Source organism: Staurois parvus, unplaced genomic scaffold, assembly GCF_062004578.1.
Source record: "Staurois parvus isolate SC_StPar_1 unplaced genomic scaffold, SC_StPar_1.0 ptg001674l, whole genome shotgun sequence".
NCBI lineage: Eukaryota > Metazoa > Chordata > Amphibia > Anura > Ranidae > Staurois > Staurois parvus.
In genome coordinates, this window is record NW_028319470.1 from 12,135 (window position 1) to 138,774 (window position 126,640).

General features: G+C 44.2%; 4 protein-coding genes across 4 annotated transcripts; 2 read left to right on the top strand and 2 right to left on the bottom strand.

Annotated features, from left to right (window-relative positions):
* Positions 1–36,983: 36,983 nt before the first annotated feature.
* Positions 36,984–39,414, bottom strand: LOC149434785 (heat shock 70 kDa protein-like). Its single transcript, XM_089663373.1, has one exon. The coding sequence runs from the start codon at positions 39,263–39,265 to the stop codon at positions 37,334–37,336; it is 1,932 nt and encodes a 643-aa protein (XP_089519499.1). The 5' UTR covers positions 39,266–39,414; the 3' UTR covers positions 36,984–37,333.
* A 3,279-nt stretch (positions 39,415–42,693) lies between these two features.
* LOC149434786 (heat shock 70 kDa protein-like) lies at positions 42,694–45,084 on the top strand. Its single transcript, XM_089663374.1, has one exon. It carries the CDS (start codon positions 42,848–42,850, stop codon positions 44,780–44,782), a length of 1,935 nt encoding a protein of 644 aa, XP_089519500.1. The 5' UTR covers positions 42,694–42,847; the 3' UTR covers positions 44,783–45,084.
* A 7,529-nt stretch (positions 45,085–52,613) lies between these two features.
* Positions 52,614–100,216, bottom strand: PAAF1 (proteasomal ATPase associated factor 1). Its single transcript, XM_089663375.1, has 12 exons — positions 100,150–100,216; positions 95,580–95,620; positions 91,780–91,883; positions 86,876–86,965; positions 82,249–82,347; positions 78,065–78,215; positions 77,286–77,480; positions 72,246–72,337; positions 66,881–66,996; positions 63,914–63,996; positions 60,620–60,702; positions 52,614–56,496 (listed from the first exon to the last, which is right to left on the bottom strand). Exons 1-12 carry the CDS (start codon positions 100,194–100,196, stop codon positions 56,419–56,421), a joined length of 1,179 nt encoding a protein of 392 aa, XP_089519501.1. The 5' UTR covers positions 100,197–100,216; the 3' UTR covers positions 52,614–56,418.
* A 231-nt stretch (positions 100,217–100,447) lies between these two features.
* Positions 100,448–112,676, top strand: COA4 (cytochrome c oxidase assembly factor 4 homolog). Its single transcript, XM_089663376.1, has 3 exons — positions 100,448–100,554; positions 101,846–101,918; positions 111,668–112,676. The coding sequence occupies exon 3, from the start codon at positions 111,669–111,671 to the stop codon at positions 111,909–111,911; it is 243 nt and encodes an 80-aa protein (XP_089519502.1). The 5' UTR covers positions 100,448–100,554; positions 101,846–101,918; position 111,668; the 3' UTR covers positions 111,912–112,676.
* The last annotated feature ends 13,964 nt before the right edge of the window (positions 112,677–126,640 follow it).

Sequence of the window (126,640 nt, forward strand, 5' to 3'; positions counted from 1 at the left end):
TACAGAGCAGCGATCAGGCCTCCATGGTGTATACAGTGCAGCGGTCAGGTCTCTATAGTGTATACAGTGCAGCGGTCAGGCTTCTACAGTGTATACAGAGCAGCGGTCAGGCCTCTATAGTGTATACAGTGCAGCGGTCAGGCCTCTATATTGTATACAGCGCAGAGGTCAGGCCTCTATAGTGTATACAGCGCAGCGGTCAGGCCTTTATAGTGTGTACAGTGCAGCGGTCAGGTCTCTATAGTGTATACAGTGCAGCGGTCAGGTCTTTATAGTGTATACAGTGCAGCGATCAGGCCTCTATAGTGTGCACAGTGCAGGGGTCAGGTCTCTATAGTGTATACAGCGCAGCGGTCAGGCCTCTATAGTACACAGTGCAGGGGTCAGGCCTCTATAGTGTATACAGCGCAGCGGTCAGGCCTCTATAGTGTGTACAGTGCAGTGGTCAGGCCTCTATGGTGTATACAGCACAGCGGTCAGGCCTCTATAGTGTATACAGTGCAGCGGTCAGGCCTCTATAGTGTATACAGTGCAGCGGTCAGGCCTCTATAGTGTATACAGTGCAGCGGTCAGGCCTCTATAGTGTATACAGAGCAGCGATCAGGCCTCTACGGTATATACAGTGCAGCGGTCAGGCCTCTATAGTGTATACAGCGCAGCGGTCAGGCCTCTATAGTGTATACAGCGCAGCGGTCAGGCCTCTATAGTGTGTACAGTGCAGCGGTCAGGCCTTTATAGTGTATACAGTGCAACGGTCAGGCCTCTATAGTGTATACAGTGCAGCGGTCAGATCTATATAGTGTATACAGTGCAGCGGTCAGGCCTTTATAGTGTATACAGTGCAACGGTCAGGCCTCTATAGTGTATACAGTGCAGCAGTCAGGCCTCTATAGTGTGTACAGTGCAGCGGTCAGGCCTTTATAGTGTATACAGTGCAGCGGTCAGGCCTCTATAGTGTATACAGTGCAGCCGGTGTATATTGCTCTGTGCCTCCATACTGTACATATAACATTCGTATGAAACATTTTTTGTTCGTTTTTTTAATATTTTTATTCATTATTTTTCTGTAGTACTATAGTGTAGAAAAAAAAAATAAAAAGTACAAAATTGAAAAAATAATTTTGTCAATGTCCTTCTTTCCATTTCAAAATACAATTTCCATGCAGAGTTTTCCTTTAGTAGATTTTTTTCTTGGGCTTTATCTACGGTATAGTAGTTTCTCATGCCTTGAACCAAGAATTGGATGGACCTCTCTATTTTTTGCTTTCTCTGTGAGGTATTATTGTTGCCGATTCGATGTGTAGAAGTATCCAGGAGGTTCAGCAGCAGGACGGCTGATGTTCCTTTGGTGTTCCCCGCAAATGAAGCTGATTAGCCACGGACTCTAAAACTGGAAGGTTTTAATGGTTCTCATTCGAGAGTTGAGATAGTTCAACTTTAAAAGAAAATTGTCAATTTCATCTTGAATGAGACATCTATACATCCTTGTTGGAACCAGGTTCTCCAGCTGGTTGAAGAAATCTGCAATTTGCAGTATCATGGGATGATCATTGTATGCGTCTTCTTGTACGCAACCTAAGAGAGACTGATGCCATTCATGTAGACGTCTCTTCATCTTCCTCCACTCCTTCCTTTTATAACCAAGCAACTGGGGGTAGAGGTCAAAAAATTTGAGGACTTGGTTAGTAATTTCCAATGCCGCAATGACCAACTCTGAGTCTTTAAGATGCTGGATGTCAGGAAGCTGTGGTAGGTGATAGTCCTGGCTGGACTGACAGGTGCTGTCAGGTCTGATTCTACCATATCTCAGGAGGTGCTTTCTTCTGCCTTTTGGTGTCCTTGTGCAGTCATTGCTGCTCACACACAGACTGAACAGCAACATTGCGCACGCAACGATGACGATCCAAGAGGGGCGGAGTTTGTTCATGTTTCCCCGTAACGTAATAGCAGCTCTTCACCTCCAACCCGACCCATACATGTCCAGAAGATGAAGGGGTTAGTATTCCATTTTTTTTCATTGTGCACCATATATAAATGGAAATCCATGAAAGATAACTGTTGTACCACACACAACATGACCAAGAATCGAACGCGAAGCTTCATGTACAGTACCTCACAACTCTAACCACTACGCTATAGAGGACGCCACAGATTTGTCATGAATGAAATTACAACATATACTTACCAAACCTGTTTGATCGCCTCATACTTTTCTGCCTGGAAGTGCTGAACCTGTTCAGAGTGAGTCCGTCTACAGCAGACAAAAAAAAACAACACACTGCAATCCATTCATATCAAACCTGGCTTCCCTCCATACCCAGTACCTAACTTTTCTGTTAAACCCTATTTTTCATTTTATTCGTCCATTTGCAGTCATTGTTTCTCACACATGGACTGATCAGTAACCCTCAAGTAGAATTCCAGCTATAGTATCAATTTAAATAGTTTATTTAGGTCAAGCTTGGTCTTCCTCGTTTTCATGTTATGGAGAGAAGGAAGGAGAGTCTGTAGGTGGCCAACAGACACAAAGCTCAAAGAGAAGAAGGGGAAGTTTATGAAGGTGGCCAACGGACACATAACTCAACAAGAAGGAAAGGGAGTTTGTGAAGATGGCCATGAGACACAGCGCTTGGAGAGAAGAAGAGGAAGTTTATGAAGGTGGCCAACGGACACATAACTGAACAAGAAGGAAAGGGAGTTTGTGAAGATGGCCATGAGACACAGCGCTCGGAGAGAAGAAGTTTATGAAGGTGGCCAATGGACACATAACTCAACAAGAAGGAAAGGGAGTTTGTGAAGATGGCCATGAGACACAGAGCTCAGAGAGAAGGAAGGAAGGAAGGTTTGTTAAGGTGACTGACAGCTACAAAGTTTGAAGAAGAAGGGGAGTTTGTGATTGATGTGGCCAGTCTCTGGGTGGAGACCAAACCTGATTTAAGCCATCCGAGCCTGCAGTCTTATGCTTGTGATCGCGTGTGTAACATGTGCACAAAGCTCCCTGTCTGTCTGTCTGTCCTACTCTGCTGTTTGAATTCCCCTGTTTATGACCTTGGATCGGATATCGACTATTCTCTGAACTCTGCCTGCCATTTGACTACGGATTAGACCCTGACTGCTCTGAACCTTGCCTGCCTTGTACCTGGACTGTCATTGTGCTACTCTGCCTGTCTGCCAACAGCAAGTACCTGTTTGCTGTGCTCAGTTCACGTCTTCCCCAGCGTGGTAGCCTGACACTATAACATTGAGTATGAGTCCTGGGGGGAACTGAGTACTGGTAGACCTGCTTGTCTTATGGGAAAGGGGGCTGCTATAGGTGAAGAACACAGAAGCCAGTTATAGAGCCTGACAACTTGTGTTGGGGGTAAGTGTGAAAGAAACAGAACTTAGAGGGAAGGAGGGGAGTGTGAAGGTGAGCCGAGAAACACAGAAATCAGGGAGAAGCAAAAGGAGTGTAAAGGAAAGTTTATTGGCTCCTGTCTAAATTGGTCCTAGTATGTGTATGTATGAATGTAAGTTAGGGACCTTAGATTGTATGCCCCTTGAGGGCAGGGACTGAAAAGAATGTACAATATATATGTACAGTGCTGCGTAAATTGATGGCACTATATAAGCACCTGTAATAATAAACAGACCAAGGAGAGGAGCGTAGAAATCGGAATGTGAAAGACCAACAATTTAGAAGTAAATAGAGGCGTTTGTGAAGATGGCCCCAAGACACAGAACTCAAACTGCAAAAGTGGTGTGAAGGTGGCTGCAAAGCAGTGCGGTCGTCGGGTGTGCTGTAATATACTCTTGTTATTCTGCCCCTTTTTCATGTACGTTTTGTTTCATGTTTGGAGAGAATGAAGGGGAGTTTGTAAAGCTGGACGGAAGACACAGGGATCAGAGAGGAGGAGAGCTTGAAGGTGACTGATGAGCTTGAAGGGACGTTTGTGAAGTTTGTTGAATAATTCACATAACTTGAAAACAAGGAGGGGGAGTTTGTGAAGTTCAGAAAGATTGACGGGAGGTTTGTGAAGCTGGCTAAGCCACTCAGAAGTCAGAGAGAAGGAGGTAGAGTGTGTAAAGGTGGCTGAGAGACAGATAGCTTGGTGAGAAAGAGGGGACGTTTGTGAAGTTGACCGACAGACACATAGCTTGCTGAGATATTATTATTATACAGGATTTATATAGCGCCAACAGTTTGCTCAGCGCTTTGGATAGAAAAGAAGTTTGTACATGTGGCTGACAGAGACATAGGTTAACGAGAAGGAGGGAAAGTTTGTGAAGGTGGCCTACAGATATGTAGCTCGAGGAGAAGGAGGGGAAGCTTGTGAAGGCCACCAGACACATAGCTTAACAAGAAGGAGGGGAAGTTTGTGAAGTTGGCTGACAGACACATAGCTCAACAACAAAGAGAGGTAGTTTGTAAAGTTGACCAACAGGCACATAGTTCAATGACAAGGCGGGAAAGTTTGTGAAGTTGGCTGACAATGGGAAAGAGGGGTAGTTTGTAAATTTGGCCGACAGACACATAGCTCGATGAGAAGGAGGGGAAGTTTGTGAACTTGGTTGACAGACACATAGCTCAACAAGAAAGAGTGGAGCTTGTGAAGTTGCCCGAGAGACACATAGTTTGACTAGAATGAGGGAAAGTAAGTGAAGTAGCCAACAGAAACATAGCTCGATGACAAGTGGCTGAAGTCAAGCAATTCACGAGAAGGAGGGAAAGTTTGTGAAGGTGGCCTACAGAGATATAGTTCAAGGAGAAGGAGGGGAAGCTTGTGAAGGCCACCAGACACATAGCTTAACAAGAAGGAGGGGAGGTTTGTGAACTTGGTTGACAAACACAGCTCGACAAGAAAAAGGGGAGCTTGTGAAGTTGCCCAAGAGACACATAGCTTGACTAGAAAGAGTAAGTAAGTGAATTTAGCCGACAGAAACATAGCTCGATGACAGGTGTCTGAAGTTAAGCGATTGACAAGAAGGCGGGGGAGTTTGTGAAGGTGGGCAAGAGACACAAGGGTTGGAGAGAAGGAGTGGAAGATTGTGAAGTCGGCTGCTATACACAGAGCTCAGAGAGAGGAAGGGGAGTTTGTTAAGCTGAGCAACGGACACATAGCTCAACAAGAAGGAGAGGAAGTTTGTGAAGGTGGCCAACAAACAGCTCAACAAGAAAGAGAAGAGTTACAGTGCAGTGGTCAGGCCTCTATAGTGTATACAGTGCAGTGGTCAGGCCTCTATAGTGTATACAGTGCAGTGGTCAGGCCTCTATAGTGTATACAGCGCAGTGGTCAGGCCTCTATAGTGTATACAGTGCAGTGGTCAGGCCTCTATAGTGTATACAGTGCAGTGGTCAGGCCTCTGTAGTACATTCAGCTCTCTGTTCTGGTCTCCATATTGTCTACAGAGCACTCGGATCAAAACTCTTTTTTACATTTGAATTTGTTCATTTTCTGTAACTCTGGTGCACAGAGCTCAGAGAGAGGAAGGGGAGTTTGTTAAGCTGAGCAACGGACACATAGCTCAACAAGAAGGAGAGGAAGTTTGTGAAGGTGGCCAACAAACAGCTCAACAAGAAAGAGAAGAGTTTGTGAAGTTGCACGAGAGACGCATAGCTTGACTAGAAAGAGGGAAAGAAAGTGAAGGTAGCCGACAGACACATAGGTTGATGACAGGTGGCTGACATCAAGCAATTGACAAGAAAGAGGGGGAGTTTGTGAAGGTGGGCAAGAGACACAGAGGTTGGAGAGAAGAAGGGGAAGTTTGTAACGTTGTCCGACAGACACATAGGCCCTGATTCACTAAGATGTGAGTCTATCAGCAGAGTCTGACCATTCAGGCAGACTCCGGTCAATCAATCAGTCGTCTGACCAGCGTCTAGCAAGCTCATTAACGAGCGTCTACTGACTACTTTGCCATTAGTGAATGAGGTATCCCGTCTGGCACATCTTTAGGTGCAATACCGGATATATTCGCTAGATGGCGCATAAGCGCGGGCTTTATTAACATTGGCGTTTTCCTGATAGAAAATTCTAATACAGCTGTACTATTACATTCTGAAAATTCTCTTTTGCTATTTTTTTTTTTTTGCTGTTTCTCCAAAATGATCAGGAAAGTATTGCATTTACTAATGAATGTCATACATTCTATATTCAAATGTTAAACATTTTCACACTTATATCTCAAATAATTTATATACTTCTAATTTCCCAATATAGTTATATATCTTCATTCTCTTTAATCACATAACTATTCTATGTTAAAGACAAGTGCAGCGCTATAAATGCATGTGATCAATAATGAACGCATGTAAAAACCAAAAAGTGCAAAGAATTGCAATAATGATGTAAACTGGTAAATCGTGCTAAAATAAGTTCATAGAATCATTCCTGAATAATGGAATGTCCTTCGTGTGAGAGTACCAACTCAGAGAGTGCCTATGAATGGCACGTGTGGTCTCTCCGTGACGGACAGTAGTGCATGAACTCGTGAAAGGTAAACCACCCTTGGGACTGGTCTACACTCACCAGAAAAAAAGTATTAATGTGCATGGGTTATACACATCGCACATCTGGGGGTGCAGCGGTATGCTGGCAGCTATGGGTTAGTCATCCAGCTCCATCCATCCATCCATCCATCCATCCATCCATCAGGGTGGGTGCCCAAATGGTCCTGGGGAGGAATTAGCTCAGCCACAGGAGCCAGAAAGGTGCTCAATAGTGTAGTACACTGTCACAGGGGTGGATGACCTTTCACGAGTTCATGCACTACTGTTCGTGGTTATATTTATCTTGTGTAATACCATTTTACTAGTCTATATCATTTTTAAACAATGTAACTATTCTACATTATAGCTCAAACTGTGTTTCCCACAGTGGTTTAGTGGTTAGAGCTCAGAACTTACAGCACTTGGGTCATGGGTTCTAATCCCAGTCTTGGCAACATCCCAAAAAAATGGAGATCAATTTTCTGGGTTGTGGCAGGAATATTGATCAATCAATTATGATTTTGCCTAGTGACTAGAAAGTGGATGAATGTTACTTGCGTACTGTTCTTCTGCCAATTAGGTCATGTGCAAGTTTCATGCCGTGTATATTTCATTGTAACTTTTTTCTCTTTTAAATCTGTCTCCTTATACAACTTGACCCCCTCCCCCACCCCATCATCACCTGTCCCATATGCAAATCTATGGATCACCGCCCCACTCTTTAACTATCTATTTACTGATCAAGTGAATGTGTCTCATTTTCTATCAGCTACAGCTCAGATCTCACATTATTATACAATTGCTGATTGTATCTCACCACTAGACTGATTGAATTCACAATTCCTGGTCAGTCCTGTTCCCTGACCTCTAATAACCTTTAGGGCCAGTTCACACTACATGTGTTTCAGTTGCTTTTTCAGCATCACAAACGCACAGAAAGAAGGTTATATGGTTGTCAATGTCATAGTTCACATCAGCGCTGCATTGTTTCTGCACAGAACTGTACTGGAACACATTGAAACGTCCTTGAATGTACTAAAACGCACATGTCCCTAACTACATTGAATACAAAGAAAATAGAAAAAAATAAGTGGAAGGGATACAAAAATGCAATGTAAACATGTCCAAAACGCATCCAAAATGTACTGGAACACACTAAACATGCATGCCAAAAGGGCATGAAAAAACCCCATCAGGAACACATCTAGACTGTTTCTATAGTGTGAACCAGCCCTTAGGACTTGTTCACACCATTGGTGGTGCAGAAACGCATGCAAGAACACACATTTTCCAGCACAGCAAAGAAATGCAATGCCCTATGTAGATGTGCGCAGGTACCATGATGAAAACGTTGTTGCACCTACACACGTCTATTAAAAACAGCCCCATTCACAGCCACAAATACGCATGGCACCACACTATTGTGCGGTTAGGTGCGACACACTTGGAAAATAACATAAAAATAAGCCAACATGGCTAAAACATATCTTGAAAATATATGTTATATATCTTGAAAATATATGATATCCGGCGACAGTCCGTTCACGAACGAGAAGCAATTCTGCACCCTAAAACCAACATAGAGGAAAGGGATGGTCAAATTGCTGTGCTGCTTCCAAACCACCTCTGGCATGCCAGGGTCATTATGCAGGTCCTCGATGCCAGTTCTTGCCTGCGGCCACAAAATATCCACTGGCCACAAGTGAAGGTGAGTGGAGGACGTGAAGGTGGATTTCTACCAGCTTCAACCGCAAGCAGTACCACTCCTGAAAAATGAGAGCAAATAATCATTGACACGTCATCATGACAGTCAATTCTCAGTGCAGGCTATCTAGAGTGTCTTTCCTTTTTAACCATTTCAAGAGTTCAAGGAAACATTCTTGGAGCATCTACTGTGTTTGGAAAGGCCAAAGGCCCCCCCCTCCCCCAGGCACACTAATGCTTATGCAGGCCATAGACGGGGAGAAAAACAGCCGATTTTTCTTTTAAAAAATGAAAAATCGGTTGTTCAAGCGGCCGACGTTACCAGCAATGGTAAAAAAAAAATCGGCCGATTTTCATCCCGTCTACAGCCGGCAAAAAGTGTCCCTGCAGAGAGCTCCGCTATTTCTTTGACAGTTCTTTGACATTTATAGCGGTTGCAACAATGTATTTGTATCCATTTCGGATACAGATGTTTTTATTCGGAAACAAATAGATACAATGTTGCAACCGCTGTAAATGTCAAGGAACTGTCAAAGAAATAGCGGAGCTCTCTGCAGGGACACTTTTTGCCATACTGGAATTCCTCTCATTTTTCATCCTTCTTCTTCCTCTTCTTCTTCCTCTTCTTCTTCATCATCATCCTCTTCTTCCTCTTCATCATCTTCTTCTTCTTCTTCATCATCATCATCCTCTTCTTCATCATCTTCATCATCATCATCCTCTTCTTCTTTTTCTTCTTTTTGTCTTCCTCTTGCAGGTCACTGCTCATGTGCAGATTTTTTATCAGTAAAAAAATCGGCCGATTTGCCCATCATTGCCGCGAAAATCGGCCGATCGGCAAATTCGGCCGTTTTTTTCCAACTTTACCAAAAAAAAAAATCTGCCAAAATACCGAAAAACGGCCGAACAAATAGCCCACTAACGATCCGAAAATCGGCCGATTTTATTTTCGGCCGAAAAATCGGCCGATTTTCGACCCATCTATGGCCTGCATAAGATATGGTGTGGCCCTAGGGTCAATGTGTGTTTAGAATACTTCCAAAATGCACATACAAAAACACTACATCCAAATGCATGTTGCATTTCTATAGCATGTTAAACAGAAGAATAACGCACTTCCATAATGTTAACATGTGCAAGTAAAAATAGACAAAATCCACATCCTTTTATTCTGGCTTCACATACATGCATTGTGGTCTAACACCGCACTCCTGGGCAAATCACATGCAATTTGTGTGCGTTGCAATTAGAGACAAACATTTTGCACACCTCAAATTGCACCGCATCCGGGCCAAAAATGTGCAGGACCCTTTTTCAGGGTATGCACATGGGTGTGAATAGGCATGCCATCCAATTTGGCAAATCGCAATACGCTTTGTGTACCAATATTGGTGTGTTGGTAAATTTAACCTAGAAAGCCGCAGCAGGTGGCATGAAGGGGTTGCGGTTGTGATGCGGTGCAGCGCTTGCACAGAAAACACTGCAAATTTCACATCGCATCTGTGTGACACCAGAATGTGCCAATATGTGGCTTGACAAAGCACAGTGGTCAGTGCAGATTATTTTCAATCCATGTTTTTTTACACTTTTCATTCACTGGTTTAACTCAGGTGATCATTAATCACAATTATCTCCGGAGATCACATGCAGCCCCTCAACCATCTACACATATCTCTGGAAATCTATACAGATCTCCTTGAAAAAATGTCTCCTCTCCTCTTCGGAAAACAATTGTCCTCCACCTCATAAACAGGGGGACAGAGAAGACTTCTCCTTGATAACTAAAATCAGATGAATTATCTGTGCTTAATATACATACACCAATACTGCAAATGCATTGTACTGTCCAAGGCATTGCACACGAACGCATTGCACACTAGAAATGTCAAATGCGTTAGTGTGTACAGTGCATGAGTGTAAAATGCTTTAGTGCACACTGCAGTGTACAACGCATTGCACACTGTAATACTCTGTACAAAGTAATACCGTGTACACCCACACATTGTAGACTGTAATGCACTGTACTCTGTCATGCAGGATGGAGCAACGCATTGCACACTGTGATACCGTGTACACCCACACATTGTAGACTGTAATGCACTGTACACTGTCATGCAGGCTGGAGCTACGCATTGCACACTGTGATACGCTGTCCACTGTCATGCAGAATCCAGCAACGCATTGCACACTGTAATACCATGTACACCAACACATTGTAGAATGTAATGCATTATACGCAGTATACATGTCCAGATATTCAAAGATTAGCCATGAAGGCCTAGCTGGTTACCTATTTGGCGACCGCAGATAGCCGAATAACGCTACACTGCATCCAGGCAGCTCTGGGAGGGTGTCATATGACATCCTGGCAGAACGCGCTCTCCATGATTGCTGTGTCCTAAGGACACAGCTGATCACGTGATGTGGTAAAGACCAATCACAGCGGCTTTTTACCATGTGATCAGCCATGTCCAATGACACGCTGATCACCGGGAAATGCATTTGCCGGGTCTTGGCTGCACTTTCATCACGCTGTCAGAATGTGTGGAAAGTACTGCCGAGAACCAGCAGTTATCAAAGCAGGGGTCGGCCCCGATGATCAGTGCCCACCAGTGCCACCCAACAGTTCCGCCCACCTGTGGCCAGCAGTGCCGCCTCATCAACGCACATCAGTGTTTCTAAATTACCAGTTTACCAAATGTTATAATATAAACAGACTTTTATTCATTATGAGCTATTTTGTGGTTTATCGAGCAAAAAGTGAAACTCACAGCAGCAAGTCAATACCACCCAAAGAAAGCTCTATTTGTCTGAAAAAACTGATACAAATTTAAGATGGGTACAATGTGGCATGACCGCACAATTGTCATTCAAAGGGTAACAGTGCAGAAAGATGAAAATTGGCCAGGACAGGAAGGGGGTATGAGTACCCAGTAGGCAAGTGGTTAATATAATTGACCCATCAATACCCAGGAGCTAATGTACAGATAAGTAGCATGTGCACCAAGTGAGATTCTGCTAGGCCCCACCCACAAAATTACAATTACTTGTCCCTCACATGTTCTAAACATATTTGCAATGGCCACACTTACTGTACATATAAGGATCATCTCCTCAGTTGAGAACTGAGCTCTCGCCATGTCCAAATGCCAATAAAGTTATCAAAATTTTCAACCAACACAAAACCTCCAACCACTTCTCATCCACTTACACTCCCCACAACCACTTCCGGGTGCGTGCGCACCAGATGACGGACTTCCAGGAGGATAGCTGCTCGTGCGCCATGGGGGACACCTGTTTGGCGTTTATTTGTGCACGATCGCGCATATCTATGCACGATCGCTCATTTCTATGCACGGCTATGATAGCTTTCGCGAATGTGTGTTTTAGTGATTTTTTTCTTTTTAAACCTTGGCTAATATATATTTGTTGCCAAAGGCCAAAAATCAACATACAGTGGGGACTATTTTATTACTGTAAATCAAATTGTAGAAAACCTGTAGCTGGCTGCACAGTGAATGTGACATATTCATTAGTACATAATATTGTGGTGCAAGCAGGTTTTTTATTTTTTTGTTTGGTTTTGAAAAAGCCAGTTTGCACCCACTTGCATATTCACGCTCTTACAAGCTACATTTGAGCAGATTATATAAGTATACAAAGTAACTATTAAGGTTGTTCATATATTGAACATAAAATAAACACAAAAACATCGGTGAAACATTTATTGATCAAATAGATCTTCATTTATTAGGTCAGCAGGAACAAGTAGGTACAGTCAATATCTTGGTGAGTCACAAAAATAGGATTGATGTGGCAAAAAGAAAACACTCCTGCTCATAAGAGCTTACAATCTAAAGATACTTCTAATGAACTGTGTGTGCTCAGGTTATAGCAGGAAACAAAGGGGAAGATGAATCAAGTAACATTTTCGTGCACATAAGGTTTACTTACACAATCATTTAGTATAAAGATCCATTCACAAAAAAAGTCTACACATCAAAATATAAAGAAAACAAGACATATGTGAAAAACCCCTCCCACCTCTACAAACACCCTACACATACATTTGTCAGCAGGTTTGTAAGAAAAATGCATTTGAGTCTAAATAAGCAAGCAAAATTAAAACAAGAGCAGATTTTAAACAAAACGATTGACATGTGTGAGGCTTTCAATGCAAAGAGAAAAAAACACAATCATTGTGCAATAACACACAAACACACTTTACAAGGCCAAAAATATGCAAACATTTCCAGCCCACTTCCAAACACAGCCTGAGTGGTGTCTGGGGCAATTCAGCACAAAATCTCTTCCTCCCCCAAACCACTACAAGCAAGGACTTAGTCACAAACCACCCGGCCTAGTAACAGGCCAAATCACTCCCTACTGCACGTCTTTATATAAGCTAGGTTGTATTTGGAGCGCGCCAAACAAGGCCCCACACCCAATGAAGCCACACCCACCACTGACCTTAGTTTGGTCAGTGAAAGTGTTTTCACCTGATGAATCCGCTTCCTACCTGCATTAACCCTTGGTATACAGGCCCCACAAATCAGAAAGATATATACAGTGAAATGTACGTGTGCAGCATACAACAGAACATTGAGCAGGGATGTGAAAGGGAACCCCAATTGGAACCTTTATTGCTACTATGGTCACAATTCCCTCCAGATTCTCGCATGAGTTAAGACAGTCACATGACCACATCTTGTATGCAATACTGAAAATGACAAATCGATTTGACTAGTATGGTGAATTTCCCATCAATTGGTAAAACACTCCAGAAATCAAACATCACCAAACATTACACTCTGGGCAAAGCTGATTTACAAATCATGCAACTTACAGTAAAGTTGACCATTTCAATGCAATTTTCAAGACATCTGACACAGATCTGTATGCAAATTGCCACTAAAGTAGTACATGTACTACTATAGAAATCAGTGTTTGAAACGCACCCATGTGGTCACTCTAATAGCAGACAATAGGGTGCGACTTTGCAGACGATTTACAACTTGCATGTTGTGCAAATCACATGCCAAGTCCCACTCAATGAGCACGCTATTGGAGCGTTCATATTGTTGTGGTTCAAACTTGGTAGGAGCCGCAAGTAATAATAGAGTAATGAATACACTACTTTTCATGCAATTTGCTGAGAGATCGGTGTCGAATGTCTTGCAAATTGCACTTGAAATCACCATGTACCCCGACTTTGAAATCATGCAACTTCTATGCAAGTCACATGATGTGACTGTGGTGTCAATAACACCACTTAGAAATCTGCTTTAATGTGACCGGGTAGCCCCCAGTAACATTGTTTGCAATTGCCATGCAATTGGCATGACAGACGACTTGCAAATCGTAGACCAAGTCGCACCCTATTGGCCACTGTAGGCTCTGTTCACATCCAATTGGATTGTGAACTCGTGCAACTTCACTGTAAGTTGGACAATTGCCGCATCGGATTAGATGTGACAGTGGTGTTGGCCCCCAGTAACATTGGGTGCAATTTGCCATGCAAAGAGCAAGCTGCTGGCCATGCCAATCACATGACAAGTCACATCCAGGGTGTGCAATTTCAGGTGCGATTTGTGCATTGACATCGTACCTGATATTGGATATAATGAATGTGAGTGTATTAACATACACCATTTGTTGCAGCGAGAGTTCAAAGGTATTTGAGAATTGTGGCCATTTATTAGCAATTTAACATCTAGACTCAAATAGAAATCGCAATGCTACACACAATTGAAAACACAACTAGTTAGTAATTCTCTAGAAAACACAGTAAAATTGGCAACTTAAAGAGTAATTTTCAATTGCATATAGTGTGAGCGAAGCAGGAAAATCAACAAAGGAAATAAATCTTTGAAGGCGTGCGGTACCTGCCTGCTGGGATAAGGGTCTGCTATGCATTTGGGGGAAAAATGCACGCCAGGATTTGTGACAAGTTTGATGTGTGGATTCACCAACTGAGTCTTTTCTCTCTCGCTCACTCTTCTGAATGTCTCTCTTTATCACTCCTCAGTATGTATCTCTCGCTCACTCTTCTTCGTCTCACTGGCTCGCTCTTCTCTCTCGCTCTTCTCTCTCGCTCACTCTTCTTCGTCTCACTGGCTCGCTCTTCTCTCTCGCTCACTCTTCTGAATGTCTCTCTTTATCACTCTTCATATGTATCTCTTGCTCACTCTTCTTCGTCTCACTCTTCTCTCTCTCTGTCAGCTCTTTGCTTGCCAAATCCTTCACAAAAGTGGGTGGAGTGTAAAGCATCATTATCAAATCTATTAGTGATTCAGGCCCTTATCTTATCCCATTGTATGACATTCACATAAGGTGCAGCTTTGAAGGTGTTTCAACAGACAAGGCCTCATTCTAATTCACATTTTAGGGATCATTTAGACAGAATGCAAAGATGTTGCCAGAACATGTATGTGAAGACAGCCACACACGGAGATCATGCTACTACCTCGCCGGGGTTGGGATTCGAACCGACAACCCTAGAGTTGTGAGGCAGCAGTGCTAACCACTAACCCACGGAGCTACATTGCTAACCCAGCCTGTATTTCTGTGCTGTGAATCAATCCTAGGTCCCTGGGCATGGTCAGTTTAACTAGCCAGATATCTCCAATGTGACACAAATGTTGTGCTATGTTGCCAATTCACATGTATGATGGTTCTATGTATCCCAATACAAAGGATTGCAATACTAATACAGGCGTACCTCGGTTTACCAACGCCTCAGGGAACGTCATATTTGGGGTACAAATGCCAAACCATTTCAGTTAATTGGTCTGTTTACAAATGTTTGAATAATTTGGTATGGGCATGTGGCCTGGTATGGTTCAGGAGGGGGGGAGGCGCTCGCTCGTCCCCCCCCCCTTTCCTGACCTGCCGGGCTGCATGCTCGGATAAGTATGTGTTATGGATTTTGGGGGGTACCCCATGCTGTTTTTTATTTAATTTCAGCGTGGAGGTACCCCTTAACATCCATACGAGACCCGAAGGGCTTAGTATGGATGGGAGGGGGGACCCCACGCCAGTTATTTAAAGAACTGTTTCTAAATCCCTGCAATACTTTGACATTCAACTGTCAGTGGGGAAATCCGCCGACAGCTGAAACATGAGCGCTGCATTGGTTTTCACTACTAAAACGCCGCATGAGTTGATAACATAACTCATGCGGGATTGTAGGAGCGACAGCCATGAGTTAATGTTTCATCTGTCAGCGGGGTTCCCCACTGACAGCTGAATGTAAAATAATTCCCTTTATTGCATAAATAATAGAAAAAAAGCGTGGGTCCCCCCTCCCATCTGTACCAAGCCCTTCGGATCTAGTATGGATATTAAGGGGGAACTCCACGTCGAAATGTAAAAAAAAAAACAGCGTGGGTCCCCTCAATATCCATACCAGACCCTTATCCAAGCATGCAGCCCGGCAGGTCAGGGAAGGGGGGGGGGATGAGCGAGCACCCCCCCTCCTGAACCATACCAGGCCACATGCCCTCAACATGGGGGGGGTGCTTTGGGGCAGGGGGGGCTCCCCCCCCAAAGCACCTTGTCCCCATGTTGATGAGGACAAGGGCCTCTTCCCCACAACCCTGGCCGGTGGTTGTGGGGGTCTGCGGGCGGGGGGCTTATCAGAATCTGGAAGCCCCCTTTAACAAGGGGGCCCCCAGATCCCGCCCCCCCCCTACGTGAATGATTCTGCGGTACACGGTCCGCAGACTCATTCACAAAAAAACTAAGTGTGGTGTAAAAAAAACACAGTACAGGGTCTTTGACAAGTCCTTTATTAAAACAATGTCCCCCGAAGTAGATCCAACGTCAATCGCGGCGGCGGCAGGGACCCGAAAAAAAAAATAAAAGTTCCGCTCCCGTCGGAGGCTTCCAGCCTAGTGAAGAAGAGGCTAGCTGACAGTTCTTATATAGGTATGGGGCGGGGCCAGCCGGGGACATCATCTGAGTGACCCGCCCCATGTCACATGCTTGCTGTTCCCGGCTGGCCCCGCCCCATACCTATATAAGAAATGTCAGACTGTCTCCTGCATTCAGCTAGTTAGCCTCAGTGGAGAGACAGGGTGACATTTCTCAAATAGGTAAGGGGCGGGGATGATGTGCCCGGCTGGCCCCGCCCCATACCTATATAAGAACTGTCAGCTAGCCTCTTCTTCACTAGGCTGGAAGCCTCGGACTGGAGCGGAACCTTTTTTTTTTTTTATTTTTTCGGGTCCCTGCCGCCGCCGCCGCCGTGATTGACGTTGGATCTACTTCGGGGGACATTGTTTTAATAAAGGACTTGTCAAAGACCCTGTACTGTGTTTTTTTTACACCACACTTAGTTTTTTTGTGAATGAGTCTGCGGACCGTGTACCGCAGAATCATTCACGTAGGGGGGGGGGGCGGGATCTGGGGGCCCCCTTGTTAAAGGGGGCTTCCAGATTCTGATAAGCCCCCCGCCCGCAGACCCCCACAACCACCGGCCAGGGTTGTGGGGAAGAGGCCCTTGTCCTCATCAACATGGGGACAAGGTGCTTTGGGGGGGGGAGCCCCCCTGCCCCAAAGCACCCCCCCATGTTGAGGGCATGTGGCCTGGTATGGTTCAGGAGGGGGGGGGCGCTCGCTCGTCGTCCCCCCCCCTTTCCTGACCTGCCGGGCTGCATGCTCGGATAAAGGTCTGGTATGGATATTGAGGGGGACCCACGCTGTTTTTTTTTTAAATTTCAGCATGGAGTTCCCCCTTGATATCCATACCAGACCCGAAGGGCTTGGTATGGATGAGAGGGGGGACCCACGCTGTTATTTTTATTTTATTTTTTTTTATTGCGGACCTTTATTTTTACATTCAGCTTTCAAAATAAATTTTATCTAGACCTTCAAAATAAGTAAAATCATAACAGAAATAATTATAAAGGATAAGAAACAAAAATATAATCACTAAAACGAAGGAAATCTAATTAGATTACATGAAGATATGCTTAATGCTGTTTATTAAACACAGTAGTCGCGACCGAGTGTCGGCTGTCAGAGGAATCCACAATCAGATTCACTATTAGTCAGTGGCTAAAAAGCAAACGCCCATGGCAGAGGACTAAAATGTGTTCTGCACATGCTCAGTTCTATCTGCCAAAGACACTGCACGGGCATCTAGATTTTTACTGTGTCGATTTCCTTGAGAAAAACGTTTTTTAACACATTCTTAATTTTTTTGGAAATAGCAGATATTGTTTAAAGTGAAGTCCTGATATTTGGCAAAGCAAATTTCTAAGTGAACATGTCTCTACAGTGATTTTTCATGGTGTTAGACGTGCTTCTTAGCAAGTCTGCTTTTGTGAGTCTGATTCCGGGCGTGTGTCTTTTTGTGAATTAGATTGGGCGTCTGCTTATGGGCTCTGCTCAATAGTGAATTAGGTTGCAGGGTCAAAAATGGACGGACGCCCATGAAAATTGGGCTTAAGCCCATAAATATGCGCCCACGCCCAATAGTGAATCAGGGCCATACAGTTGCAAGAAAAAGTATGTGAACCCCTTGGGATTACGTGGAGTTTTGCATGAATTGGGCATAAAATGTGCTCTGAACGTCATCTAAGTCACAACAATAGAAGAACACAGTCTGCTGAACATAATACTACACAAACATTAGATGTTGCCATGGTTTAATTGCACATAACATGTAAACATTCACAGTGCAGGGAGGAAAAAGTATGTGAGGCCCTAGCTTAATGACTTCTGCCAGAGCTAATTGGAGCCAGGAGTGAGCCAACCTTGACTCCAATCTGTGCGATGATATTGGATGTGTTGCTGACAGCTGTCCTGCCCTTAAAAAACACACACCTGTTTTGGGTTTACTGGTTTCAAGAAGCACTCTCTGATGTGAACCATGCCTCGCAGAAAAGAGCTCTCAGAAGACCTATGATCAAGAATTGTTGACTTGCATGAAGCTGGAAAGGGTTACAAAAGTATCTCCAAAAGCCTTGATGTTCATGTGTCCACGGTAAGACAGACTGTCTACAAATGGAGAAAGTTTAGCACTGTTGCTACTCTCCCTAGGCATGGTCGTCCTGTAAAAATGACTGCAAGAGCACAGCGCAGAATGCTGCATGAGGTAAAGAAGAATCCCAGAGTGTCAGCTAAAGACCTACAGAAATCTCTGGCACATGCTAACATTTTTGTTGACACATCTACAATAAGGAAAACATTAAACAAGAATGGAGTACATGGGAGGACACCACGGAGGAAGCCATTGCTGTCCAAAAAGAATATTGTAGCACGTTTGAAGTTTGCAAAAGAGCACCTGGATGTTCCACAGCACTACTGGCAAAATATACTGTGGACAGATGAAACCAAGATTGAGTTGTTTGGGAAGAACACACAACACTATGTGAGGAGAAAAAAAGGCACAGCACACCAACATCAAAACCTCATCCCCACTGTGAAACATGGCGTAGGGAGCATCATGGTTTGGGGCTGCTTTGTTGCCTCAGGGCCTGGATGGATTGTTGTCATTGATGGGAAAATGAATTCCAGAGTTTATCAAGACATTTTGCAGGAAAACGTACGACCATCTGTCCGCCAACTGAAGCTCCGCAGAGGATGGGTGATGCAACAGGACAATGACCCAAAGCATACAAGTAATTCTTCAAAACAATGGCTGCTACAGCACAGAATACGCCTTCTGGAGTGGCCCAGTCAGAGTCCTGACCTCAACCCGATTGAAATGATGTGGCATGACCTTAAGAGAGCGATTCACACCAGACATCCCAAGAATATTTCTACACTGAAACAATTTTGTGAAGAGGAGTGGTCCAAAATTACTCCAGATCGTTGTGCAGGTCTGATCTGCAACTACAGGAAACGTTTGGTTGATGTTATTCCTGCCAAAGGAGGGTCAATCAGTTATTAAATCAAAGGTTCACATACTTTTTCCTCCCTGCACTGTGAATGTTTACATGTTATGTGCAATTAAACCATGGCAACATCTAATGTTTGTGTAGTATTATGTTCAGCAGACTGTGTTCTTCTATTGTTGTGACTTAGATGACGTTCAGAGCACATTTTATGCCCAATTCATGCAAAACTCCACGTAATCCCAAGGGGTTCACATACTTTTTCTTGCAACTGTAGCTCAAAGACAGGTGGCCAGAGTCAAGCGATCAACAAGTAGGAAGAGTTTGTGAAGGTGGGAAAGAGACGCAGAGGTTGGAGAGAAGGAAGGGAAGTTTGTGTAGTTGGCTGCCATTCACAAAGCTTGGAGATAGGAAGGGGAGTTTGTTAAGGTTACCGATAGACACAGAAGTCAGAGAGAAGAAGGAAGAGTATGTGAAGGTGGCCGAGAGAAACTGAACTTGGATGAAGATTGTAAAAAATGGCCAAGAGTTAAAGAACTCAGAGAGAAGGAGTATAGTTTATGAAGGTGGTTGACAGACACATAGAGGAAGGCGAGTGTGAAGGTGGCCAAGAAACAACTCGGACAGAAGGAGGGACAGTGTGAAAATATCTGACAGACACAAAGTTAGAAGAGAAGACGGGAGACTGGGTCAAGGTTGCTAAAAGACACAAAGCGAGAGAGAAGGAGAGGAGTGTGAAGGTGGCTGAGAGACACAGAACTCAGATAGAAAAAGGGGAAATGTGAAAGACAAACAACTTGGAGATAAGTATGGAAGTCTGTATGGTTCGCTGAGTGCAACAGTCAGGCTTCTATAGTGCATACAGCGCAGCGGTCAGATCTATATAGTGTATACAGTGCAGCGGTCGGGCCTCTACAGTGTATACAGTGCAGTGGTCAGGCCTCTATAGTGTATACAGCGCAGTGGTCAGGCCTCTATAGTGCATACAGCGCAGCGGTCAGGCCTCTATAGTGTATACAGTGCAGCGGTCAGGCCTCTATAGTGTATACAGTGCAGTGGTCAGGCCTCTATAGTGTATACAGCGCAGCGGTCAGGCCTCTATAGTGCATACAGTGCAGTGGTCAGGCCTCTATAGTGTATACAGCGCAGTGGTCAGGCCTCTAAAGTGCACAGCGCAGTGGTCAGGCCTCTATAGTGTATACAGAGCAGTGGTCAGGCCTCTATAGTGTATACAGCGCAGTGGTCAGGCCTCTATAGTGCATACAGTGCAGTGGTCAGGCCTCTATAGTGTATACAGTGCAGTGGTCAGGCCTCTATAGTGTATACAGTGCAGTGGTCAGGCCTCTATAGTGTATACAGTGCAGTGGTCAGGCCTCTATAGTGTATACAGTGCAGTGGTCAGGCCTCTATAGTCTATACAGTGCAGTGGTCAGGCCTCTATAGTGTATACAGTGCAGTGGTCAGGCCTCTATAGTGTATACAGCGCAGTGGTCAGGCCTCTATAGTCTATACATTGCAGTGGTCAGGCCTCTATAGTGTATACAGTGCAGTGGTCAGGCCTCTATAGTGTATACAGTGCAGTGGTCAGGCCTCTATAGTGTATACAGTGCAGTGGTCAGGTCTCTATAGTGTATACAGTGCAGCCGTCGGGCCTCTATAGTGTATACAGTGCAGTGGTCAGGTCTCTATAGTGTATACAGTGCAGTGGTCAGGCCTCTATAGTGTATACAGTGCAGTGGTCAGGCCTCTATAGTGTATACAGTGCAGTGGTCAGGCCTCTATAGTGTATACAGTGCAGTGGTCAGGCCTCTATAGTGTATACAGCGCAGTGGTCAGGCCTCTATAGTCTATACAGTGCAGTGGTCAGGCCTCTATAGTCTATACAGTGCAGTGGTCAGGCCTCTATAGTGTATACAGTGCAGTGGTCAGGTCTCTATAGTGTATACAGTGCAGCCGTCGGGCCTCTATAGTGTATACAGTGCAGTGGTCAGGTCTCTATAATGTATTCAGTGCAGCGGTCAGGCCTCTATAGTGTATACAGTGCAGTGGTCAGGCCTCTATAGTGTATACAGTGCAGTGGTCAGGCCTCTATAGTGTATACAGTGCAGCCGTTGGGCCTCTATAGTGTATACAGTGCAGCCGTCGGGCCTCTATAGTGTATACAGTGCAGTGGTTGGGTCTCTATAGTGTATACAGTGCAGTGGTTGGGTCTCTATAGTGTATACAGTGCAGCGGTCAGGCCTCTATAGTGTATACAGTGCAGTGGTCAGGCCTCTATAGTGTATACAGTGCAGTGGTCAGGTCTCTATAGTGTATACAGTGCAGTGGTCAGGTCTCTATAGTGTATACAGTGCAGTGGTCAGGCCTCTATAAGGTATACAGAGCAGTGGTCAGGCCTCTATAGTGTATACAGTGCAGCCGTCGGGCCTCTATAGTGTATACAGTGCAGTGGTCAGGCCTCTATAGTGTATACAGTGCAGTGGTCAGGCTTCTATAGTGTATACAGTGCAGTGGTCAGGTCTCTATAGTGTATACAGTGCAGTGGTCAGGCCTCTATAAGGTATACAGTGCAGTGGTCAGGCCTCTATAGTATATACAGTGCAGCGGTCAGGCCTCTATAGTGTATACAGTGCAGTGGTCAGGCCTCTATTGTGTATACAGCGCAGTGGTCAGGCCTCTATAGTGTATACAGTGCAGTGGTCAGGCCTCTGTAGTATATACAGTGCAGTGGTCAGGCCTCTATAGTGTATACAGTGCAGTGGTCAGGCCTCTATAGTGTATACAGTGCAGTGGTCAGGCCTCTATAGTGTATACAGTGCAGTGGTCAGGCCTCTATAGTGTATACAGTGCAGTGGTCAGGCCTCTATAGTGTATACAGTGCAGTGGTCAGGCCTCTATAGTGTATACAGTGCAGTGGTCAGGCCTCTATAGTGTATACAGTGCAGTGGTCAGGCCTCTATAGTGTATACAGTGCAGTGGTCAGGCCTCTATAGTGTATACAGTGCAGCGGTCAGGCCTCTATAGTGTATACAGTGCAGTGGTCAGTCCTCTGTAGTACATTCAGCTCTCTGTTCTGGTCTCCATATTGTCTACAGAGCACTCGGATCAAAACTCTTTTTTACATTTGAATTTGTTCATTTTCTGTAACTCTGGTGCAAAAAGAAAAACAGTACAATTTTTTTTTTTAATATCTTTATTTTATGTAAAAATGCCAATAACATGCGGAGCTGATTAGCCGCGGGCACTGAACATGGAAGCAATGCGGTTAGATTTTACTGGATCTCATACGAGAGTTGAGATAATTGAACATAATAATACGTGTTTTAATTTCATTTTCGATAAAACATCGATCCTCTCCTTTCTCCATCAGGTTCCCCAGCTGCTGGAAGTAATCTGCAGTTTGCCGTATGACGGGGTGCGTGTCGTCTCCTTGTACACAACGTGAGAGACACTGACATCGGTCATACAGAAGTCCCATCATCTTCCTCCACTTCTCCTCTGTATAGCCGAGCTGTCGGTGGTAGAGGTGGAGACATGTATGGACTTGTTTGGCAATTTCCAATGCCGCAATGGCCAACTCGGAGTCTTTGAGTTGCTGGACGTCAGGAAACTGCGGTAGGTGATAGTCCTGGCCGGGCAGACAGGTGCTGTCAGGTCTCATGCTGTCATATAACAGGTGAAGCTCTCTGCTGCCCTCTACTGTCATTGCGCAGCCATTGCCGCTCACACAGGGACTGATCAGCAACATTGCGCACGCAAGGAGGACCATCCAAGAGGGGCGGAGTTTGTTCATATCTCAGCGAAAATCTCTTCACCTCCAGCGATGCCATACCCAGCCCGAACATATCCATGTTAATATTCCATTTTTGTTCAGCACTCACCGACTGGAAATAGGGAGCCATACCGAAAAAGTTTTGTAACATCATTGAGATTTGAACTTGAGACTTCACGCACCACAGCCTGCAGCTCTAACCATTGTGCTACACAGGGCAGGCAACATTCCATCATTTGCTCGGAGTAGAATGATCAAACCGCAAATCGTATTGTATAGAAAATCTCTGAAAATATTTTTTTTACATTTGAATTTGTTCATTTTTTGTAGCACTGGTGCAAATAGAAAAACAGTACAATTTGTTCATTTTTTATAAATGTCTTTATTTTATTTAACAATGCTAATTACATGCAGAGTTTTCTCTCTTTCGAGGCATCGGTGTTATACTATCTAGGGATGGGAGATTCTGACGCCTTGAATGGAGATTTGGATGGATGGATCTCTCCCTCTTCCTCTTTCTTTTGGTGAGAAATTCCTCTTGCCGTCTCGGTAAGGATGAGTATCCGGAGGGTTCTGCACCAGGACGGCTGATGTTCTTTTGGATCTTCCGATTTTTGAAGCTGATTAGCCGCGGGCACCGAACATGGAAGTGACGCCGTTTTAATCTTCTCATGCGAGAGTTGAGATAATTCAACATAATAATACGTGTTTCAATTTCATTTTCAATAAAACATCGATCCTCTCCTTTCTCCATCAGGTTCCCCAGCTGCATGAAGTAATCTGCAGTTTGCCGTATGACGGGGTGCGTGTCGTCTCCTTGTACACAACGTGAGAGACACTGACATCGGTCATACAGAAGTCCCATCATCTTCCTCCACTTCTCCTCTGTATAGCCGAGCTGTCGGTGGTAGAGGTGAAGAAACGTGTGGACTTGTTTGGCAATTTCCAATGCCGCAATGGCCAACTCGGAGTCTTTGAGTTGCTGGACATCAGGAAACTGCGGTAGGTGATAGTCCTGGCCGGGCAGACAGGTGCTGTCAGGTCTCATGCTGTCATATAACAGGCGAAGCTTTCTGCTGCCCTCTACTGTCATTGCGCAGTCATTGCCGCTCACACAGGGACTGATCAGCACCATTGCGCACACAACAATGACGATCCAAGAGGGGCGGAGTTTGTTCATATCTCGGCGTAAATCTCTTCACCTCCAGCCACGCCATACTCAGCCTGAACATATCCATGTTAATATTCCATTTTTGTTCAGCACTCGCCGACTGGAAATAGGGAGCCATACCGAAAAAGTTTTGTAACATGATTGAGATTTGAACTTGTGACTTCACGCACCACAGCTTGCAGCTCTAACCATTGTGCTACACAAGGAGGGCGATATTCTGATCTTTGCTCCGACTGAAATGATTAAACCGCACTTCATATTGTATATATAATATCTCTAAAAATATTTTTTTTACATTTGAATCCATTCATTTTTTTGTAGCGCTGGTGTGAGAAGAAAAAAAAGCACAATTTGTTCTTTAGTTTACATGTCTTTATTTCATTTTAAAATACCATCTACATGCAAGGATTTTTTTTTTGTAGGTGGTATATATGGGCTCTATCAATCATGCTTTCGTGGCACCGGTGTTGGGATAGTAGATTCTGATGCCTTGAATGGAGATTTGGATGGATGGATTTCTCTCTCTTTCGGTAGGAAATTCTTCTTGCTGGCCCGGTAGGGATAAGTATCCGGAGGGTTCTGCACCAGGACGGCTGATGTTCTTTAGGTGTTCTTCACTTGCGGAGCTGATTACCTGCAAGTGCTGAATGTGGAAGAGCTGCACTTGGAAACGATCACTGCTCACACTGGAGACAAATAGTTTTTATGTTCATTACTTTTTGTTTTTAAAATATTTAGTATATGAAATGATTCTTGGAAGACAAAGCCCTCAAATAAAATCTGTGTTTGTACTGCCAGATTATCAATGTATGTGAGCCTTCTATATCACTCATAATGACACAGAAATGAACAGACAATAGAGGAAAGGTGACAATTGCTCTGGTTCCCAACTGCTGATTGTGGGAGTCAGTGATCCGGATGGATGAACCCCGGACCCCCATATCTGCCAGTGGGAGGACCTGTATGAGGATGTACAATCACCTTTAGATTTAACACCTATGAAGTGTGAGGTCGGATCTGACTGCATTTACAATGAGCAGTTGGTAAAATTCTATAAAAATTTAGTTTGCAGTTTTCAAACAAAAGGAACTCATTTATCCAAGTTTTATGGGATTTGTATGATTGTCTTTGACTGTTCGCACTGTGAAGGTCAGCAGATGTTACCCCATTAATATAATAAATGATTATAGAAAATCAGATTCATTTCTAAAGCACAGTATCGGTCGCATCACAGAGATTCCCACTGTATACAGTGCAGTGGTCAGGCCTCTATAGTGTATACAGCAGAGCGGTCAGGCCTCTATAGTGTATACAGTGCAGCGGTCAGGCCTCTATAGTGTATACAGTGCAGCGGTCAGGCCTCTATAGTGTATACAGTGCAGCGGTCAGGCCTCTATAGTGTATACAGTGCCGAGGTCAGGCCTCTATAGTGTATACAGTGCCGAGGTCAGGCCTCTATAGTGCATACAGTGCAGTGGTCAGGCTTCTATAGTGCACAGTGCAGCGGTCAGGCCTCTATAGTGTATACAGTGCAGCGGTCAGGCCTCCATAGTGCACAGTGCAGGGGTCAGGCCTCTATAGTGCATACAGTGCAGTGGTCAGGACTCTATAGTGTATACAATGCAGCGGTCAGGCCCCTATAGTGTATACAGTGCAGCGGTCAGGCCTCTATAGTGTATACAGTGCAGCGGTCAGGCCTCTATAGTACACAGTGCAGGGGTCAGGCCTCTAAAGTGCATACAGTGCAGTGGTCAGGCCTCTATAGTGTATACAGTACAGCGGTCAGGCCTCTATAGTGTATACAGTACAGTGGTCAGGCCTCTATAGTGAACAGTACAGTGGTCAGGCCTCTATAGTGTATACAGTGCAGCGGTCAGGCCTCTATAGTGTATACAGTGCAGCGGTTAGGCCTCTATAGTGTATACAGTGCAGCGGTCAGGCCTCTATAGTGTATACAGTGCAGCGGTCAGGCCTCTATAGTGTATACAGTGCAGTGGTCAGGCCTCTATAGTGTATACAGCGCAGCGGTCAGGCCTCTATAGTGTATACAGCGCAGTGGTCAGGCCTCTATAGTGCATACAGTGCAGCGGTCAGGCCTCTATAGTGTATACAGCGCAGTGGTCAGGCCTCTATAGTGCATACAGTGCAGTGGTCAGGCCTCTATAGTGCATACAGTGCAGTGGTCAGGCCTCTATAGTGTATACAGTGCAGTGGTCAGGCCTCTGTAGTATATACAGTGCAGTGGTCAGGCCTCCATGGTATATACAGTGCAGTGGTCAGGCCTCTATAGTGTATACAGTGCAGTGGTCAGGCCTCTGTAGTATATACAGTGCAGTGGTCAGGCCTCTATAGTGTATACAGTGCAGTGGTCAGGCCTCTATAGTGTATACAGCGCAGTGGTCAGTCCTCTGTAGTACATTCAGCTCTCTGTTCTGGTCTCCATATTGTATACAGAGCAGTCATATAAAAACTCTTGATTACAATTGAATTTGTTCATTTTCTGTAACTCTGGTGCAGAAAGAAATACAGTACAATTTTTTTTTTTTTATCTTTATTTTATGTAAAAATGCCAATAACATGCGGAGCTGATTAGCCGCGGGCACTGAACATGGAAGCAATGCGGTTAGATTTTACTGGATCTCATACGAGAGTTGAGATAATTGAACATAATAATACGTGTTTTAATTTCACTTTCGATAAAACATCGATCCTCTCCTTTCTCCATCAGGTTCCCCAGCTGCTGGAAGTAATCTGCAGTTTGCCGTATGACGGGGTGCGTGTCGTCTCCTTGTACACAACGTGAGAGACACTGACATCGGTCATACAGAAGTCCCATCATCTTCCTCCACGTCTCCTCTGTATAGCCGAGCTGTCGGTGGTAGAGGTGGAGACATGTATGGACTTGTTTGGCAATTTCCAATGCCGCAATGGCCAACTCGGAGTCTTTGAGTTGCTGGACGTCAGGAAACTGCGGTAGGTGATAGTCCTGGCCGGGCAGACAGGTGCTGTCAGGTCTCATGCTGTCATATAACAGGTGAAGCTCTCTGCTGCCCTCTACTGTCATTGCGCAGCCATTGCCGCTCACACAGGGACTGATCAGCACCATTGCGCACGCAAGGAGGACCATCCAAGAGGGGCGGAGTTTGTTCATATCTCAGCGAAAATCTCTTCACCTCCAGCGATGCCATACCCAGCCCGAATATTTCCATGTTAATATTCCATTTTTGTTCAGCACTCACCGACTGGAAATAGGGAGCCATACCGAAAAAGTTTTGTAACATCATTGAGATTTGAACTTGTGACTTCACACACCACAGCCTGCAGCTCTAACCATTGTGCTACACAGGGCAGGCAACATTCCATCATTTGCTCGGAGTAGAATGATCAAACCACACATCGTATTGTATAGAAAATCTCTGAAAATATTTTTTTTACATTTGAATTTGTTCATTTTTTGTAGCACTGGTGCAAATAGAAAAACAGTACAATTTGTTCATTTTTTATAAATGTCTTTATTTTATTTAACAATGCTAATTACATGCACAGTTTTCTCTCTTTCGAGGCATCGGTGTTATACTATCTAGGGATGGGAGATTCTGATGCCTTGAATGGAGATTTGGATGGATGGATCTCTCCCTCTTCCTCTTTCTTTTGGTGAGAAATTCCTCTTGCCGTCTCGGTAAGGATGAGTATCCGGAGGGTTCTGCACCAGGACGGCTGATGTTCTTTTGGATCTTCCGATTTTTGAAGCTGATTAGCCGCGGGCACCGAACATGGAAGTGAAGCCGTTTTAATCTTCTCATGCGAGAGTTGAGATAATTGAACATAATAATACGTGTTTCAATTTCATTTTCGATAAAACATCGATCCTCTCCTTTCTCCATCAGGTTCCCCAGCTGCATGAAGTAATCTGCAGTTTGCCGTATGACGGGGTGCGTGTCGTCTCCTTGTACACAACGTGAGAGACACTGACATCGGTCATACAGAAGTCCCATCATCTTCCTCCACTTCTCCTCTGTATAGCCGAGCTGTCGGTGGTAGAGGTGAAGAAACGTGTGGACTTGTTTGGCAATTTCCAATGCCGCAATGGCCAACTCGGAGTCTTTGAGTTGCTGGATGTCAGGAAACTGCGGTAGGTGATAGTCCTGGCCGGGCAGACAGGTGCTGTCAGGTCTCATGCTGTCATATAACAGGCGAAGCTTTCTGCTGCCCTCTACTGTCATTGCGCAGTCATTGCCGCTCACACAGGGACTGATCAGCACCATTGCGCACACAACAATGACGATCCAAGAGAGGCGGCGTTTGTTCATATCTCGGCGTAAATCTCTTCACCTCCAGCCACGCCATACTCAGCCTGAACATATCTATGTTAATATTCCATTTTTGTTCAGCACTCGCCGACTGGAAATAGGGAGCCATACCGAAAAAGTTTTGTAACATGATTGAGATTTGAACTTGTGACTTCACGCACCACAGCTTGCAGCTCTAACCATTGTGCTACACAAGGAGGGCAATATTCTGATCTTTGCTCCGACTGAAATGATTAAACCGCACTTCATATTGTATATATAATATCTCTAAAAATATTTTTTTTACATTTGAATCCATTCATTTTTTTGTAGCGCTGGTGTGAGAAGAAAAAAAAGCACAATTTGTTCTTTAGTTTACATGTCTTTATTTCATTTTAAAATACCATCTACATGCAGGGATTTTTTTTTTGTAGGTGGTATATATGGGCTCTATCAATCATGCTTTCGTGGCACCGGAGTTGGGATAGTAGATTCTGATGCCTTGAATGGAGATTTGGATGGATGGATTTCTCTGTCTTTCGGTAGGAAATTCTTCTTGCTGGCCCGGTAGGGATAAGTATCCGGAGGGTTCTGCACCAGGACGGCTGATGTTCTTTAGGTGTTCTTCACTTGCGGAGCTGATTACCTGCAAGTGCTGAATGTGGAAGCGCTGCACTTGGAAACGATCACTGCTCACACTGGAGACAAATAGTTTTTATGTTCATTACTTTTTGTTTTTAAAATATTTAGTATATGAAATGATTCTTGGAAGACAAAACCCTCAAATAAAATCTGTGTTTGTACTGCCAGATTATCAATGTACAGTATGTGAGCCTTCTATATCACACATAATGACACAGAAATGAACAGACAATAGAGGAAAGGTGACAATTGCTCTGGTCCCCAACTGCTGATTGTGGGAGTCAGTGATCCGGATGGATGAACCCCGGACCCCCATATCTGCCAGTGGGGGGACCTGTATGAGGATGTACAATCACCTTTAGATTTAACACCTATGAAGTGTGAGGTCGGATCTGACTGCATTTACAACAAGCAGTTGGTAAAATTCTATAAAAATTTAGTTTGCAGTTTTCAAACAACAGGAAGTCATTTATCCAAGTTTTATGGGATTTGTATGATTGTCTTTGACTGTTCGCACTGTGAAGGTCAGCAGATGTTACACCATTAATATAATAAATGAATATAGAAAGTCAGATTCATTTCTAAAGCACAATATCGGCTACATCACTGAGATTCCCACTGTATACAGCGCAGCGGTCAGGCCTCTATAGTGTTTACAGTGCAGCGGTCAGTCCTCTATAGTGTATACAGCACAGCGGTCAGGCCTCCATAGTGTATACAGTGCAGCAGTCAGGCCTCTATAGTGTATACAGTGCAGCGGTCAGGCCTCTATAGTGTAGACAGTGCAGAGGTCAGGCCTCTATAGTGTATACAGTGCAGCGGTCAGGCCTCTATAGTGCACAGTTCAGCAGTCAGGCCTCTATAGTGCATACAGTGCAGCGGTCAGGCCTCTATAGTGCACAGTTCAGCAGTCAGGCCTCTATAGTGCATACAGTGCAGCGGTCAGGCCTCTATAGTGTATACAGTGCAGCGGTCAGGCCTCTATAGTGCACAGTGCAGGGGTCAGGCCTCTGTAGTGCATACAGTGCAGTGGTCAGGACTCTATAGTGCATACAGTGCAGCGGTCAGGACTCTATAGTGTATACAGTGCAGCGGTCAGGACTCTATAGTGCATACAGTGCAGTGGTCAGGCCTCTATAGTGCATACAGTGCAGCGGTCAGGCCTCTATAGTGCATACAGTGCAGTGGTCAGGCCTCTATAGTGCATACAGTGCAGCGGTCAGGCCTCTATAGTGTATACAGTGCAGCAGTCAGGCCTCTATAGTGCACAGCGCAGTGGTCAGGCCTCTATAGTGTATAAAGTGCAGCGGTCAGGCCTCTATAGTGTATAAAGTGCAGTAGTTGGGTCTCTATAGTGTATACAGTGCAGTGGTCAGGCCTCTATAGTGCACAGCGCAGTGGTCAGGCCTCTATAGTGTATAAAGTGCAGCGGTCAGGCCTCTATAGTGTATACAGTGCAGTGGTTGGGTCTCTATAGTGTATACAGCGCAGTGGTCAGGCCTCTATAGTGCACAGCGCAGTGGTCAGGCCTCTGTAGTACATTCAGCTCTCTGTTCTGGTCTCCATATTGTATACAGAACAGTCATATGAAAACTCTTTTTTACATTTGAATTTGTTCATTTTCTGTATCTCTGGTGCAAAAAGAAAAACAGTACAATTTTTTTTTTTTTATCTTTATTTTATGTAAAAATGCCAATAACATGCGGAGCTGATTAGCCGCGGGCACTGAACATGGAAGCGATGCGGTTAGATTTTACTGGATCTCATACGAGAGTTGAGATAATTGAACATAATAATACGTGTTTCAATTTCACTTTCGATAAAACATCGATCCTCTCCTTTCTCCATCAGGTTCCCCAGCTGCTGGAAGTAATCTGCAGTTTGCCGTATCACGGGGTGCGTGTCGTCTCCTTGTACACAACGTGAGAGACACTGACATCGGTCATACAGAAGTCCCATCATCTTCCTCCACTTCTCCTCTGTATAGCCGAGCTGTCGGTGGTAGATGTGAAGACATGTATGGACTTGTTTGGCAATTTCCAATGCCGCAATGGCCAACTCGGAGTCTTTGAGTTGCTGGACATCAGGAAACTGCGGTAGGTGATAGTCCTGGCTGGGGAGAAAGGTCCTGTCAGGTCTCATATATCAGGAGGAGCTCTCTGCTGTCATTGTGCAGTCATTGCCGCTCACACAGGGACTGATCAGCAACATTGCGCACGCCATGAGGACGATCTAAGAGGGGTGGAGTTTGTTCATATCTCAACGTAAGGAAATCACAGATCTTCAGCCAAAGGATACCCAGCCTGAGCTCATCCGTGTTAGTTTTCCATTTGTGTTCAGTGCTCACCAACGAGTGGAATGAACTTATGCCGATAAAGTGTCCAGTAATCTTCTGTACTATCGGCTCACACACAGACTGATCAGTAACGCTGAATACGCTATGATGATGATCGTCCAAGAGTGATGAAGTTTGTTCATATCTCAATGTAAGGTAATCACAGCTCTTCACCTCCAGCCAAGCAATACCCGGTTTGAACACATCCACATTAATAGATCTTTTTAGTTCAGTGCTAATTGCAGAGGAGGGATCCATGCTCCAGAAGCTCCTGGTGAAGTTTTGGTACTAGTACCAGCAGCATCACCGAGAGTTGAACCCGCAACTTCACACTTTGCAGTTCTATCCATTGGGCTATGGAGGCTGGAGGTTGCCAGACCAATTCTGCTCAGAGTAAGTCCGTTTACAACAGGCAAAACTGAACGCTCCAACCGCACTCCATTCACATTAAGACCTGCACCCATCTTCTCCAATGAAGGTAAAGGGGAACACCACCTTTTCTCCTGGGCTTGTTTTTGGCACTGAATTTGAATACTTTTTTTTTTTTACTTTCCTGCAAAAACTTTTATTTTTACAATTTAGTCATTTTTGTTTTGTTTTTATTTTTTCCAATTTACTTTGTAAAAATTTCATCTTAGTGTCATGATGACCTGGACGAATTGCAGCATAAATGAAGAAATTTCCATAACTGTGATTGCTTTTTGAAATGATCACTGCTCACACTGAAGAAAAATATTTTTCTTTTTATTATTTTTTGTTTTTTTAAAAGAAAAAAAAAAAATAATATATATATACAGTATTTTATGAAATAACTCTCGGAGGACAATGCTCCCAAATAAAATCCATGTTTGTACCACCAAGTAAACAATGTACAGGTGAAACTACAAAAATTAGAATATCGTGCAAAAGTTCATTTATTTCTTTATCTGTGCAATTGATAGCCCCTGCGTGGGCATGTTTTATTGCTCTCTTTTATACTGTTTAAAAATTAATAAAAACCATTGAAATAGAAAAGTTCATTTTTTTCAGTAATGCAACTTTAAAGGTGAAGCTAATATCTAATCCCTCTTGTATTGAACTGTATTGTTACTGTATTGTCTTCCACTATAATGTAAAGTGCTGAGCAAACCGTTGGCGCTATATAAATCCTGTATAATAATAATAGTAATATGAGATAGACTCATTACATGCAAAGCAAGATAGTTCAAGCCGTGATTTGTCATCATTGTGATGATTATGGCTTACAGCTCATGAAAACCCCAAATCCACAATCTCAGAAAATGAGAATATTGTGAAAAGGTGCAATATTCTCGGCTCAAAGTGTCCCACTCTAATCAGCTAATTAAGCCATAACACCTGCAAAGGGTTCCTGAGCCTTTAAATGGTCTCTCAGTCTGGTTCAGTAGGAATCACAATCCTGGGGAAGACTGCTGACCTGACAGTTGTGCAGAAAACCATCATTGACACCCTCCATAAGGAGGAAAAGCCTCAAAAGGGAATTGCAAAAGAAGTTGGATGTTCCCAAAGTGCTGTATCAAAGCACATTAATAGAAAGTTATGTGGAAGGGAAAAGTGTGGAAGAAAAAGGTGCACAAGCAGCAGGGATGACCGCAGCCTGGAGAGGATTGTCAGGAAAAGGCCATTCAAAAGTGTTGGGGACTATCACAAGGAGTGGACTGAGGCTGGAGTCAGTGCATCAAGAGCCACCACACACAGACGGATCCTGGACATGGGCTTCAAATGTCGTATTCCTCTTGTCAAGCTGCTCCTGAACAACAAACAACGTCAGAAGCGTCTTACCTGGGCTAAAGAAAAACAGACCTGGTCTGTTGCTCAGTGGTCCAAAGTCCTCTTTTCTGATGAGAGCAACTTTTGCATCTCATTTGGAAACTAAAGACCCCGAGTATGGAGGAAGAATGGAGAGGCCCAAGGATCCAGAGTATGGAGGAAGAATGGAGAGGCACACACTGCAAGATGCTTGAAGTCCAGTGTGAAGTTTCCACAGTCTGTGTTGATTTGGGGAGCCATGTCATCTGCTGGTGTTGGTCCACTGTGCTTCATGAAGTCCAGGGTCAATGCAGCCGTCTACCAGGAGATTTTGGAGCACTTCATGCTTCCTTCTGCAGACGAGCTTTTTGGGGATGCTGTCTTCATTTTCCAGCAGGACTTGGCACTGCCCACACTGACAAAAGCACCAAAACCTGGTTCAATGACTGTGGGATTACTGTGCTTGATTGGCCAGCAAACTCGCCTGACCTGAACCCCATAGAGAATCTTTGGGGCATTGCCAAGAGAAAGATGAGAGACATGAGACCGAACAATGCAGAAGAGCCGAAGGCCGCTATTGAAGTGTCCTGGTCTTCCATAACACCTCAGCAGTGCCACAGGCTGATAGCTTCCATGCCACGCTGCATTGAGGCAGTAATTGCTGCAAAAGTGGCCCAAACCAAGTACTGAGTACATATGCATGCTTATACTTTTCAGAGGTCCGATATTGTTCTATGTACAATCCTTGTTTTATTGATTGCATGTAATATTCTCATTTTCTGAGATTGTGGATTTGGGGTTTTCATGAGCTGTAAGCCATAATCATCACAATTATGACAAATCACGGCTTGAACTATCTTGCTTTGCATGTAATGAGTCTATCTCATACATTAGTTTCACCTTTTAAGTTGCATTACTGAAATAAATGAACTTTTGCACGATATTCTAATTTTTCAAGTTTCACCTGTATGTGTGCCTCCTGTATCAAACATAATGACAAAGAAATTAATAGACAATAGAGGAAAGTCGAAAATTACTCTGGTTCCCAACCAGTTGTTGTCGGAGTCAGTGATCCAGATGGATGAATCCCGAACCCCCATATCTGCCAGTGGGATGATCTGTATAAGGATGTTCAATCGCCTTTAGATTCTACACCCATGAAGTGTGAGGTCTGATCTGATCAGATTTAAATCGAGTGGTTGGTAAATACACTCATCAAAAAAATGAAAGGAAGATTTTTAATCAGAGTCTAGCATCAAGTCAATGAAACTCCTGGGATATTGATCTGGTCAGGTAAGTAGCAGAGGGGGTTGTTAGTCAGTTTCAGCTGCTTTGGTGTTAACGTGCACTAGATGGGCAACAATGAGATGACCCCCACAAAAACAGGAATGGTTTTACAGGTGGAGGCCACTGACATTTTTCGCTACTCATCTTTTCTGACTGTTTTTCACTAGTTTTGCATTTGGCTAGGGTCAGTGTCACTACTGGTAGCATGAGGCCATACCTGGACCCTACAGAGGTTGCACAGGCAGTCCAACTCCTCCAGGATGGCACATCAATACATGCCATTGCCAGAAGGTTTGCTGTGTCCCCCAGCACAGTCTCAAGAGCATGGAGGAGATTCTATGCAGAAAATGTAGCTTGGATCCTCCTCTTCTCGGGTCCCCCACAGGCTCTCCTGGCTCCTCCTGTCTGTCGGGTGCCCCCACAGCAAGCAGCTTGCTATGGGGCACCCGCTGCTCTGTGTGCGATGGCCTAGCGCCACCTCCTCTCTCTCCTCAATGGCTGACTGGCTGTGACTGACAGCAGCGAGAGCCAATGGCACCCATTTGCTGTCTCAGCCAATGAGGAGGCAGAGACCCGGGACAGCCGAAGCTGTCATGCAGATCGCTGGATCGCGATGGGGCTCAGGTAAGTATTGAGGGGCTGAAGGAGCTGCACCCAGAAGGTTTTTTACCTTCATACATAGAATACACGAAGGTAAAACACCTTCATCCTTTACAACCACTTTAAAAAAACTAACATCTAATGCAACCATCACATCTATGCCTAGGTTCACACGTATGCGGTGCGATTTTTAGTGCAATTTCAAAGAAAATGTCCAGTGTGACTGTAGCCGGCAACCCTGATCAACGTGTTTTGAAGGCGGGAAAGTTTCCCCGCAATCAGAACACAAAAGCACAACAGGAGAGATTGTCCCATCCACCTTGAATGTGTGGATGGTGGAATTGGGTCATTTTTTTTTTTTCATTCAGCCAGGGGTGGACTGACATGGGGCCCCCGGGCAATAGGGGATCATGGGGCCCCTGTGTCCTTGCCCAAACTCAGAAAAGCCTATGAAAAAGGTACCAGGGGCATCTCATGGGGCACCCTACTGACCCCGGGCCCTCGGGCAGTGCCAGAGTTTCCAAATGGTCAGTCCGCCTCTGCTTCCCGTCCGCCCTATAGCAGAAATACTGCCACAGGGCAGGACGGGTGTGCAAAATCACGTACATATGTATGCATGATTTTGCATTTCCGGGTAGGGGGCCCCACCTGCGGCCGCGGCTGTCAATCACTGGGTCCCAGCTGGTGATTACTCGCCAGCACCCGGTGATTGCCAGGGATCTCCGACGGGGAGGAGAACTGTTTGTAAACAAATCAGTTCTCCTCCCTGTCAGCTCGGGCACACTGCTTTGGATGGCTATGCACAGCACAGTGTGATTACAGTGAAGCACTAACACACTGCCCCCTAGTAAAACACTCCCAGCACACAGTTAACCCTTTGATTGCCCCTCATATTAACCCCTTCCTGCCCAGTGCCATTAGTACAGTCAGTGTTTTTTTTTTTTAGCACTGATCACTGTATTGCTGTCACTGGGGATGTTGGTGACACCAAGTCAGTTCCCCACAGTGTCAGATTGCCCTCCACAGTCCTGCAATCTGGCAGTCCCGCTATAAGTCGCTGATCGCCGCCATTACTAGTAAAAATTTAGAAAAAAAAAAAAAATTCCAGTATCTATGCGGCCATTTGTAAACGTTATAACTTTTACGTAAACCAATTAATTTACACATATTGGGATTTTATTAGTAAAGACACGGAGCAGAATACAATTTGGTCTAAATTTATGACAAAATTTGATTTTTAAATTTTTTTTTACTGGATATGTTTAATACCAAAAAGTCAAAAATATTTTTTTTTCTCAAAATGGTCAGTCTTTTTTTTTTATAGCGCAAAAATGAAAAAAAAAAAAAACGCACAGGCGATCAAATACCACCAAAAGAAAGCTCAATATGGAGGAAAAAAGGATGTACATTTCATTTGGGTGCAGCGTTGCATGACCACGCAATTGTCAGTTAAATTAACGCAGCACTGTAACGCAAAAAATGGTCTGGTCAGGAAGGGGGGTAAATCCTCAGGAGGGCAAGCGGTTAATGTATGGTCAGCTTTACCTAGTTCTTTGCACTGCCTGTGCATTTTCTATAGGGGCCATCTATTGAAACGTGTCCTCGGCCCCGTAGGAGTCTAGGGGTTCCAGTACCCTGATTAGATCAGTGGGGTAGTCTTGGGGAGGCAAGAAGGGTAACAGAACTTTCACTTTGCTGTGAAATTTCCCTTGAAATTCATATTTCTGCACAGACATCTTGAGATAAGATGGCTCCAGCTTGTGTTTTTGTGAACACCATTTTCATTTTAGTGTGGACACCTTTCTCTGTACCCAACCATCAGCTCCTATCAGGACATAAAACAGCTAGTAGTAGTAAAGCTGTAGATGATGTGTAGCACAGATGCTGCAAACTATCTGCACAGAATGACCTACCCCTTACATAGGCCTGACTACAAAATGTGTTTGTAACTCAGTTTACTGATCTTATAATGCCCCATACTATTAGAATTATCCTACAATTTTCCAATATTAAAACTTTTAATCTCCTATAAACATAACTAATATTATAATGAAAACATTTCAAATATTTTTTATATTTAACGTAACAAAGAAACACAAAAGATTAAAAAAAAGAATATGAATATTTATTCAAAAAAATAACAATTAGGATATATACATTAGATGTCAACATAAAACAAATGCAAACATTTTCCTAAAATTAAAAAAAATGCAGTGTGCTTGCTATGTTTCATGGCCTACAAAAACACACTGTACTCTGTCCCTCTTCATCCACTGCTTAGGTCTTTTACTTGTTGAGTTCTGTATTTAGTCCTTTTCTTCAGTGTTTCTCAGTCAAATTAATCACATAAAAGTCCTTATATTAATGTTATACTGTCCGTAATCTAACTCTGCAATAGTGACCATTCCCAAAATTCACATACAAGTCCTTCTGTAGTAAACACCATGCAGTCTTTAATCCACCTCTTCAATGGTAGGTTCGGGGTTGCAGCCTTGTCTGGCCTGAGAACTGCAGCTGGATCCTGGCATCCCACCTCCTGCTGCCCCTTGGTACAATCTGGAGATGATAGGGTTACATACTCTCTCCAGCTCCTTCTGCTGGTGGATGTACTCCTCTTTCTCAGCCAGATGGTTCTTGTCCAGCCATGACAGGACCTCATTACACTTATCCACTATGGCCTTCTTATCTGATGCACTCATTTTCTCCTTGATATTGTCATTCTCCACTGTGCTCTTCAGATTGAAGACATAGGACTCCAGAGAGTTCTTAGCAGCAACCCTCTCCCTCTGGACATCATCATCCGCCTTGTACCTTTCTGCCTCCTGCAGCATCTTCTCTATTTCCTCTTTGCTCAGTCTGCCCTTGTCATTGGTGATTGTGATTTTGTTCTGCTTTCCTGAGCTTTTGTCCATAGCAGACACATTGAGGATTCCGTTGGCATCAATGTCAAAAGTTACTTCAATTTGTGGCACTCCACGTGGAGCTGGAGGAATGCCACTCAGTTCAAACTTGCCCAGGAGGTTGTTGTCCTTTGTCATTGCCCTCTCACCCTCGAAGACCTGGACGAGGACACCTGGCTGGTTGTCAGTGTAGGTGCTGAAGATCTGTGTCTGTTTGGTGGGAATGGTGGTGTTGTGTTTGATGAGTACAGTCATCACCCCTCCTGCTGTTTCTAGACCAAGAGAAAGCGGGGACACATCCAGCAGGAGCAGATCCTGGACCTTCTCAGACTTGTCACCAGTCAGGATGGCAGCTTGTACAGCAGCTCCATAGGCAACAGCTTCATCAGGGTTAATGCTCTTGTTTAGCTCCTTTCCATTGAAGAAGTCTTGAAGGAGTTTCTGCACCTTGGGAATACGTGTAGATCCTCCGACCAGAACAATGTCATGAATCTGAGATTTGTCCATCTTGGCATCTCTCAGGGCCTTTTCAACGGGGTCCAGGGTTCCCCTGAAGAGGTCTGAACAGAGTTCCTCAAAGCGAGCCCTGGTGATGGAAGTGTAGAAGTCAATGCCCTCATACAGAGAGTCAATCTCAATGCTGGACTGGGTGCTGGAGGACAGGGTACGCTTGGCTCTCTCACAAGCTGTTCTGAGCCTCCTCAGAGCTCTCTTATTCTGGCTGATGTCCTTCTTGTGCTTGCGCTTGAATTCCTCCACAAAGTGGTTCACCATTCGGTTGTCAAAGTCTTCTCCACCAAGATGGGTGTCACCTGCTGTGGCCTTCACCTCAAAGACACCATCATCAATAGTAAGGATGGACACATCAAATGTGCCACCTCCCAAGTCAAAGATCAGAACGTTATGTTCACCTCGACTTCCTTTATCCAAGCCATAAGCAATTGCAGCAGCTGTGGGCTCATTAATGATTCTCAGCACATTTAAGCCGGCTATGACCCCAGCATCTTTAGTGGCTTGACGCTGTGAGTCATTGAAATAGGCTGGCACAGTGATCACAGCGTTCTTCACAGGGTGACCCAGGTACGCTTCAGCTGTTTCTTTCATTTTCAGCAAGACCATGGAGGAAATTTCCTCAGGTGCGAAGGTTTTCTCTTCTCCTTTGTACTCCACCTTCACTTTGGGCTTCCCACAGTCACTCACCACCTGGAATGGCCAGTGCTTCATATCAGACTGCACCACGGGGTCATCAAACTTCCTGCCAATCAGTCTCTTGGCATCAAACACCGTGTTCTGCGGGTTCATGGCCACTTGGTTCTTGGCTGCATCTCCAATCAGTCTCTCTGTGTCTGTGAAGGCCACGTAGCTCGGGGTGGTGCGGTTGCCCTGGTCATTGGCGATGATCTCCACCTTGCCATGCTGGAAGATGCCAACGCAAGAATAGGTTGTGCCCAGATCAATGCCGATTGCAATGTCATTGGGAGCCATCTTCTTGCTGGTGGATGCGTAGATTTCTATAGAATGTCTTCTCTGGGGTCAGTAGATGAAGCCGGTTCGCCTTTGCTGAGTCAGAAGATACGTCTTCTCTGTGCTGTATCAGGAACGGAGGTGTGTTCTCTTCTAGGAGCTGAGCTCTGTCTGAGTTTTTCTATCTGCCTCTCTCTGTGTGGCTCAGCTCTATTTATACTCACCAGCTCAGCTGTGAGAAAGTTTCTGACCAATCATGGACAGTCTAGGCACACGCTTTGTTGTCTCCCAGGGAACCAGCTGGAACATTCCAGAGACTTCCTGGATGCATCAGCCAATCAGCACTGACCTGAGATGATGTCATCCTACTCAGATGATTCAGGAAGCTACAGGAATATTCGAGGACTCCTTAGGATCTCACCAATTAGAGTTGGGTTGGGTGACCTCAGAATGCCGGGTAGTCTCAAGAAGGTTCCAGAAAGCCGGTGTTACATGGAGGAACACTACTATGTCCTTCTATGTAACTCTGCAAATGAACAAGTATCACAGGCAGAACTCAACATGTAAGAACACTGTGTCCTCAAGCAGTGTGCATGTGTATGTATTGATGGAATGTATTACAAAACAATGTTATTGATACAAAGAAACACATTCACCCCACCCCCACCAATGTCTGTATATTTAACCCTTTCCTAAGCAGGGGCTCCCTGGTGTTGGGATAATTAACTATTTCAGGACTGAAGACCCCCTGGCAGCTGTATAAGGATTTCCCCTCTATGACTATTGGCTCCCTGGTGACTGGATATGATAATCCCAATCACTGGGCTCCCTACTAGATGGAAATGATTAACCCTTTAATGACTAGCAGCAGCTCCCTGGTGCCTGCTTGTATGTATCCTCCCATTCTGGAGAATACAGGGTCCCAAGATTAGCTCTTAACCAGGGGCGGACTGACTATTTGGAAACTCGGGCACTGCCCGAGGGCCCGGGGTCAGTAGGGGACCCCATGAGATGCCCCTGGTACTTTTTTCATAGGCTTTTTTGAGTTGGGCAAGGAAACAGGGGCCCCATGATCCACTATTGCCCGGGGGCACCATGAGTTGTCAGTCCGCCTCTGCTCTTAACTCTGCAAAAGTATCTCCCACCTTCCTAACGAGGTACCCAAACAGCACAAAGAACCTCAGGGTACTGCCTGCAAACAACGTTTTCGGATCCTCCTGCACCCCAACAGGGGAGTCATATCACATTTTAGATGCTGAATTACGCATTCAGGGTGAACACTTTAAAAGTGCCTGCTACCCTGATAAGTTATGTTCCATCACCCAGACATCACAGGCTACCAAAGTGCTACTTACGACACCCCCAATCACTTTTACAGTTTAACCAGATACTTGTCCCCATGTGAAAACCAGAACACTCATCCAAATGAAAGACATCAAACTTGTTTTTATTTTTGCACAACTGACAGATATTCAAACATTACTGTTGGGTGTCTGGCAGGGGCGGACTGACCATTTGGAAACTCGGGCACTGCCCGAGGGCCCGGGGTCAGTAGGGGGCCCCATGAGATGCCCCTGGTACCTTTTCATAGGCTTTTTTGAGTTTGAGCAAGGACACAGGGGCCCCATGATCCCTTATTGCCTGAGGGCCCCATGAGTTGTCAGTCCGCCCCTGGTGTCTGGGAGCCTGCACTTAGTATAGGAAGCACTTATAATGCACTACATCAGCCTGCCTTGTAGAACGTCTCCCATGGGGCTTACAGATATCTGCCTACAGGTACCTGACAGAGCTGTAAAGATATTCGAGAAGTAGGGTTTGCAGGTAGCATTCCATGGTATTTTGAGATATTTGGCTGGTGGCACATAGTTTGGAAGGGTTGACGGAACTTTTGTAGCACTAAACCTAGACTTATAATTAGGTAACCTCTATGACAGTGGTTCTCAACCTTCCTAATGCCGCAACCTTTTAATACAGTTCCTCATGTTGTGATGACCCCCAACCATAAAATTATTTTTGTTGCTACTTCATAACTGTAATTTTACTACTATTATGAATCGTAATGTAAATATCTGATATCCAGGATGTATTTTCATCGTTACAAATTGAACATAATTAAAGCATAGTGATTAATCACAAAAACAATATGTAATTTGATATATTGTGAAATATTTATTTTTAATTACAAATAAATGAAATTTTGTCTTGAAGTATGGTGTAGCATGGGTCTTGGGTGACCCCTGTGAAAGGGTCGTTCGACCCCCAGGTTGAGAACCACTGCTCTATGAAAAATGAAATGTTGGTGGGTTTGCAGATGGTACATTGACCGATGGGGTGGAAGACACTTTTTAATAAAATGGTTACAATCACAGACATTGGGAACAAGCCGATAGTGGGGAAAATAGCCACCAGAGTGGACAAGGATAACACAAGGAGCTGTTACTAGCAACAGAAAGGGTCAAACATATACAAGCATTGGGAGCAACTAGTCATTATGGGGTTAATTCCTAGCCATCAGGAAACAGCTCCACATAAATAGGTGAATCCTATTCAGCCAGCAAAGGCTCATGGGTAATGAAAGGGTTAACCATATACAGACATTAAGGAGTTGCTAGCCATGAAAGGGTTAATAATATCCAAACCAGCCAGGAGCCATTAGTCAAGAAAGGGTTAACTATATTCAGCTGCTAGGAAGCTGCTTGTCAGAAAAGAGTTAATCCTGTCCAGCCACTAAGCAGCCATTAACCATAAAACTGATGTATTCAAAAACTCGGAAATGCTGGTTGTAAACATAAACATATGCAGCCAACAGAGAGCCATTAGCCATGAAAGTGTTAATCCTGTCTAGCCCCTTAGATAGCCATCAGTAATGAAGAGGTTAACTAGTCAGCTTCTAGGGAAGTGCTGGTCACCAAAGGGTTAATCCTATCCAGAGCCACTATTCCTCTGAAAAGAGCTTCAAAGCTGTAAACTGTGATCTGTAGTTTTAAAAAGGGTTAATCATCACCAGTCTTAAGGGTGCCGCTAGTCATGAAAGGGTTAGCCGTATTTAGTTAATAAGAGCTGCTGATAGTATGAGGATTGGTGTCACCCAGTCACCAGGAAGCCCTTTACTTTGTTAAAGCGTTAAACGCATGAAACCGCTAGGCAGCTGTCAGTCACAAAAGGGTCAATCCCAACTAACCACCATGGAGTTGCCGGTGATGAAAGGGTTAACCCTATCCAGACAGCAGAGAGCCGCCCCAAATATTCCAGCACCTTCAGGAATCATCTACAGTTCATTATGTTGTCTCAGGTCAGTGCCTATTGGCTGACGTTCCCAGGAAGTCTCCAGAAGGTTCCAGCTGGTTCCCTGAGACTACTCATGATTGGTCAGGAACTTTCTCACAACTGACCTGGCGAGTATAAATAGAGCTGAACCACACAGAGAGAGGCAGATAGTAAAACTCAGAGAGAGAAGACAGAGCTCAGCTCATAGAGGAGAACACGCCTCCGTTCCTGATACAGCACAGAGAAGACGTATCTCCTGACACAGCAGAGGAGAACCAGATTCATCTACTGACCCAGAGAAGATATTCTATAGAAATCTATACATCCTCCAGCAAGATGATGCCTCCCAAGGACGTCGCAATCGGCATTGATCTGGGCACAACCTATTCCTGCATTGGTGTCTTCCAGCATGGCAAGGTGGAGATCATCGCCAATGACCAGGGCAACCGCACCACCCCGAGCTACGTGGCCTTCACCGATACAGAGAGACTGATTGGAGATGCAGCCAAGAACCAGGTGGCCATGAACCCACAGAACACGGTGTTTGATGCCAAGAGGCTGATTGGCAGGAAGTTCGATGACCCTGTGGTGCAGTCTGATATGAAGCACTGGCCATTCCAGGTGGTGAGTGACTGTGGGAAGCCCAAAGTGAAGGTAGAGTACAAAGGAGAAGAGAAGACCTTCACACCTGAGGAAATTTCCTCCATGGTCTTGTTGAAGATGAAGGAAACAGCTGAGGCATACCTGGGTCATCCTGTGAGAAATGCCGTGATCACTGTGCCAGCCTATTTCAATGACTCACAGCGTCAAGCCACTAAGGATGCCGGGGTCATAGCTGGTTTAAATGTGCTGAGAATCATTAATGAGCCCACAGCTGCTGCCATTGCTTATGGCTTGGATAAAGGAAGTCGAGGTGAACGCAACGTTCTGATCTTTGACTTGGGAGGTGGCACATTTGATGTGTCCATCCTCACTATTGATGATGGTGTCTTTGAGGTGAAGGCCACAGCAGGTGACACCCATCTTGGTGGAGAAGACTTTGATAACCGAATGGTGAACCACTTTGTGGAGGAATTCAAGCATAAGCACAAGAAGGACATCAGTCAGAATAAGAGAGCTCTGAGGAGGCTCAGAACAGCTTGTGAGAGAGCCAAGCGAACCCTGTCCTCCAGTACCCAGTCCAGCATTGAGATTGACTCCCTGTATGAGGGCATTGACTTGTACACTTCCATCACCAGGGCTCGCTTTGAGGAACTCTGTTCAGACCTCTTCAGGGGAACCCTGGACCCCGTTGAAAAGGCCCTGAGAGATGCCAAGATGGACAAATCTCAGATTCATGACATTGTTCTGGTCGGAGGATCTACACGTATTCCCAAGGTGCAGAAACTCCTTCAAGACTTCTTCAACGGAAAGGAGCTAAACAAGGGCATCAACCCTGATGAAGCTGTTGCTTATGGAGCTGCTGTACAAGCTGCCATCCTGACTGGTGACAAGTCTGAGAAGGTCCAGGATCTGCTCCTGCTGGATGTGGCCCCACTGTCTCTTGGTCTAGAAACAGCAGGAGGGGTGATGACTGTACTCATCAAACATAACACCACCATTCCCACCAAACAGACCCAGATCTTCAGCACCTACTCTGACAACCAGCCAGGTGTCCTCATCCAGGTCTTCGAGGGTGAGAGAGCAATGACAAATGACAACAACCTCCTGGGCAAGTTTGAACTGAGTGGCATTCCTCCAGCTCCACGTGGAGTGCCACAAATTGAAGTAACTTTTGACATTGATGCCAACGGAATCCTCAATGTGTCCGCTATGGACAAAAGCTCAGGAAAGCACAACAAAATCACAATCACCAATGACAAGGGCAGACTGAGCAAAGAGGAAATAGAGAAGATGCTGCAGGAAGCAGAAAGGTACAAGGCAGATGATGATGTCCAGAGGGAGAGGGTTGCTGCTAAGAATTCTCTGGAGTCCTATGTCTTTAATCTGAAGAGCACAGTGGAGAATGACAATATCAAGGAGAAAATGAGTGCATCAGATAAGAAGGCCATAGTGGATAAGTGTAATGAGGTCCTGTCATGGCTGGACAAGAACCAGCTGGCTGAGAAAGAGGAGTACATCCACCAGCAGAAGGAGCTGGAGAGAGTATGTAACCCTATCATCTCCAGATTGTACCAAGGGGCAGCAGGAGGTGGGATGCCAGGAGCCAGCTGCAGTTCTCAGGCCAGACAAGGCTGCAACCCCGGACCTACCATTGAAGAGGTGGATTAAAGACTTCACAGTGCTTACACCAACAAGGACTTGAATTTGAACTTTGGGACTGAGCATAATTGACATCTTACATCAAGAACAGCACAACGTTTAAAAGGACCTGTACTTTAAGACTGGTGGAGCATCACAAACTGTGTGTGCCAGACCTTCTTAGATGAAAATAATATTTCAAACATTTATTTATCTGCATAATTTATTCTAAACAATCCAAAGACTACACATTTTATACATTTATAGATGTGAAAAATGTTTTTTGTTGGATATAATATTGTTTTTTTATTTCAATAAAAATATGTATTTTTTATGAATAACAAGCCTCTGCAATGTGATTTGATTTTTATTATGCAATCTAAGAGAAGACAAATCTAAAAACCTTGGCAACATCAGATTGCAGACATTGTGCATTTTTGTTTTAAAGTGTATATAAAGCCAACAATATGCACTACTCAAAAAAAATGAAAGGATCACTTTGAAAACACATCAAATCTCAATGGGGAAAAATATCATGTTGGATATCTATACGGATATGGACGGGGTAATGAGTAAGGAACGTAAGGGTGCCCCATCATTTGATGAAAATGAGAATTGAAAAAATCATGCAACAGGCTAGTCCATTTTGCTGAAATTTCATTGCAGCAACTCAAAATGGTACTCAGTAGTTTGTATGGCCCCCACGTGCTTGTATGCATACCTGACAACGTTGGGACATGCTCCTAATGAGACGACAGATGGTTTCCTGGGGTATTTCCTCCCAGATCTGGACCAGGGCATCACTAAGGTTTTCTATTGGATTTAGGTCAGGTGAGCGTGGGGGCCATTCAATGGTATCAATTCCTTCATCCTCCAGGAACTGCCTGCATACTCTCAACACATGAGGCCGGGCATTGTCGTGCACCAGGAGGAACCCAGGACCCACTGCACCAGCGTAGTGCCTGACAATGGGTCCAAGGATTTCATCCCGATACCTAATGGCAGTCAGGGGGCCATTGTCTAGCCTGTAGAGGTCTGTGCGTCCCTCCATGGATATGCCTCCCCAGACCATCACTGACCCACTTCCAAAACAGTCATGCTGAACGATGTTACAGGCAGCTTAATGTTTTCCACGTCTTCTCCAGACCCTTTCACGTCTGTCACATGTGCTCAGGGTGAACCTGCTCTCATCTGTGAAAAGCACAGGGCGCCAGTGGTGGGCCTGCCAATTCTGGTGTTCAATGGCAAATGCCAATCAAGCTCTATGGTGCCGGGCAGTGAGCACAGGGGCCACTAAAGGACGTCGGGCCCTCCGGCCACCCTCTTGAAGTCTGTTTCTGATTGTTTGGTCAGAGACATTCACACCAGTGGCCTGCTGGAGGTCATTTTGTAGGGCTCTGGCAGTGATCATCCTGTTCCTCATTGCACAAAGGAGCAGATACCGGTCCTGCTGATGGGTTAAAGACCTTCTACGGCCCTGTCCAGCTCTCCTAGAGTAACTGCCTGTCTCCTGGAATCTCCTCCATACTCTTGAGCCTGTGCTGAGAGACACAGCAAATCTTCTGGCAATGACACGTATTGATGTGCCATCCTGGAGGAGTTGGACTGCCTGTGCAACCTCTGTAGGGTCCAGGTATCACCTCATGCTACCAGTAGTGACACTGACCCTAGCCAAATGTAAAACTAGTGAAAAACAGTCAGAAAAGATGAGTAGGGAAAAAAATGTCAGTGGCCTCCACCTGTAAAACCATTCCTGTTTTTGGGGTCATCTCATTGTTGCCCATCTAGTGCGCCTGTTGTTAATTTCATTAACACCAGAGCAGCTGAAACTGATTAAAGCCGCACCACCCGCACAGAGAAATGCAGACCCCGAGGGCGATTGCCATTAGATGTAATGGCACGCCGCCCGCACTGGAAATCGCAACCGTAATGGGAACCGAGGTTCCAGTGCGGGCTGCGTTTTCCAAAAAAGTGCAGGGACTTCTTCCCTGCGTGTCACGAGGCACGGGAGTCCATTCAAATGAATGGGCTCTCGCGCCCACGCAAAAAGCGGCCTGCACAGCTGCATATATGTGAACCAGGGCGCGCTCTCAGCACATATGTTTTTTTCATACCTGAACGCAAATGTACGGCCGCGCGGCGTCTAGGCCCAGACGCCGGGAGGCCGCACATTTGTGTGCGGCCGGCGCGAAGGGGTTAACTGACCAGATCAATATCCCAGGAGTTTCATTGACTTGAAGCTATACTCTGATTAAAAAGTGTTCCTTTAATTTTTTTGAGCAGCACATATTTTTTAAAATTATGGACAAAGTATAAAAGGATTAAAACATCAGGTTTTTATTGTGGTCTGTGTTCCCGCTGCTGAGAGCCTTTGTTTAGTCCTGGTGTCCATTGTCACCGAGACAGAAAGTGATAGCAAATCCAGAATTTTAAGTTGTCACTGGAACAGGTGGCGATTGTCACCAGAACAGTTGTCCACATTGGCAGATGACCAGCCAAGGTAGGCCTCTTCACGCAGGAGACATTTTTCTTTACTTTCTGTTGTATCTCTGGGACAGGATTCATTTAAAAATGACTTTAAAAAGTTCTGATTTACTTTAATCAAACCAATACCACACCCAATATGGAGGCTTCCATTGCTGACGTTCTTCTAAAAATACCTATTTCCTGGCTGTCTTTTTAAGAATTTCTCATTCACTGATCTAGAGCATTCTAGAGCACCCCTTCTGGTTGAGGAAATCTGATAATACGGAGGTTGTTGAACCAGCAGCCAGGAAAACAGAATTTTCAGAAGCCAAGTTTAGTAACTGTAGTTTTGTCTATATTTCTCTCAGTACTGGTTTCCTTTAAAGACAATCTCAGGATCGTAGGTTCTCTACTAGATGTGCAGGCTGGATCTCAACAACCTATGTCACTTAACACATATGTGCGGTGGCAAAAGAGTGGGCTTTATCACTCATGCTGCACATACTGTATGCATCGCTGGGTGGCCGATGTTCCTGTTCTGAGAGTACACGCACTGCATGGTCACAGTACAGAGACCGAACTGTCAAGAGATAGCTCCTGGTCCCCAATAACAACTGATAGCTGGTGGAATTGACACATGTGACATCTGTGTCAGCCAATCACAGTGGTCAAATGATCACCAATCCTTCCTCTATTAGAGTTGCCCGGGCTGGGTGTGGGAAGGTTAAAATGTGGATCCTTCCAGAGAACAAGTTGCACTAATAATGTAGATAATAAATATTAAATTCCAACTTTCGGCTGACCCAAAAGTCTAAACCTTTGTGTCCCCCCAGCACACACAGGATAGAATGCGTATTTTGACAAAAGGGGTGTAACAGAGAGAAGTTACCTTGTTCCATGGTGTGGTGGGCTTCTGGGCTTGACAAGCTTTCAGGGACTAGTAGTAATGCTTAGTCCCAGGAAGCCACAATTTTTCTATGGTTGTATTGCTGCCCATCTTGTCCTTTATAGTACGTGATAACATTGCAGACCTGACCACATTCCAGGGTGAGTTCTAGTTGCCATGGGACAGTAGATTAAGGTAAATGATAGTCTCTATTAGATTCCTCCTTTATATTATATCTTGCATGTGTAGGTGAGGGATACACAAATTTCATTTTTATTAGCAAATTTAGGTAAATTATGTTTTTTCTAGTTTCTGGGAAGAGTTACAAAACCTGTCAAGTTTCTTCTGCTGCATTTGTCCATTAGGCATACTCACCCTCAATCCCTGTCCTTGTGACTGTTGTCACCGGAACAGAAGTCTTAAGAGCGGAAATCTTAAGATTTTCAGGTTTTAAGGATCAGTCCTAAGACTTTCAGACATGTAGTGTGTACTGTGGTTATGGTTAAGCTTGCCACACATGGAGCGAATTTCAGCCACTTCCGATCGACTTCTGTTCAGCCACGCTATTGGAAAATTTCCTCTCAATCTCTATAGCCTGCAGTGCTGGTCTGTGTATTCTTACAGCTGGGAAGTCTTCCCCACCATCAGAATACAAAGGCAAAATGGGGAGGATTCCCCCATTCAGAGTGAATGTCTAGATTGGGAAATTGGGTCAGTTTTTTTACATTCAACCTGCTGATTGAAGCAAAAAAATGGCCTCATCTATATATAACCAGCCTTCGGAAACAAATTATAGGATAAGTTCACCTTTAAAAAAAATATATATATTTTTTTGCAGGTAAAAAAAAAGTGCATTTATTATTTTTGGCGGGAGCCTGGAAAGCATTGCACCAGCGATCAGTAGATCGATAATGCCATGCAGGTCTCTTGCTGACCTGTCAGTTTAGGTTTTTTTTTTGTTCAACCTGCTGGTTGAAGAAAAAAAAAAATGGCCTCATCTATATATAACCAGACTTCGGAAACAACTTATATGATAAGTTCACATTAAAAAAAAAAAAAAATTATTTTTTTGCAGGTAAAAAAAAGTGCATTTATTATTTTTGGCGGGAGCCTGGAAAGCATTGCACCAGCAATCAGTAGATCGATAATGCCATGCAGGTCTCCTGCTGACCTGTCAGTTTAGGTTTTTTTTTCTTCAACCTGCTGGTTGAAGAAAAAAAAAATGGCCTCATCTATATATAACCAGCCTTAGGAAACAAAATGATGGGATAAGTTCACCTTTTAGAAAAAAATAATAAATGCACATTTTTTTGCAGGTATCATTTTTGTCTGCAGGAGCCTGGAAAGCATTGCACCAGCGATCAGTAGATCGATGATGCCATGCAGGTCTCCTGCTGACCTGTCAGTTTATCTGCTTGCTCGTACGGGATGTATGGTCAAGCAGATATACTGACAGGAAGAATGAATGAACTACCGCGGCGCTTCGCAGCGTGGTAGTTCATTGAGGACAGCCACTAAAACTGTCGAGACTTGTAGTCTCTCATTCACAGATGGCTGTAGATGAGGGATGCGGCCGTGTGGGCGGGCGTTTTTGTAAAAATTTGACAGCGAGGAGGGAGAATATCCCCCTCTAGCTGTCAAAGCGGGGATCGGGGAGACGGTCTGAACGTGGGTGTAACATGTAACAAAAGGTGAACTTATCCGATGTTCCTGTTCGGAGAGTACACTCACTGCATGGTCCCAGTACAGAGATCGAACTGTCAGAGATAGCTCCTGGTCCCCAATAACAACTGATAGCTGGTGGAATTGACACACGACAGCTGTGTCAGCCAATCACAGTGGTCAAATGATCACCAATCCTTCCTGAACCCTGGACTTTTCAATTTTTCTTTCATTTGGCAAAAATTTTTCAACGCTTTCCTTTGATTTTTCAGGTGTCCAAAGTCGAATGATTTGCGATTTTGCCTGTTAATTGGACAAAAACCAAATGGACGTTCAGAATATACAGTTTACAAATGATTTTTCATCGTGAGTCAGTGCACCAAGTAGTCACAGAGGTAGGTTCCAATGTAGCTATTTCCAACATGGCATTTCAAGGGATGTACTTCTGGTAATCTTTTGTGTGGTGACCAGACATTCCTATTCCAAAGCCTCCTTAAGCCAGCCATAGATTTGATTTGAACCATCTATGGGCAGGCTGAATGAACTCAAGTCGATTTATCAACTCAGGTACAACCAGCATGTTGGTTTTTACACGTGATTATTGCCAGCGGCTATAGCTGCTAACAGGGGCGGACTGACAACTCATGGGGCCCCCTGGGCAATAGGGGATCATGGGGCCCCTGTGTCCTTGCCCACACTCAAAGCACACCCAAAAAAGTCTATAAAAAAAAAAAAAAAAAAGGTACCAGGGGCATCTCATGGGGCCCCCTACTGACCCCAGGCAGTGCGGACTGACAACTCATGGGGCCCCTGGGCAATAGGGAATCATGGTACCCCTGTGTCCTTGCCCACACTCAAAGCACACCCAAAAAAGTCTATAAAAAAAAAAAAAGTTACCAGGGGCATCTCATGGGGCCCCCTACTGACCCCGGGCAGTGCCCGAACGGTCAGTCTGCCCTGGCTGCTAACAATAATCACTGTGTTCCCCAGGCAGGGACAGCTCCCTCTCCCCAGTTCCCTGCCGGGAGAACAATAATTCCTTGGAAGGAACTGTGTTGATGGGGGAGTCTAGCCATTTTCTTTCAGAAAATCACACCATCTATAGCCTGCCTTACTCAGCAAAGTAGGGAAAGCTCTTTTGCAGGGACAGAGACAAAAACGCATTCTGAATAGAGTGGGGGAAGGGTTAGAACTTCTTGTACTGGTGTCACATGAACAGGACGTGAGTGAAAACATTCATACTAGGGGCCATAGACATAAACAAAAACCTGACAGAATGAACTCTTCTCCAGGCTATCCAAAATTCCAGCCAAGATTTAAAATAAAAAATAATAAAAAGAAGCGCCAATAAATCAACACAAAGCTGCAGTCCTAACCAAAAAAAGGTAAATATTAAAGTAATAAAGGAGTGCGCTAAATAGAATCACAAATAAATAACCACAAAATAATGTTCATAATAATAAAGTCCAACCACCATTCAGAGTGATAATAAATAAATAAAACGATCTTGTGTGACTTTTTTCCACAAGTTTTTTTCACACAAGATCGTTTTATTTATTTATTATCACTCTGAATGGTGGTTGGACTTTATTATTATGAACATTATTTTGTGGTTATTTATTTGTGATTCTATTTAGCGCACTCCTTTATTACTTTAAGATTTAAAATAAAATTGATTCCAAACAATTATATAGTTTCTTTTTAGTCCACTCGGGTTCATCTCAAATGCACATCACACAATAATTACAAAAGTAAAGGAACATTTTATTGAACTGCAGCATTTTAAAATTCCTGATTGCTTGTTGGGATCCAAGTGCATTGTGTTTAGCACAAAAAAAATCCAAATTGTGCCGATAATAACTGGCAACAAAACAAATTCAAGAAATTCAAATCATCACAGCAATAAATGAACTGGTCACAGCAAAAAAAAAAAAAAAAAAAATCACACCTGAGAAAGCAAATCCTAACCTGACCCTAGATATAACCCCAACATTTATTATGACCTGAAACCCTCAAGGCATATAGACCATCGTTTGAAGAAAAAAAGAATAAAATAAATGAACCAATAAGGACAAAATGTGCATTTAATTTTATTCTATTTTGAGCAAACATGGCATACTTACCTGCTCTCTGCAAAGGTTTTGCACAGCGCAGCCCCAGTCCTCCTCTTCTTGGGTCCCCCGCTGTCACTCCTAGCTCCTCCCCCCTGCTGAGTGCACCAATAGCAAGCCGCTTGCTATAGGGGCACTTGTGCAGGCTCGCTCCTGACCGTCTGTGTGTCCGTTGAAACACCGAGAGCGGCTTGGCCCTGCTCTCTAATCACTTGCTGTGATTGACAGCAGCAGGAGCCAATGGCTTCCGTTGCTGCCTCTCTGGACATGTCCAGTGAGGGGGGAGAGTGAGGAGAGAGGGGGGGGGGGAGAGGGGGGAGAGCGAGAGAAAGGGTGGGGGAGAGAGAGAGAGAGGGGGGGTGAGAGAGAGGGGGGGAGAAGGGGGGGGGAGAGGGAGAGGAGGGGAGGGAGAGGGAAGGGAAGGAGGGAGAGAGGGAGAGGAGAGGGAGGGAGAGGGGAGGGAAGGAGGGAGAGAGGGAGAGGAGAGGGAGGGAGAGGGAGGGAAGGAGGGAGAGAGAGGGAGGGAGGGAGAGAGAGGGGGAGGGAGGGAGAGAAAGAGGGAGAATGGGGGAAAGGGAGAAGGGGGAGAGGAGAGAGGAGAGAGAGAGGGGTGAGAGAGGAGAAGAAAGAGGGAGGGAGAGAGAAGGAGAGAGAGGGGGAGAGAGAGATGCTGCTCTCAGGAACAGCGCTGGATGAAGATTAGGCTCGGTAAGTACATAGGGGGCTGGGGGGGAGGGGGACTGCATAGAGAAGGCAGTTTTTAACTCAATGCATAAAAAGGTAAAAAAAAAATCTTTTGCTCTTACAACCACATTACCTTTTTGTATTCAGGCTTGTAGAGCATCGTTGCACCACGACTACAAAGCACAGACTACTGCATAGTTCACCCGCAGCCCCAGGTCCCCAGGACCTACATGCCTACTATTATGGGCTGAAGGAAGTGCTGAATGTACTACATTTGCATTTTTGTCACCACCCGCCTTCCGGTAAGTAGATGGTACTTGTAGTATTTATAGTCACAGATCGCAGTGAATGGAGCCACACTAAATTAAAAAAAAAAAACAACCTACAGCAAGAAACACATTGCGATTCAGGTAAAAGTATGGGGGGAGGTGTTTGGGTTTAGGGGGATGGTGTATGCAACCATGCTTCATGTTACACCCTAAAAAGAAGTGTAATATTACACATGGTCTGAAACTAGACTATGGCTGATCTCCACCTCGGCCAATCAGAGGAAGCTTTTTATTTATTCATACAATACAACGTTACCCGTGAATGGCCCAACCTGGGAGTGAGATGTAAGCTCTTGTCCCATCGCTGGAAGACCATGCTGTATATTGTATACAGCCGAGGCTGCATACAGTCAATACAAAGCGCTCAGCAAGTGCACCTTGTGGAGCAGTGAATAGTTTGGCCCAAATTACTATTTAGGTCTCATGCACACAGAGCTTAAAAAAAAAAAAAACGCTGTTACAGATATCGAACGTTTCCTTTCCGGCCTCTATGTGAGCCTGTTTGTCCATACACACATTGGTTTACAGGTGTATTAGAAGAGGAGCATTTACAGGCTGAATGAAACAAGCCACCAAAGGAGCATTCAGGAGAGGAGCAGAAAATACACCGAACGTACATAAACGCTAGACGCATCTAACATTGAGTGTTAATGTATTCCAATGGCCAGAATAAATTATTAGTCTGGCCAATGGAATCCATCAACGCTCAAATGCTTGACCCCCTAAACACGTGTGCAGTATGCGGCTTTCACTGCATTTTTTGGGCAGCTTTTCTCCTGGCGTTTAGAACAGCTAAACAGATGCCCTGTGTGCAGAAGGCCTCAAAGGGACATCAAAAGTGGAGTCAGACACAGAAATAACAACAAAAAAAAAAAAAACTAACAGGGAATCTAATATTTATCTATTCTATGGAGAACTCTTGAAGTGAACCTGTGGAGACAAAAATGATTTCCATTTTTTTTTTCTAAACGGGCAGGGCTCCAGGGTTGTCATTCTAATCCTGGCTTCGCCACCTAGTGCAGCCGTTCCCAACCAGGTTCCTCCAGAAATGGTTAGGGGTTCATTGGATTGTGGCTGACCGACCCCCCCATATGATGGAGCCTGTAAAGCTCCAGGGCCAAAGCCACTTGACAGCCAGCATCATAATACTAATAATCTTTCTTAGCCGTTTATAGGGGTGCAATTTTCTCACTGATCACCAATGTAAGGGGGGGCATTCTTCCCACTGACCTCCAATGTAAAGGGGGGACATTCTTCCCACTGATCACCAATGTAAGGGGGGCATTCTTCCCACAGATCACCAATGTAAGGGGGGCATACTGCCCACTGATCACCAATGTAAGGGGGGTATTCTTCCCACTGATCACCAATGTAGAAGGGGGGCATACTTCCCACTGATCACCAATGTAAGGGGGGCATTCTTCACACTGATCACCAATGTAAAAGGGGGGCATACTTCCCACTGATCACTAATGTAAAAGGGGGGCATACTTCCCACTGATCACCAATGTAAAAGGGGGGCATACTTCCCACTGATGACCAATGTAAGGGGGGCATTCTTCCCACTGATCACCAATGTAAGGGGGGCATTCTTCCCACTGATCACAAATGTAAAAGGGGGGCATACTTCCCACTGATCACCAATGTAAAAGGGGGGCATACTTCCCACTGATCACCAATGTAAAAGGGGGGCATACTTTCCACTGATCACCAATGTAAGGGGGGCCATTCTTCCCACTGATGACCAATGTAAAAGGGGGGCATACTTCCCACTGATCACCAATGTAAAAGGGGGGCATACTTCCCACTGATCACCAATGTAAAAGGGGGGCATACTTCCCACTGATCACCAATGTAAAAGGGGGGCATACTTCCCACTGATCACCAATGTAAGGGGGGCATTCTTCACACTGATCACGAATGTAAAAAGGGGGCATTCTTCCCACTGATCACCAATGTAAAAGGGGGGCATTCTTCCCACTGATCACCAATGTAAAAGGGGGGCATTCTTCCCACTGATCACCAATGTAAGGGGGGCTTTCTTCCCACTGATCACCAATGTAAAAGGGGGACATACTTTCCACTGATCACCAATGTAAAAAGAGGGCATACTTTCCACTGATCACCAATGTAAAAAGAGGGCATACTTTCCACTGATCACCAATGTAGAAGGGGGACATACTTCCCACTGATCACAAATGTAAAATGGGGGCATACTTCCCACTGATCACCAATGTAAAATGGGGGCATACTTCCCACTGATCACAAATGTAAAATGGGGGCATACTTCCCACTGATCACCAATGTAGAAGGGGGGCATTCTTCCCACTGATCACCAATGTAAAAGGGGGGCATACTTTCCACTGATGACCAATGTAAGGGGGGCATTCTTCCCACTGATGACCAATGTAAGAGGGGCATTCTTCCCACTGATCACCAATGTAAGGGGGGCATTCTTCCCACTGATCACCAATGTAAAAGGGGGGCATTCTTCCCACTGATCACCAATGTAGAAGGGGGGCATACTTCCCACTGATCACCAATGTAAGGGGGGCATTCTTCCCACTGATCACCAATGTAAGGGGGGCATTCTTCCCACTGATCACCAATGTAAGGGGGGCATTCTTCCCACAGATCACAAATGTAAAAGGGGGGCATACTTCCCACTGACTAACAATGATTGGGGGGGGGGGTATACTTCCCACTGACCAACAATGTAAGGGGGGCATGATTCCCACTGACTAACAATGTGATGGGGGGCATACTTCCCACTGACCAACAATGTAAGGAGAGGGACATATTTCCCAGTGACCCACAATGAAAGGGTGGCATTCTACCCACTGACCAACAATGTAAGGGAGGACATTCTTCCCAATGACCACCAATGTGAGGGGGAACATACTTCCCACCAATGCAACGGGCCTTCTTCCCACTGATCACCAAAGTAAGGGATGTTTTCCCCACTGATCCTGATGAATTAGTCTGAGCAGGAGCTCCCTGAGACCTGGGGGTTCTTCTGGTGTAAAAGGTTTTAGAAAGGCAGACTTTGTGAGTCACCAACCTGGAGCAAGTAAGCAAGTAGGGAGTTCAGTTTTTTTTTCTTTTTTACTTTTCTGGCCGCATGCTGGTTCCTGGTCAATGCTTCACTGGGTAGAGACGTCAGGATGAAAATGACGGCCTGGGGTCTGCACCTTTAGAAGCAAGTCTGTATTTTTAGCCATCATTCAGTCCTCACAGGTTTACTTTAATACCTCTCTGACGTACCACTAAGCTAGATTTGAAAATGTTGTATATAGAAGAAAGGAATAAGTGCGTAAGCGACTATGATGCAGAAAGGAATCCGGAGTTCAGACTGAAAAATGTCGCTGAAGGAAATTGGTCTTTCAGTTTTATATTGAGGTTCCAGGAATGGTAAGTCTGTACATCACAGCTCTTCCATCAGACTTGTCCATGAAGGTGTCCTTTGGTTGTGTCCTATCACTCTGATATGGTCGGTCCCATCTAGTGTTCCTAGAAAGGTTGTGTCAGTCACAAGTCTGTTAGCTGGTATTTGCGGACAATTCCATCTCTGCAGCAAGTGTAAACCAACTTCTCCGAGAGCGCCACCTGGGAGAGAAAATGGGGACATTTATCAATGGTGTCACAGAGAAAGGCAATGTCGAATGGGGGAAGAGACAGATTATAGACAGATTTAAAGATGAACTCTGGGCGGAATTTTTTTTATCGGTATTGTATATGCCCATTTCTACCTTTAAGAAATATTATATTCCTTTTGTGACCAAAGCTGATCTGATGGTGATCAATCTTGGTCTGTCCCACCCACCCACCATTACATCATAGCTTGACCGACAGCTCAGAAGACTCCTGGTGTAACCTGCCTACCATTGCATCATAGCATGAATGACATGCCAAGAGACTCCTGGTCCATCCCAACCACCATTACATCATAGCTTGACCAACAGCTCAGGAGACTCCTGGTGTAACCTGCCTACCATTACATCACAGCATGAATGACATGCCAAGAGACTCCTGGTCCATCCCAACCACCATTACATCATAGCTTGACCAACAGCTCAGGAGACTCCTGGTGTAACCTGCCTACCATTACATCATAGCATGAATGATGTGCCAGGAGACTCCTGGTCTGTCCCAACCACCATTACATCATAGCTTGACCAACAGCTCAGGAGACTCCTGGTGTAACCTGCCTACCATTACATCACAGCATAAATGACATGCCAAGAGACTCCTGGTCCATCCCAACCATCATTACATCATAGCTTGACCAACAGCTCAGGAGACTCCTGGTGTAACCTGCCTACCATTACATCATAGCATGAATGATGTGCCAGGAGACTCCTGGTCTGTCCCAACCACCATTACATCATAGCTTGACCAACAGGTCAGAAGACTCCTGGTGTAACCTGCCTACCATTACATCACAGCATGAATGACATGCCAAGAGACTCCTGGTCCATCCCAACCACCATTACATCATAGCTTGACCGACAGGTCAGAAGACTCCTGGTGTAACCTGCCTACCATTACATCATAGCATGAATGACATACCAAGAGACTCCTGGTCCATCCCAACCACCATTACATCATAGCTTGACCGACAGCTCAGGAGACTCCTGGTGTAACCTGCCTATCATTACATCATAGCATGAATGATGTGCCAGGAGACTCCTGGTCTGTCCCAACCACCATTACATCATAGCTTGACCGACAGGTCAGAAGACTCCTGGTGTAACCTGCCTACCATTACATCATAGCATGAATGGCATGCCAAAAGACTCCTGGCCGTCCCACTCACCATTACATCATAGCTTGACAGACAGCTCAGAAGACTCCTGGTGTAACCTGCCTACCATTACATCATAGCATGAATGACATACCAAGAGACTCCTGGTCCATCCCAACCACCATTACATCATAGCATGAATGACCCGCCAGGAGACTCCTGGTCTGTCCCAACCACCATTACATCGTAGCTTGACTGACAGGTCAGGAGACTCCTAGTGTAACCTGCCTACCATTACATCATACATTGATTGACTGGACATGAGACTCCTGGTGTATCAAGCCTAAAGAAAGGTACGCATGCCCATTGAATACTTCAATTACCATTGCATGATGGGAATCGTAGTTTGAAACAATGGCAACTAACACTATAAGGAAGTCATGGCACTTCCTCAATCCCTCCACACGGTAGCTGCTTTTGTCTATATACAGCAATGACTTCACAGACTTTTAAGAAGTGAATTTTGCAAAAATCTACACAAATGTGGAACAAAATCACATGCTCATTTTTACTCTGGCAAAGCACAATAATTATTGTTTAAACTATCCCAAAGTTCAGCTTTTAAGTACAAAGAGTCTGTTAGCAGTGATGCAATGTTCATAGGCTAACAGGGAGCATGCTGATAGGAAGAGGGAGCAGAGTGACAGAGAGATGACCTCATCAGTCTGTTGCTTCTCCTTTGTGTGTTTTTCCCCATCAGCCCCAACATCACTACTGTGTCCTGCAGTGCCCTAGGTGTTGGTGAAAGAAAGCACAGCACTCGCCGGGGTTACCACTGCCCTAGAGCGACTACAAATGTCTTTGGTTTCCCTCAGAAGCTTGTGACTTTCAATAGGTTTCAGAGATCAGACCGGATACTAACATTTATAGGTAAAGTTGATCCAGGGAATATCCGATTGCCTCTCGGGGGATCAGGAAGGAATATTTTTCCCTACAGGAGCAAATTGGATGATGCTTTCCTAAGTTTCAACTGTGGGTGTAGGATTATAACGTTTTTTTTTTAATGGTTGAACTGGATGGACTTTTGTCTGTTTTCAGCCAGACTAACTATGTAACTGTGTGTCTTTACTGCTTTCAGCATACCTGAATTTTTCTGAGGACCCCCTCTATTGCTTGGGGTTACTTTACTATATGAGAGCATCCTCACTAAAGGATTCAGCTTAATTAATAGGACAGACATTGGCAGCATTTTACAATAATAATAAAAATAATAATAATATTAGTAATAATAATAGGAGCTCGGCACCTCTTATACATCCAAAACAAACCTATCTCAGGTTCTAACTGCTCTATACTCCTAGGCCTGACGGGTGTCTGGGGCCATACGACATAAAAAAGGGTGTATTTCTCTGCTTGGGAGATACAAGTGCAGGGGCGGACTGACAACTCATGGGGCCCCCGGGCAATAGGGGATCATGGGACCCTGTGTCCTCACCCACACTCCAATCACACCCAAAAAAGCCTATGAAAGGTACCAGGGACATCTCATGGGGTCCCCTACTGACCCCAGGCCCTCAGGCAGTGCCGGAGTTCCCCAATGGTCAGTTCGCCCCTGCACAGGTGTTGTAGACAGCCGCCCCTTAAAAAGCAATGGCTGTGCACAGCTGTCTGTGGGTATACATCAGTATTTGTGTAAACACATGCATGTGTACAGATGTAAACCCCTGGATACAGACAGTCTACATCAGAGGTGTCAAACTGGCGGTCCTCCAGCTGTTGCGAACCTACAAGTCCCATCATACCTCTGCCTTTGGGAGTCATGCTTGTAACTGTCAATCCTGCAATGCCTTATGGGACATGTAGTTTGGCAACAGCTGGAGGGCCGCCAGTTTGACACCCGTGGTCTACATCCAGGGTCATACGGCAGTACGCATCTACCTGTATACACAAGTACCAACATATCCGTAAAACAATCAAAGTGCAGCGCTTAGAAAAGTATGTATGTGATTGACAATGGCAGAAAGTCAATAAAGTATCCACAGTGTTTCTCTGGAGTAATGCGAACTACCCTCTGTACAGCCTCCCCTCTGATGATGTGCCTATAGCACGAAAGGCCTAAGGAGGAGCTGTGCAGAGCGTGACGTCATCTCACTGCCGGAGCCACGAGGAGGCCCGGCGGCCATCTTTACTGGGGTCAGTACTGCTGCTTTTCCTGTGCATACATGAATTTGAATGTGCATACTGCCCTGCTGTGTTCTTTATAATAAAATTGTCTGGGAAATACTACACTATCTATGGCATCTGTTTTCTGGGGCTCCTATGTGGAGCTATTACCCCCACAGAGAAAGCATTTTGCCACCCAGAGAAGAGATTTGTGTGGAGTACCTGGCTGACCTTAAGGGGACCCCTGGATCTGATTAAGGAGTCTGTGATGACCCACCATGAGGGAGATGCCTGCTGCCTAACCTTTGATGTACCTATCATCTGGGATGTTTGATCACATATGCGCATAACCCATGCGTTTCTGGTGAGTGCGCATTTCTGTTATTTGAGGCAGTAAAGGCCGTGGAAGTTCGCATTACTCCAGAGAAACACTGTGGATACTTTATTGACTTTCTACCATTGTCAATCACATACATACTTTTCTAAGTGCTGCACTTTGATTGTTTTACGGTTATATTGAGATTTTATAGGTATTGTGGTTACCTGAAGTGTTCTAGCTGCTGTATATATAAGAGCGCTCACTATCCTTTATGCTGAATAAGTACCAACATATACCCATGTACAATCGTTGCTTTCTACGGGCAGTTGTATGCTGTAACTGTGGCTCCTGGGAAAATTTGACATCATATGGCCCTAGGCTCCCGTGTGCAAGAGGTCTAATATATTAGCTATATAAATCCTGTATAATAAAAAGAATAACAATAATAATCATCAGTATGAATAAATATAAACTGCACAGTCGGTGATGAATAAAGTGCCTACCTTGTACACGGGGTCACAGTCTGGTTCTGAGAGCTCTAGAAGATGGTCAGAATCCTGCTGGAGGATGAAGCAGGTCCCGTCACCTGCCGATAAAAGAACACCAAACCCCAAAAAGTATAATCAGTTATTCATCTGAAACTCTGCTATAGTTACAAAGTCTATTATGAGCATGTCATTCAGATTTGCTGTTAACTTTCTTTACCTCTCTGCAATTGTGTTATAGCATAACTCAAGCCAAAAACACAAACGTCTTGAAAATTAACTTACCAGTCCTTAGATATGGGGCTGCTTTAGTTGTCTTTTTTTTTTTTTTTTTTAGGCTGTTATCCCCTCTATTAGCATCTGATAATCCTGCCAGTAACACACTTCCTGTTGTAGGGTGACAACGCTCATTCACTGTACATTATTTATTAAAAAGCAGCGTGGTCACCCTAGGCTGATCTGATTTAGACTACAAACACCTCCTTCTCTCCCCACCTCTATAACATGGAGCGGAGAGGTAAATTGTAGGTTACAGAAGATAGTTTGGAAGCAACATAATCTTGCCTGTGCTTTCTGTTCAGCTATAGATTTTTGGTGAGATCAACAGGTAATATCTGTACTTGCTGAAAATGTTCCTAGCTAGAAATATGAAAACAAATGCAGCCACCGCATCTAAGGAATGGTAAGCTGAAACCTATTAAATTTTTTGTTGTTCGGTTTAGTTAGCAGGAATACCTAGCCAATCATATTCAGATAGCCCAGCAACAGTTGTGGCAACAAGCAGATGTAATACTTTAACCCCTTCACGCTGGCCGCACACAAATGTGCGGCCTCCCGGCGTCTGGGCCTAGACACCAAGCAGCCGCACATTTGCGTTCATGTAACAAAAAACATGTGCTGAGAGCGCGCGCACTGCGCGCTCCCAGCACACATGTGAGGTACTCACGGAAAGGTCCCGGTCCGCTCTTTCAATCGGGAACTTTCCCGATCATGTGACCGGCTGTGACGTTACGGTGGCCACATGACACTAAGACCCGCCCCGTCCACCTCCCGGCGCAGGAACTCCTCTTCACGCCGGGACGATCCCTGGCTGCTCCCGGGTGCCCACGATGTCCTTTAGGGGTAACAAAATGGAGAGTGTTGACAGACCAGCAAACTTCAGTTCTGCCCCTAGTATGATCCCAGGAACACTCAGCTCTGATTACTTGTGAGTTTAGATCCCGGTGACTCTGGCCCATGAAACAGCATGTCAAGTGCAGTCTTTGCTGGCGCAGCTTCAGCAGTATGCAGAGGTGACAGTAAGCCCAGGTTCACATATGTGCGGTGTATCGCATGTGATTCGCACAGGAACCGCACCGCATTCCTGTGCAAATCACATGTGATTTGTGTGTGGTGTGATCGGAGCAACATACCCCGCACGGCCCCATTCGCACCTGCACCAAAAACATGCAGGACCCTTTTTTGGGTCCGCACTAGAATCAGATCGCATGGGTATTCACACCTATGCAATCCGATTCTGCACATCGCACCGCGTTTTGCGGACCACTTTTGGGGTGTTATTAACTTAACATACACACCCGCAGTGGTTCGCATGAACGGGGTGTGATTCTGATGTGATGCGGTATTCGCACTGCGAATTCCGCAACACATCAGTGTGAACCAGGGCTGAAGGCTTTAAAGTGCCACCGATCACCAAAAAATGTGGGATTGTGTTGGGGGGGAGGGGGGTTGTTGAAGTGTTTAGGCTCATACATGACGGCTAGATTTTGCACACAATGCAATTTCATCCTCCAGGGAACTTTCTTCTACCAGTAAAAGAAAACATACACTTCACTTCAGTGGGTGACTTCAGAAGGCTGAGTGCACCTTAATCACTAGCCTACAGGGCACTTATACCCCCTTCCTGCCCAGGCCAATTTCCAGCTTTCAGCGCTGTCACACTTTGAAAGACAATTGCGCGATCATGCAACACTGTACCCATATGACTTTTTATAATTTTTTTGTGACAGATAGAGCTTTATTTTGGTGGTATTTAATCACCTCTGGGGTTTTTTTTTTTTCTTAAACCAAAAACCACTGAACATGTTGAAAAAAGAACCGAAACGTTTTTTCTTAGTTTTTGTTATAACATTTTGTAAATAAGTGATTTTTCTCCTTCACTGATGTGCGCTAATGAGGCTGCACTGATGGACACTGATAGGTGGCACTGATGAGGAGGCACTGGTAGGTGGCACTGATGGGCATCACTGATGGGCACTGAAAGGCAGCATTCATATATGGCACAGATAGGCGGCACTGACTGGCACTGTTAGGCAGCACTGATGCACATTCACAGGTGGGACTGACTGGCATTGATAGGCAGCACTGACTGGCACAGATAGGTGGCACTGATTGGCAGCACTGATAGGTGGCATTGATGGGTGACACCGAAAGGCAGCTCAGATGGGCACTGATATGTGGCATTGATGTGGAAGTGATGGGCACTGGCAGGTGGCATGGATGAGCACTGATAGCTGGCACTGATGGAGCTACACAGATCATCAGTGCCCTGATGATCAGTGTAGATGTCCCCTGAGGGATGCCGATTACCGGCTCTCCTCTCGAGCTATCAGCGTAACAGCTTGTGAGGACAGAAATGCAGATAACTGGCATTTCTCCATTTACATGCGATCAGCTGTGATTGGACGCAGCTGATCACATGACCGAGCCGACATCTTCGGCTCTGTTGATCGGTGATCCGCTGTTTCCGAGGGACACAGCGCACCACCGTTCGCCGCGCTGCGCACTCCCAGAGCCACGCATGCGTGGTTAGAATGGAACGACGTCATACGACGTCCTCCCAGAACGAGAGAACCGCCTTGCGCCCGTCATTACACTATATGGTGGGCGGGAGGCGGTTAAACACCTCATTACTGGCATTTTTTTTTATTAATTTTGAAAAAATTGTGCTAAACAATGAGATCACCCTCACTTGACTACTTTGCAAAAAAAGGATTATTTTGTGGGTTTACGTACTGTGAAGGCATTTGTGATTGATATTTTTTATAACAGAAAGGTCGGCGAAACAGTTTAGTCCTTTAGTAAAAAAAAAGAAAGTATATTAAAAAAACCTGTGGGTATTATCTGTCTGTCTCAAATCAATGATATATTACTCATCTGGGTACAGTGTTGGATGACGGAGTCGTTGTCAGTCAAACTATTACAACACTGAAAAATTAAAAATGGTGACAGTCTTGTACTGGTCAGGCAGATGGAACTCTTCAGGCCGTACTACGGTATATCATGAGCTAAGACAATGAATTACATTTGTACCTTGGCTGGCAATGAAGCCCTCTCTGAATGGCACCAGGCATAATACTGGAGCTCCGGACTTGCAGATGGTCTGTATGGGAACTCTGAAACAAGAAATATTATATTCACTGGTAAAAGCTGCAACAGGCGAAATGAACAAACATCACAGCACCCTGCCTCAGTGCTCCTCTCAATAGCCCCCCCAGCCCTGATACAAGCAGTGGGCTGGGTCTTCAGAGTACAATATACATATATATAATGTCTTGAAAAAGTATTCACCCCCCCTGAAATGTTCCCCGTGTTGTCATGTTACAACCAAAAACGTAAATGTATTTTATTGGGATTTGATGTGATAGACCAACACAAAGTGGCACATAATTGTGAAGTGGAAGGAAAATGAGAAATGGTTTTCAAAATTGTTTACAAACAAATATGTAAAAAGTGTGGCGTTCATTTGTATTCAGCCCCCCCGGAGTCAATACATTGTGGGACCCCCTTTCCTGCAATTCCAGCTGCAAGTCTTTTTGATGATGTCTCTACCAGCTTTGCACATCTAGAGAGGGACATTTCTGCCCATTCTTCTTTGCAGAATCGCTCAAGCTCTGTCAGATTGGATGGAGAGCGTCTAGGAACACCAATTTCCAAATCTGGCCACAGATTCTCCATTGGATTTGGGTCTGGACTGTGACTGGGCCATTCTAAACACATGAAGATGCTTTGATCTAAACCATTCCATTGTAGCTCTGGCTGGATGTTTCGGGTCGTTGTCCTGCTGGAAGGTGAACCTCTGCCCCGGTCTCACGTAATTTGCAGACGCTAACAGGTTTTCTTTTAAGATTTCCCTGTATTTGGCTCCATCCATCTTCCCATCAACTCTGACCAGCTTCCCTGTCCCTGCTGAAGAAAAGCATCCCCATAACATGATGCTGCCACCACCATGTTTCACGGTGGGGATGGTGTGTTCAGGGTGATGTGCAGTGTTAGTTTTCCGCCATACATAGCATTTTGCTTTTAGGCCAAAAAGTTCAAGTTTGGTTTCATCTGACCAGACCACCTTCTTCCACATGTTTGCTGTGTCCCCCACATGGCATCTCACAAACTGAAAACAGGACGTCCTATGGCTTCCTTCCAACAATGGCTTTCTTCTTGCCACTCTTCCATAAAGGCCAGATTTGTGGAGTGCACAACTAATAGTTGTCCTGTGGACAGATTCTCCCACCTGAGCTGTGGATCTCTGCAGCTCCTCCAGAGTTCCCATGGGCCTCTTGGCTACTTCTCTGATGAATGCTCTCCTTGCCCGGCCTGTCAGTTTAGGACGGCCATGTCTTGGTAGGTCTGCAGTTGTACCAGACTCTTTCCATTTTTGGATGATGGACTGAACAGTGCTCCGTGAGATGGGCAAAGCTTGGGGTATTTTTTTTATAATCTAACCCTGCTTTAAACTTCTCCAAAACTTTATCCCTGACCTGTCTGGTGTGTTCCTTGGCCTTCATGATGCTGTTTGTTCACTAATGTTCTCTAACAAACCTCGGAGGGCTTCACAGAACAGCTGGATTTATACTGAGATTAATCGCTTCTGCGCCGCCCCATAGCAGAAATACTGATACAGGGCGGCACGGGTGCGTAAAATCATGTATTTATACACGTGATTTTGCAGTTTGTGGCCTTGGCTGTCAGTCATCCAGTCCAGTCAGGCACCCAGCGATCTCCGAGGATTTCGGACGGGGGAGAGACCTGTATGTAAACAATCTCAACAACAACAGATCTCTCCCCTGTCAGCTCCTGCATAGAAGAGCCATGCAAAGCAGTGTGCTTATAGTGAAGCACACACACAGCTCACACAGTAAAACAGCACACAGTTAACCCTTTGTCGCCCCACGTTAACCCCTTCCGGCCTAGTGCCATTAGTACAGTGTCAGTGCTTTTTATTAGCACTGACCACTGTATTGGTGTCACTGGGGATGTCAGTGACACCAAGTCAGCCCCCCCCCCCCCCCCACCAGTGTCAGAATGCCCGCTGCAGTCCCGTTATAAGTCGCTGATAGCCGCCATTACTAGCAAAAGAAAAAAAAAACTCCAGTATCTATACCGCCATTTGTAGATGCTATAACTTTCATGTAACCAATTAATTTACATGTATTAGGATTCCTTTTTTTTTTTATAGCAAAGACATGGAGCAGAATACATTTTGGCCTAAATTTCTGAAAAAAATTTGATTTTTTTTACAATTTTTTTACTGGACATATTTAATAGCAAAAAGTAAAAAATATAAGGTTTTTTTTTCAAAACGGTCAGTATTTTTTTCGTTTATAGCACAAAAACCGCACAGGTGATCAAATACTACAGAAAGAAAGCTCTATTTATGGGGGAAAAAAGGACATAAATTTCAATTGGGTGCAGCATTGCATGATCGCACAATTGTCAGTTAAAATAATGCAGCGCTGCAACGCAAAAAATGGCCTTCTCAGGAAGGGGGTAAATCCTCTGGTAGGCAAGTGGTAAAATTACACACAAGTGGACTCTATTTACGAATTAGGTGACTTCTGAAGGCAATTGGCTCCACTAGATTTTAGTTAGGGGTATCGAAGTAAAGGGGACTGAATACAAATGCACGACACACTTTTCCGATATTAATTTGTAAATCATTTTGAAAACCATTTATCATTTTTCTTCCACTGCTTGTTGGTCTATCACATAAAATCCCAAAAGTACATTTACGTTTTTGGTTGTAACATGACAAAATGTGGAAAATTTTCAAGGGGCATGAATACTCTTTCAAGGGTATGTATGTATGTATGTATGTATATATATATATATATATATATATATATATATATATTTTTTTTTTTTTTTTTTTTCTATTGGCAGGTCTATTATGCTGAAAAAGGAAACGTGTCTAGGTTTATACTCTCATAATCATGGCCTTGTGGATACACAAATCCTCCCAGGTCACAGTGGCAGGATGACAATGCATTGGTGATATCTCACTTTGTGTTTCGGATGTCCAGCTGGTAGATGTTTCCATCTTGACTCCCGGCCAGGATGACCAGGCTGGAGAGGAATGTGCAGCAGTTGAAAGCATCTGACCCATCAAACGTGAAAACCTGCCAAAGAGTGAAAGAAAGAAAACTCCTCAGTATGGCTACAGAGAGGAAACTGGAAGAGCAACTTCATGAATCATTCTTGGTTATAAAGAGAACCTATCACCATCAGCAACATGGCAACTTAGTATATGGAAGGGGGGGGGAATAAAACAAACCACAAAGAGCTGTTTTACACCTCTGTCTTTTCAAAAGATCACTCCTCTCGTAGCTTCGGAACTCCCTTCCCATAATGCAGTGTAGATCCCTATTGACTTTCTGAGTGCATTACATTGTACTAGAGTGTGCACGTGTGGGGCAATGTCGGAGTTGACAAAAAGTTTGATATCTGCATAAAAATGAAATCCCAGGTTTGGGAGGTAGAGTTTGTTGTGTGCTGGCACCCTGCAATATATTTCATCATCCCTTCCCATGCCAGTTTGTAGACTTGACTCTACATTAAGGCTCTCTTTAGGTTCCCAGTATGTGGCACCTATAAAGCCTGTAAGGTCACCGGCTCATCACACAAAGTGTGATAAGACATTCAGCCATTTCTAGGACTATCCTGCAGAAGGAAAAATATATTCTGTCTCCTTCCCAATTATTCTAAATAATTGAGATTTCCAAAGTCACTAGTAATATATATATATACATATACACACACATACATACAGTACACACATACATGTAAAAATATACACACTCACACTATATTGCCAAAAGTATTGGTCGGCCGGCCTTCACAAGCACATGACCTTTAATGGCCCCCCAGTCTTAGTCCGTAGGGTTCAATATTGAGTTGGCCCCGCCCTTTGCAGCTATAACAGCTTCAACTCTTCTGGGAAGGCCGTCCACAAGGTTTAGGAGGGTGTCTATGGGAAGGTTGGACCATTCTTCCAGAAGCACATTTGTGAGGTCAGGCACTGATGTCGGGGGAGGAGGCCTGGCTCGCAGTCTCCGCTCTAATTCATCCCAAAGGTGTTCTATGGGGTTGAGGTCAGGACTCTGTGCAGGACAGTCAAGTTCCTCCACCCCAAACTCGCTCATCCATGTCTTTATGGACCTTGCTTTGTGCCCTGGTGCGCAGTCATGTTGGTACAGGAAGGGACCATACCCAAACTCTTCCCACAAAGTTGGGAGCATGAAATTGTCCAAAATGTCTTGGTATGCTGATGCCTTAGGAGTTCCCTTCACTGGAACTAGGGGGCCAAGTCCAACCCCTGAAAAATAACCCCACACCATAATCCCTCCTCCACCAAACTTTACATTTGGCACAATGCAGTCAGGCAAGTACAATTTTCCTGGCAACCACCAAACCCAGACACATCCATCGGATTTCCAGACAGAGAAGCGTAATTGGTCACTCCACTGCTCTAGAGTTCAGTGGCGGCGTGCTTTACACCACAGCATCCGATGCTTTGCATTGCACTTGGTGAGCAGATGAGCGTGGAATATTTAGTAGCCAGGAAATGTCACGGATGGACTTATTGCACAGGTGACAGCCTATCACAGGACCACGCTTGGAGTCACTGAGCTCCTGAGAGCGATCCATTCTTTCACTAATGTTTGTAGAAGCAGTCTGCATGCCTAGGGGCTTGATTTTATACACCTGTGGCCATGGAGGTGATTGGAGCACCTGAATCCAATGATTTGGAGGGCAGGCCCAATACTTTTGGCAATATAGTGTGTGAGTGTGTGTGTATATATATATATATATATATATATATATATATATATATATATATACACACCCTGCAAGATAGTTAAAATAGGCTGCCATCTCCCAACTTATCTTACTGGGAATGTCGATCTATTGCTGTGTAATCACATGACTAGCTTTTATTTACCACAGTTCCTTATCTGCAAGCATACTGGTAGAAATGCCCTGTCACATGACTCTCCTATAAGAATGGACAGTTGTTGACCCATCATGGCTTCATTCTGTTCCCATAGTCCACTCCAAGCAGTTGTGTGAAAAAATAAGTACACTCCATGGATATTGTTGACTTTTTAAAGAAAACATTAAATATTCATTTAGACAAAAGAAAAAAAAAATGAAAACATGCCTTTTTAATCATTTATGCAACAAAAATATCAATAGATGTAATGGTGTTCTGTGGAAAAAAATAAGTACACCCTTGGCCTCAGAAGCTGGTACTGGGCCCTGTACTAGAGATGACGTCTTGTAAGCATTTTGTATAACTGGCCCCCAGTCTCTGACATTGACCAAATCAGGGCTATGACCAGGGTAGCCCATAACCCTCTATTTGTTCTCTTTAAAAATGGATTTGCTAGTATGCTTCAAATCTTTATCATGTTGAAAGATCCATTACTAGTTTACATTTAACGTTTGGACAGATGGTCTCACATTCTCATCAAGCACATTTTGATATGATGCAGAATGTACAGTTGACTCAATGACTGCCCAGGCCCTGAAACAGCAAAGCAAGCCCAAGCCAGGGGCGGACAGACAACTCATGGGGCCCCCGGGCAATAGGGGATCATGGTCCCCTGTGTCCTTGCCCAAACTCAAAAAAGCCTATGAAAAAGGTACCAGGGGCATCTCATGGGGCCCCCTACTGACCCTGGGCCCTCGGGCAGTGCCCGAGTTTCCAAATGGTCAGTCCGCCCCGGCCCAAATCATACATTTCCACCACCATGCTGAACAGTTGTTATGGGGTCCTTCTCTTGAGATACTGTCTTCGATTTGCCCCAGACATGTCTGCTGATACTGTGGTCAACAGATCATGGACTAGATTGCCGTCAAACATGGGAAACAGCAAAGTCCTGCCCAAGTAATGTACTGGCGGTTGAGGCTAATTTTAAGGTTTTGACCAGATGGTGCTTGGTCCCATCTAGAATCACCCACTATGCCCCAGGCTATTCCACTCAAGCTTTTCAGGGGTGCAGACAGATGGGAACTTTCTTTCACATGTCGTAATGCTGTCCTGTGGTGCACAAGTTCTGCACAAATGTTTTTCAGGTAATATCTGAATTAACCAATTTCTATGTCCTATTCCTAGCCCAGCATGCTTTTTTTTAACGCCTTCGCGTGACGTCACACAAATATGCGGCCTCACAGAACTGGGCTTTTTTCCGTGGGGCCGCATATTTGCGTACCTGTCTGTCTTTCTGCTGGGAGCACGCCGCACAGCGCGCTCCCAGCCCAAAGACCGGGGTGTTGCTGAGAGCCCCAGGTCCCGTTCTAACCTGGGACTCCCAAATCTGGGTCACATGATTGCTGTGATAGCCTCTGATTGGCTATCACAATGATCAGTCATTGTATAGCCAGCCCCCCTTGGTTTTTTCTCCCTCTATGAATGGAGGAGAGAGATACATTGTATCTCTCTAACTCCTGACATAGAGAAAAAAAAAAGTTTTTTTAAAAAAAGATAAATAAATATTAAAAAAAAACAAAAAAAACCTAGATCAAGGTTTGTTGTGGTTCAGTGCCAGGGTAAGTGTTTAGGTCAGGGTCGAAGGTCAGGATTTTTGTTTTAAAATTGGTATCAGTGTCAGTGTGTTTTAGGTAAACAAAAAAACAAAACAAAAAAAACAAAACAAAATGCTAACTATTGTTTCTGGGCTGTACTTCGGGTACAAACAACAAATAACATACACATATATGGTATCGCTGCAATCGTCAAGAGCTGGAAAATGTATTTTGGGTTAGTCTTTGGCGGTAGGTTATGGTAGTAACAAGAAACACACAGCTAAATTTAAAATAATTATTTTTTTTTTTACTATTTTGGGCCAGTTTTCCTTTGATAATAACAAAAAAAAATCAGGAGTTATCCATTACCATTTGCCACCAAAAGAAAGCCCAATTTGTCCTGAAAAAAACGTGGTATAATTCACCTGGATGTACAAAGTAGTTGGGGTGATCTGTACGGTTTTACAAACACATGTCAACGTTGCAAAATTGTGCTTAGGCATTAATATTTGTTTTACCCTTAGGCATAAAGGCGTAAAAAACGATTTTTAGCAGTGATCTTTTCTCTGTCTGAGGGGTTGCTGACCTAATGCAGTCCCTTTTTTACCCTGCTCCTTCTCCCTACACACCCTTACTCCATGCCCTTTCCCCTTCCTTCATTTTTTTTTCTTTTTTCCTGCTGTTTTATTCCTACTCTTCTCCATTTCCCCTTCTACAACCATCTTAATTTCTATATTCCCTTTGTAACCTCAGTCTACCAGCCAGTTTGCTGATCCACTACATTTATTATTATTATTATTATTATTATTATGTTTGCTATACTTGGATTGATTGTTTTTCCAATGATCTGCATCTTGAATTCTTCCACAGAATCCTCCTTGTCTTTGTACATTTTCTAATGAAAATCAATAAATCAGAAGAAAAATTGACAATCTCTTAAAATCCTTTTCCAGGCTCATAGAAAGAATGTTGTGGATGCCTGAGGGCCTTAGAGAGCTTTATTGATTTTGGTATGAAGACACCACACATGTCAACAGCGAAGAGAACACTAGACCCTAAATACAGTATCTGAAGTTTAAAGGGGAGCTCCAGCCAAAAGGGGAAGTTCCGCTTTAAGGCCTCGTCCCCCGATTCCCATCAAGGATTGGTACCTTTGGGAAGTGGGTACCAGATTTTGACAGGTACCCGCTCCCACTTCCACTGCGATCGCATTGGAAGGCGATCAGTATTGGAAGCTGTCCTACCTCCCCATAGTCTTCTGGGACATGCGAAAGGTCCCAGAAGACTACGGGACCATTCACAAGGCGCAGCGTTACTCACACATGTGCAGTGGGCACCCAGCTGTGCAGCCGCAAGCTGTCACAGCTGAATGCCCACACTTAAGATGCCGGCTCTGGGGAGAGAGAACAACCTGTGAAACTAGCTGTGGTAAGGACACTACTGGATCGCGGGACAGGTGAGTGTGTATTTTTTAAAAGCAGCAGTTCCACTTTTTGTAGCTGCTTTTATTTTTTTAGATTTTTGACTGGAGCTCCACTTTAAATAAAACAGATTTCACCTGTTCTAATCATTAGCATATGGAACACATGAACTTAATGTAATGGATCTGAAGTGGTGCCAAGCTTAGGGGTGTACTTATTCTTCCACAAGACTGCGTACTATGCAGCTTTGGTTTTATGGGCCATTGTACTGCTGGTACTGCTCTCCAGGAAGCCGGACTTTGCACAACCTTTCCTCAAATGTGGTTAAATAAAATATAATAAAATAATATAAAATGAATTGCTCATACAAAACAATCTTTGCTAATAAACATATGAATCCAAAAAGAAGAGGCACTTACAGATTGGCGGCTGTGCAGACTGACTCCCTCCAACTTCTTATCTTCCCGTGCTAACAGCAGCAGCTTCCCTTCAGTACCAATCTCTCTGTCATCTGCAAGAAGTGAAAGGCAATTTATCTATTTGTGTTCAATTTAAAATAAAGTACTGTGTGGAGAGGGTCTCTCTGCAGTCCTGTCTCTTCTCCCCAGATCTCAGAGACCCTACCCTGCCCAGTGAACCTTTATCTAGAGCAGTGGTCTCCAAACTGCGGCCCTTTGCTTGCCTCTATCCAGCTCCCACTGACACCAACAAGATGGCACCATTTCTTCCACTGGCACCAACTATGGAGCATTTTTCCTTCCACTGACACCAATGATGGGGCACAATTCCTCCCACTGATATAAACAATTAGGTACTATTCCACCAACTAATACCAATGATGGGGCACTATTCCTCCCACTGATACCAATGATGGGGCACTATTCCTTCCTCTGATAACAATGATGGGGCACTATTCCCCCCACTGATACCAATGATGGGGCACTATTCCTCCCACTGATACTAATGATGGGGCACTATTCCTCCCACTGATACCAATGATGGGGCACTATTCCTCCCACTGATACCAATGATGGGGCACTATTCCTTCCTCTGATAACAATGATGGGGCACTATTCCTCCCACTGATAACAATGATGGGGCACTACTCCTCCCACTGATACCAATGATGGGACACTATTCCTCCCACTGATACCAATGATGGGACACTATTCCTTCCTCTGATAACAATGATGGGGCACTATTCCTCCCACTGATAACAATGATGGGGCACTACTCCTCCCACTGATACCAATGATGGGACACTATTCCTCCCACTGATACCAATGATGGGACACTATTCCTCCCACTGACACCAATGATGGGACACTATTCCTCCCACTGACACCAATGATGGGGCACTATTCCTCCCACTGATACCAATGATGGGGCACTATTCCTTCCTCTGATAACAATGATGGGGCGCTATGCCTTCAACTAATACCAATGATGGGGCACTATTCCTCCCACTGATACCAATGATGGGGCACTATTCCTTCCTCTGATAACAATGATGGGGCACTATTCCTCCCACTGATACCAATGATGGGGCACTATTCCTCCCACTGATAACAATGATGGGGCACTATTCCTCCCACTGATACCAATGATGGGGCACTATTCCTTCCTCTGATAACAATGATGGGGCGCTATGCCTTCAACTAATACCAAGGATAGGGCACTATTCCTCCAACTAATATCAAGGATGGGGCACTATGCCTTCAATTAATACCAAGGATGGGGCACTATACCTCCAACTAATACCAAGGATGGGGCACTATGCCTTCAACTAATACCAAGGATGGGGCACTATTCCTCCCACTGATACCAATGATGGGGCACTATTCCTCCCACTGATACCAATGATGGGGCACTATTCCTCCCACTGATACCAATGATGGGGCACTATTCCTTCCTCTGATACCAATGATGGGGCACTATTCCTCCAACTAATACCAAGGATTGGCACTATTCCTCCAACTAATACCAAGGATGGGCACTATTCCTCCAATACCAATGATGGGGCACTATTCCTTCCTCTGATAACAATGATGGGGCGCTATGCCTTCAACTAATACCAAGGATGGGGCACTATTTCTCCAACTAATACCAATGATGGGGCACTATTCCTTCCTCCGATATTAAAGGATGGGGCACTATTCCTCCCACTGATACCAATGATGGAGCACTATTCCTCCCACTGATACCAATGATGGGGCACTATTTCTCCCCCTGACACCTACACTGGGGCACAATTCCCCCCACTAATACCAATGACTGGACACTATTCCTCCGTCCACTGACTACAAGCACTATATAATTTTTTTTACTCCTACTGACACTGACAATTTCTACTCCCACTGGGCACTCCTGCCCTCCTAAAGAGACCCCTGGTCTAGAGCACAGAACCAAGTTTTGCTCTCCCTGCATACAGATCAAAGCTGCTGACTCTCACACATCTCCAACAGTGTCCATGACCAACATGCAGTTAGAAGTAAAAGCAGACCCCTCACAACCTCTTCCCTGCTTGGCCATCCAGGATTACACTGGTCGAATAGCAATAGTCTGTTCAAAACCTCTTCCTCCCTGCTCTTGCCTATACCCCCCCCCCCCCTCCTTCACCAAGATCAAGTCTTTTTATTTTCATTCAAGAAGGCTTTATTGAGAAGGCAGGTACAGCGGACAAATTATAGAACAGTAAATCATGCTAAAAAAAACAAAAAAAACAAAAAAAAAAACAAAAGACAGTTGCAGGTACAGCTCTTAGGCCTCTACAAAGCCACAGATTCAAAAACAATAATAATAACAGTACAAAGGTCATCGCACACAGGACACTAAACAAGAGATTTGCTATAAAAAAGAGTAACTAGTAGTCAGGTATGTGTCAACCCAGAGGGTCTCGCAGCAGTCGCGCATCTGGACCGGCTCCAGCGGGCCAAGTACAGGGGTATCCACCTATGGGGCCCAAAGCTTGTTAAATTTACTCGGGCATCCTCTATGCTGGTGAATGAATTTCTCCAATCTTAAAGAGTCTCCTATAGCCATTACGAAAGGGGGCGAAGCCGGCTTCCAGCGGATTAGAATGAACTTACGAGCCACAAATAGAGCTCTGGAAATAGCTTCCCGGATGAAATCACATGAAATATTATCACCCAAAACATTAAACAGGCAACATTTGGGATTTAAAGGCACAGAAGAGTGAAATGACAATGTCAGTCACCCTCTTCCAATACAGGGGAAGCTTGGGACATCTCCAAAATAAATGGAGAAGAGTGGGGAGCGTTGGGTGTTGATGCTGGCAGTCCGCGCTGCACTGTGTGGTTTCCTCTGCCAATCCTTAGACGACAAAAGGGCTAGTGGAAGGAACCACAACACACAGTGGGAATCCAGGCATCCAACATACCCAGATATTGAAGAATTGAGATTAAAAATCAGGAGGACCACGATTAAAGTGGTCCTAAAGCCTAAACATTTTTTATCTTAATGCATTCTCTGCATTTCGGCAACAAATGTTTAGGTAGCAGTATGCCCCCTTACCCCCCTTATACTTACCTGAGCCCTCAGGCTTTGCCATTGTCTCCTGCTGTTGTTAGTCGAATCTGCAATGAGGGAGCAGTGCTGAGCCCTGCTGTCTATGTCTATGGACGCAGGCAGCACAGCTTGGGATCGCGCCCACAGGTGTGCCACAATATGAAGCGCCTTCTTATAATAGCACACTGAAAAGGGGATAAGCCAGAAGCGCCAGTGGGAGACCTGAAAAAATGAAGATCAGGTCCACACTGAGCAATTCCATTGCACAGAGCATGAAAGTATATCATGTTTATTATTAAAAAAAAAATGTTTGACTTTGCAATCACTTTATCTCTTCACACCAATTGAGCTTGGCAGCACAGTCAGTGGCAGCATTAACTGCTTGCTTGGCAAGGCAGGCTCTTCTTTCATGTTTTAAAAACAGAGAGAGTCACTTTAAACTAACGTGTTTTATTAGTTTTTATTGTAGTAATACAATCTTTTTCTTACAAATAAACATTTTGTACATGACAAAGGCTTCTTAGAGCACGGCGGGTTTCCAAGGTCACAACACACCAGTTTCCTGCCTTGAGGATGGATTTGTCTTATTGAAATTTAAGACAGAGCTGTCTGATAAATGATAAGTCACTGCGAGGGAGGGGTTAGTTGGAGGGAGGTGTTAGAGCCCCCAAAGGTGAGGGGTCATGGTTTATGGGGAGAGGAGTCACTGTTCCAAGGAGCAGGAGTCACTTCTCTTTGGGGGGGGAAACCTGATTTAATTCCCTTGTGTGAATTCCAGCTTGAGCTATCTCCAAAACTGAGTTTCTTGTCTTCCCCCCAGACTGGACACCACCCCCCATTGACTTCTCCGTCACATCCAACAACGCCACCATCAAACCCGCCTCGCAGGCCAGAGTACTTGGTGTCATTCTGGACTCCAACCTATCCTTCCAGCTCCAAGTCCAATCTTTAACAAACTCGTGCAGACTCCACCTCCGCAACATTGCCAAAATCCGCACGTTCCTAACCCCAGAAACCACTAAACAGCTCAACCACTCCCTCATCATATCACGACTCGACTACTGCAACTCCCTCCTCACTGGCCTGCCTCTCCGCTGGCTATCCCCGCTTCAGTCAATCCTGAATACGGCTGCCAGACTCATTCACCTTTCCAACTGCTTCGTTTCCGCCACCCCCCTCTGCCAATCCCTCCACTGGCTTCCGATTGTGCAACGGATCAAATTTAAAATCCTAACACTGACGTACAAAGCTGTCCACCATACTGCCCCGAACTACATCACTGACCTATTATCCAAGTACCGCCCAGCACGCACACTCCGCTCCTCACAAGACCTCCTTCTCTCTAGTTCCCTGGTCTCCTCCTCCCATGCCCACCTCCAGGACTTCTCCAGGGTGTCACCCATCCTCTGGAACTCCCTGCCCCAACCCATCAGATTATCACCTACTCTCCTCTCCTTTAGGCGCACCCTGAAAACCCATCTCTTCAGGGAAGCCTACCCCACCCCCTGCTAATTTACCGACCTCCTCCACTCTTCCTACCACTCCATCCCCCACAGCTATCTCCTCCTGTGCGACCATCCCCTCCCTCCTAGATTGTAAGCTCGAAGGAGCAGGGCCCTCGATCCCCTCATGTTTTGCATTGTATTGGTATTGTTCTGTCACATGTTCTGTCCCCCTTTGTAATGTACAGCGCTGAGCGAACTATTGGCGCTTTATAAATACTGTATAATAATAATAATAATCAGGCTCTATAAACAATAAACTTTTTCAACAGGTGTTAAGGAGACAGGAAAAGTAAAAAGGAAAATACAAAAATTATTAAATTTTTTTGTCCAGTCCTGACCATGACGGAGGAATGTGTGCATGAAACCAAGATATGTTCTCTTACATCGATCTCAAAAAAAAAAAAAAAAAAGATCAATATCACTTACTGGGCGTTGTCTCTGCTGTCCCAAGATTAACTGTATTGTCTGCGACACCGAGAGATATTCCATTAATGGGAACTCCGCAATCCGCCACAACAGCAAGGCATGACGATTTCCCACAATCCCAGAGCCTGGCTGTTCCATCCCGTGAGCAGGACACGACATTCCTCCCACGGTCCACTATCGCCAGGTCCAAGACTCCTGCAAAACAGAGAGGTTCTCTTACACTGTGCGAGGCATGTCTGTATTTGGCTCCTGAAAACTGCTGCAGTTTGTGATGTTTCTGTGACAGAAGCCTCAGCATATTTTTGTCAACAATATCATTTAATGCTTTTATGTCACAAATTGATCATACTCATAAAATTAATTTATGACCCTTGCAAAAATGTTAATAGAAGAATGGGCAAAGTGACAGATTCGCATTAAAAATGATCTTCAGGAAAATGCTACAATGATAACCTAGACCAGCCTTTCTCAACCTTTTTCAACACAGAGGAACCCCTGAAATAACTTTCTGGTCTCAGGGAACCCCAGCAAACAATTACTATGCCTAAAACTTAGTGTGATGGTCAGTGGGAAGAATGCACCTTCCACTTGTGTCATTGGGAAGAATTACCCCCTTAAAAGATAGCTACAAAGATCAATGGTGTCAGTAGAAATGTATCTGAGAGTCAGAAACGTCTCATTGCTCAATCTCTGAAGGAACCCTAGGGATCCACGGAACCCTGGTTGAGAAACCCTGACCTAGACTGTATAATCTATTCTGCATTTTGCCTTTATCCAACCTGCTTTGTGTCCTTTGAATGTGACGGGGCAGCTGGCATCTTCCACGGACCAGATCTTCACCTGAGCGTCCATCCCGCCACTCAGCACTACCATACCAGATGGGAAGAATGTGCAGCAGTTGACATCAAAGATGTGACCTTCCAGGACTCTCTGGAAGAAGAGCAGACATGTTATGTCAAATCTTTACATGGGAGTTGTAACGGAACCGACCCCAGACTGCGCATGGGTACTTCCGTTAGACTACCGCTTCCCCGTCTGACCGACAACAGACACACAGCAGACCATACAAGACTAGACGACACCAGTCTTGAAGTAAACCAGGAAGTAGACTACTTTATTTTAACACAGATACAAGATATATACACTCAAGGGGCAATACCCCCTCCCTGCATAATGACACAGGGTGGGGCAATCTACATTTAGTAACAAGAGACACACCAGCAGATAGTCCCATCAGGAGGGAGGGCTGCTGGAGACACCCCCCCACCAAGCCAATACCCATAAACACATACATCCCACAATAGTTTGCTCCCAAGCAAGACACACAATAGAACAATGGGATGCAACCACATGGCATTAAAGAATCAACAACCCCCACCCCAATATTAGGACAAATCACCCTGTACCCCTAACAGGCACAAGGTGACTTACACATAAGTGGGATAAGGGGAGCTGAGACAGGGGTCTCCCCACCTCTCCAAAGTGAGTTGGGTTCTATGGGCCCCCCACTCAAAGTGATTCCCATGACAGGAGTTCCTTGAACAAATCAAAAGAGGATAATAGAACAGTGGAAAGGGATAGCACTGGATTTATATGCAGACAGGGTCAGGGGGAACAGCTTAATTAAAGCTGAAGTTTAAGCTGCTTATATTTTGTATTTACTGGTCCCTCCCTCATAAAAAATGCTAAAATTTTTAAATAAAATGTTCACTTTTATTTTTACATACTTTATATTGGACCTAGTGATATCACCACTGGGTTTCTGTGCTTCTCTATGCAATGCTGGCAGATCATGGCTAGTGAGTGGGGCCAACAGGGTGCTACCTGAAAACATCACAACACCCTGCCTTAGTACTTCTTTCATGAGCCCTTGGTTCCCGGTGTAAGCCATGGACTAGCTCTTGGGAGGACTTATTCAAATATCAAAATGCCTTGATGGGTGAGTTTCAGTCTGCAGGAGTGGGGGGTTTTTAGGCAGAGTGCACTTGTATTAGCACGTGTGATGCTGAGCCTCCATGACTGAAGAAACTTAAGTCCAATGAAAGGAAAGGTCAGCCAGGGACAGTCAGACCGGGAATAATGCTGGACAAGGACTGGCCAGGAAATTAGCTCTACCTGACTTTCTGCAGCTTCGAATGCACAATGTGAAGAGCTCACAGTGTGCAGTGAAATCAAAGTAAGCCATTTCAGTCCAGGAGAGGTGTCTGTACAAGTGTGCAAGTCTGAAGAGCAGATTTACCATTATTTGGGAAGGGAACAGTAAGCCAGGTTCTTGAACAAGGCTTAGGCCTCATGCACACTGGACATGTTGCCATCTCTCCTAGACTCCTTTCCTCATGGTAGCAGCGTTCTGATGGAAAAAAAAATGCTTGATGTTTGTAAACGTATGGAACGCGTTTAGGCCCATCAAGCACTTGGGCATTAATTAATTTCATTGGCCAAAGTAATCATTTATTCTGGCCATTGAAATGAATTAACGCTCAAGCACTAAACGTGTTCACAGCGTCAAGCATTTTTTTCTGCCAAAACTCTGTTGCTCCTGGACACGCTGGCAGTGGGTTTTTTTTCTGCCTTTAACCTCTTCACGCCGGCCGAACGCAAATGTGCGGCCTCCCGGCGTCTGAGCCTAGACGTCGAGCGGCCGCACATTTGCGTTCTATTAAAAAAGGACATATGTGCCGAGAGCGCGTGCCCTGCGCTCATGTCCGGTACTCACGGAAAGGTCCCAATCTCCACTTTCAATCGGGACCTTTTCCAATCATGTGACCGCCGTGACGGCGCGTCACATGACTGTAAACTCCGCGCTGCCTCCCGGCTTCTGAAACTCTTAAAGGGCTGGGAGGCGCTGGCGTAAAGGGGTTAAACACCCCTGCCTCTAAGGGCTCATGTGCACTGCAGCTGATAAACTGACGTTTAGGAGCTTTTCTGCGTTTTTTTTCAGCAGCCCCTGAACTCACCCTAATGTTTTCCTATGTGTCCATGTACACATCGTCGTTTATAGGCAGTTGAGTTTACAGTCGTTTTTTTGAACACAGAAAACTTGCGTTCAGCAGTAGATTTTACTGGCGCTTCAGCTTGTAAACGCGGCTATCCACGTATATAATTTTTTTTAACTCTTCCATTTCCAGATGCTGCCCAGAGCCTTTTTTCATCATGAAAAATGCATGCAAAGCGTTTTCCCGGGACTCAAATGGACCCGGTACACCATACTTTGAGGTTTTGCATGAAAAAAATATGTTAGACACGGCTGCAATAATTTCTGCACAGAAATGAGCCAGAACATCCAAACACCACAAAAAATAAAAAATAAAGACAGCTAATCTCAACAAATACTGCTCTCTCTGCTTCTGCTCTCTCTCGTTCTCTCAAAATGTCTGAAATAGTTAATTTTTCACTATTTTTCAGTGCTTTCTGGGAATATTGGAAGGTCTCCTGAGGTTATGTTAAAAAAACGCTTGCAAACGCTCATAAACGCTCATAAATGCGATATGCAAACGTGGTTAAACAGACGTTTTATAATCTATGTTTTCCAGCACTCAGTTTTCATCGTTCAGAAGTGTCCCGTGTACACGAGGCCTAAATGCCTATGTGTGCATGGGCATATAGCCTAACATGCATGGGCAGCCAGACGACCCTAACAGCCATGTTAAAACATCCAGTGTGCATGAAGCCTTACAGTTTACCTGCCAATGTCTCTATTCTGGATGCTTTCTCCTCTCAGGACCATTGGTGAGAAGTAATCCCAAGTGGACAGTGTCTTGGAGTGGACAATCCCAAGTGGACAGTGTCTTGGAGTGGACAATCCCAAGTGGACAGTGTCTTGGAGTGGACAATCCCAAGTGGACAGTGTCTTGGAGTGGACAATCCCAAGTGGACAGTGTCTTGGAGTGGACAATCCCAAGTGGACAGTGTCTTGGAGTGGACAATCCCAAGTGGACAGTGTCTTGGAGTGGACAATCCCAAGTGGACAGTGTCTTGGAGTGGACAATCCCAAGTGGACAGTGTCTTGGAGTGGACAATCCCAAGTGGACAGTGTCTTGGAGTGGACAATCCCAAGTGGACAGTGAACCCTTAGTGTGTGAGATGGAGGCAGGGAAGTATTTACCACAAGGCAAACAAGGCATTTGGCTAGGGTGACATTTTTTTTTAGGGGGGCAGCGGCATTTTTCTGGGGGGCAGCACTGCCCCTGAAAGAAGGGATAGAAGAAATGCAGCATGGTAACCAGGTGGGATCTGAGAGGCTGCTTGATGGTGTATGCAGAGCCTGACTCTTGTTTCCGGGGATGTCTGGAGCTGCGAAGGTGAGTGTCTTCTCTCTCGCTGGAAGTCATAGGACGCCCAGCCGGATCGATGAGAGTCCCACTCAAAGAACAAAGAAATTACCGCTCAGGTAAACGATCCACATGAAACCGAGGCAGGTGCCGGCTCTGGCTCGCCACCACATGTAATGCAATCAGGAAGAAGGGTTAGCCGCACACCGGATGGTTGATGATATCACAATAGTTTATTGAATCCATAGGACATAAAAAGCACCAGGACAAGTACAGAACCGTTGACGCGTTTCACACGATCACGTGCTTAATCATAGGGATATTTTATGTCCTATGAATTCAATAAACTATTGTGATATTTCACCAACCATCCGGTGTGCAGGTAACCCTTCTTCCTGGGAGTCCCACTCAACCGTCATTCTGCTATTGGTTGGGCGGGAACAAGTTAAGGAAGAACACTAAGGAGTTTATTTACTAAAGCTGGGGAGTGCAAAATCTGGTGCAGCTGTGCACAGAAACCAATCAGCTTTCAAGTTACGTTTTGTCAAATCTTATTTGAACAAGTTAGAAGCTGATTGGCTACCATGCACAGCTGCACCAGATTTTGCACTCTCCAGTTTTAGTAAATCAACCCTTAAGCTCCACATTGCTTCAGTTTAGCCTAACTCCAACAGGTTAGGCCTGTTCCTTACCCTGGTTTCTCCATTATTAGTCTGCCAGACCTTCATTGATCCATCGGTGCTGGTAGACACACCAAGACCCCCTCCGCTGGAGATATCCAGACATGTGACCTGTGAGGAAGACATAAGTGTACGGTAAAACAGGGATGGCGGATATTTTACTTAAAGGAAATGTGATCTGTATTTAAAATTAAGACATCTGAATATCAAATCTGAAGACTGATTAACACAGCATGAAATAATTACTTTTTTGTTACGATCAATCCCATGCTATCTGGTCATTCCACAGAGTGATCTGTGATCGATCTACACTTGAGCGACTATGAACAAAGCGATTCATCAGTGATACACATATCTAACAACGCAACACATACTATTGTTCTGCAATTTGTCATTGACTGGTAAATAGACAAAAATATGATCAACCAATCATAAATGTAAACGGTCACTTAAAACCTATTTTTGATTGACCTGTATTCTAACTGGGTCTATGAGACATGCACAGATTGAAGAGTGTTTAGAAGCGATGGGCGAAATTCCACCATGGCTGATTGAGTCAAAGCTGCTGAATCCACTAAACAGAGAGTCTCTGGTCTGCAATTATTTATGATATAATGACTATTTACCTTAACCACCTCCTGTCCGGCCCATGTATATAAACGGCCGGACGGTGGCAGTGCAGGATCAGGTGGCTGTTTATAAACGGCCTCCCCGCACCCTGCTTGTGCTCGCTCCCTGGGAGCGCGCAGCACCGCGATCCGGTGCCCGCTGTGTCCTCCGGACACAGTGGAACACCGATCGTCAGTCGGGACCTCTGTGCGAGGTCCCAATCATGTGATCACTGATTGGCCAATCAGTGATCACATGCAGAGTAGTAAGTAAGATGTCGACTTCTGACATCATTGCTTACTATGTGTGAAATCTGTGAATGATCACAGAGGTCACATGGTACAAGGCCATTCACAATAGCCTTGTACCATGTGACAAGCTGTGACCAATCACAGCTCACTCAGTAGTTCTCAATGGCTGCAAGAATGCAGCTAGAGAGAAGGAGAAATTATTGCTTTTACAGCCTTTATGGGTGTAAAAGAAATCAGTGTAATCAAAGGAAAAAAAAAATCTTCATCACCCCCCACAAGCACTATGGTGACACTGCACTGCTAGGGTGACAGTATGTAAAAAAAACCACAAATAATAATATAAAGAAATAAAATTAAAATGTAAAAAATATTTTTTTTTTTAAATACAATTTTTGGTTATAAACTAATTTGGGTTATTTTTTTTTTTTTTACTAAAAAGGATAGCTGAATACATTTTGGTCAAGATTTATAAAGAAAGATTATTTACAAAATTTTACAAGAAAAATACTTTTTTTCCCAAATGTTTGGACTTTTTCATTTACCGTATTTTTCGCTCCATAAGACGCACTTTTTTCCCCAGAAATCACAGCTCACTCCGTAGTTCTCAATGGCTGCAAGAATGCAGCTAGAGAGAAGGAGAAATGATTGCTTTTACAGCTTTATGGGTGTAAAAGAAATCAGTGTAATCAAAGGAAAAAAAAAATCTTCATCACCCCCCACAAGCACTATGGTGACACTGCACTGCTAGGGTGACAGTATGTAAAAAAAACACAAATAATAATATAAAGAAATAAAATTAAAATGTAAAAAATATTTTTTTTTTTTAAATACAATTTTTGGTTATAAACTAATTTGGGTTATTTTTTTTTTTTTTTACTAAAAAGGATAGCTGAATACATTTTGGTCAAGATTTATAAAGAAAGATTATTTACAAAATTTTACAAGAAAAATACTTTTTTTCCCAAATGTTTTGACTTTTTCATTTACCGTATTTTTCGCTCCATAAGACGCACTTTTTTCCCCAGAAATCACAGCTCACTCCGTAGTTCTCAATGGCTGCAAGAATGCAGCTAGAGAGAAGGAGAAATGATTGCTTTTACAGCTTTATGGGTGTAAAAGAAATCAGTGTAAAACAAAGAAAAAAAAATCTTCATCACCCCCCACAAGCAGTACACTGTCACTATGGTGACACTGCACTGCTAGGGTGACAGTATGTAAAAAAAAAAAAAAAAGTAAAAACAAAATGTTTAAACATTATAATTTTTGGTTATAAACTAATTTGGGTTATTTTTTTTTTACTAAAAATATAACGGAATACATTTTTGCCAAGATTTATGATGAAATACTATTTATTAATTTTATAAGAAAAACACTTTTTTTAAAAAATATTTGGACATTTTAATTTATATAGCAAAAAAAATAAAAATCCCAGTGGTGAATAAATACCACCAAAATAAAGCTTTATCTGTCTCAAAAAAATGCTAAAAAATTCATATGGTTACAGTGTTGCATGACCGCGCAATTGTCATTCAAAGCACTGAAAGCTGAAAATTGGCCTGCACAGGAAGCGGGTGAAAGTGTCCGGACTGGAAGTGGTTAAATAACCATATTGATAAATGTGTGACCAGCATAAAGCTGAAGTATAATCTACCTACTGGTGGTGCACCGAAATGAACATTCTGGTGCCAAAACTGAAAATTCAAAATGCACTTGGCCGAAAATCGAAATGTGCAGTTTTTTGGAAAAAAATATACTTTGATTAAAAAAAACAAAAAAAAAACAATGTATGCCACAATTTTTTTTTAAATATGAAAGAGGATTTAATGGCGAGTAAATAGATACCCAACATGTCATGCTTTAAAATTATGCATTCCCATGGAATGGCGTGAAACTGCAATACTTAAAAATCTCCATGAGTGACGCTTTAAACATTTCTACAGGTTAGCAGTGTAAATTTACGGGGCTGGTGCTAGAACTATTGCTCTTGCTCTGACGTTCGTGGTATGGCCTACGTATGCGATCACGGGGGAACTTTAAACTTTTTTTAAAAAATATATTTATTTAATTTTTTTTTTCTTTGCACTGTCCCTTTAAAAAATTTTTAAAACACTTTTATTCTTATCACAAGAGATGCATGCATCCCTTGTGCCAGAAATAATTAGTGACAGGTCCTCTTTATGGAGAGATATGGGGTTAGTAAGACCCCACATCTCTCCTCTGCAATGTAAAGCATTGGATCAAAAAAAAAAAAACAAAAAAAACACAAGCATTGACCTAGTGCTTTAAAACAAAAAAAAATGACCGGAAAGGGAAGTGACATCACTCCGGTCCTCCAAGGGCATAGAGATGAGTGGTGGCCATCTTTCCTTCACTCATCTCTATGCCCAGCACCGGGATCGATGGTTTCTCAGGTGAGGCTGAGAACTACCAAGCGGCAGCCTGTGGCTGCAGCAGCGGTGGTGACGGTGGGCGGGCGGGGGTTTTCGGTACCTGTATTGGTGCTTTTTTTCCCATATGGCCGAAAGAGGTGTTTTCGGCCGAATCCCTTCGGCCATCGAAATTTTGGTGCATCCCTACTGCCTACGTTTTACTTTCCCTGGTCTGTCCCTCTCCCACTTAAATCTTTTGAAATAAAACCTTTCCATGTTCATCACATTCCTAATTTTAGACCTAGTGATGACTGCTTCTCAATGTAGTGCAGGCAGATCATGACTGATATGAGGGACTGGCATGGCCTTCTAAAAACATCAAATGCTCCTCTCAAGAGCCCCCAGCCTTAATGTAAGAAGCAGCGGGCTGTCTCGTGGAAGAACTTTTACAAATATGGAAATACCTTGATGGGTGGATGTTAGTTTGGAGGAGTGGGTGCTCCTAGGCAGGCGGAATTTGTATGCAGACTATCCTAGGTAATGTGGACATGTGATGCTGAGCCTTCACAACTGAAATCCAATGAATGATATGGAAGGGCCAGAAAAGGGGCGAACTGACTACTCATGGGGCCCCCGGGCAATAGGGGATCATGGGGCCCCTGTGTCCTTGCCCAAACTCAAAAAAGCCTATGAAAAAGGTACCAGGGGCATCTCATGGGGCCCCCTACTGACCCCGGGCCCTCGGGCAGTGCCCGAGTTTCCAAATGGTCAGTCCGCCCCTGTGGACATGTGATGCTGAGCCTTCACAACTGAAATCCAATGAATGATAGGGAAGGGCCAGAAAAGGGGCGGACTGACTCTTCATGGGGCCCCCGGGCAATAGGGGATCATGGGGCCCCTGTGTCCTTGCCCATGCTCAAAAAAGCCTATGAAAAAGGCATCAGGGGCATCTCATGGGGCCCCCTACTGACCCCGGGCCCTTGGGCAGTGCCTGAGTTTCTAAATGGTCAGTCCGCCCCTGGGCCAGAACATTCAGGCTGGGAAGCAAAGGCTAGATGATGCTGGTCATTCTCCAGTCAGGAAATGAGACTTGCTGCAACTTCTGATGAACACTGAGAAGCTCACAGTGTGCAGTGAAATCAGAGTAAGCCATTTAAGTACAGGAGTCGAGTCTTAAACAATTAAACGATTAACTCCTGGGTTTCTGAGCCTGCTACAGACTTCTCCATAGGAGCCCAAATGTAAACAAAATGTAAACAAAATGTTTCTGCAAATGAAATGACATCACTGCACTTCCTGTCAGTACGGCATCCGTAACTGATAAACTAAAAATGAATAAAAAAAAATTAAATTCCCCAAAAAAAACATTATATCTCTTTTTAGCCCATAAAAGACAACTAAATACCTTACACTTTTCTCATGGATCCTTGCGAAGCTGGTATAAGGGGCGAGGAATTTACTGGAGACATTCTCAGCAGGACAGGAGATCCGCAGGCTTTTCTGCAAAATAGAGAACGGACAAATCTTGTGTTTATGGCTGAATAGCCGAGTCGAGGGTTACTTGAGAAATTATTTCAAGCTGCTAAAATATGGTCTCACTATTCAGGGTAAACCAGTCACATAGGAAGATGGGCACCACAAGCAACAACTGCTCCAGTATGAAGATAAATCTACTTTTATAGAGTGCAGCGCCAAAATATGATGTTATACACTCAACAAGTGAAAAGAAAAGAGAAATCACAAAAAAAGAAATTTACTATGAAACCCTAATGAATACAGTGCTGCGATAAAGTATTTGCACCATTCCTGATTTTTTTTTCCCCCATATTTGTCACACTTAAATGATTCAGATCAAACAAATTTTAATATTACACAAAGATAACCCGAGTAAAAACAAAATACAGTTTTAAAATGATGATTTCATGTATTGCTAAATCATGAATGAACTGTGATTAACCACATTTTTTGGAAAGCAGAGTTCAATTTCACTTGCCACACCCAGGCCTGATTACTGCCAGACCTGTTGAATCAAGAAATTGTTATTATTAGGGCTCGTTCACACTTGACTTTTTTTCCAACTCTTGCAAAACGCCCCTATAGCGTTTGACAAGCGTTGGTCCGGCGTTTGCGGAGCGTTTTTAATGCTCTGCGAACGCTCCAAAAATGCCGTATGCGCGGTTTAGCGGCGGTTGCTAGGCAGTTGCCAAGCGTTAAAAATGCCCCAAAAACGCCTATAATGAAGTTTGAATGGTGTTAACGCTCTGCAAATGCCCCGCAAACGCCGGCCGGGCGTTTGTGGAGCGGCACCATAAACTTGAATTGGAGGCTTCAATTCCTCCTGAGTCGACCAGAGGCGTCCGTTTTGCCGTGACGCGATGCTAACACTCCCGTGTGAGCAGCACTATGTGCTGCAATGTGCAGAATTTTCAGAGGGGTTTGGAAAAAGTAAAAACGCTTCCCAAATGCCTGTCTGCCGCTTGCTGACAAGGCTAGTGTGAACGTAGCCTTACAGGTACTTATATAGCGCCGTCAATTTACACAGCACTTTACATATATATTGTATATTCACCCTCAAGGGGCATACAATCTAAGGTCCCTAACTTACATTCCTACAGACACATACTAGGGACAATTTAGACAGGAGCCAATTCACCTACCAGCATGTCTTTGGAGTGTAGCAGGAAACTGGAGTACCGGAGGAAACCCACGCAAGCACAGGGAGAACATGCAAACTCCAGGCAGGTGGTGCCATGGCTGGGATTTGAACCAACGACCCGAGTACTGCCAGGCAGAAGTGCTACCCATTTAGCCATTGTGCTGCCCAGAAATTACTTAAATAGAAAATGTCTGACAAAGTGAAGCACGCTAAAAGATCTCAAAAAGCAACAACATGCCTCGATCTACAGAAATTCAAGAACAGATGAGAAACAAAGTAATTGACATGTATCAGTCTGGAAAGGATTACAAAGCCATTTCTAAGGCTTTAGGACTCCAGCGAACCATGGTGAGAACCATTATCCACAAACAGAACAAACTTGGAACAGTGGTGAACCTTCCCAGGTTTGGCCGGCCTACCAAAATTACTTCAAGAGTATGACGAGGAGGTCAGAACAAAAGCAAAAGTACTGAAGACCTCACTTGCCTCAGTTAAGGTCAGTGTTCATGATTCAACAGTAGGAAAGAGACTGGGCAAAAATGGCTTCCATGGGAGAGTTCCAAGGCGAAAGCCACTGCTGACCAAAAAGAACACGAAGGCTCCTCTTACGTTTGCCAATAAAAATCTTGATAATCCCCAAGACTTTTGGGCGAATATTCTGTGGACTGATGAGATAAAAGTTGGACTTTTTGGAAGGTGTGCATCCTGTTACATCTGGCATAAAACGAACACAGCATTTCATAAGAAAAAGAACATCATACCAACGGTCAAACGTGGTGGTGGTAGTGGGATGGTCTGGGGCTGCTTTGCAGCTTCAGCACCTGGACGACTTGCCGTAACTGATGGAAATATGAATTCTGGGTTCTACCACAAAATCCTGAAGGGGAATGTCCGGCCATCAGTTTGTGATCTCAAGCTCAAGCGCACTTGGGTTATGCATCAGGACAAAGATCCGAAATACACCAGCAGGTCCACCTCGGAATGGCTCAGAAAAACACCCCGAATTAAGGTTTTGGAGTGGCCTAGTCATAGTTTGGACTTAAATCTGATTGAGATGCTGTAGCATGACTTTAACCAGGCCATTCATGCTGGAAAACCCTCCAATGTGGCTGAATTAAAACAATTCTGCAAAGAGTGGACCAAAATTCCTCCACAGCGATGTGAGAGACTCAGTGCCAGTAAACGCTTGATTACAATTGTTGCCGCCAAGGGTGGCAAAACCAGTTATTAGGTTTAGGGGGGGCAATTACTTTATCACATAGGGCCAGGCAAGTTTGGACAGCTTTTTTCCCTTAACCACTTCCAGTCCGGACACTTTCACCCCCTTCCTGTTCAGGCAAATTTTCAGCATTCAGCGCCATCGCACTTTGAATGACAATTGCGCGGTCATGCAACACTGTACCCATATGAATTTTGTAGCATTTTTTTGAGACAGATAAAGCTTTATTTTGGTGGTATTTATTTACCACTGGGATTTTAATTTTTTTTGCTATATAAATGAAAAAGTCCCAAAATTTTGAAAAAAAGGGTTTTTCTTATAAAATTTTGCAAATAAATAATATTTTATCATAAATCTTGGCCAAAATTTATTCAGTTATCTTTTTAGCAAAAAAAAATAACCCAAATTAGTTTATAACCAAAAATTATAATTTTTTTAAAAAATCTTTTACATTTTAATTTTTTTACATTATTATTTATGTTTTTTTTTTACATACTGTTACCCTAGCATGGTGACACTGCACTACTTGTGGGGGGTGATGAAGATTTTTTTTTTTTACACTGATTGCTTTTACATCCTTTATGGGTATAAAAGCAATCATTTCTCCTTCTCTCTGGCGGCATTCTTGCAGCCATTGAGAAATGCTGTGTAAGCTGCGATTGGTCACAGCTTGTCACATGGTACAAGGCTGTTGTGAATAGCCTTGTACCATGTGACCTCTGTGATCATTCACAGATTTCACAAGTAGTAAGCAATGATATCAGAAGTGACATCTTTCTTACTACTCTGCATGTGATCACTGATTGGCCAATCAATGATCACATGGTCAGGACCTCACACAGAGGTCCCGTACAATGATCGGTGTTCCACTGTGTCCGGAAAACACAGCGGGCACTGGATCGCGGTGCTGCGCTTGTCACATGGTACAAGGCTGTTGTGAATAGCCTTGTACCATGTGACCTTTGTGATCATTCACAGATTTCACACGTAGTAAGCAATGATGTCAGAAGTGACATCTTTCTTACTACTCTGCATGTGATCACTGATTGGCCAATCAGTGATCACATGGTCAGGACCTCACACAGAGGTCCCGTACAATGATCGGTGTTCCACTGTGTCTGGAGGACACAGCGGGCACCGGATCGCAGTGCTGCGCGTTCCCAGGGAGCGTGCACAGCTTGAAAATGCGGTGCAGTTTATGAACGGCAACCCGCCCCTGGAGTGCCACCGTCCCACCGTTTACAAACAGCGGCCGGACGGCAAGTGGTTAATAAAATCATCATTTAAAAATTGCATTTTGCTTTATCTTTGTGTACTATTAAAATTTGTTTGATGATCTAAATCATTTAAGTGGAAAATATGAAAAAAAAATCAGGAAGGGGGCAAATACACAGCACTGTGTTTCCTGTTCTCCTCTTCCCTCTTCCCCAATTTTTACTTACCCTTTCCACACTCCAGCGTTGCCCCTGATTTCATCCTCGGTCCAGCACTGGAGGTCCTCTTCAGGGCAGAACATTGTCATTCTTCCCTAATCCTGTGAGCCCAACCTGGGGGGTGCATCTTCCTGCAGGCTGGGTTCAGGACTGCTCAGCACCACTCCTTCTCCCTGGCACCGCCAAAAGAAGAAGAAAAAAAAAAGTCCCGGTGACATCATCATCTAGTAAGAAAAAAAGTTGGTATAGGGATTTTGAATTTTAAAAAAACAAAAACAGGGGAACAAGGGCTTACGGTGGTGGGGAGGCAGGTGGTGGGTAACTTGACAGGAGTTCCGCTTTAACCCAGCCCAATTATTTCAGCTGAGGGTTCAAACGGTTGGATCCAAATATATCCAGTACTGTCTGGCCAACGGTTAGTCCATGCACTTGTACCTGATGTTACAATTTTTAACCACTCAAATTTTAATTTTGAATTTGCAAATTCCTTTATTAATTAAATAAATCAGTTGTCATTCACCCTACTATACTACGGACATCCTTTATGGTCTCCTGCGTGGAGCTATTTACTTTTAGAGCCAATCCTGATCCAGCCGTCCATCAGTATCCAGAGAGGGGAGTTCCTTAAAGCTGACAGCTACACCCGTCCATCCCTTAAAGGGATCTCTGGTCAGCTGGATCCTGTATTTTCCTGTGAACCCCTGACAGCACCACCATACCTAGAGGGAGGATCATCCTGGAGTAGGACCTAATCCAATTCCTAAAGGGGACCTCTACATATTTATACAATGCGTATTTACGTTACGCATCTGGTGAGTGCGTAATTCTACCACTCTTTTTAGAGCACCATTATTTGGATTCTACTGTTATCTCTTACCCAGATCTGCACAGACTGACACCTTATAATTTGGCATTGTAATTCATTTATAGACATTAGTCATTTTTTTATATGTTTTTAGCGCTGCACCTTTTTACTTGTTATAACACTAGATCTGCAAATGGTTACCTTTGTAATCTGTTGAATAACAAACTCTTCCGAGGAAGTGATTTCGGGGATTCCGTCTGTGCCCACTCCATCGCACTTCAGACTCCCATAGATAGTGGGTTTACCTAAAAGGTGGAAAGATCCATATTCAGAAAAGCAGCAGTGAGATTTACTAAAACTGGAGAGTGCAAAATCCAGTGCAGCTGAGCCGGGTAGCTTCTAACTCCCCCTAGGTTCACACCTAAGCGTTTTCCGCAGCGTTTTGCAGAAAAGCAGACCAGATATAGTGAATGCAGGGTCCGGGGAGACCAGATATAGTGAATGCAGGGTCCGGGGAGACCAGATATAGTGAATGCGGGGTCCGGGGAGACCAGATATAGTGAATGCGGGGTCCGGGGAGACCAGATATAGTGAATGCGGGGTCCTGGGAGACCAGATATAGTGAATGCGGGGTCCGGGGAGACCAGATATAGTGAATGCAGGGTCCTGGGAGATCAGATATAGAGAATGCAGGGTCCGGGGAGACCAGATATAGTGAATGCGGGGTCCTGGGAGATCAGATATAGTGAATGCGGGGTCTTGGGAGACCAGATATAGAGAATGCAGGGTCCTGGGAGACCAGATATAGAGAATGCAGGGTCCTGGGAGACCAGATATAGTGAATGGGGGGTCCTGGGAGATCAGATATAGTGAATGGGGGGGCCTGGGAGATCAGATAAAGTGAATGCAGGGTCCTGGGAGACCAGATAAAGTGAATGCAGGGTCCTGGGAGATCAGATATAGTGAATGCAGGGTCCTGGGAGACCAGATATAGTGAATGCAGGGTCCTGGGAGATCAGATATAGAGAATGCAGGGTCCTGGGAGACCAGATAAAGTGAATGCAGGGTCCTGGGAGACCAGATATAGTGAATGCAGGGTCCTGGGAGATCAGATATAGAGAATGCAGGGTCCTGGGAGACCAGATAAAGTGAATGCAGGGTCCTGGGAGACCAGGGATAGTGAATGCAGGGTCCTGGGAGACCAGGGATAGTGAATGCAGGGTCCTGGGAGACCAGGGATAGTGAATGCAGGGTCCTGGGAGACCAGGGATAGTGAATGCAGGGTCCTGGGAGACCAGGGATAGTGAATGCAGGGTCCGGGGAGACCAGGGATAGTGAATGCAGGGTCCGGGGAGACCAGGGATAGTGAATGCAGGGTCCGGGGAGACCAGGGATAGTGAATGCAGGGTCCGGGGAGACCAGGGATAGTGAATGCGGGGTCCTGGGAGACCAGATATAGTGAATGCAGGGTCCGGGGAGACCAGATATAGTGAATGCAGGGTCCGGGGAGACCAGATATAGTGAATGCAGGGTCCTGGGTTTAGGAACACTTAAAGTGCAGGAGAGGGGCCTGTATACCTGTGCAAGATGAGTTTATCTTTAAAATCATAGCTGAGCTTAAACTTTTTAGCATGGATGGAGGAATTTGTTAGAAATCTATAAGTGAATGGCCAGCTTAACACATGGGTGGTTTGCTATCCTGACTGACAAGGTCTGCACTGCCATCTGCTTAAAGTATCTCTAAACCCCAACTGGATATCATTCTGTGCAGTGTGTGTCATAAGCCACTGCCGTATGTTCTTTCATAAATTACTCCCCCCCCCCCCATCTCTGTGCTGCACCCCTCTAGTGTCACCTGCACATCAGAGATCTGGACCGACTTCCTGATAGAGACAACGATGGACCACACCTGAGTAATGTATGTCAGCATGGCAACACCAAGGGCACATGTGACAGGGTGACAACGCAGGAGTGGAATCGGGAAACAGCTGTCAACCTATAACAGGAAGTGCCTGAACAAGGATCTTCATGGTGGGATCATCAATTATATATATATATCTCAATTGCAATATATTACATTTTTGTTCTTGGGTTTGGAAATCAATCAAATTCAGCACTTCATAAATTCTCATTTCCTCTGTTCTAATATGTATGACAAAATGTAAAACCCAACTCTGGACACAGGAAAAAAATTCCCCCCTTTACAAGAACTAAATGCTTGTTTTCATCTAGGGGTAGAGGAATGGGGAGTAATACTTACCTCATTCCACGTTCCAGCAGTGTCCCTCCAGCAGTGTGGCCGGTCCCACCAAGTCTCCTATTTAAGGTGCTCCTGACCGCGGTTGCACTGCTGCCTCCTCTGTCACGTATCAACGGTCACCGCCACCAACATGCGACAATCGCACGACCGCGACTAACAGTAATACGCCCCGCCCGCGGCGTCAGACCCCAGACCTGCTCACCAAACTCATGACCGAAGGACCGGCCGATCTAAAACCGCGGTGTGACGCGCGTAACAAGGCCACACCCAGCTGCACCCTGCACAGCGATTGTCCAGCTAATGGGCTACAATCGGTGCCTGCAGCCTGAATGCGCTCGTTACTGGGTCGGGTTAATTACGCAACTAACCCTTCTACTGCCACCACCGTCTTGAAATGTACAGAGAAGACGGACTCTGTCAGAAATACACTATAATGATTGAAAAGTCACCTGTCCAATATGGTCAATTGGGCAGGGAGTACACAAACACAGAAGCGTCTCTTCAAAAGGCAGGAATTCGTGAACTGCAGGTACGCGCTTAAAAACAGTTTAACACTTTCAGAAAGAAAGATTTATTGCTAAAAGAGTCAAACTGGTGCAATAAAATATTTACAAAGAGATGCCACAAAAATATATATATATGTATATAAAGACACAGCAAAGAGATACTTAGGAAGGAAATTACAGGGTTAAGTTACTTGCCCATATGCCTGGGTTTGCAGATCCAAGTTGCGGAGCAGGACGATTCTTTATCTCCTCTTTGATGTTAGCTGGGAGATCTGTGTATGTGTAAAACTTAAACTCGCTTGTCTCTTCTTAAAAGTCCCTCTCATAGGGGAGGGAGGGCTCTGACTACACGTTTTGGGAGTGGTCAGTGGGAAACTCAGTTAAAACTAACAGCTTCATAATCCATGACATGAAACACACAGTTGACCTGAGGAATGTTCAATTCTCTTTCAAGTCCGGGAGAGAAGCTATTATCTGTTTTATGATGTGGGGGCTTACACAGTTTTGGGGTCAGTGCTTCCCAATTCTCTGAGAAATGCTGGCCTTATCAGAACGTAGGTGAGAAAGGTTATATTTCAGCAGACTGCCTGGTACCTAGACTCAGGATGCTTAACCTGGTTGACCCCCACCATCTGTCAGGAGATAACGTTTGCCTCTCAGGACTGGAAAGGGGGTAGGGAATGATGGCTGAGGAAGAGAAAATATCTCGAATAAAAAGAGAAAAAATGGAAAAGGAGAACTCCGCTCCAACTCTGATGAGCTAGTTTGCTACATCCTCCACTTACAATGCAGGGTTAATGGCCCTGCATTGCATGTGATGATGCTGAAGGGCCACCCACAACCCAGAGCACCGGAGGATTAGGAGAATAGCTGGATAATGGGTAAGGTAAATACTGCAGCCTTCTCATCCCCCCCAGACCTTTAAACATTTAGCCCTTGTAGTGTAGAACATGATGCACACTGCAAACATTCTTTTTCTCCCAGTCCGGAGTTGGGTTTAAATGATCATGTTCATACAACATTGTCATTCACCCTGCAACAGGCATCCCCCCTGACAGCCTAGGGGGCACTAAAGCATCATGGGATTTGTAGTTCTCTCTGAACTAGACAGCTACTGGTGATGTTACCCCCCCCCCCCCTTCCATCTCGGCAGCACACAGGTGTATTTTACAAAGTTTGTTTGATTCTTTTTCCATACATTGCACTGGAGGGTTCTCTGCTCACAGATGAATTACCTGCAATCTTACAGGACACCCAGGCCTCTCCTTCCACCTTCCTAAAAGAAGAGAAAACATTCATTAAAGTGGACCTGTCAGTAACCGTACAAGTCTGTATGAATACATTCCTGGCATGTCACATTATACAGACGCTGGATCATTTTGTGGAAAGGTTCCCCGCTGATCACCATCAACATGCTGGACTGAGGTGACACAATTGTGTAAACAATGGTGCCTGTGCAGTTCTTGGCTGTGTTCAAAAATGTCTGACACAGATCAGCCTCTGCTGCAACCTCACTACAAAATTACGATGCTGCAGTCTGATCATTGGAGGGAGGAGACTGAGTAAATGCTTCCTCCTGCCTGCAGCAGACTGATGACATCGTAGGCAATATCACTTGACTGCAGCTCAAAGAGTCTATGGTCAGGAAGTAAAAATAAATATGGCTGGAGTCCAGGTTTGGTGGCCAGATCCCATTCTTCTGTCTGAAACATGGTTGGAGTCCAAAGCCCCCCGCCAGCACCACCAAACCGCAACCCCCACTTACAGAATTGGGGGTTCTTCTCCCCGTTGGCTTCTGTCATATTTAAATCTGGTGCGGCTGTGAGTGGCTCTGTGACTGAGATCAATGAAAAATACTACAAGCCCCATCCGCCACAGTGTCAGAGGGACTGTAGTCCTCAATGAAGACCAAGTGATGTCACCACACTCACAGTCCAATGATACCTTCTCCAGCTCTGTAACTGAAGTCCAATACCTCCCTACAGACCGGGGCTGGAGGAATAGTCTGCAGGAGCCTGAGCATTGCACCCACCATCCACTGATTGCAGTAACAATGCTCTGCAGGCTCCAATAGAAAAAAAAAATACAAAATGCTAATTTTTTTTTTTCCGCAATATGGATGTATTTATTATTTTTTGCAAAAAAAAAAAAAAAAAGCATCTTTTACTGCAGAGCTCAGCACTTACCATATTGGCGGCTTCTCTGTAAGTCTGGGATTGCCCTCAGTACCTCCTCTAAAAATGGCCCCTTTCCTGCTTGCTGTTTTCAGGAGGCCGCCATCCCCTTACAGGGTCCCATGGAGCCACCTTTGTGTGTTGGCACTACTGAAAGCCCAACTCCAGGAAACATAAAAATCCTCCTTTTCAATGGGGCTTCACCAGCACTGCAAGGGTTAACTTCTCGTTTAGCATAGGGGAGAATAAATGCACTGTAACTTGCATAATCCTCAACTCCCCCAGTAGATGGCATTCCCTCAAGCTCTGGCCCTCAGCGTCATCATAGCCAGTGCAGGGCTATGGACCCTGCATCGGTCTGGATGCCGTCAGGACCTTTGAACTGGTGGAGCACAGAGGAGAAGATGTTGCAGGGACCGGTCTAGCAGTGCAGAGGATTGGGTAAGTACGTTTTCTCGTCAATGTCCCCTAGACTTAAAGCTCACCTTTGGGAACATGATACACAGGGACGGACTGACAACTCATGGGGCCCCCAGGCAATAGGGGATCATGGGGCCCCTGTGTCTTCGTCCAAACACAACAAAGCCCATGAAAAAGGTACCAGGGGCATCTCATGCGGCCCCCTACTGACCCCGGGCCCTCGGGCAGTGCCCGAGTTTCCAAATGGTCAGTCCGCCCCTGATGATACATGTAACACCCGTTTTTAGGGTGGAACATGTAACGTGCGGCCATAGCCGTGCTGTCCCCTCCCGACAGATAATACGGGGAGAAGTCTGGCCATGCCAGGCTCCACCCACACAGCAGCATCATCCATTCACGGACTTCCGTGAACTGCAAGTCCCAACAGCTTTAGCGGCTGTTTTCAATGAACTACCATGTGGAGCGCCGTTGTAGTCCATAGAAGCTTCCTGTCAGTATATCTGCTTGACCATACATCTCGTATGGCAAGAAGATATTCTGACAGGTCTGCAGGAGACCTGCATGGCACCAGCAGTCTACTGATCACTGGTGCATTGCTTTCCAGGCTCCTGTAGACAAAAGTAATAAATGCACAATTGCCTGCAATTATTCATTTTTCTAAAAAGTGAACTTATCCTTTAAGCAATTAACCCTTGAAGTGTGGGTGCAGTCCTACTGCAAGGATCATTTTTATGTGTCTTGGAGTTGGGCCTTAAGTTCAAAGAAACTTAGAAAGTTCATAGAAACAAAACCATTGGCACGTCCTTCTGAAAAGTGATCTGCTCTGCTCAGAAGCATATGACAGGCTACTCAGTGGCAATATGTCATTTCCTTGCTGCCTGTTTCAAGCCTTGAAAGCCTGCAGCTCTGAACTGCGACCATTACAGGCACTTACAGCCCTATTCCTTTAACCACTTCCGTACATAAACGGCCAGATGGGAGCAGTGCAGGAGCGGGTGGCCATTTATAAATGGCCCCCCCCCGCATTTACTGCCTGGGAGCGCACTGCACCGTGATCCATACACAACGGAACACTGATCGCTGTACAGGACCTCTGTGTGAGGTCCCGATCATGTGATCACTGATTGGCCAATCAGTGATCACATAAACAGTAGTAAACAAGATGCCACTTGTGACATCATTGCTTACTACGTGTGAAATTTGTGAATGATCACAGAGATCACATGGTACAAGGCTATTCACAACAGCCTTGTACCATGTGACAAGGTGTGACCAAGCACAGCTCACACAGTAGTTCTGATTGCCTGCAGGAATGCAGCCAGAGAGAAGGAGAAATTATTGCTTTTACAGCCTTTATGGGTGTAAAAGCAATCAGTGTAAAAAAAATAAATATTCATCACCCCCCACAAGTAGTACAGTGTCACTATGGTGACACCGTACTGCTAGGGTGACAGTATGTAAAAAAAACAAAAACAAATAATATAAAAAATAAAAATGTAAACAAATTAAAAAAATTATAATTTTTGGTTATAAACTAATTTGGGTTATTTATTTTTTTACTAAAAAGATAACAGAATAGATTTTGGCCAAGATTTATGATGAAATATTATTTATTTGCAAAATTTTATAAAAAAAACACTTTTTTTTTTTGGCCATTTTCATTTATATAGCAAAAAAAATAAAAAATCCCAGCGGTGAATAAATACCACCAAAATAAAGTTTTATCTGTCTCAAAAAAAAATGCTAAAAAATTCATATGGTTACAGTGTTGCATGACCGCGCAATTGTCATTTAAAGTGTGATAGCGCTGAATGCTGAAAATTGGCCTGGACTGGAAGTGGTTAATGCTACTAAATGAGACAACTTTCTCACTAGGTAACTAAAAGGGATGACACAATATTTGAATTACGTGTGTCCGCTCTTCTCCCTCCCCTCTACCCTTTGGCACCCACTATGTCGGGCCCGTAGACGGGCAAGCAGAGCCCGGGATACATAGCGGGGTGGGGGCAGGGACACTATACCCGCGTGTGTGGAAGCAATTGGGTGGCCCGAATGCTTCCACCTGACAAGGGTGTGCATCCCTGCAAACAGTGAATGGGCTGACAAAAGTCCAGGCGCCAGGATGCAATTTCTAGTCACCATGCTGACCTGGTGCCTGGGCTTTGTTGAGCCCTGCTTTAAAGTATGACTTTTGTTTTCCAAGATTCGGATAAAGAAGAAAGGAGTCAGAACCTCTGTCATATTTTTTTTTTTTTTCTCTGTGGCGCCTTTAGAAATATTTCCTTTTGCTTCCTATTCAGAGGACATTTTACTTCCTGGCTTGGTGACTGCGTTGTCACCAGAACAGGAAGTGAGTAGAAAACTCCCCAGTGGGCCATACAGGAGTAAAAAATTCATATGGGTAGTGTTGCATGACCGTGCAATTGTCATTCAAAGCGTGATAGTACTGAAAGCTGAAAATTGGCCTGGGCTGGAAGGGGGTGAGAGTGTCCGGACTGGAAGTGGTTAAATGGGTCGCGTTTTGTGGTGATACCGCCCGCCGATCGCGACCTGTGGTATAGTTTTGGCCAGGAAGCTAAACATGCGTACCACCTCCTCAAGATGCCACACTTGAGGTGGGGGGGGGGGGGCTTGCAGTAAAAATGGGGATATAAAAATGCAGATCAACTGCCTGTTTTTACCACCCCTGACATGGTCACCAATACAAGAACACACATTTCCCGGGTGACGTGTCGCCGCTTCCCTAGAACGCGTTACGTCACTAAACGCAGAGCGCTCGGTATTACCTCCATGTATTGTATATCACAGAGTTTTCAAGTGACGGAAGGAGGCAGCAAGTATTTTGCACCGTGAACCCCAAATGTCACTTTGTGGTGGAGCGACCCTTCCAATAAGCGATGGGATGGCAGAAAGAGACTTGGACGCTCCCAGGAGCACAAAGGCAAACCCCTGTCAGCGGGTACTGGCCACCTCGTGATATAAAAAGGAAGCAATCGCCTACAAGGCACCTATATAGGGACTTTCCACCCTGCTAAAGTCTATGGGCATTCCATTCTGTCATTCCTTTTAGTATGTTCCCCTATATACACACAGGACTTCACCTGAACCCACTCCCCATCATGTGATATCCCATAATAACAACACCCAGATATTTACACACACCCTCCACCAAAATATTAATAATAACACCCTGATATTTCCACACAATCACCTGAGACTCTGAGCCCAGTCACTCTGGATGTAAATCCTGGCAGCCATTTTGCTGGAGACCAAACACCGGACGTACATATGGAAAACTCGAAGAGATGAAAATTGACTCAACCTGTCTCCATTTCCGGAGCCAGACTCATTTCAAAGCCGGTCCAAGACAAAAAGGCCGGCTGTCTCCGTTTTGCCGCCATTTTGCATACGATCGGCTATATCTGTTTGACCACGTAGGCTTCAAGAAAATGGCCGACGCCGTGTAATTGTTTAGCCCACAAACTGAGGACAGTTTTTTTATAAAACCAGGAAATCATTGCAAGGAAAGGAGTTTGCTGACATTGGAAAGTGTTGCAAAGAGAGAAGTAAGAGGTAGGAGAGGATACGAGGGGGGAAAACAAGCCAGCCTGTGCAGGTGAGACTGACATTATCTGTATTATATGATGTGTGCTGCCCCTCATTACCAGGGAAGGCCCCTTCTTAAATCCTGAGAGGTTTTATTTGGAGGAATTGATCAAAGGGCTGCTGTTAAAATAAACAGACAAGTATGGGGTTGCCGTTGCTGGCCTTCTATGGAAAACACTGGTTGTCATGGTGATCCTGTGACTTGCGCTTCTTGCTTGCCGCGTTTTTGGTGCCGTTAACGGTGAATGGCGCCGCAAGCACAACGCACGTTTCGTGTACTAATAAATGAGTGTAAAGCACATGAGTGGCAAGAGGGTGCAACAGCTGGTGGCGTCAATCAATTTTGCTGTGATTTACGCGGTGCCATCCGTTACAGTTGCTACAAGTACCTGAGGTTGACCACTGAAAGGAGTGGGGTCCTCATCCTTTGATTCACAGCGCATGTCAGGACATCATCATTTATTGTTGTATGTAGAGTTAAAGGATTTTTTTTTTTTACTTTGAATAAAGTTTTAAAAAAAAAAGTAAACGCTGATGTGTTGTTACAAGGCATCGCAGCGAGCATACGCAACACACGTCAGCGGGCATGCTAGTCACACCATAGCGTGTGAATGATCCCTGAAGACCCTGCATGTACAGAAACATACCCTGTGACCTGCCAGAAAGGCACTCCGCTCCTTGGACCTGTTGTGGGCTGAAAGGTGTCAGCCCTGCCCAGTGTTCTTTTGCTGAACTACTCAAACCCTCCCCCTACCCTATTCTTTACAGCATAGAGATTCATTTTTCTCTGTAGTCCTAAGATATTTATTATTTTTTTCAGGAACTTATATAACGCCGTCAATTTACGCAGCGCTTCACATATATATTGTACATTCACATCAGTCCCTAACCCTCAAGGGGCGTACAATCTAAGGTCCCTAACTCACATTCATACATACACATACTAGGGACAATTTAGACAGGAGCCAATTAACCTACCAGCATGTCTTTGGAGTGTGGGAGGAAACCGGAGTACCTGGAGGAAACCCACACAGGCACAGGGAGAACATGCAAACTCCAGGCAGGTGGTGCCGTAGTTGGAATTCGAACCCATGACCCTAGTACTGCCAGGCGGAAGTGCTAACCATTTAGCCACTGTGCTGCCCATATGAACCAGGAGGGCTGACTAGATTCCTAGAGGTAATAACGGGAGTATGGAGAGGACACAGGACAGCTCTGCATTTCTGGCAGGATCAGCAGCTATGTTTTTGCACTTATTGAACAGATATAAAAATAAAGTCTTTTCATTGTTTCTCTAACAGACCGCATTGGATTTCTGGACCACAGGGGATCTCCTCATTCCAGGACCGCATCGGATTCTAGCAGAATCAATAGGTATTTTTTTTTATTTTGCACCTATTGAACAGATATAATAAAACTTTTTTTTAATGGAATATTTACCCTCTTTATTAAGTGTTCTTGTTATCTCACAAATATATTCTTATTCTTATTATAGCCAAATTTGCCACGCTAACTCCTCCCACAGTTTTTAAACTACATAGACAGTAATATATCAAAACGTGCGGATTGTTCCCGATCGGATTGCTATTACTTTGTGGAATGGTTCACGAAATATCGCGGTTTTTGTGGTGAAATTTTCCCATAGGAATGAATGGAGCAACTAGAGTGGGAGCTGACAAAGCTAGAGTGTGGAAGGAAAAATCAGAACATGATTTCTAAACTGCCATCACTCCCTCATTTTCAAGCCCACCTACACAAATCTTATATCAAAACGTTCAGCTATCCCTGCTGCCACTAAAAATGTCCACGGCTAAGCCATAGTCCTGATAGTTTTCACAATATGACCATTTGTTTGCAACTCACGCCGCCCATTGACTTTCATTGAATCTTCACTCTAGCCACCTCAAATTTGAAGGGCAATTTCTAAACTGCGACTGTGCCTTCATTTCTAATATTTCAGAGACATACTATACATCAAAATGTAGGTCTGGGTCTTGTGATTCTCGCAATATAAAGCTCCCCAGTGTAGGATTTACACTTTTTAAATTACAACCGTTTGAAGATAGCAACCGCCAGTGAAGTGAGCAAGTTGGAGCAGTTTGTTTTTAACCGCTCTTCTCTGCCCTTGCTGTAGAGTGAGTTGCCATAGGAACCCAGGTGTGTGATCAGGCAGCAGAGTGACAAAAGCGAGAGGGTGAGCTGAAAAATAAAAGTTGAAATGCATTTCTCACTCTATCAAGTTTGCCATGTGCACTTTTTAAATTTGATCAATCAATTGTTTAGTGTAATGTTCACTATCTTTACTCCAAACACTCCACACAGTTACTCTGCCCACTCCATAAAGTTACTCTGCCCAGTCCAACCTTTTCACAGTTACTCCGCCCACTCCAGTTGTAGACTACTGGTGGAGGCAAGAACACTTCACACAATTTCCCCAGAAATTGTAGCTTTTCTAGTTTAGTATTGTCCTCCAAATTTAATATGGTTTCTGTGGCTTCATTCCACATCTGTCAGAATTTTGCCCAGTAAATACAAATTGAAGTCCTCATGCACACTGGACGTTTTCAGAAGGCTGGTAACATTAACGGTGTAAAGTCACGTTAAAAATGTGTGTTTTTCAGCTTTTTAAAGCATTTTTGCATTAGCATTTAGGGGAGTTTTGCCACATTTGCATTTCTAAAAAAAAAAATTTTTTTGGGTCAAAAAAGTCCAAAAAACACCAGTTTGCGGCACTTTACTGCATTTTGCCACATTTTACAGCATTTAGAGCATTTTTACAGCTAAAAATATTCTCTAGAAACCCACTAGTCCTGGGGTTTTTTGCCAGCCAAAACAAAACGTTGATTCCAGTCTATGCGTGTATGGACACATAGGATAACATTGTGGTGGTTTATGTAAGGATTTATTCTATTTATGAAGGGCGGTGTCCCTTTCCCCTAAATAAAATATTACAGTGCCTCCAGCCGTTAAAATACGGCAATATTTAGTGAACCAATAATTGGGACACCTTGAGAATTTGATCACCACTTATTATTATACCTTGAATTCTTTTAGCCAGTATGATTTCGTACCATACACACAAAATTTGCCTTATAATAGATAAATATAAAAATGTATTTATGTACAAAAATTATATATATATTAACACAAAACGCAAAAGACTGGTGATGAATGAATACTGGTACACACGATCAAAGATATATACTATACCAATTATTATCCACAATACAATATTTTTAGATAATGGTAATACAGATTACAATTTTTCTAATGATGATAAAGATTAAAAATTAAATTTTAGTAATAACTGATAATTTAGAGTATCTCAGAGGTCATTTTCTCTCATAACGTGGCCATAGGAATGGGAGAAAATATTCCCTGATAAATTATACTCTAACCAATAAAAATTAATAATTTATGAAATTTATGTAAATTTGCAATATGACACCAAACAATATCTAGCAGTAATACATGGATCTCTCTATCAATATATGAACACCCAATGCAGTTGTTATCACTCTAAGGTAATTCTTATCACTCTGAGCACATAGGAAATATGCAATGCAATATTAGATATAGACAGTCTCACCACACCCAGAACTTGGACTATGACACCTTCCCAGTGGATTCAGCTGGCAATGGAAACGCCTTCAGAACAATGGCCACAGGGCAAGTGATAGATAGCACAATAGGTAGTGAGGTTGGAAAATGTAGGATAGTAGAAATTCAGAGAGTGTAAAAGTTTAGTGAAAAGTTTTTAAAAAGTTTGAAAAGATTAAGCAGTAGATCTTCAGATGGATTTCAGCCTCGTCAGATTTTCTTCAGCTTGTCTCAGTTTGTTGTTTTTCAGTGAGTTTTTTTCCGTGAGGTTTTTTTTTTCAAATGAGGTGCATGGCTTTTTATACCATCTAAACTATTGTTCTAAAAGACCCTCCCAACAGGCTTTTGATTGGCAGGTCGAGAAGTGTATGTACCTAAGCTATCTCTCACCTGTCCATCAGGTGGCAGTCAGGTACCATAGAACAATTTGAGTATTGATGATGACTCACACCTCGGGAGAACCCAAGGTGATTTCAGGTATTAAAATATACGTCTTATCCAGATATATATATTTGATTATACCTATAATGTTCTAAATAAGAACCATAGGAGATATATGTGTATTCAGTTATTCATTTCCCTGAAATACAAACGTGTGTGCAAGCATTTGTTTTCTGATATAAATCTCTAACTGATACTAATTCACAAAATATCTTACTTTTCATCATTTCATACTCAATTTAGTGGTATACCATCCCCAACTCTGTTGAATGTATTTTTGTTTGAGAAAGCGTGTGAATATTGTGTCTTTCTTTTAATGTCTCTGTGGGTAAAATTATAAGTTCTAAGCTTTAACTTTTAGTCTTAAGAATGACACAGGAACTGATGTTTAGTCCATTGTAAAGATAATAGGACAACAACCAATTGTCCTTGTAGTTTGAAAAGACTGTTAGCTCATCATTCACCCCAAGGTTTGTTTACTCTTCTCAGACTTACAAGTATGGTTTATGTATTGTTAACTTATCGGTGTGGTGACTCAATGTTTGAAAGTCCAACGTTGTATTTGACTGTCTAATTAACTTTTGTATATGCACTCTCCCCAACCCCAATGGATAAATAGCATTTGTTGAGAATATACATTTTAGCTAGTCTAATAGTCGCCAACCTAAACTCCCAGGATTGTCTATCTTGGATCACCTGTGGATATTCAAACAGTCTATTGTCTCTGGGAAGAGCTCCTTTCATCCATTGTTTGCATGTAACTTCACTAGGGTCCTTCGAATTCCAACCAAAAAGAGTTAACCCTTAACAGATGGCTAGGCTGGTTGGCCGTTGAAATGAAGTTATGTTTTTGATAAATAATCTCAAAAGGCACTACAACATGCTGGGGGGTTTACTGGCTGTAGAAAAAAATGTCAAATGCCAAAAACAGCCTCTGTAAAAACATCAAGTCTGCATGAGGACTAAAGCTGAACTCCAAGTACCAAAAACTCATTTAAATATATTCCTAGCCATACAAGATGTGAGCGCACCAAATGCCTTTGCACACCAAGATTCAAATAAAAATTGCATGGCTCCTGTGGACAATGAGCTATTTACTAAAACTGGAGAGTGCAAAATCTGCTGCAACTCTGCATAGTAACCAATCAGCTTCCAGGTTTTAGGGTTCATTTACACTGCAGCTGATAAACTCGCGTTTAGGAACTTTTCTGCATTTTTTTCATCAGCCCCTGAATTCTCCCTAATGTTTTCCTATGTGTCCATGTACACTATGTTGGTTACAGGCAGTTGAGTTTACAGTCGTTTTTTTTGAATGCACCAAACTTGCGTTCAGGAGTAGATTTTATCAGCATTTCAAATCCCAAATGCTTGTAACCGCGTTTGCGTTTAGAAGCGTTTTTTTTTAACTGTTCCATGACCAGATGCTGCCCAGAGCCTTTTTTCATCATCAGAAATGCATGCAAAGTGTTTCCCATGTATTCAAATGGACCCGGTACACCAGCGCAGTCAGTTCCAGGTTTTGCGTGAAGGAAAAAAATGTTAGAATGTGCTGCATTATGCTCATGATGGGATCCATAGTGAATACAACCAGAAAAGACAGGTCATCTCAACATATACTGCTCTCTCTGCTTCTGCTCTCTCTATTTCTCCTAAAATGTCTGAAATAGTTAATTTTTTACTATTTTTCAGTGCAATCTGGGCATTTTAGGAGGTCTCCTGAAGTTATCTTAAAAAAACGCTTTTAAATGCAAACGCAGATAAACGCGGTATGCAAACGCAGCTAACAGACGTTTTTTAACCTACGTTTTCTAGTAGTCAGTTTCCATCGTTCAGAAGTGTTTTCCAAATTCCCCGTGTACATGGAGCCTTATTGTCAAAGCTTAACTGAACAAGCTGAAGTTAGAAGCTGATTGGCTCCCATGCACAGCTGCACCAGATTGTAAGTGCTCCAGTTTTAGTAAATCTAAATGTCTGCTTATCCCAAAGTTCAACCCATTAAGCAGGAATTTCCCAAAATTCAAACTGTGAATGACCAGCATAACAGTTAGAATTTGGAAAAATCCAGACCCATATTAACCACCTCCCGCCCGCCATATAGTAATATGACGGGCGCAAGGTGGTTCTCTCGTTCTGGGATGACGTCCTCCCATTCTCACTGCGCATGCGCGGCTCAGGGAGCGCGCAGTGTGGTGATCGGCGGTGCGCTGTGTCCTTCGGACACAGCGGATCACCGATCACGGAAAGAGCCGAAGATGTCGGCTCGGTCATGTGACCAGCTGTGTCCAATCACAGCTGATCACATGTAAACAGGGAAATGCCGGTTATCAGCATTTCTCTCCTCTCGAGCTGTCACGCTGACAGAGGAGAGGAGAGCCGGTAATCTGCTTTCCGCGGAGGGGACATGTACACTGATCATCAGGGCACTGATGATCAGTGTGCCCTGATGATCAATGTAGCCCCAGCAGTGCCACCTGTCAGTGTCCGCCAGTGCCCATCAGTGGCACATATCAGTGCCTACCAGTGCACATCAATGCCACATATCAGTGCCCATCTGAGCTGCCTGTCAGTGCCACCTATCAATGCCAATCAGTGCCTGTCAGTGCCGCCTAACAGCGCCAGTCAGTGCCGCCTATCAGTGCTGCCTATCAGTGCCATATATGAGTGCTGCCTTTCAGCGCCCATCAGTGATGCCTGTCAATGCTCATCAGTGCCACCTACCAGTGCCTCCTCATCAGTGCCCATCAGTGCCACCTATCAGTGCCCATCAGTGCAGCCTATCAGTGCCCATCAGTGCAGCCTCATTAGCACACATCAGTGAAGGAGAAAAATAACTTATTTACAAAATTTTATAACAAAAACTAAGAAAAACTTTTTTTTTTCAAAATTTTCAGTGGTTTTTGGTTTGTTTAAGAAAAAATAAAAAACCCCGAGGTGATTAACCATTAGCCGCCCGGCCAATGGCCGTTTGGCGGCTTCAAAAGTGTCTCTGCACTCCGGGTGCACACAATTTGGCGTGCTCCCTCACATGCGCAGTTTGCGCTAATGCAGAGCGACGCAGCAGTGCGATCTGTCACCGGCCGTGCACCTCGGACACGGCCGATGACAGATCCGAGTACCGGCTCCCGTTGCTGGTACCATGTGACCTGCTGTGACCAATCACAGCAGGTCACATGACAATTGTATACAATGGATGGCTTCATTCATGATGCCATCCATTGTATACTAGTGTCTAGCTGTGAATGGTCACAGCTAATCACATGCACATGTCATGTGATTAACTGTGACCACATCACAGCTAAGCACAAAAAAAAAAAAAAAAAAAAAAAGCTGAATGAATCGATGTCATTCAGGTAAATGCTTGCTTATAGCAAAGTAATTCTTTGCTATAAGCAAATTGTGTAAAAAAAAAAAAAAAAATACTGATCACTTCCCCAAAGTAGTACAATGTTACTATGGTAACATTGTACTACTTTGGTCATAGTAAAATATGAAAAAATCTTAAAAAAAATAAAAAAAATAATAAAAAATTAAATATAATAAAAAAAAAAAAAAATATATATATATTTTTTTTTCATACTGTCACCAGTCAGTGTCCCTGTTCACCGCCATGCCAGTTATATGATGACGCTGTACTGCACTGGTGACAGTATGTAAAAAAAAAAATAGTGAAAATAATTTTTTTAATTTTTTCATTTTCCGAAAAATTATGACAAAAAAATACAACTTCAAAAAACTCGCCATGCCTCTTATGAATTATGTCGGACTGTCTACTCTGCAAAAAGGGGTCATTTGGGGGATATCTGTACTGTTCTGACATTCTTGGACCTCAAGAAATTAGATTGGCTGTCAGTACTTCAGGATTGATCAATATTCAGATCTATACCATAGTTTGTGAACTCTATAACTTTCCTACAAACTACAAAATACATCCTAATTTGGGTTATTTTCACCAAAGACATGTAGCAGAATACATCTCGGCCTAAATTTATGAAGAACAATTATTTATTTGTAAACTTTTATAATAGAAACAAAGAAAAATGGGTTTTTTTTTCAAAATTTTTGGTCTTTTTTTGTTAATTTAGCAAAAAATAAAAACCCCAGCGGTGATTAAATACCACCAAAAGAAAGCTCTAGTTGTGTGAAGAAAATGATAAAATTTTAGTTTGGGTACAGTGTTGTATGACCGCGCAATTGTCATTCAAACTGTGAGAGCGCTGAAACCTGAAAAATGGCCTGGGCAGGAAGGGGTAAAATTGCACGGTATTGAAACGGTTAAATACCACCAAAAAAAAGCTCTATTTGTCACAGAACAAAATGATAAAAATTTCATACGGGTACAGTGTTGCATGACTGTGCAATTGTCATTCAAAGTGCAACAGCGCTGAAAGCTGGAAATTGGCCTGGGCAGGAAGGGGGTAGAAGTGCCCTGTAGGCAGGAAGGGGGTAGAAGTGCCCTGTAGGCAGGAAGGGGGTAGAGGTGCCCTGTAGGCAGGAAGGGGGTAGAAGTGCCCTGTAGGCAGGAAGGGGGTAGAAGTGCCCTGTAGGCAGGAAGGGGGTAGAGGTGCCCTGTAGGCAGGAAGGGGGTAGAGGTGCCCTGTAGGCAGGAAGGGGGTAGAGGTGCCTTGTAGGCAGGAAGGGGGTAGAAGTGCCCTGTAGGCAGGAAGGGAGTAGAAGTGCCCTGTAGGGTAGGGGTTAATAACACAACATTACCACCTGGAGGTTTCTTGAATTTCGATTCTATACTTGTATATATGGAGAGGCGGCACCAGCTACTTCTTGAGATGACAGCAGACACTTAAATTGCCCTGTAACAAAGTGCTGGGGCGATTACATGAAGGAAAAATGAAGGCTTTGTTAAAGCAGAATCCCCCCCCCTAACCTTTGTAGTTAAGAAAGCTGTCATTTTACAGGCGGTTGCCGTGGTCCTGCTCCTGTGTCCAGCTATGGCATGAAAATTCATTTGAGAGCTCTCATAGGCACACTGGTGACAGTTATCAGCATAGGTATGATTTGAATGTTACTGGCTGAACCTGCTCATTTGCATATCTTTGCAAAGGATTCTGGGAAATGGGTGTTGCCACCTCAGGGTTGATCAAATCTGAATTCTTTGTGTTTTTAGATGGTTTATAGAGCCAGAAAGATTTGGATGTGAACATACAAGCCAAAAGAAAGATTTTAATGTTAAATTCAAATTTGACTCTCCATAGGTTTGATATTTTGGTAGTTGATTAGGTATTGATTGGTTTGTGTGAAAGTTTTACAAACTATGGGGTATACTGTATACTGGAATTTATGCAGCTTTTAAGCAACTCTCACATTTCTTGAGGCACTAAAATGCCAGGAAAGTGCCAACACCCCTCCCCCAAATCACCCCTTTTTGGAAAGTAGCCACCCCAAGGTATTTGATAGGAGGCATGGTGAGTGTTTTGCAGATCTCAGTTTTTGTCACAAGGTATTAAAAAATGAAGAAAGAAAATAAAAATAAAAAATAAATTTTCATTTTCTTTCTTCCTTTTCCAAATGCTTGTGGCAACAAATGAGATCTGCAAAATACTCGCCTTGCTACTTATCAAATATCTTGGGGTGGCTACTTTCCAAAAAGGGGTCATTTGGGGGCTATTTATACTGCCCTGACATTTTAGGGACTCCAAAAATGTGATACGTAGTCAGGTAAACCAATGCATAATTAACGCCCCTTGAAAGCCTGAAGGGGCTCATTGGATTTTGGGGGCCTGTACATGGCTAGGATGCCATGTAGTATCCCCAGGGGTGGACTGACCATTTGAGAACTCGGGCAGTTGGTGGACCCATGAGATGCCCCTGGTACCTTTCATAGGCTTTTTTGGGTGTGATTTGAGTGTGGGTGAGGACACGGGGACCCCATGAGTTGTCAGTCCACCCCTGAGTATCCCCATACTTGGGAGAGGGAACAGAATGTGTTTTGGGGTGTAGTTCCACATACACCTATGGCATGTGTGAGAAATATCTCATTAAAGTGACAACTTTGTCTAAAAACAAAATATTTTTCTGCCATTTTCCAAAAACTTGTGGTAAAAATTAAAATCTTCCATGGACGCGCTATGCCTCTCAGCAAATACCGTGGAGTGTCTGCTTTCCAAAAATGGGTAATTTTGGAGGGGGGGGGGGGGGGTTCTACTATCCTGGCACTTTAGGGCCTCTAAAAACATTACATGTATGGCCAGCATTTGGAATTTCTGCCACACTCCTAATTTTGGGAATACAGGCAATGTTCTTTTTTTTGTTCAGCCTTTTTGGTTGAATGAAGAAAAAAAGAACCAAACAGATTCCTCCATTCACATAAATCAATGTGGATGAAGAAATCTGTGCCAGAAAAAGTGTATGCCCACCATTAGAAGCTTCTGTCACACATCCACCACTTGTTTCTAATGTTAGGCATACATGTAATGTCCTTTTTTTGTTCAGCCTGTGAGTAGGTGGTGGGTAGTGGGTGCCCTGAGAGCCACCTCATTTCTTGGCTGGAAGATGTCCAGTATTTGGCCCTTTCCTCTCCAAGCTGACTGTCCCTGGCTCGCCCCTTTCATTTATTGGATTTCAGTTATTTCAATTATGAAGACTCACCATGTGGGTGTTATCTAGGGTGTTCTATCTACAATGCAAATGTAGCCTGCCTAGGAACTCCCCCAGACTGATTCCACCTGTTATTTTTTTACATTTGCATTACTCCTCCCAAGAGCCAGCCCACTCCTTGCGGGGTGCTGTGCAGTTTTCAGGAATCTCTGTACAGAACCTTGCTTGCTCCTTTCCACCCAACATGATCTGCCTGCATTTCATAGAGAAGCACAGAGACCCAGTGATGATGTCAATGGAAAATAAGGTATGTAGTGAAAATATATATATATATATTTTTATATATCATTAGCATGTTGTTGAGAAGGTGAGGGGTGACCAAAGAAGGCAAAATTTAGTCAGATTAAACTGCACCTAAAGTGCATCCCCCCCGACACGCCTGTCCTATGTTTTATTTATTTATATACATACATACATACACACATTCCTGGTATGTCTTCCTCATTCTACTTCCTGTCATCTCTCCCATACAGGATGTCCGTTCCGACACCGAAGGCTCACGACCGTAGTTGGAAAGCAGAGGATGAGGAGGACCCGGTGGATCAGATGATCGCTCGGACCGGCTGTACGGCCTTCCATTACGCTGTACAGGAGTGCATGGCGGAGCACCAGGACTGGAGGAAGTGTCAGGTGCCGGTCCAGAACTTTAAAAACTGCATGCAGGACTATCAGAAAAAAAGGGCTGAGGAGCTGCTAAAGAAAAGGAGTCAGCTGTAAGGACAGGCATCCTAATCCGGGACAATCCTGCCAAAGGAGAGACACTGAAACTGGATTCATGAGAAAATCCAGCCAACAGCAGAATGAACACCAGACTGTGGAGGCGCGCTTAAAGAGACCCTGTCACCGGAGCATTTATTTCTAATACAATCTCCCCTGAAGATGATATGTGCATTTAATGTAGTGTATTCATGATTTTTTCCTCCTTCGTATAGACATCGACAAGCCCTGAGACTGCTGCTCAAGCTTGGATGTGAGGTCAGCAGCCTGAACAGACTCAGAACTGTCCCTCTTGCAGGGGTGTCAAACTGGCGGCCCTCCAGCTGTTGTGAAACTACAAGTCCCATCATGCCTTTACCTTTGGGAGTCATGCTTGTAACTGTCAATCTTGCAATGCGTCATGGGGCTTGCAGTTTGGCAACAGCTGGAGGGCCGCAAGTTTGACACCCGTGCTCTATAGTATTCCCTTTCACTCCTTCCCTAGCTGCTACATGAAAGTTTCCATCAGAAGGAGGGGTGGAGCAGCTGGGCCAGCACAGACAGTTGTTTGACACTCCCAGAATTGAAGAAGACTATGATGTGCAAGGAAGAAGGGAGCTGTTCTAGGGAAATGACTCTTCTGAAGCAGTTAGTTTTGCTAGCAAGTTCAAAGGCACATCACAAGTCAAAAATAAATAATGTATGTTGAGAAAGCCTTTCTAGTAATTGATTTGTCTGCGCTTTTATCTGCGTTTTGTAAATTATTGACAGGGTCTCTTTAACCTCCCTGGCGGTATGATTATTTCAGATTTTTGGCGCTGAAAGCGGTACCATTATTTTGCATGGAAATATGTTGTTTTTTTATTGTAGGCCTGTAATTTTTAGGAATAACTCACTGAAATCTGTCTGAACAAGAGTCTAGTAAACATCCCGGGGATGATAAAATTTGAAACACGAAATCATAAATTATAATTTAATAAATAATCATAAAAAATAATATAATATTAATAAATTTAATTCAATAATATAATCAAACCAAAAACACTGAAATGTGAAATATAGCGCCAAGTTCGCACATCGCTGAGCAAAGTCGCAGAATCGTTTTCAGTGTCTGATGACGAATTTCCCCCATGAATGATTATCACTCAATTCTGCAAGTGGTTCTGATTTACTATCGCTGTTCTCTAGCCGGTCTAAAACCGATTTTGACCTAAAGGGACGCTTTTTGGATGCCGTGGACTTTTCTCAGTTTCCAGGCAGAAAGAACAGACAAAATGCAGGCAGGACACAGGACAAAGCACTCGGGACAAAATGTATGTGAAATGGGTTGAAACAGGAATGTTTTACTATGTAAAATTTGTTTGGAAAAAAATGACATTTTTTCAAATTTCCCGCCGCCGGCGCCCGTACGTCCCGACGTCACAGGGACCGGAACACAGAAGCCGGATGCCGGCATCGGCCGGAGGAGATGGCCGGGGACGCTGCAGGGGACACATCGCGGGAGCGAAGGACAAGGTAAGTGAAGAAGAGATCCCAGAGCAATGCTGCCGTGTATTCCCGAGTGTAGCTCGGGGTTACCGCTTTTGGCACTGACATTTTACCCCGAGCTACACTCGGGAATACCGCCAGGGTGGTTAAAGAGAATCCATCACTTTGTCTATTCAAGGCAAAGTGATAGGTTCTCTTAATAGGTCACATCTACTGATACTCACTGCCCTGTACTCCTGCTGAATGGACAAAGTGATTGGTTCCCTGTAAATTCTCCAACCTGCAAACTACACACAGGTCTCTCCCCTGTCAGTGTTATGTGGCGATCCTCCGGTGCCGGCGGGGAATCTCCGGCCGGGACTGACCCAGTGATTGCAGCCCCTACCTGGAAATGCAAATCACGTGTGTGTGAGATATTATATATATATATATATATATATATATAGACTTTGCGCAGCCCTGCTGCCTTGTAGCAGTATTTCCGATACAGGGTGGAGGACAGCTGGTTAAAGAAGTGAAAGGGAGCGAAGGTCTGCTTTAATTCAGGGCTTCACAAATTTGCAGTTTGTTAGTTAAAAAAAAAAAAAAAAAAGAGCCACAAATCACTTATATTTCAATGTTTTTTATTAATTTTAAACAGTATAAAACAGAGGCAACAAAGCACGCCCACACAGGGGCTATCAATGGCACATATAAAAAAAAAAATTGAAAAAACAGTGCTCTAACACCAACAGACCAAAAGGTATGCCCACACAGGGGCTATCAATGGCACATAAATGACAAGAACATTAATATAGCTCTGACTGTAACTCAAGCTAAAATCAGCTATCCACTGCTACACCAAAATCAAACAGAAAAAGAAAAGAAAGAAGGAGTACAAAGAGAGAAAGAGGAAAAAAAAAAATAACAAAACCAAGGAGCAGGGGTCCAAGACCGCCAATACCGAACACCATCCCATCCCCAGACTAGCCGGGGGGAGCGTGGGAAAGGCATATTGCAACCACGGCTCCCATATTTTCAAAAATTTACGTTGGGAGTCATTGCAGATACTCGACACGAATCACTTCTAATTGCCCACCTCATGGGACCGGCAGGGTAAGCAGAAGTCATTTATAGCTTTTATTTCATTCTGCCATTTTATACTCTTAAAAAAAAAAAAACCCAAAAAACCTTTTATTAAGAGTATAAATTGGCAGAATGAAATAAAAGCTATAAATGACTTCTGCTTACCCTGCCGGTCCCATGAGGTGGGCACTTAGAAGTGATTTGTGGCTTTTTTTTTTTTTTTCATTTAATTTATTTAAAAATCCGACAGCTGTCTCAGTTATGTTAATGCTACTAAATGAGACAACTTTCTCACTAGGTAACTAAAAGGGATGACGTGATATTACAATTACGTGTGTCCGCTCTTCTCCCTCCCCTCTACCCTTTGGCACCCACTATGTCGGGCCCGCAGATGGGCAAGCAGAGCCCGGGATACATAGCAGGGTGGGGGCAGGTGCACTATGCCCGCGTGTGGAAGCAATTCAGTGGCAGTGGAGCTGCCCGAATGCTTCCACCTGACTAGGGTGTGCATCCCTGCAAACAGTGAATGGGCTGATAAAACCCCAGGCACCAGGATGCAACTTCTAGTCGCCTGGGATTTGTTGAGCCCTGCTTTAAAGTATGACTTTTGTTTTCCTAGGTTCGGATAATGAAGAAAGGAGTCAGAACCTCTGTCATATTTTTTTTTTTTTTTTTTTTTTTTTTTTTTTGGCGCCTTTGGAAATATTTCCTTTTGCCTCCTATTCAGAGGACATATTACTTCCTGGCTTGGTGACTGCGTTGTCACCAGAACAGGAAGTGAGTAGAAAACTCCCCAGTGGGCCATACAGCAGTAAAACCTAAGAGTTTTTAACCCTTCACCAGTCTCTGCGCTTTTGGTTACCCATATTTCATCATTTCTTTCTGCTGGTTGTTTTTATGCTCCTTATAAAATTGTCTGCTGGTCCCAATACTGATGGTTGAGATAAACGTTCTATTAAAAATAAGATTTAAAGAACAAATTAAAAAAAAGAGGATATAACCATATATTTGGTAACATATTATTTGACCACTTACAAATATATAGATCTCTATCTCCCTTGTTTCATCCTCCCATGCTCATCTCCAGGACTTCTCCAGAGCCTCCCCCATCCTCTGGAACGCTCTACCCCAATCTATCAGACTATCGCCTACTCTGCCCACTTTTAGCCGATCTCTGAAAACCTGTTTCTTCAGGGAAGCCTATCCTGCCCTCAGCTAATAACGGAATCTTCTATTCCTCCCATCAGTCCATCCCCCACAGTTATCTTTTGTACCACTAGCCCCTCCCTCTTAGATTGTACTCTCCAGAGAGTCTCAATTCCCAGTCTCAAGTCTTTTGCAGACTCTTAACAGGTTTTCTTGTAAGATTGCCCTGTATTTGGCTTCATCCTTCTTCCCATCCACTCTGACCAGCTTCCCTGTCCCTGCTGAAGAAAGAAAAGCATCCTCACCACATGATGCTGCTACCACCATGTTTCACGGTGGGGATGGTGTGTTCAGGGCGATATTCAGTGTTAGTTTTCCAAAACGCAAAGCGTTTTGCTTTTAGGCCATAAAGTTCAATTTTGTTCTCCTCTGACCAGAGCCCCTTCTTCCACATTTGCTGTGGCCCCCACATGGCTTCTCTCAAACTGCAAATGGGGCTTCTTATGGCTTTCTTCTTGCCACTCTTCCATGAAGGACAGATTTGTGGAGTGCACGACTAATAGTTATCCTGTGGACAGATCCTTCCACCTGAGCTGTGGATCTCTGTAGCTCCTCTTTCCATTTACGGATGATGATTGAACAGTGCTCCGTGAGATGTTCAACGCTTGGGATATTTTTTTTTTATAACCTAACCCTGCTTTAACCATTTGCCGCCCGCCCTATGGCCGAATGGCGGGCGGCAAGTGTCATCAACGTTCCGGGTGGACGCCATATGGCGTCCTCCCGCACATGCACAGATTGCACTCCTGCAGAGCGCCGCAGTGGCGCGATCTGTCACCGGCCCTGTACCTCGGACACGGCCGATGACAGATCTGAATATCGGCCCCTTTGCTGGTACCATGTGACCTGCTCTGACCAATCACAGCAGGTCACATGACAGTTGTATACAATGGATGGCTTCATTCATGACATCCATTGTATACTAGTGTCTAGCTGTGAATGGTCACAGCTAATCACATGCATATGTCATGTGATTAGCTGTGGCCAAATCACAGCTAAGCACAAAAAGAAAAAAAAAACCTGAATGAATCAATGTCATTCAGGTAAATGCTTGCTTATAGCAAAGTAATTCTTTGCTATAAGCAAATTGTGTAAAAAAAAAAAAAAAAAAAATACTGATCACTTCCCCAAAGTAGTACTATGGTAACATTGTACTACTCTGGTCATAGTGAAATATGAAAAAAAAATCTTAAAAAAAAGAAAAAAAATTTAATAAAAAAAAAAAAATATATATATTTTTTTTCATACTGTCACCAGTCAGTGACCCTGATCACCGCCATGCCAGTTATATGATGACGCTGTACTGCACTGGTGACAATATGTAAAAAAAAAAGTGAAACTCATTTTTTTAATTTTCCGAAAAATGACAAAAAAATACAACTTCAAAAAACTCGCCATGCCTCTTATGAAGTACGTCGGACTACTTTGCAAAAAAGGGTCATTTGGGGGGATATCTGTACTATTCTGACATTGGGGGGGATATCTGTACTGTCCTGACATTGGGGGGGATATCTGTACTGTCCTGACATTTGGGGGATATCTGTACTGTCCTGACATTTGGGGGGATATCTGTACTGTTCTGACATTTGGGGGGATATCTGTACTGTTCTGACATTTGGGGGATATCTGTACTGTTCTGACATTTGGGGGATATCTGTACTGTCCTGACATTTGGGGGATATCTGTACTGTCCTGACATTTGGGGGGATATCTGTACTGTTCTGACATTTGGGGGATATCTGTACTGTCCTGACATTGGGGGGATATCTGTACTGTCCTGACATTTGGGGGATATCTGTACTGTCCTGACATTTGGGGGATATCTGTACTGTTCTGACATTTGGGGGATATCTGTACTGTTCTGACATTTGGGGGATATCTGTACTGTCCTGACATTTGGGGGATATCTGTACTGTTCTGACATTCTTGGACCTCAAGAAATTAGATTGGCCGTCAGTACTTCAGGATTGATCAATATTCAGATCTATACCATAGTTTGTGAACTCTATAACTTTCCTACAAACTAAATAATACATCCTAATTTGGGTTATTTTCACCAAAGACATGTAGCAGAATACATCTCGGCCTAAATTTATGAAGAACAATTATTTATTTGCAAACTTTTATAACAGAAACAAAGAAAAACTTTTTTTTTTCAAAAATTTTAGTCTTTTTTTTGTTAATTTAGCAAAAAATAAAAACCCCAGCGGTGATTAAATACCACCAAAAGAAAGCTCTAGTTGTGTGAAGAAAATGATAAAATTTTAGTTTGGGTACAATGTTGTATGACCGCGCAATTGTCAGTGTGAGAGCGCTGAAACCTGAAAACTGGCCTGGGCAGGAAGGTGTAAAATTGCCCGGTAGTGAATTGGTTAAACTTATCCATAACTTTATCCCTGACCTGTCTGGTATGTTCCTTGGCCTTCATGATGCTGTTTGTTCACTAATGTTCTCTAACAAACCTCTGAGGGCTTCACAGAACAGCTGGATTTATACTGAGATTAAATTACATATAGGTGGACTCTATTTACTAAATAAGTGACTTCTGAAGGCAATTGATTCCACTAGATTTTAGTTAGTACGGGTGTCAGAGTAAAGGGGGCCGAATACAAATGCACGCCACACTTTCAAGATATTTATTTTTAAAAACATTTGAAAACCATTTACCATTTTCCTTCCACTTTACAATTATGTGCCACTTTGTGTTGGTCTATCACATAAAATCCCAATAAAATACATTTACGTTTTTAGTTGTAACATGACAGAATGGAAAATTTCAAAGGGTGTGAATGCTTTTTTCAAGACCCGGCATGCTGTTTACTTTGCTGCCGTTTGGCACCTGGGCACAAATCAATTTACAATATACTCTAGTGTGTCCCAGCGTACCTGTAATGAAAATGGGCAACATCCTGCATGACCTTGCTGGTACTAAAGTCCTACCTGTGTTCAATTAGCTGTATCTTCAAATGAGTGGATGTCTTACCTCTGGGGGTCTGTCTGATGTCAAATGATCCTCCGTTTTAACATTTAACCACTAGCCTACCAGGCACTTCTACCCCCTTCCTGCCTACAGGGCACTTCTACCCCCTTCCTGCCTACCGGGCACTTCTACCCCCTTCCTGCCTACAGGGCACTTCTACCCCCTTCCTGCCTACAGGGCACTTCTACCCCCTTCCTGCCTACCGGGCACTTCTACCCCCTTCCTGCCTACCGGGCACTTCTACCCCCTTCCTGCCTACCGGGCACTTCTACCCCCTTCCTGCCTACAGGGCACTTAAACCCCCTTCCTGCCCAGGCCAATTTCCAGCTTTCAGCGCTGTCGCACTTTGAGTGACAATTGCGCGGTCATGCAACATTGTATCCATATGAAATTTTTATAATTTTTTTTGTGACAGAGCTTTATTTTGGTGGTATTTATTTTTTCTTAAACCAAAAACCACTGAAAATTTTGAAAAAAAAAAAAAGTTTTTTCTTAGTTTTTGTTATAAAATTTGTTAATAAGTGATTTTTCTCCTTCACTGATATGCGCTAATGAGGCTGCACTGATGGACACTGATAGGTGGCACTGATGGGCATTGACAGGCATCACTGATGGGCACTGAAAGGCAGCACTGATACATGGCACTGATAGGCGGCACTGATTGGCAGAACTGATAGGTGGCACTGACTGGCACTGATGGGTGAAACTGAAAGCTCAGATGGGCACTGATATGTGGCATTGATGGGGCTACACTGAGCATCAGGGCACACTGATCATCAGTACCCTGATGATCAGTGTACATGCCCCCTCCGCGGAAAGCCGATTACCAGCTCTCCTCTCGAGCTGTCAGCGTGACAGCTCGAGAGGAAAGAAATGTCGATAACCGGCATTTCCCTGTTTACATATGAGGCACTGATGAGCACTGACACAAGGAACTGATGGACACTGACAGGTGGCACTGTTGGGGCTACACTGATCATCAGTGCCGTGATGATCAGTGTACATGTCCCCTCCGCGGAAAGCAGATTACCGGCTCTCCTCTCAAGCTGTCAGCGCGACAGCTCGAGAGGAAAGAAATGTCGATAACCGGCATTTCCCTATTTACATGTGATCAGCTGTGATTGGACACAGCTGATCACATGACAGAGTTGACATCTTTGGCTCTTGCCGCTGATCGGTGATCTGAGGGACACAGCGCACCGCCGATTGCTCCCTGAGCCGCGCATGCGTGGTGAGAATGGGAGGACGTCATATGAAGTCCTCCCAGAACGAGAGAACCACCTTGCGTCCGTCATATTACTATATGGCGGGTGGGAGGTGGTTAATAAATCTGCCATTTTCAGACTGAAAAAAGTGTTGCACAGGTATGGTTAAATGTGCTTCACGATACGCGTGTTGATCTCTCTCCTTTTATAGTGAGATCTTTAGTGCAGATATTCTCTACAGCAAGCCATAGATGATTGAACTTTCTTTTCTTCCACAAAAGAAAATTGATTTATTCTCTCATCAACACATTCAGTGTTGATGGGGGAATCCCTCTCACTATTGTGTTGGAGTCTTCCTTGCCAGCATAACACAATGATCACTGCTAGTGATCACTTCTAGCAGCCAACATTGATCGAAAGCTAAAAATCGGACAACTTGGTTGTACTGGAAGTCGATCGAGGGATCGACTTCAGTACAACCAGCTGAGCCTGCCCATAAATAGATCGAATCTTGGCCAGTTCAGCAGGGACCAACCAAGATTCGATCCATCTATGGCCAGCTTATGTGAGATAAATTCGATTTTATTAAGAGTTTATTTTAGCGGACTGTATCCCTGTTGGGTAGATTTACTCTCTTCTTGTTCAGGTGATAGAAATGTTACAACTGTCACCATAACCGGAGGTGAGGGGCATCTTTCAATGAGGCACTCATTTCGGTGAGAACGGTCCAAAAGAAATTGTCTCACTTTCTGCTGTATCTGTAAGAGCTCATGTACACGGGGCATTTGGAAAACTCTTCTGAACGATGGAAACTGCTGGAAAACGTAGGTTAAAAAACGTCAGTTTAGCCACGTTTGCATAACGCATTTATGCACGTTTAGAAGAGTTTTTAAAAGATAACCTCAGGAGACCTTCCCAAATGCCCTGAAAAATAGTAAACAATGAACTGTTTCAGACATTTTGAGAGAAATAGAGAGAGCAGAAGCAGAGAGAGCAGTATGTGTTGAGATGACCTGTCTTTCTGGTTGTATTCACTATGGATCCCATCATGAGCATAATGCGGCGCGTTCTACCATTTTATCCTTCACGCGAAACCTGGAACTGACTGCGCTGGTGTACCGGGTCCATTTGAATACATGGGAAACGCTTTGCATGCATTTCTAATGATGAAAAAAGGCTCTGGACAGCATCTGGATATGGAACAGTTAAAAAACGCTTCTAAAACGCAAACGCTTATAAACGCGGTTAACCGGGCCCCCCCACCTCTGGCTTTTGGAAACATTTGGTTAATATGGTCTTCCCACTTTATAAATACGCCTATGAATCTAGGGCAGTGATGGCGAACCTTTTTGAGCCCGAGTGCCCAAACTGCAACCCAAAACCAACTTATTTCTTTCAAAGTGCCAACACTGCAATGAAACCTGAATATCGAGCTTTTGGTTTAGAAAAAACAACTCGTACAGTAGTGCAAACTAATTAACAGTACAGGGATGACCAGAGACTGCGGACACAGTACAGGGATGACCAGAGACTGCGGACACAGTACAGGAGATGACCAGAGACTGCGGACACAGTACAGGAGACGACCAGAGACTGCGGACACAGTACAGGAGACGACCAGAGACTGCGGACATAGTACAGGGATGACCAGAGACTGCGGACACAGTACAGGGATGACCAGAGACTGCGGACACAGTACAGGGATGACCAGAGACTGCGGACACAGTACAGGGATGACCAGAACTGCGGACACAGTACAGGGATGACCAGAGACTGCGGACACAGTACAGGGATGACCAGAGACTGCGGACACAGTACAGGGATGACCAGAGACTGCGGGCACAGTACAGGGATGACCAGAGACTGCGGGCACAGTACAGGGATGACCAGAGACTGCGGACACAGTACAGGGATGACCAGAGACTGCGGACACAGTACAGGGATGACCAGAGACTGCGGACACAGCACAGGAGATGACCAGAGACTGGGGACACAGCACAGGAGATGACCAGAGACTGGGGACACAGTACAGGGATGACCAGAGACTGCGGACACAGCACAGGGATGACCAGAGACTGGGGACACAGCACAGGGATGACCAGAGACTGGGGACACAGCACAGGGATGACCAGAGACTGCGGACACAGCACAGGGATGACTGCTGACCTTTGGGGAGGGAGGGGGAGCTGGTACCTGAATTTGACAGGTACCCGCTCTTACTTCCGCAGAGTTTTTTTTTTTTATCTTACCTGTTCCTCGATCCAGCCGCGCGCTGTCTTCCCGGCTTCTGTAGTGTGGGCGCTCGTCGGACAGCCGGATGCCCAGTGCGCATGCGCGAGAAGCGCTGCGCTTTGTGATTGGTCCGGCGGCTTCTGGGATCTGTCATGTGTCCCAGGTACCGCCTTACCATTCACAAGGAGCACTGCTTCTTGTGCATGCGCACTTGGGACCCGGCTGTCACGCACACTACAGCCGGGAAGACAGCGCGCCGCTGGATTCTCCTGGCGTGCCCACAGATAAGGCTCGGCGTGCCGGCTGTGGCACGCGTGCCACGGGTTCGCCACCACTGATCTAGGGGGTGTCCGGCGAAATTTACCAAGGTGTGGCATATCTGGACCTAATCTGGTGATTCTGTCCCCTCCACCTCAAATCAGGGCTGACTCAGTGCTGCTCCTTCTCCCCACCTGAGGTGTCCTGCTAGCTTTGTCCTATTACCTTCATGACGTCTCCCGGTGAACGAGATGCATTACTGCTGTGTATATGTCCTGAGAATTTTGTTTAGTTGCAGTTGCCTATTGTTTGGTTGTTGTTATTGTTGTGTACGAGTTGTTGTTTTCCGTTTTCTCTTTTTTTTTTTTTTTTTTTTGCTGTGTTGGTTCTAAGCCTGGGTATGCCCAATAGCCTTTGTTTTGTATTTATTTTTGAACCCAAACTTTTCAATAAAGAGAATTTGTAAAAAAAAAAAAATGTAACTACAGCACCCATGTTGAAGCGTGTTGTCTTAGTGTGGTGGAGCACCATTCAGAATTATTTAGCTTTGTTTCCTAAAACAAAGGACATAAATGTGGGTCCCATGCAAGTCCCAGCAATTGTCAGCAGCACCAGCCAATGCCCAAGGAGAGAGTCCCTGCCAGGCAGCCATCCCTGAGGAAGAATCATCTCAGCCTTGTTACTGGAGGTAGCACAATGTGTTTAAACAATTATTTCACAGCTTTGTTTCCTTTTATGAAAGTCCTTGTTTACCATATAACCCCTAGTGTGGGTCATCTAACGTCAAGTATCCATTCACTAGAGCAGCCTATCTCAACCTTGGTGCCTTCAGGCTTCCTCAGGGGTGCCTTCAGGCTTCCTCAGGGGTGCCTTCAGGCTTCCTCAGGGGTGTCTTGGCAAAATGCCCAAAAATTGTATACACGCCAGCAGCTGGATCAGCAACCTAACAACCAATGACATCATCTGTTGATAAAGAGGACAATCGGGTGTATGCATATCATCCTGGTCTACCCCTCTACGTCAGCACTGGAGTCACATTAGCAGAGTAAGGGAGAGAAAATGAGAGACACACTCTGGAATATTAGTCAGTACCAGTGTGCAAAAGTGTATTTGCTTTGGAAGAATAAATCACCTGTAACGTTGGGTGTACTGGATGGGCGTAGAATAGTTTTTTACATTTTAGATTGGGGTGCCTTGAGATTATCCATAGTTTTAAAGGGTGGCATGACTGAAAAAAAGGTTGAAAAACACTGCACTAGAGTACATTACTGCTATTGTTCTGTCTCTCCAATCTAAGCATTGAAAGTGTGATCTCTGTAACTTACAGTTGTGATGAGATAGCGATAACTCCAATCTCAGTTGGATACCACAGTCAGTGACTCAATCGAGATGATATCTTGTAGATCTTGTGAAGTTTATTCCATAAACAGAGAATCTTACAATGAACATCTGATAGGTCAAAAGATCATAATGTGCTCTGCTTCATGAGACTTGCTGAAATGCATTACTGGGAAAAGGGGTGGGCTGTCTATACAGCATTAAATAAACCAAAGGAAAGGGAGGAGCAGAGACAAATTACAGAGAAAACATAAAGGCATATAACTGTCATGTGAAACATGACAGCTATCATGGGTCAGATTTTTTTTCAAACAATCCAATAATTTAAAAACTAAGAATACATCTTGCTGTTTTGTATGTTGTTACTTGATTAACCTCCCTAGCAGTCTGATTATGTCCATATTTCTGTGCTCAAAGTGGTACTTTTTTTGCATGGAAATATGTTTGTTTTTTTTTTATTGTAGGCCTGTAATTTTTAGGAATAACTCACTGAAATCTGTCCGAACAAGAGTCTAGTAAACATCCCGGGTATGGTAAAATTTGAAACACGAAATCATGAATTATAATTTAATAAATAATCATAAAAATAATAATATAATAATAATAAATTTAATTCAATAATATAATCAAACCAAAAACACTGAAATTTGAAATATAGCGCCAAGTTCGCACATCACTGAGCAAAGTCACAGAATCGTTTTCAGTGTCTGATGACGAATTTCCCCCACGAATCATTATCACTCAATTCTGCAAGTGGTTCTGATTTACTATCGCTGTTCTCTAGCCGGTCTAAAACCGCTTTTGACCTAAAGGGACACTTTTTGGACGCCATGGACGTTTCTCAGTTTCCAGGCAGAAATAACAGTAAAAATGCAGGCAGGGCGCCGGACAAAGCACTCGGGACAAAATGTATGTGAAATGGTTTGATACAGGAATGTTTTACTATGTGATTTTAGTGTATTTAGTGAATGTCACTTTTTCACATTTTTAAATTTCCCGCCAGTTCCGTCCCCCGTACGTCCCGACGTCGCAGGGAACAAAACCTGGAAGACAGATGCTGGCATCGGCCGGAGGAGATAGCCGGGGACACTGCAGGGGGGACATCGAGGGAGCGCAGGACAAGGTAAGTGCAGAAGAGATCCCGGAGCACCACTGCAGTGTATTCCCGAGTGTAGCTCGGGGTTACCGCTTGTGGTGCTGAAACTTTACCCCGAGCTACACTCAGGAATACCGCCAGGGAGGTTAAAGCATAACTCCAGCCACACAGGTTTCTCTCCCATGTGCTTCTGCCAGTGGAAACCTATAAATTGGCTGCTGCTCCCCTTCCCTCCATGTGCCTCTGAATCCTCTATAAAGGGCATAGCAGGAGGAAGACATCCTGTCGATCCAACGCCCCGACCTTCCACAGGATCCACTGAGCATTGCAGAATCATTTCCCCACCTCCCAGGACTTCAAGGAAGTGTCAATCACTGCTACAGTGTTCTATGTGGTGCACACAACTTCCATAGAGCCAGTTGTACCTGCGTGATACATCCCTGCCTTCCGAATCTGCCCCCTCCCGGTTTAGCTTTCGGAATTCTTCTGCAGCAATCAGTATGTTGCTCAGACGAAGGTCTTCTGCTGTGCAGTGTGATCCAGACTGCAAACATAACACGCAGCATCTGGTTTACTGTTATCTACTGTTCGTCTTTAGACAAACGTTGTATTGATTAGTATAGAAAAGGCTTCATGTCTGAAGAACGTCAATCACTGGGGGATTTCTGCAAAAGATTTGCTGGCTCCACCAGACTTCTCCCACCGGCCAGTGCAGAGCAGGATGGAAAAGATGATGAACGGGCGTGTGACCATCCACTCATAGAAGACGACTTCAGATAAAAAAATGTACAATAGAGGCTCTGCTTCCCGTCTTCCTGTCCGCCTGCTGTTTATAAACGGCCGGACGGTGGTACTCCAGGGGCGGGTTGCCGTTCCTAAACGGCACCCGGATTTTCAAGCTGTGCGTGCTCCCAGGCGATCCGGTGCCCGTTGTGTCCTCTAGACACAGTGGAACACCGATCGTCGGACGGGACTTCTGTGCGAGGTCCCGATCATGTGATCACTGATTGACCAATTAGTGATCACATTTATTTATTTCAGGCACTTATATAACGCCGTCAATTGACGCAGCGCTTTTACATATATATTGTACATTCACATCAGTCCCTAACCCTCAAGGGGCGTACAATCTAAGGTCCCTAACTCACATTCATATACAAGGACCAATTTAGACAGGATCCAATTAACCTACCAGCATGTCTTTGGAGTGTGGAAGGAAACCGGAGTACCTGGAGGAAACCCACGCAGGCAGAGTGAGAACATGCAAACTCCAGGCAGGAGGTGCCGTGGCTGGAATTCGAACCAACGACCCTAGTACTGCCAGGTGGAAGTGCTAACCATTTTGCCACTGTGCTGTCCAATCACATGCAGAGTAGTAAGCAAGATGACACTTGTGACATCATTGCTTACTAGGTGTGAAATCTGTGAATGATCACAGAGGTCACATGCTACAGTGCTATTCACAACAGCCTTGTAGCATGTGACAAGCTGTGACCAATCACAGCTCTCACAGTATTTCTCAATGGCTGCAAGAATGCAGCCAAAGAGAAGGAGAAATTATTGCTTTTACAGCCTTTATGGGTGTAAAAGCAATCAGTGTAAAAAAAAAATCTTCATCACCCCCCACAAGTAGTACAGTGTCACCATGGTGACACTGTACTGGTAGGGTGACAGTATGTAAAAAAAAAAACCCAAAAACATAATATAAAAAAAAAAAAATAAAAATGGAAAAAAAAAGTTTAAAAATTTTAATTTTTGTAAAACTAATTTGGGTTATTTTTTTTTTACTAAAAAGATGACTGAATAAATTTTGGCCACGATTTATGATGAAATATTATTTATTTACAAAATTCTATAAGAAAAACACTTGTAAAAAATTTTT

What these genes read in the sequence shown, in the direction of transcription:
- LOC149434785 (XM_089663373.1), bottom strand. Translation starts at nt 39,265, where the DNA reads ATGGCTCCCAATGACATTGCAATCGGCATTGATCTGGGCACAACCTAT.
- LOC149434786 (XM_089663374.1), top strand. Translation starts at nt 42,848, where the DNA reads ATGATGCCTCCCAAGGACGTCGCAATCGGCATTGATCTGGGCACAACC.
- PAAF1 (XM_089663375.1), bottom strand. Translation starts at nt 100,196, where the DNA reads ATGGCTGCCAGGATTTACATCCAGAGTGACTGGGCTCAGAGTCTCAG. An exon ending in CAAGGATCCATGAGAAAAGT is followed by an intron (nt 82,348 to 86,875) that starts GTAAGGTATTTA and finishes TCTTCCTCACAG; the next exon opens with GTCACATGTCTGGATATCTC. An exon ending in CTGGACATCCGAAACACAAA is followed by an intron (nt 63,997 to 66,880) that starts GTGAGATATCAC and finishes TTCTTGTTTCAG; the next exon opens with AGTTCCCATACAGACCATCT.
- COA4 (XM_089663376.1), top strand. Translation starts at nt 111,669, where the DNA reads ATGTCCGTTCCGACACCGAAGGCTCACGACCGTAGTTGGAAAGCAGAG.